This window comes from Notechis scutatus, chromosome 3 (assembly GCF_049901735.1).
Source record: "Notechis scutatus isolate UNSWTSFEM ecotype Mainland chromosome 3, rNotScu1.2, whole genome shotgun sequence".
Lineage (NCBI taxonomy): Eukaryota > Metazoa > Chordata > Lepidosauria > Squamata > Elapidae > Notechis > Notechis scutatus.
In genome coordinates this window covers 169,373,902-169,518,080 of record NC_142011.1, presented here as the reverse complement: position 1 = coordinate 169,518,080, position 144,179 = coordinate 169,373,902, and the positions used below count along the sequence as shown (strand labels likewise).

The window sequence follows — 144,179 nt, the reverse complement described above, 5'->3', positions numbered from 1 at the left end:
TTTAGAAAGTGAACAAATCAAAGGTTATATGATTAAATGGATGTAGAATATTAAACTATCTTATCAAGATAACAGTTCGACTTGGATTACAGGATGATTTATGTTGCCACACAGCTGAATTACTTTACTGAAGGAGCCGTATTCCCAGAAAGCTTGCATAAATATCTTTAGCTGGATACAAGCAAATGTCCAATCTATAAGAGACCACTCTATTTTAAATAACATATTAAAAGTAAACCACTTTGAAACCCACCACTGACCCAGGTTTGTGTACATTGTGCTAGATTATTATTTGCTAGAATCATGGTTTGTTGAAACCATAGTGAATTGAGTCACAATGTGAACTGTAAATAAGTGTTTCTCAAACTTGGCGACTTTAAGGTACGTAGACTTCAACTCCCAGAATTCCCAAGCCAGCTATGTTGTTGCAGTCCACACATTTTAATGCTGTCAAGTTTGAAAAATATGTTTCTAAACTATAACTTATGAAACACAGTCACTGGGTAACATGTTACATTAAGCCAACATTAAACTCTGTTAATATTATAGTGTAATGTATGAACTCTGCTGTTTGTTTCATTCTAAGAAATATTTTTTTTACCTATTGCCTTGAAGAACAGTATAATATCTTGGCATATTCTTGCTGACTGATTAAGCATGCCTGTGCAGAGGTGTATGGAGATGGCCTTGAAGAAGATATTCAACATCTGTTAGGCAAACTGTGTCTTTCTTTTATATGAAAGGGAAATGAAAGAATCTCTATTAGGCTGTTCAAGTCTGTTATTATACCCTGCAACAATAAATTAGAATTCTAATTGTCCTTGAGTAATCTATTTTCTGACCCAGCCTCAAAGAGCTGGCAGTCTGTGATCAAGCACTGTTGCCTAAAATCGTTGGTTTGCCGCATATACTGATGAATCAGAATATATAATTCTGATAAAGTCACCAGAGTTAGTTCTTCTAGATGTTTCACTAAAAAACTAGACACTGAAAAAAACTTACATCTGACTCTATTATCTAGACTTTGAACATTTTACTATAATGTAAATGGTACAACAAAACTATAGTACTTTGTATTTCATTTACAAATGAAATTATTATTTCTTATTTATTAATCTCAACCAGTTTTCTTAATGCTTATGAGAAAAATAGTTACCAAGAATTGTAATTTCAGCCTCACCTAAAATTTAGGTGAGTTATTCTATCTAACACTAATGAGTTTTTTTTAAAAAAACTTCTTATTGATTTTTTTTCTGTACAATTTTCAGAAAAACTACTAATGAGTCTTTTTAATCCACATATATTGTTGCTAACTACACAGTTTCCAGCAGAAATTAATCCCTTGTCGTGGTTTCAGATCCGACTATTTAGAATCTCAGGCAATAATGTAACAAAGAGTGATAAGTTCTTGGACAGAAACGATCAGAAAATACATGCATGCTAGACATAAAATCCTCATGTCTTATTTACACAATATTAATTATATTAAATATAGGTGTGTGTGTGTGTGTGTGTGTGTGTGTGTGTGTGTGTATTAAATACACACACACACAGTTAATTTTGCTGTTAGGTATTGAATATGAGAAATCTGGACCTTCTTACTTCAATTAAAAACATACTTATTTGCAAATACAATCTAATTCACATTTATATATTGCATGGAGAAATATCTTGTTGAGAAATCCTCCAACTGCCACTTTATTCACCCACTGAATGGTTGAAAACATTGATAAAACATAATAGGAAAATCTAAATTAGATCCATAAATAATTAATCATAATGTAGCTATTACAGTTCTTGCTATTTTAGCACATTGAATAAAATACATCAGTAATAACTTGTACATCAGTTGGGAATCCATTTTGAAACAAAATAGCCACACCTTAGCTGTTCTTGAAATATCTCTGAGATAACCCAATTATTAAAAAGTTTAACATCAAAGTGAAAAGCTTTGATGAAGAAGCTGCATCAGTTTATTTTATTTATTTTATTTTGTCAAGCGATTATAAGATAACAGCTATAAGTATAAACATAGTTATGAATACATGAAATGGATACATATAAGAAAAAGTAATAATAGGACAGGGACGGTAGGCACATTGGTGCGCCTATACATGCCCCCTACAGACCTCTTAGGAAAGGGATGAGGTCAAGAGTAGACAGTCTAAGGTCAAAGTTTTTGGGGTTTGGGAAAGAAACCACAGAATCAGGTAGGGTATTCCAGACATTGATCACTCAGTTGCTGAAGTTGTATTTCCTGCAATCAAGTTTGGTGCGGTTTACCTTGAGTTTGTATCTATGGTTGAAGCTGAAGTATTCATTGACAGGTTTTCAAGTCTTGAAGATCTGCTGAAAATAAATGGATAAAACTAATGGTAAATCTAATAGATTTCTATTACTGGAAGGTAGATTTTGATTGAGCATTACTTTAAATGTCTTAACGTATAGCAATTCAGCAATTGATCCAATATTTAGGAATTGTGATTGAGCTTTTTTAGAAATTTTGAAACAGAAGATGGACAAAGCTCTGATATTTCTACAGTACAATTCTGAACTGAAAAACTTTCTTGCAGCAGTACAAGAGCATCAAATTGAATAAATTATAAAGAAGGAATAGTGTTTAATAAAGAAATGTCTGGTGCTCAATGATTAGATAATTACAATATACACAAATTCTTGGGTTGAATTTTTAAATCTTGTTCAGTCTGATTGTTCTTCCATTGTTACAAGATGTATATATAAGATGTGTTCCAAATTGCATCAGATTTTGCTTTCAGTTGAATAAATGCTTGTGTTCTGAAATACAGTACAGTTGTACTTTTAGAAAATATAGCTTCTATTTTCACCTGTGTAGTTAATAAAAGAAAAGAAAAGAAGGGCCATGCAATATAAAAGTGTGTCTAGACTTATGAAGAGATGAATTTGACAAGGAAAAATTGACAAGGAAAAACAAAGGAAGAAGTTACTTCAGAAATAGAAGACAATAGGTCTTCTTTATTAAGAAGGTATTTTTCAGTTACTTGCTTTATCGATCAGGAAGTGAAAAATATAAGGCTTACAGACTGCTTTTATTACAAGAAGCAGATCTACCACATAACCTTTTAAACCCCAGAAATTGTCAGCTTCACTAAATTGTAAGAGTGATCAGATTTTTCTGACTCATAATACATTTTATATAAGAACTAAATTGCCATCAGGAGGGTCAAGAACACCTTTCCTGCATTAACTGTGCAAAGTTTTCTGCAAAACATCTCAAGAGCTGGAAATGAGGACTGAAGAAGGCACTTTTTGATACATCTTTCTGCAGGATGTTGTTCCTAGGGCTTCAAAATTTTTAGCAAAGGGTTCTCTGCCTGGTTGCTGGGTGGGTGTGGCCATGGTGGGTGTGGCCTAGTCATCCTTCTGCACCATGGCACGGGGTGCATTTTTTCCCTCCCCAGGCTCCGGAGGCTTTTGTTGAGCCTCCAGGAGGGCGAAAATGGCCTCCCCAGGGTCCAGAGCAGTGGTGGGATTCAATTTTTTTATTACCGGTTCTGTGGGTGTGGTTTGGTGGACGTGGCAGGGGAAGGATACTGTAAAATCTCCAGTCAGAGGTGGTACTTGCTAGTTCTCTGAAGTACAAAATTTCTGCTACTGGTTCTCCAGAATTGGTCAGAACCTGCTGAATACCACCAGAGGCTCTCTGAAAACCAGAAACGGGGCCATCTCCGGCCTTCCCAAACTTCTGGGAGGCCCATTTTTTGCCCTCCCTGAGCCTCCGTGCGTGCCCTGCACTTACCTGCATCCAAAACGGGCCAAGTGGGGACGCCTGGGAGGGAAGGAGTGGGCAGGACCAGCCAGGAGTGGGATTCAGGGTTTCTCCAAGCTGCACAGCATCTTAGCTAGGGTCTCTCCTGAACCCCTGCGAATCCCTAGCAGCCTAGTTGTTCCTTTCTTTCCTACATATGCAGGCAACTTAAAAGCAATTTTTATGCATAATTACATAGTCCAGAAATATTTAAGACAAATAATAGATTTATCATGTGATTTGTTTAAATCATCATGCTATTTTGGAGAGAGAGAGAGAGAGAGAGATTACAATATAAAAGGAAACTCTAATAAATAATCATCTAGAAAGGAATGATAAACTTACAGTTTAAATTATCTAAAGTTGACTGATAGCTTGTAATTTGGTTGCAAGTTTCTGCCTAAATGTTTTACCTGTTTACATAACAATTGGCTTCAGTCATTTTGTCTTCTGATTTCACTTATGTCCATAGAACTTTTGAAATGAAATTGGGCCCAAATCAGAAATACATTTGGCAGTTTGATTGATTTTCTGCCAGACTTGGAGCTTTTATATATTCCCAGGGACTGGGAAAAGATTGAGGATTAATGTATTTTATGGTTTAGAACTGGGATGTTTGGTGGCAGTGGGGAAAGGAAGTGGCAGTAATTTTATTTTAGTAAATGCTAGGTTTAGTTCAATACTAACAGCACCTATCATAATAACCAATTATAATCTCCATTTTGTGCCCAATTTACATGTCAATCTCATGGATGAATTACCTAGCCTGATTTCTATTTCTTATTCTTGTTCTTCCCTCCCTTCCCCTAATGCTTTATTTATTCCTGATAAAAGAGTTCTGAAGATCTTAATAGCTTGCACTTTCCTTTGTGTCTTAGTACGGATATTAGGTACATTATGGGAATAAAATACAATCACTGAAGAAACATTTTTCATTCAAAGCAAATGATGATTACATTGACTCTGGTTACATTGTTAGTAGCTTATTATTATTATTACCTTTATTGTCAGAGTACAACATGTATACAAGGAGATTGGCTGAGCACCCCTTTTGTTATATTCTGAGCATGGGTGCAAGTAATTGAGATGAGTCAGTGACTTAGTGAACTTCAACTCTTTATTAAAGATCAGAAACAGAGAGCCAAAACCATGGGGCAGCAGTAGCCCTTTTATAGAGCTAGCTACTGACCTGTTAACCAATGACCTGTGTCCAAATGCTTAACTTTTGCCCAATGAGAGATGTTAAACTAATAACCAATCAGGTTGCTCCGTGAAGACCAATCCCAGTTCGCTATCCAAGGGCCAATCCAAGTGCAGGATTTCAAGCCTGCTTAGCATAATGTTAATAAGTTTTATTAAATGATTTTTGTTAGTTCATAACACCTTTGTGCACCCCAATTCCAACACAACTCACAGTGAGGACAGAAGCTCTGTTTTTATAGCAGTAACAGTTGGGTCTGTACCTATGCTGTACCTATAGGACCTGTATATTATCTCTTCAGATGCTGTACCATACTATATTTCCCAAACATTCTTTAAGCCAACTTCCTCTCTCCTGAAATCAGTGGGCTACATTTCCTGCTATTATTTTCTGTAGACCATGACAGCAAGAACTAACGAGAACTGGATTCCAACAATAACTTCCAGAGGTCAATATTTATTTCAGGCTTACTGTTTTAATGACTGAGCCAAATGTAGAGAATGTTGGCAATTAAGTATAGCTAAAACAATTTTCTGTCTAGTTGTGAGAGCTGCTGATATACACTCACTCAATCCAACACTCAATCAATCCAGCAAATTTGTGAAGCAATTTGATTCAAATGTCCTCCTGGCTTTTCGTTTACTGTTCTGCAGAATGAGAGATGCTCTTTACAATAATTATATATGCATGCATACTTTTGGGACTCTTAGCTACCAAAGTATTCAAGGCATTAAAAATGAAGTCCAATAACAAACAGTTAACGGAATGGAATATGTTTAGCTTTGAGAACGGAAAATTGACTACAGGTAATCCTTGATTTACAACAGTTCATTTAATGACTGTTCAAAGTCACAGCAGCACTGAAAAAGTGACATGACCATTTTTCACACTTACAACCACTGCAGCATCCCCATGGTCACATGATCAAAATTGAGATGCTTGGAAAGTGGTTCATACTTATGATGGTTGCAGTCTCCTGGGATCATGTGATCAACTTTTGTGGCCTTTTTGACAAGCCAAGTTAAGTGAATCTGGACAAGCCAAGTTAAGTGAATTGGGAATCCAGATTCACTTAACAATCATATGACTAACTTAACAAATGCAATGATTTGCTTAACAACTATGACAAGAAAAATTGTAAAATGGGGCAAAATTCATGTAACAACTGTCTAGCTTAGCAATCTAAATTTTGGGCTCAATTGTGGTCGTATCTCAAGGACTACCTGCATTTATTTTATCAAATTTATTTGCTGCCCATCTCACAGTTCAGGCAGTGACATGCATTTCCTGATAAAAGCACCCTTTGTTCTTCTGATTCCTCCTCTGGAACATGCAGTGAAAGATAGCTGCTCACCTTCTGAACCTTGTACCAGCATTTTCAAATAGATTTCCTTTTGTTCATTAGAAGAAGGAAGCTGCTTTGCCTTGTAAAGCACCTTTGGAAAGATGTTTTGCTCAAAACAGAATCAAAGGGAAACACTCCTTTGATAGTTTGCATAACTCAAGCTTGATCAATGTGTCTTGTGTGGGAGGCTGCAAAGGGATCAAAGGAAGAAAACTGCTTGATTGAACAAAACTTTATTTGAATCATTTTGGATTTAATCCTCTGACTGAGTTAAACCAATTGGTTTAAATAGCCTATGGAGGCAACTTAGATGGAATGAAAGTAACTCAGTGAAACATTTTGTATCTTATGCAAAAATAATAAATTTTTCACAAAGTTGTCTAAATCTAAGGTAGCCTAAGAATTATTTTAGTTATGTTTGGAAGTTACAGAATAGATTATCATTAAAGATGAGTCTTGTAGCATGAAAGTAATCAATAGATAATGTTACTACCTTAGCAAAAACTTTCTCTCTTCCTCTTTAATAATAAAGAACTTTAACATATGATTTATTAAGCTTATACTGTCATTTGCATTTTGTTTAATATTTCCTATTGTGCTTACAATGTGTATAGTAAGAAACAATTATATTGTAGTGTTTCTTTCCATGTCCTTCTTAAACAAGTTCATTCCAACTCCAATGTCTTTTTGGAATCAGTATTATAGAAATGAAAGGAAGCATGATTTGCAAAATAAATTACCTTCATTTTCTGTAGAATGAGACTTCTTCTGTGAGCTTCTCACAGCTAGCTTGTCAAGTATGATACAATATCTTACAAAATGCAACTAGAGTACTGTAGGAAATTGTGTCTCTGTCCTTTATGTAATGTGTTCCTAAGGTTCATAAACTCTACTATCCAACAAGGAAGTTTAAGTAAATTAACTCGGTGAAGAAGACCCAAAAATATTTACTTGTGATATGCATTCTTGATAGTATCGTCTCATAAAATTGTAAAAACAGTGTTGGAACTGATCAAATTCTGACTGGTGTATTTTTTTTCTTTGATAGTGATCAATTTTTCAGAGTGTATAAAATCGTATGTTAGGATTCCGGCAGTTACTCCAATTAAATCATGAGCCTCTAGCTCATTACCTGCTGTTGAATTCACTATATAGTTTTATCCAGGCATTACAAGGGTAACAATTCTGTGTTTTATTTTCAAATGAGCCCCATCTTGAACTTTACTGCAACACAGGGTGTGGGTGTTGTCACTAAGCAAATCAGTGTAGCCCTACAGCCCATCTTATACCTCAATTATTGTTCTTTGGTCATGGCTTGAAAAAAAATTGCAAATGAAAAAGCAGTTTTTTTTAAAAAAAATATTGATGCATAGAGCACAACTGCTATATTAGAGAAATATATTAAAATTTGAAACATATTTAAATATGGAATTCTGTTTAGAGGTTGATTCCATCAATCTTGGGTCTGACCTAGATATTATCCCTTATATTGCTGATTCTTATTTCTATCCTATCAGTATGCAAAGAATACAATATTGTGGCTTATAGGAACACTCCTAAGCACTTCAACAAGCATTTATGTATGCTTTGCTTGTGTCATTAGCTGTTTCTAAATTCCCAGTCAGTACAACATTGTGAATCATCATTACTGTACCATCAAAATTCTTCCAACAGCAAATAGGGACATGATATAGTGGAGTTGAAGATAACACAATTAACATTGTACTTGATGGGATTTTACAGATCTAACCCGGAGTACCCCAAGCATATTCTTATTTCATATGGCATAACAGAATATAGCAGAATATAACAGAATATGTAAAAATTCACAAAGCAGCATATAAAATGTGTATCAAAATATAAAACACCAGAACAGTGAATTATTTTAAAATCACATGGTATGAGTGATAAATAAAATGATGAATAGAATTAAATTATGCATGAGCAGTTACTGAAGTGACTCAACCTATGGCCAGATACTAGATTATTTAGCCAATGGACAGCAGTGCCCTTGAGATGATGTATTTCATGTAGAGATCCAAAGGAACTTTCTGAGCAGGCGTTCCATTGCAATATAATGTAAGGTTTATGGGAACTCCCACAGCTGCAGTTAGGATTATCAATCACCCATTTATATTTTCAGTATTGGCATCTGTCATTTGATTCCAGTTAAGTGCTGTCCAGATTTTTCTTGGGAGATCAAAGCCAAGGGGTGTTGTTGTTGTACTGGGTCAGACACTAAATTAAACTGATCTGGGTTAGAAATTGTCCATTCTTGGTGCCATATTATCTCAATATCAAAGTCTTCTCTAATTGCTTAGTGAGTTCTAAGATTTAAGTCTGAGTGTTTGATCATGACAGTATAGGTAATAATTGGTTTGCATCATATTTTTGCCACCCCCTTTTTAAGACTCATTGTCTTCTAAGATATTTATTACAGGTGATTTATTACATAATACCAGTAGCCATTTGGAAGGCATCAATTTAATAGTTCCTGATATTCACTTCATAGTGTGATTCAGCTGGGTGTCAACTGCTTTTGGGTGAGCCTTGTTTAACCATACAGGGATGCATTACTCAACCACCATATATACCAAAGCAAGAGCTAAGAAATGTAGCACTTGGTCATCCAGGTGGTGCCATAAAATTTATGTAGGATATTATTCCTGGTTTTTATTTTATCCATGGCTTTTCTTAAGTGTTCCCTATAAGTTAAGGACCAATCAAGGATCACTTCTAAATACTCTGGATTATAACTTCCACAGCTATTTCCTAAATTCCATTTTTGGTGTATAGTTAACTTGCCTGTTATTCATGTGGAAAAGGTTTTTTTTAGTTTTGCTGATATTCAGTTTTAACCTCCAGATTTCAAACTTATCAATTTCCTTTAAATCACAATTTCCTTTTCAGAGGTATTGAAATATTCAGATTGTTTTATCAGCTGATATCATCAGCAAACACAAACTTTCTTGCAGCAGTGCCTGGTAATTCTGACGTATAAATATTAAAAAGTAGTGGAGCCAGCACAGAATTTTGTGGCAGACTTGAGAATATGATGTTATGCTGTATTTGTCAGTAACTATCTCTTAATTGATGGGATGCAGGAAATATTGTGTTGGCTTGGAAAGTAGTGTCTAGTGTAGAAAGTAGTGTCTTGCTTAGTATATTGTGAATGTGTTTGGAGTAAAAATGGGCTTTAAACATACCTGTAACTTTAAGGGCCAGAAATGGCCAGTTGATTGGTGCTCACCATTAGCAGGGACTGCTGCATGTGACACAGGTATGACAAAGCCTGTTATCTATATAGTACATATTTTTTTCTTTAAAAATATGCAGGGGTGGTATTCTATTTGCTAGAACCAATTGTTACCATTCTAAGCAGTTCGGAGAACCAGTTGTTAGAAGAAATTATTGGCCTAATCCTGTATGGAAGGCAGGAAGGAAACATCCTGGTGTTGCTTACAGAAACTGCCTCTCCGTTAACCCTCATCACATTCTTGGCAGGACTAGGCTTCCTGTCTCAGAAACTTCTCTAGAGTTATTTTTCCCTCCTTTGCTGGTACTTTGCTTGTGTGGAGTGACCATTCACAGTTACAATGGCACTGAAAAAAGTGACTTATGACCATTTTTCACACTTATGACTATTGCAGCACCCCCACAGCCATGAGAGGCCAGGAGAAATGTATGCCTCAATGTGAGTGACATTGAGTTGGCCACACCCAGCCAATAACATGACCACCAAACCATGTCCACCCAGTCACATGACCACCAAGCCATGCCCATCATCTAAACCACACCCACAGAACCGGTTGTTAAAAATTTGAATCCCACCCCTGAAAATATGTAATACCTTCACTTGACAAAAAATATGATAGGCAACCAAGATCAATATATGTGGTCTGATCTAATAAGAACTATGGGATATGAAAGACTACAATTTGAAATGTAAGATAAACAAATTGTAAGGGGCATGAATTAATGAATGAAATGAATGAAAGAAAAGTAATGTTTGCATATCTGTGAATTTAATACAAAGGGAAATATTGATAATGAAATTAAAAGGGTATAATCATGTAGAGTTGATTAATATGTATATGTATATGTGTGCTGAGTCTTGATGGCTGTGTGGACAAATCCTGGTAGTTTCCTTGGCAAGTTTTTCAGGATTTTTTGGTAGCAGCTAGCACTGCCTCATTCCTAGGGTGATTGGCCTAAGGTCCCCCAGCTGGCTTTATACCTAAGGTAGAACTAGAAATCATGGTCTCCTGCTGTCTAGCCTGGTGCCTTAACACATTATACCAAATTGGGTCTCTCTTGAGTTGATTAATACATTCAAGAAAATGAAGGTGTAGGTTTAATTATGGATGAAAGAACTGTAATGCCTGTCAGAAGGTATGTAGTGACATTTTTAAATTGTGCATATGAAAATAGGAATTCAAAATAGGTCTATCATAATTGCATGTAAATAATTTTTTAAAACCATAAATACCACAGTAAGGAAATTAAAAATATCATTAAAATGTCACCGTAGCAGACAGTAAAGGAACACCTTATTAAATGTTCTTCCAAGAATAAAAATGTCTTTGCCTTTCATCAATAGGACAATAAACCAGGCACTAGGTATAATGCCTCACTTTTTAGGCATTACCAAGTTGGACAGTCAATACATATCTGTGATTGTTTTTTTAAGGGAAGAGCAAAATAAGTAAATAGAAAGGTAATCTGATTTGCTTCAATGGAGTTGATTAATCCATACAAGAAAGTAAAAGTGTAGGCTTAAATATAAGTGCAATGGCTACAATGGGTGTTGTACAGAATGAATAGGCATAATCTAGTTCCTGTGTAGATCAAAGCAAGAATTTGTACATGATGAAAATTGTATGTTTTATTCCAATGATGAAAAATAGATAGTGTATATATACATATAAAGTTGCAAAAAATAGAGTGAATTGGCAAGGAAAATTTAAGGATTAAAACATTAAAGGACAATGTAGAGTAATTTTAAGGGAACTTTTTAAAAATGGAAATAGTTGAAGAATGCCAAGCAAGGTGTCTCTACCAGAGTGAATGAAACTGAAACTGAAACTAACATGAAATGTTCTGTGATCAAACTGAAGTGAGAAAATATTACTATTTCAAATTTACATGGGAATGATAATGAGATTATGAAAAGTAGAACTGAAATAACTGGATAAATATTAGTATACAAAATAAAGGGTATAGAAAAGAAAGCCACCAAAACTGAGAATATTGATAAATGGTAAGTTGCAGGTGGTATATCTGGAGAAAATTCTGATTAAAATGGCAGAAATGAGCAAAAGTTCACTAATGTAGATTTGCTATTCAGTAGGTCATTGAGAATGCATGGATATGACAATACCATTTGATACACTAGAAAAAGCAGGGAAATTTTCCATATCTTGATAAAATATTACTAAAGAATTTTTAAAGAATGGAATAATTTCTAGTTGTGCAAAGAACACTGTTAGTTGTATGTGGTCTGTTGGGAGAAATTCTTCATCACCATCATCATCATCATAGTTGGAAGGAACCTTGGAGGTCTTCTAGTCAAATCCCTTCTCAAGCGGGAAACCTTGTACCATTCCGGGCAAATGAAGGTCCAGTTTCTTCTTAAGAGCTTCCAGTGATGGAGCACCCACAACTCCTGAAGGCAAGTCCATCTACTGATTGATTGTTCTGTCAGGAAATTTCTCTTTTGTTCTAGGTTGCTTCTCTCCTTGGCTAGTTTCCATCCATTGTTTCTTATATTGCCTTTTGGTACTTTGGAAAATAAGTTGACCCCCTCTTCCTTGTGGCAGCTGGGCAGATATTGGAACATTGCTGTCATGTCATCCCTACAAATTGAAATTTTGATGTTGAATATTTATGTGTGAAGGTGGCTTTTCAAAACTCTGCTTCATCTTACTTTATTACAGTGAAATGTGATTTGGGTATGTCAGAGAAACAAAAGTAAATAGACTACAGTGGGAATAAATTATTAAAATCCTTGTATAGGGCAGAATATAGAATAAAATAAAAATCAATAGATGTTGAATGCATTGGACAAGCTAGAGAGCAAGTGACGATATGAAAAAGTAAGATGGGTTAGTCCTAAAGAGAGAATGACTAAAGAGTGAACTGCAAACTATAAGAAAAAAAGAATAAATTGGTTGTGGGAAATATTTAGAAAGTTGTGGTTGGATGATATTGATATCTTTACAAACAGAGTTGAAAAACTTAAAGGCAATGTACAAAGCTATGTTTAAGGCTGTAGTAGAAGCAATAATAGTTTGGAAGAATAAAGAAAAGAGGCAAAATAAATGATGATATAATTTATGTTTCCTTTTATTTTTCTTACATCGTTTTTTTGGTTTATTATTTCTTACTCTTTTTCTGCAAATTGTGTAACTTTGTTGGTTCATAATGGAATGGTGTAGAAGGCATCACCACTTGGACTGTCAAAACATCATTAAAGGTAATTAAAATGTAGCAGTTGTTGAATAACATGTGTATTTGTCCTTTTAATCCATATTGTGCTCTCTGCTTGTTGGGGTGCTTTTGCTGTGATTTTTTGCACAATTATGAAAGAAAATGTATGACATAAATGAGAATGAATTTGATGTAGTGGATAGAAACTAGGAGACCGAGTTAGATATGAAAACTGGTTGGGTGACTTTGGGACAGTTACCCTCTTTAAACTCAACCTCAGGTTGTTATTCTGGGGAAAATAGAAGTGGAAAAAAGTATCACCTTCTTGATCTACTTATAAAATAATAAAGGAAAGGAAAGAAATAAGAAAAGAGAGAGAGAGAGAGAGAGAGAGAGAAAGGAAGAAAGAAAGAAAGAAAGAAAGAAAGAAAGAAAGAAAGAAAGAAAGAAAGAAAGAAAGAAAGAAAGAAAGAAAGAGAAAGAGAGGGAGAGAGAAAGAAAGAAAGCTGACCAGAACCATATTGACTTCAATGAAAAAAAAATGTAAAAAAATGTAGCAGCATTATTCTCTTTCAGATTAGCAAGATGTAAAACTAATTGCTTTGGATTACTTTGACCATCTGGTCTCAACACTGCTTAATTTATGAATATGTGCCAATAGTCACTTAATGAGCTATGTGGATGTGATTACTGATATTCTCTAACTGCCAGCTAATGTGACTAGGCTGAGGCTGGTGCTGAAATATTATTGAAGAGTTTGATTGTTCAGGGTTAAGACTCACATAATTATAATTTTATCTAGGGAGTTTTATCCAGCGAGCAAATATTACACTCCAAACAAACAAACAAAAAGAGTACAAGGACTGGCATTATTCAATAAGTGTGTATGTGTTGATAAAGAAATTGTAAACACTGATAGTTCAAACAGGCTCTAGCTTATTATTATCATCACAATACCTTTGATTGGAACTTGCAAAATTCTTTTATGTTGCGTAAATGTTGTACTAGCTTAACATAATGCCGATATTGTACAATAGTATCCTATTTTATAGGCAGCTCTTAGGTTTCCTGGCAGATTACACATGAATATTATATATTATTTTATTTGTTTTTATTTATTGAACTAATTTATGCTCTCTTTTACTTTTTCCCCTTCAGGCAGCTGGTAGAAGCATTCCAAGATTTATTTCTTTAGGTTAATTGTACAATGATATGGGGATAAAAGTCACAGATGACTAAGAACAAAAAAAATGGAAGAAAAATAAACTCAAATAGACTGAAATCTAAGTAAAAATAAATTAGAGGAGGCAGAAAGAAGTAATGCTACTGATGGCTGTTTTAGTGCTATTTTGGCAAAACAGGAAAGCCAACAAGGTACAGTCCAGCATAATTATTACAGTGAACTGAAAAATGTTGACCTACTGTGAAAAAAATATGCAGTACTATATATAGATTTCCCTTTACAGAATATTTCAGAGCGCTGAACTGTTTGTAAAGTGAACAAATGCTAGCAAGAAAAAATGCTAGCAAGAAAAGAGCAGTAATATGAACATGCTACCTTGACAGGGTTATAGTTCACTGGGTGAAGTTTCTGGATGATCAACAAATTACCAAAACATGAAGCATTGCAGGAAAGTTCCCACTGCTAGAGTTGTAGCTGTTATAGCATCAAAACTAGTAGAAGTCTTCCTATGAAGCGGCCTCGGGGCGAGGGGAGTGTGTGTGCGCGCTACTGGCCGATCGAAGTGGCTGGTGATGGCACTTGGGGAGCTTCCATCACCCGAAAGAGACTGCCTAATGGCAAGGGGACACGGACAGCCACGCCACGCCCTGAAGCAGCTGGGGACTCTGCCTTCAGGGAGCTTTTGTCCGCCAATAGAAGCGGCCTCGTGGCGAGGTATGTGCGTATGGGCCACTCTAGGTGGGGGAGGAAATTAAGTCACTCCTGAAAAGACGGCCTAGCCGTTTTTTCGGGGGTCAAAAAAAAAAAAAAGGCCCGGCCTTATTTTGTGAGAAACACGGTATTTTGCAAGTATCATTTAAAATAGACAACAGTCATTAGATTTGTTTCATTATAAATCATTGTAGTACTTATTTATAATAATTAAATACTTTACATTTCAGAATTCTTCAAATTTTTGACTAAAAAGTAGAAGATTAGGATATGCCACTCCTTCAAATAGGAGTGACAAAACAAATTATAGAAGATTTCCTGTGATTTATTTATTCAGACGTCAGAGACAAGAAAGTATCCTCAGCAAATTTTCCTGCTGGGTTACCCATTGACTTTTTGGAGAAATCAAAGATTGCAAATCGTGATTGCATGATCATGAAGTACTTGGCAACTGGTCATAAGTGCAAACAGGTTGTCATGCACCAAGATCATGGTGTAACTAGTATTTATGTATTAAATATTTATTAAATATTTGAACTAGAAATACAGGGTTGCTCTCTTCCAAAGAAGCAAGAAACAAAGCTGATAGCTTGTTCTTGCTTTTGGAATCTTGGCTTATTTGTGAGATCAAAACCTAGAATTCTGGGTTTGACTTTATACTAAGCAAATCATACTTTGCTTAGTTGTTTACAATGATATACATGCTAGCATTCATTGCATTTGACAATTATTATTGCTATGGCCTATGCAAGTACTATAAAGGTGAAGACTTTCCCTGTCTACTCATTTCTTACCTTAAAGGTGGGGGGGGGGGGTAGGCTTGTTTGAGTTTCAAAGCTGAGGGAGCCAGCATTGTCAGAAGATATTTCCATGGTCATGTGGCCAGCATGACTACAATGTGGCACATGGAATACTATTACCTTCCCACCTAAGTGGTATCTATTCATCTATTCTCATTTGCATGTTTTGAAAACTAGGTGGGCTGGAGCAAGTAACAGGAGCTCACAACCTTTAGGTCTCAAAGCCAGGCTGCCAGCTTTCCAGGTGACAAGCTCAGCATCTTTAACCGCTGAGCCACCATGCCCCTTAGGTACAAGCACTATAAGTATCTTGATTTTATCAGTTTAAAATATTTCCTAAATATATTTTTCTAATGAGGGAGAATCTGTTAATTAATATTAAATAAAACCTAACCTATATCATTGAGGCTAAATGAAGTAGTCTAGGGCTGGGAGAACTGGAGGAAAGAAGGCAGGCTGTTTACATTTATGTATTCTAATATAATTTTTAAAATGACAATAAAAAGTGAAACATAGAAGAGATGTAGACAGAAAGGAAGTAGGAAGTGAATACAAAATTACAAGAATGGATGTGATTAATGTGAATGACCATTTTGATATGAATCAAATTGACATACAAAAGTTATTAAAAAAAATTAAATGTAGCTGATCAGATGCTCAATGATTAGGTCATAGATATGAGCAAATGTAATGAAACACCAACCTTCCCCAAAATAATTTGATTGACAAGACTTATTAAACAGTTCCATAAATTAGAAGGAAAGTTTTCTCTGTTGATGAGTACATTCCCCTCCCATTATGAATACATTCCCCTCATTCTATAGGTAGAAAAGTGAAAACTGAATAATACATCATCACAAAAATCCTGTCTGAATTTCTCTACTCTCTGAAGTGTTATATCACTAATAACCTTTAGAAAGATTCAAAATTCAGTTTTGAGAATTTGAGGGAAAATAGTTTTTCTTGGAAAGTCTGAAAACTTTACATTTGACTAAATGTTGATGCAGAATTCTGATAAATATGTAAACTTTGAAAGCTATCACTGAGACACAATTTTATATATAGCTGCTTAAAATGTATGTATCTCATCTACTTCTCCCTTTAGAATGTAGAATATTTTTAGCTGCATTGCTTAAAAATAGATGTAGCCTGAAAACAATATAATTAATAGAATTGCAATAAGAGATAAGGTAATTCCTACAATTTGTTTAGATGGAAATTCAATTATCATTTTCCTATAACGATATTAAAAGTAAATCTACTTGTTTTCTCCTGTTATTTTCTGCTGAGGGCATTTTTGGATACATTAATTAGAATGATTAATTTGCATATTTAATTGTGTCTTGGCCTAGAGCATAAAGAGCATCTGTGTCCATTAAATTTCATGATAATTGAAAGATCTGCTTTTGGCAATTTATCAATATTTATCCTATTAGGCAGCAGTGTTGGCTCTAATAAAATTAGAATAAACATTTGTGGAGCTATCTTTAAATAGTTTTAACCTTCAGGTTTAATGCATGTACTTTTCAAAATTAATGCCTGCAGCTGCTTAGTGCTTGGTGAGCAAGGCATAATGAAACACTCACTACCCATCCCTAAAATTATTTGATTGACAAGACTTGTTAAGCACAATTATTTTATCATACAGCCACAATACAAATTAACATATAACCCTAAATTACCTAGTTCAATGAGTCATTAAAATTTAACTTTGTGTGCTGCTAGCTCTGTCCTTAAGAAGTACGCCCCTAGAAAATTGCTTGAAATTGCTTTTATGTACCTCCTGTTCAGACAACAATCAAAACTGATGATTCAAATCTCTGTAAAGTGAATTACTCAAGAAATCAAATTCAATCTGATACATACAACTTTTTATAACAATTAAATTCATGTAACTTTTTAAAGAATCACTACAATTGTCTTTTTTTTCTAACAGTATACATTTTAGGAAGTTGAAAGATTTTGTCCATACCTAGTAATATTTTACAATGGTTTTAATTGTTTAATCTAAATTGAATTTCAGATAGTTTTGATGGTCTAGTCATAAAAGCTTTAAACAAACAACTTATTTAAAAGAACAGTGGATAACTTCTGTCAGCTTGAGAGACATATTAGGATTTGTGATGTGTCAAGGTCATGCTCCCAAAAAGGTAGAGTGAAGAACCATTATGTCTGTTGTTAGTCTTTGTAAGACTTAAAGCATCCATTTGGCTCTTTAACTCAATTCCAAATATGCCAAAAAGAATTAAACTCTGTCCCTCACCAGTCAAGGGGCATGCATGCACAAACGGTTATTGCCAAGTCACACAGTTTATACCTCAGTAGTGGGAGATAAATGCTAATGTTATTTCATTATATATTGTCATATACCATTAGGAATCTTATCAATTAATCTACCAGATAATTATTCCTATAATAAATTTTGTACAATTATATTATGTCTATGATAAAACATTATTGTGAGCTTCCAAATTTAAATGTGGTAGTACTGATTAATATGCAAATGCAAAAGGCTAAATTAGAAACAACAGCACAGGTTTTTGTTGATTATACTAAAAGAACTGTATCCCCTTGCATGCTATGGAAAGACCATCTTTAATTGCTCACAGGCATAGTAACAAGGATCTATGGTGTTATTGAGGATGTTTCCAAGACTGCCTTTTGTTGCTTTTACTGCAACAAAAATGTATGCAGTGGGTACTGTTTGAGCCATTTTAGAGCTGACCCTAAGCACCTTTTTCATTTTCAAATTATTCTTTTTCTCAAGCATATATATGGATTTATCTCTTTGAGCTTCATAGGTTCCTTTTGACACTAAAGAAATGGAATTTCTTATAACTGACAGCTGTCATAAATCTTTGTTAAAGTACATGGTTATATTCTTTTTATAAATGAAATGCTGAAAAAAAGTCCCATCTTACTTACAGATTTTCATATCAACTTTAATATTCATTTCAGCTAATCTTTATTCCAGTTGTTCATTTTATTCAAATATAAGAGAGACCATTTTTTTACGTCTGCTTTCAATATGAAACATATGGAATCGCTTCTATGCCATTCAAGCTTTTCAGATGAATGATATTGTCAAAGTACTCCTTCTTTATTTATTCCTACCTATTTGCTGTTTGCTTACTGACTTCTTCTAGGGCAATGGTGGCTAACCTTTTTGGCGAGTGCTGAAATGGGAATGCGCGCGGCAGAAACCAGAAGAGCCATGTGTGGGAGCACCAGAAACAGGAGCCAGAAGCATGTGTATCGGCCACCTGGTCTTCCGGTTTCTAATGCGCATGCATGCACAAAGACCAGCTGGCCATAACAAAAACATTATTACTTTCCTGCATAGCAATATCCCATCAAGTATAATGCTGCCAAGAAAAGTTCCCCCAATACTTTTTGATATTTACCATCCTACATGTGATCTTGCCAGCCATTCATATACTTCCCTACAAGACTGCTTGTGTGCATGGAGCATCAAGATCTGGGACTTCGATATCTTTAATTCTGGATCGGGTGGCACCACCCTAGTCTGCACTTGGGGAGTTCTCCTGGACTTGTGACTCCTGTCACAGACAAGATTGTCTCTGAAAAGATAAGGAGAAGGAACAGATGAAAAAGACAACAGCTCCAAGTCTGGAAAAGGGGAGAAAGGGAGAGAATATCTGACTAAAGATTCCTGTCTTTCATATGCACATATATTTTTATTGATGTTATTTCAGGTGTTGATACAAAGTGATTTTTTCCCGTTTTGGTCAAGAACTACATATCCTAAAGGGTGATCTATTGGCTTAAACCAAGGGTGTTCAAACTTGGCAAGTTTAAGACTTGTGGACTTCAACTCCCAGAATTCCTGAGCTAACATGACTGGAGGAGGAAGTCTGGGAGTTGAAGTCCACAAGTCTTAAACTCTGTGGCTGGAAGCTGTATGCGCAACAAGATTTAGGGCAGCGCAATTTCCAGCCAGATCCAGGAGGGAACAGCAAAGAAACTATGTGGATGTGTCCTAACATGACTGAGATTTATACTTCAAATGGTTTCTCATGTATCTTTTCACCTTTTCTTCAGTTCAGTCTTTACCTTTTTTCAGAAGAGAAGTTTGAAAGAGACGGAGTTCTTGTGAATTTGACTCCAGCTTCCTCTACCTAAGCTTCGGTGTATGGTAGTTGCAATATTTCTGAACAATTAAAGTAGCTCAGATCATCTTTAAAGTGGCATCAGCAGAATAATGTACATTTGCTTATCATATGCAAAAAAAAATCTGAGTGATTGCTGTGAAAAGGAATCTATGAAGCCATCAATCTAACTTTATATTAAAAAAAAGAATTGTGAATAGAATGCTATTTCTTTTTTTTTTTTAAGCAAGTTTTATTAATTTCAAAAAACAAACAAATCATCATCAACCATTACATATTTGAACCTTTTTCCATTATAGATTTAACAAGTCAGATAAAACCTTATCTTATACAATACATTTCTATATTTCTGATTATCGTCACTCTCTTTCTATGTTTCTACAAGGTTTCACCAATACTCTCAAAGACATAAACAAACACAAACATACATATAAAAATCTTTTAGTAAAGTAACTTGGCCCCAGGTACCTCTCTTTATATGGGCTTTAATTATATTCATGCTCATCTTACAGATCTTTACTTATTTTATTTACCATTCTGTATCTTCTATATAAACTCTCCACACATTTCACTCTTCATAATTCTATCTTATTCAATCCATCTTAGTTTAAATCATTATATTTGTATCTTTTGCCCATCCTTTATTATCCCTCTATCTCATTCCTTATAATGAGAAAAAAAAAAGAATTTCTCCTGAAATCACTAATCAGAGTATGATGCCTTTCTATCCTCTCCCTAAATTAATTAGACTAACATTTAAAATAACACCTAATACCCAATTTGATTCTGCTTGGTACATTCTATCTACTAATTTTTACTTTTAGTAACAATAAAAACAGAGTAAAAAATCAAAAATGTTTAAATACATAATATCCTCCTAAATACGTAGTTAAATAATAAATCTAAATAATAAATCTTTTAGCATTCTCATTGCCTTTCCCTTCAATATTTTTTTTAAAAAAGCTATTTCTTTTTCTTTTTTGAAGCCCAGGAATAGGATTGAAGCAAAAATTTCTGCTTAAAGTAAAACAGATGGTCAATAAACTTTGCGAGGTTTCACTGCTAGAAGCAGAAATATCACTTCTATTATACTGTATAAAATACAACACAACTGAACTAGAAATTAATCAACTTGGTTGATAAAATAGATGACACTCAGAAAAAAAGAGATCCAGAACTGAAGCTGAAACAATAAAAAGAGCCTATAGAAAATACTATTAATGGGACTAATCCCAGATTGGAATGTTCACCAGGTTTGGTCAAATCTATATATGTACTTTCCTCCTTTGCACAGATATTATGGCCATCCAAGATGAGACAGAATTTCCTCTGAAATTCCCAGTACTCATTCTTGATCTTTTAAACATTTTGTGAGTTCTTTGAACTTCTTAGGGCAGTAGATGGGCCAATAAATTAAAATAACACCTCAGATTTGATTTTTTTTTCCAAGGGTGTCAGGCTTAGAACTGACGTAGCTTTATATACACCTTCTATAGGTAGTGTAGACCTCCTGTCTCTGATCATCACTTGTGGGATACTTTTGACGTGTTCTGGGTAGAGCTCAGTGATGTCACAGTTGTAACTTGGTGACCACTCCTCTATTTGATCATTAACTATAGTAATTGTGTAGTTTCAGTTTCCAGGAAGAACTTGCTTTCATGTTTTGTGAGCTCCATTGTTTTCTACAAAGGAGAACTATGACCTTTAATGGCTGGTTCACACTATCATGTTACCAGCATATCTCTTAATTTAATATCATGTTTTAAAACATTTTAGCATATTTATACTTTGTAGGAGGATGTTGTTATATGTTTTAATTTTCATTTCTTTTGCAACTGCAGACAATCCCCTACTTATGAACACCTTACATTCCAGGACGCTGTCCATAAATCAATTTTGTTTGTTAGTCCAATCAAAATTTAAAAATATGCACATCACAATTCTTGTCTTGCATAAGTGACACTTATGCCTAATTTCAGACATAGTTAATTTATAGTCAATACACAAAGGAAGAGCACTGCAAACTAAACACCAAGAGATCAATGAACACAACAGAATGAGCTAGCATTCAAAGTGGTGTGTGGGAGGTGAGCCTCTCAATGCACAAAAGTGCTGTCTAGTGTACATGTGCAGCATGCCATAAACAAATCCTTTCCTACCTTCTCCCACCTTTTTTGGGATCCTCTAGGTTGGAGTTGCAGACAGGTTTCACTTTGGTGAAAGTTTCTAAGTAGAAGACGGTCTGTAAAAATATCCCAAGTTAAAATAAAATTTCTGGAAAAGCCACAATTTAGACTATTATTCAGTTAATTCATTTCTCTAACTTTTCCTAATTAGCCTTTACAATGAAGTATAAAAACCATTCTGTATTATCATTTCTGCAGTTTATTAATCTGTACTCCAGACCATGGTATCTCTAGTACATTCAGGCATAAAATCAGATCAGTCGGCCCTTGTTCTTATCTAGATAGTTTCCGCATGGAGGTTGATTGCATTCTTTATTTTTTAAACTGAAGATGTGTAATTTCTCAATGAGTCACAAAAGTATAGACAGTTAATATGACTTGGGATTGATCAGTACTGACTTTTAAATAACGATTCACTATTAGCTGATACATTTCATCAATGCTAATTGAATGTCAGAGTTATCCAGAGCATGGCATGGCATTTCTCGCTAGAAATTCTAGCCCACTATCAGAAATTTGCTGCAGAAGAACTAAGGGCTTAATACATTTATTTCACTGCTGATACCCAAAGATCTTTAATAATGATTAGCAACTGCAGAATACAATACAGAAATCAAACTACATTTATAACAGACCTGGTGTTTAAATTCTAATTTATTTATTACACGCTTATGTGATAATGGATTTCTAACTATTCCTTTCTTACTCTTGGCTATGGAAGATAGCTGCAAATATTTTGAAAATGCCCCTGTTTGGTCTCATACTTCCAGCTTTGTCAGCTTCAGCCCTCACAATACTTTTTCTACAACTTTAGAGGATGATCTGTTATATAGTGATTGCATAAGATACCATCTATGATGTTTTTCTAATTTAATTTATATTTTTTGGAACTCTTGGATGCTTAAATACATCGTATTTCAGATTTAAATACATGCTATTTCACAATATTTTATCAGACTAACTCATTCAGTCAGAGATGAGATGACATATTCAGGTAAAGCAAAATGTGTATAACTTCTGACTTACCCCTTCTGTCTTTAGAGTTGACTACTTTTATTCCTGAATTGGCTTTTCAAGCAGTATGATATATCTTTCAAAAAGAAGATGAGTCATTTCTCTAATTGAAAGAATTGGAGAAATGCATTATTCATCTACCACATTTCCTTAGATTATTTTTATCAGTTCCATCTGGGCAGTTTATTTTCTGTTACTTTATGCAATCCTGCTAATGCACATATTACCCTACAGGCCAAAGTAAATAATTTTAACACCTGCCACTAGAAATATTATATATCCATAATATGTAAACAGGAAAATTGTAAGAAGGGCTGTTTTTTCCATGATGAAGCCAGGTGCTCACAGCATGCAGATCCATGGTCACATATGTTATATCCAGTCTATACACTTTAAAATATATGTTCATATGGGCAATTCTGAAAGCTTGTAGCCCCCAGGATGAAGCCTACAAGAATCTGAACAAATTGGATAATATCAAGCACGGACAAGTTAAAATGCAATTAATAAAGAATATATCCAAAGAGTGGGGAAATTGCTGGAGACAAAATTGAACAGTGGTAATATGGTAATACCATGACAGTCATCAATACCTAGGCCAGACCTGTGATGTATTGTTGAAATTATTGATTGGATACAAACTGAACTGGACAGTTTTGACCAAAAAACCCTCCCCCCAAGACAACTGATCCCGGGGTTGGGATTCTACCAGTTTGGACCAGTTCTATAGAACCAGTTGTTATGATTCTGCACAGTTTGGAGAACCGGCAAATGGTGCCCCTGGCTGGCCCCATCCCTCTCCACCCACCCCTCCCCTCTCTGCCTAGTCAGTCCTTATCGTGCATGCGCAACATCGCGTGCACACCTGACATCCCTGACTACGTTCTTCCCTATCCAATAACTCCTTAAGGTATTTCTTTTTTCCCCTCCTGACAATCAGCTGTTCCTAAGATCAGCTGTGCCTGGATTCCCCTCGCTGTCTTACTGCTTCGCCCAGGAGGCTTCCTTGAGGCCCAGGAAGGCAAAAAAATGGAGGAGGGTGTGCAGCACCCTCTCCAGCCCCCTGTTCCACTTTTTGCCTTTCTGGGCCCCAGGGAAGCCTTTTGGGACCAAAAACGCCCCCCCCAGGAGATTTCCCCGAGGCCCAGAAAGCCCCCCAAAATGGAGAAGTGCTGCAAAAAAGCCACACCCACCCAGTCACGTGGCCATGCCCACCTATCTACACCTACCTAGCCATGCCCACAGAATCAGTTGTTAAAAAATATGAATCCCATCCCTGCTGATAACTATTCACTATGCATTATATCCTCATAGTGATATTGGTAAATTATTCCTGTCCCACAGAAATGGAGGTTTACTTCAAGTCAAAGTGTCAAAGAAGAAAAGCATGCATTGGCTAAGTATATAAAAGACAGTGAAAAACAGGCATCAATGCAAGTTAAATATGAATATCAACAGAATGTAACAGAAATGTGAAAGAATGCTAGATAGGAAAAGCATTACATGGTTAACTTATATAAAGATTGAGGGAAAAATAGATTAAAGATAAATCCTGGCAATAGTTTAAAGGGGTACATTAAAAAAAATGAAAGCTTGGTTTTGGCTGCTCAAGAGCAAACTATTTGAACTAATGCAATCAAGACCAGAACTGAAAAATCACTAAATTATTCAAAATGCAGATTACAGTAAGAAATAGAAGAAACAGTAAATCAGCATGTGCAAGAAGATCACACAGAGATTATAAACAACAACATAACACAGTCACTAAAAGGATTCACTGGAACATGTGTAAGCATTATCTTGTGCCAGTACTGAAAAAAATTGTGAGAACATATGATGATGGTAGTTAAAAAAGCAGTTGAAAATAAGCAGGTTAGACTAGAGTGGGATTTGCAAAGACAGACTGATAAAGACTTGGCTTTATGATGCACAAGATTTAATTGGCATTGACAATGAAGACTGTGTGGATAATTGATGTGAAAATGCCAAGGAGTAGTAAAAAAGAAGACGAATTGGTGAAGATCTCAAAGTATCAAGATCTGAAAATTGAAATTGAAAATTCATGGCATACACTGGGCATAGTGGTCCCAGTGTTGATCAGCATACTGGATACTATACTAAAAATCTTGGACAGCATTAAGAAATTCTGCACATTGATAAAATTTCCATCTGTCAATTACGAAAGGCCAATGTTAGGAATATAAGTCACCTAACAGCTATTTGGGTTGGACAATATATAAACCAGGATAGACATTTTAAAACTGTGTCTTTAAGGGAATGCAAAAACTGCAATTGGGTGTGGTTTTGCAAATGGCCATAAGATGGAGCCAGAAACCTGGGTTGTTTGGTCTTAGTCTCAGAAGAGAGTGTGAGTGTATCTCTGTTTCCTTCTGTTGGAGAGTATTGCTGTTCCTCCTAATTGACTGCTATTTCTGGATTTGATGTAAGTCTGATACTGAACTGTTTTTTGACACTGGACTTGTTACTGGATTATCCCTGGATGAAAACTGATTTACCTGTGAATGACTTTGGACTGCCTATTGTAATTAGCCTAACAAAAAAGTTCAGACTGGATGTCAAATCTTTCAGCTCTCGAATCTATTACTACTTTTCCTGCCCAGATAATTTAGAATGGTAGAAAGTACGTTTTACGTTGAACAATATATTGAAGATGATTTTTGAATAAGGGACAAGGAAAGATAGAGATATATATTTCACTTGCTGTGCATTTAAAAGTGTCTAGAAAATCCCTCTCTTGAGTTCTGGTTTCTACCAAGGAAACCAAATTTGGACTGCCCTTGTACAGCCCTAATACATACCAAATAGAAAATATATTTATCAGAGATAACCAAAATATCTGTATCCTATCTCTTCTTCAGCTTCTTTACACTTTTTCTATCCTCATGTTCATTGGTTACTTCAATGTTGAAAAATCAATGATAGCTGATTAATAAGGGAATTAATAAAGGAATCACTACATAGAATGCTGAACTATAAACTGAATTATATTTGTCTTACAGGGTTCCAAAATAAAGCAGATTTATTGTGGAAATGGACAGCGTGTAAGCAATTATTCTCATCTGGATTCTCTACAACTCCAGAGGGAGAATAGAAAATCAGCTTTAATTTCTAGTTCACCAAAAGCTACAAATGGTATTCTAAGACAGTCTTACTACAATTTTTATTCCGACTTATTGATTTTGCTATTGTTTTTTGTTAGCTGGAAGAAACTAGCAACAATGTTTAAATAATGTGCATCATATATTTAATGACAGTTTACATCAATGAAGGGATTCAACCTCTGTTGTGAGTTCAGACCAATGCTCAACACAATTACATTCATGTACTTGATTATTTTTTCCAGAATCAGTAATTATTTTAGCCTTGCATTGATACAGAGATCAGAAATGATTAACTTCTTTTTTTAAAAAAATCCTTATTAGTCTGTTCCTTAAGTTTATCTAGTTTTATTGTTAAAATAAAATAAAATGATGTTAACTAAAAATCTATATGGTATGAGTAGCATACCAAGCAACAAAATGCCCTTCTCCTGGACCCTTCCAGTCAGAATTTCTTCACCCATGGGGTCCACAGCATGCCCCTTCCTCTGGAACAAGTGGGGCGGGCCTATTCCATTTAGGTGAGGCAGTTGTTTAAGTATCTTGGACCTATGTCATAAAGGGCTTTAAAGGAAGCACCTGCATATCTACGCGAATATGTTACCGCACCCCTCAAACGGAACCTAGGGGGGAGGGGTGTTATGAACTAACAAAAACCATTTAATAAAACTTATTAACATTATGTTAAGCAGGCTTGAAATCCTGCACTTTGGATTGGCCCTTGGATAGCGAACTGGGATTGGTCCTCACGGAGCAACCTGATTGGCTATTAGTTTAACATCTTTCATTGGGCAAAAGTTAAGCATGTGGACACAGGTCATTGGTTAACAGGTCAGTAGCTAGCTCTATAAAAGGGCTACTGCTGCCCAAGGGTTTTGCTCTCTATTTTCTGATCCTTAATAAAGAGTTGAAGTTCACTAAGTCACTGACTCATCTCAATTACTTGCATCCATGCCCAGAATATAACAAACAGTGTCTTTAAAATATCTTTAAACTTAGGGCTGTCAGCAAAGGGAGGCCATGGAGCTTTAACCTTGATGTTGCTTTGGGTTCCCAAATTCCTTAAACTGCTTCCAATCCCCAACACATTTGCCTTTAGTGTTGCCAAGCAACTGAAACAACTTGTTAGGACAGCTATGCTATCTCTTTACTACAATTTTAAATGCTTCTCTTAGATCAGGGGTGTCAAACTCGCATTGTCATCGTGGCATTTTTTTCCCCTTTGATAAACCGGGCGTGGGAGTGGCCAGTGTGACATATCCGGCCTGTGGGCCTCAATTTTGATAGCCCTGTCTTAGATATTGATGTTGATATTAAAGGCGGCCTGCAGAAAGATAGCAAAAAGGAAAAGAAAAAGAAACATTTTGACAAGTGCAATAGCAGAATATTTGGCAAAACATACTTAACTTTTTCTGCTTAAAAACCTAAACAATTGGAGAGCATTACAAATCATTATTTTCCACCTTCCAACCACTGTGTCTTGCTGCAATAACAATGGAGGTTGCCAGAAAGGCCATGAATTTCTAGGCTTTTCAATTGCTTAAATCGATTTTGTGGCATTCAGAGAAAATAGGAGGCAAAAATGGTCTTGTTGCTTTTTCCTTGAAGCCTTTATTCAACATTATTTTTTTTTTAACTTGCTTGTTTCGGAATTCAACAGCATATTCAACTTGCAGAAAAGAAAATCTACATGAGATCTGATCCCTTGCTAAAAATTCTCCTTCAGATGTCTGTTGATGTGATTCTCCAAGCTTGTTCAAATTACATTATATTCTGACTGCTGTTATTTTTGTGAGTGTAATAATATTTATCAATCTACACTTTGATTTGTGCACAGATTGTACTGCAGTATGCTTGGAACAACATCCTGATGTTGTTTATCTTTTAAGCAACATTTTTGTGCATTAGTTCAATAATTTAACACATTCCCAAATGCCTGCTGCATAGTTTTGATAATCTTGCTGAGTCTATTGCAGAACTTCACTGCAAGTAAAGGAAAATGTAACAAAGGGGATACAGATAGTCCTTGACTTACAACAGTTCATTTAGTGGCCGTTCAAAGTTACAACACTGAAAAAAATGACTTATGACCATTTTCACACTTATGACCATTGTAGCATCCTCAAGGTCATACGATCAAAAATTTGGATGCTTGGCAACTGACTCATATTTATGATGGTTGCAATGTCCAGGATCATGCAAATCACCTTTTGCAACCTTTTGACAAGGCAATGGGGAAATCAGACTTAACAACTGTGTGACTAACTTAACAACTGAGAAGTTCACTTAACAACTGTGGCAAGAAAGGGGCAAAAGTCTCGTAATATCTATCTCACTTAGCAAAAGAAATGTTGAGTTCAATTGTGGTTGTAAGTTGAGGACTACCTGTATTGTACAAAATTGTAAACTAATTTTTAACTGGCAAAATCTCAGAACTTTAATTTCAAGCTTTGGAGAACTGCTGATCATCAGACTATTTCAACATATATATATATATAATGTCATTTCTCGTTAACTTTTTATAACTTTTTATGTTTGCAAAGATCCTGCTCACATAATAGATTCAGTTCAGACCTTCATTCGCCTCAGGCCTACATTAAAATAGCAAAGGAAAACACAGCAGCTTCATTCTTGCCTTCACGTGAATCATTCCTAAATTCTCTTCCAAAATGAACCACTTGAAAATGGAATAAAATGTCATCCAGAGCCTAAAATTCTGTACCAGCAGCAGGATGCTCTCCAGCTCAGATAGCTACTGCCTGTTGAGAGTCTTTACTTTGCTAAGAGAGTTAAGGACAGAGTTCATTTATAAAAACTGAAAATGCATTTTTGTTTAACATAAGGACTTGGATTGCCAAAGAAGAGGTCAAAAGATTATTTTATAGCTTTAAAGCACCAACACATTTAAAGCATGACTTGCTCTGATGAGATGTACATGGATGTATTCTGGCTGAAAAATATAGAAAGCTCTGGCCGACCAGAGCTCCATATTGATTTAAACCTTGACAAACCAAGAATTTGAAAAAAAAAAAATACAGTAAGAAAAATAGCAATAATAAAAAATAAGAGATTGCAAATTGAAAAAGTATACTGGAAAAAAAACCAGATACCCATATGTCCGATCTTGAGGAGAGATACGTGTTTTAACAACCATAGTTCAAAATAATATTAATGCAAAATAATTAAAAAATAAATAAATAAATGTGTCTTTCATTTTAGAAATGAAAATTTCATTTAATTTTTTGTTGTGGGTTTTTTGGGAGAGGGAGCACTAGGATAGACAACAATCAGATCGGAGGTGGTATTCAGCAGGTTCTGACCAGTTCTGGAGAAACAAGAGGCGGAAATTTTGTGTAGTTCAGAGAACCTCTGACTGGAGATTTTACAGCATCCTTCCCTTGCCATGCCCACCAAGCCACGCCCACAGAACCGGTAGCAAAAGAATTTGAATCCCACCACTGAATCAGATCTGCCATTTGATCGGCTCCATACTACTCTGGAGTCCCCAGGCCCATTGGCAGAACCATGTCTTCAGAGCCTTGAAAAAAAAAGTGTCAAAGTGGAGCCAATCGTATTTCTGTATGGATGATGTTCCACATGGAGAAAATCCTTCTCTTGGTCTTGCTAGAGGGGTCTCCTTAGTACAGGGTACCTGGCATTCCCTGTCTACCTGTTCTGATGGATTGGTTATGATTGGGAAAATACTGTGCTTCAAGTAACAGTGTCTCAAGCCAGGTAGGGCTTTGGAGGTGACAACAATCAGCTTGAATTGGCTCTGGAAGCAAATTAGCAACCAATGCAGCTCCCACAGGAATGGTGACACAGGTGCAAATCTAGGTTTGCAAAAAAATCATCCAGGACACTTATTTTGAACCAATCAAAGCTTCCAGATACATTTTAGGGCAGCTCCATGTAGAGTGCATTTTTTTCTATGGACCAGAGAATTACAAACCCAGAGCTAGTTCATCTTTCCAGAGTTCATTTTCAGCTGTTGGTCCCCATCCAGCCCTTAACAACCTCCAGGCACTGTGAGAAGGAGATCAAGGAATCACTTAACCCATCATGGGCTGAGACATACAGCTGGGTGTCATCGGCATATTGATGATATCTCAGCCCATGGTGGTGGATGATCTTTATGTAGATGTTAAACAGAAGTAGATAAATTATCGAGCCTTGTAGACCTCAGAAAGCATGAGGACCGGATCTGTCACCTTATTAATACCAACTGAGAGCAACCAGAGAGGAAGAAAGTGAACCAGGACAACACAGCATTCCCAGGGGTGGGATTCTACCAGTTCGCACCTATTCTGTAGAACTGGTTGTTAACATTCTAAGCAGTTTGGAGAACCGGTTGTTAGAAGAAATTACTGGCGTAATCCTGTAAGGAAGGCAGGAAGGAAACATTCTGGTGTTGCGTACAGAAACTGCCTCTCCATTAACCCTTATTACATTCTTGGCAGGACTAGACTTCCTGTCTCAGGAACTTCTCTGGAGTTTTTCCCTCCTTTGCTGGTACTTTGCTTGTGTGGAGTGACCATTCAAAGTTACAATGGCACTGAAAAAAGTGACTTATGACCATTTTTCACACTTACGAATGTTGCACCATCCCCACAGTCATGAGAGGCCAGGTGAGGAGATGCGTGCCTCAATATTGAGTGATATTGAGTTGGCCACGCCCAGCCAATAACATGACCACCAAGCCACATTCACCCAGTTACATGGGCGTGGGCTTAGTTTGTGGGTGTGGCTGGTGGTCATGTGACTGGGTGAACATGGCTTGGTGGTGATGTTATTGGCTGGACGTGGCCAACTCAATATCACTCGGCTTGTGGTGTGGAGATATGTTGAAATTTTGATTAGCAGCTGTAGAAGAATAAATTACTAAACTGCTTGCAAAATCAATTATAGTACTTTTTATATATCTGATGTGGAAATATTAAAGAGATAGCAGATCAGAAGGAAGATAAGCTACTAAATAATGGATGCAGTTGTTTAACTGGACTTTCTTTGCCTCCCATAGGAGCTATACAGTTAGTCCTTGTTAACAACCACGTGTTCAAAGTTATGATGGCGCTGACTGAGTGGAAGCTAAATCTGATCCTTGGAGCTATGGGCATCACAAGCATCCCTGTGATCACATGATCTGGGCACTTAAGAACCAGCTCACAATTTGACATCATAGCATCACATAATCCTGGGATTGCTATTTGCTGGTTTCTGACAAGCAAAGTCAATGGGGAAGCCATCAGGAAGTCACAAATGGCAATCACATAAAGTTGCACATGGAATTCACTTAACAATGGCAATTGGAAGTGCCCAAATGGCCGTTGCTAACTGACATAGTTATGTGATGTCACACTTTATGATTGCGTGGCTTGGTGTTGGAAATTCCAGTCCCAATTAAGGTAATTAACTGAGGGCTGTGTGGATTTCCAACACAAGAGGTTTGTTAAATCTTTGACTGGCTACATCTCTTTTTTAAAAAAAACAAGTTTTATTAATTTTTGAAACCAATACACAAACAAACAAAACATAGAATATAGAAACATAAAAAATCTCTTCTGGAAAAAAACAAATAAGGCATCTTATTTAAAGACTAAATAATTCCAAATTATCATATTTCCATACAAGCACAATTTAATATATATATTTATCTTATCTGTTCAACTTCATATCTTTTCCCAACTTCTCTTTATTCCTCCCTTTCCTTCTATTCAATTATATTTCTTTTAACTTGAATTATATATTTTCATTGTATCCATCTGCCTTATTTACAATTCCATTATTTAATTTCCAAAGACCAACAAAACATAAAACATAAAAACATAAAACCTCCTTTCTAAAAGCTACATATAAGTTTTGAGAAGACAAATAAGCATTGTTTATACAACATAGTTTCCAATTATCATTTAAGCACATACATATCTTTTCCAAATTTCTCGTTGTTTCTCTCTTTAGCGATATTCCTCCTAGGCTTTATGAATTCTCAGTCAAACATAAATGCCCAAAACACAAAACATAAAACATAAAACATCCTTTTGGAAAATGCCCTATCCCCGGGTTACATCTTTTTTTAACAGACCTAAATCAAATTCATGCTCACCTTATATAGCATTACTTGTCTTGTTTACCATTCTATATTTTCTATATAAACTTCTCCCTCTTTTCATTCTCTTAATTATATTTTGTTTATTTAATCTTAATTTAGATCATTATACTTGTATCTTTTGTCCGTTCTTTTTCAATTATCTATTTATCTCTTCTCTTTAACAAAAAAAAAATTCCCCTGTAATCACTAATTGAAGTATGGCGCCTTTCTATCTTTCCCCTGAATTTGACAATTTAAATAATGCATAATTTCCATTCTGATTCTGCGTAGTACATTCTACATGCTACATTTTAATATAAGAAAATAATAAGTTTATAATATAATTAAGTATGTAATTTCCATTCAAATTCTGCTTAATACATTATTATAAATGGGAAAATAAAGTAATAAATTAATAATAACATTTAGACAATAGCAAAATAAACTCTATAGCCAAACCTTACACATTCCCTTATATTTTGTTAAATGTTAAAGTCTATCGTTATTAAGCATTTTAATGTTTAAATATTTTTAAATCTTATAATATTCCAATTTACTATTTCAAATAGAAATTCTACAATACTATCTTGTGTACTTTTGCAGAATCTTTTTTTATATAATTATACTTTACCCTTTGAAAAAAAAAACTGCTTTTTTGCATCTCGTTTCAAGCCTTTGTGGCTTTCCCCCCCTTTTTCCCTTCCTTTCTTCTCCGATCTAGCCATTTTGCCCCCCCCCATCTCCTAACCTTCGCCTTTTTAACTTCCCCTCTCTGTTGTATTCCTCGTTTCTGTTGCTTTCTGACATTATATTGATTTTTCACCTTATTTTTCTCTTTCTTGGTTGTTTTCTTAAGTTTTAAATTCTCCATTTTCCTTCCTCTCTTATTTTCTTTGTTAATTAAAAATTTTTGTCCATAAAAGATTTCTTCTTCTTCTTCTTCTTCTTCTTCTTCTTCTTCTTCTTCTTCTTCTTCTTCTTCTTCTTCTTCTTCTTCTTCTTCTTCTTCTTCTTCTTCTTCTTCTTCTTCTTCTTCTTCTTCTTCTTCTTCTTCTTCTTCTTCTTCTTCTTCTTCTTCTTCTTCTTTCTTCTTTCTTCTTTCTTCTTTCTTCTTTCTTCTTTCTTCTTCTTCTTCTTCTTCCTCCTCCCAAACATCTTGTTGTTGTATTTGCTGGTAGGTAGAAATCGCCATTTCTAAAAAGTGGAGGGTAGCTTCCAGAGAGCCCTTGCCTTCTTGTCCTTCTTCCTTTAATTTTTCAAATTCCATTTTTAATTCATCCACGGATAATGCCATTTTTCTTTCTTTTTTAAAACAACCCAAATGTTTTAAATCTTAAAATAATCTCCAAACGTCCCAAAGTCATCAAGCAATCCAAGCAGACACGAAATATTTCATCTTCTTCCCTTTGCACTTTCTCCTCCTGGGGCAGTATCAATTACAAGTCTCAAAATGTATTTAAAGCCATGTTACAATTAATTTCTGTTCTTATAATCTTCAAGGCGTCTCCTCCAACAAAGTCTTAATAAAAAAATCTTTTTTTTTTTAGTCCTCTCCCTTCCCACTTATAACAAAGAGCTTTTGGTTTTTACCTTCTGTAGAAAAGCAGGTTTTTCAGTGTCCATTTGCTATCTCTGTAAGGAAGGAGAGTGAACTTTCCCTTTTAGATCTTTCGTTCGCCGCTCGCCAGCCTCCTTTGGAAACAATGTATCGGAAAAAGTCAAATTTCCAGGGTATTTAAATGAGTCTTAATGTCCCGGTTCAGCCAGAAAAACTTTCACTTTCTAATTCTTCCTCCTGCGCAAATCTTGTCCGGTTGTAGATTTCTTTGTGGCGGCCATTACTGACCGCCGCTCCACCGCCTCTGGAAAAAGGAGTCTAACCGGCTGGGGAAAGGGGTTGCGATGTCCCCAGACCCCTATCCGGATCTCCTCTATCTTCCATTACCCCTCCGGGGTAACAACAACCCCCAAATCCAATTGGATTGGGGGTACTTCAGCAACGAGCGCAGCAGGGACCCGCAGAGTCGCGGATTCCTGCCGCCACTGAAGCCTTGCAACCGGAAGTCCCGACTGGCTACATCTCTTAATTTTAGCAATAGCAATAGCACTTAGACATATATACCACTTTACACTGCTTTACAGCCCACTCTAAGCAGTTTACAGAGTCAGCATATTGCTCCCAACAATCTGGGTCCTCATTTTATTGACCTCAGAAGGATGGAAGGCCAAGTCAACCTTGAGCCGGTAAGAATCGAACTGTTGAATTTCTGGCAATCAGCAGAATTACCCTGCAATACTGCATACTAACCACTGAGCCACCATGGCTCTTTAGCATTGCCAACTCCATCTTTACAATGGATGCTACATCTTTAGGAACCTAAGTTGTGTTATCATTCATTTCCTTATTTATTAATGTTATTCTTTCATAGGCAAAGATTTTAGAAGAATCTACATATTGCACCAGTGGTTCTGTTTTAAGTAATAAAATTACAGAAACAGAAGAGATTATGGACTTGGGTAAAATTGGATTCAATAAGAGCTAGTTGGGTCTAGTAGTTAAATCACCAGGTTAGAAAGTCAGAGACCATGAGTTCTTGTCCCACCTTAGGTATGAAAGCCAATTGGGTGACTTTGGGCGAATCACTCTCTATCAGCCCAGCCCACTGTACAGAGTTGTTTCTGTTGTGGGGAAAATAGGCAATGGTATTGGATATGTTTGCCATTTGGTGTTATTTGTAAAAATAACAGAGGTGGGATGCAAACAAATAAATACCCCCAATTTAAAAAGTATTCTGTGACAGTCAATGACATAGAAAAATATTCAGGCCTGGAAAGTCTTCCCAGAGTTTGGATTAAATTGTTCTTTTTTAAAAAAAAAAAAAAAACACCTTTTGAATCCTCTTTAACTTAAACCTCACTGTGGATTCAGATCAATTTTTGGATGTATTGTTATATACTCCTTGAAGTTATTTTCACAGTAAGAGCTACAGTAGCTTACGGGATCAAAGGCTCATGTTAAGCAGGCTGACAACTATGTAAGACTTTTATACAAAAGTCTTAAATACTAATGTGTTATGTTTTGGAGCACTGTTGTGGAAGCTTTCATGGCTAACATGGCATCATAGATAATTAAATTCCTATGGATAATTAATAGGTAATTAAATTGCATTGGATATTTCAGTTCAAGTTCCCACTTGATTACATAAGTGGATGATTGTAGAACCATCGCTAGATTTTGTAGGGATAAAATTGAGAGAGACATTGTTGGATGGACAATCCAGATTTAAATGAAATAAATCAATGAATGATGTTTCTCATTTCCTTAGGAGTACTTTTCCCCCAATCATCATTTGTTCCTGAAGTCCAGGTGGGTGATGGTTTGCTCTACTAAGCACAATTACTGCAATCCCATCTTTTCAATTTTTATTTTTTTCCTAGTTATTGTAGGTATGTGTTATTAACTATTGTCTCTTAAGAGTTAGGATCTACTAAGGAGATGGCAAAACTTTTGTTTGGTGTCCCCTTCTATCATCTAGGAATTGCAAACTCTACTGACTCTAAAGAGAAGTTAAGTTTATTTCTCCGATTAATCCTTTCTTTACTTCTCTGTTACTCTATTGTACCCTTGTTAATACGTTGCTTGTATCGATTTATTTTCTGTTCAAGACCTCTTTCCCCACTCTAGCTCCTTCTGTTCATCCCACCTGTATCCTACCTATTTCCTTTGTTCCCTTTCCATTTTCTCCTCCTTTCATTACTGGGGTTTTTTCTTCTTTTCTCCCTCCTACAACTCTGATGAATACATTAAAATGGTCTTGTTGGCCCATATGAACAGCTATGGTTTCACTTAACAATGTTAATTGGATCTGGGAACTCTGTTGCTAAGCAACATTCAAAAGGCACAATGTTACATGACCACATTGATTTATAAGGTCAGGTCTGGGGGTCCCAGTTGCTACTGTTAGATGAATTCCATGTGGTTGCAGCATCTCATAGTTACATAATTGCCACTTGCAACTTCCTGCTGGGCTCCCATTGGTTTTGCTAACAGGAATCCAGTGGTGAGGGTCACAAATGGTAATCAGATGACCATTGACCTCAGGATGATGTTGCAACATCAAAATAGCAAACTACAAATTGCACACTACAGATGAACATGTACCACCAACATTTTCTTCATTCCTACTATCTTTGTAGTTGTCTAAGTAAGCTCTTATATTGTTCAGGAGAGCAGGAGCTGCATCATGTGTTGTTAAATTGACACAATTTGGCATTTATTAAAACAAATTACAATAGTATTTATATGGGTATGGTATGCTTCCCAATATTGACTTTTAAAATCACAGCAAAAAAAGCAAAAAAAAGCAAAAAAAAAAAAAAAAAAGCTAAGCATGGTCTTCAGTGAGAGATACTTTTTCCACCCCAGAAAACCAGAATTGAAGAGCTGAATGGAATATTGCTGCTGATGAAACAGCATAATCCATATAATCAGTAGGGTTTGAGCTCAACTCAAAAAAAGTTTTTTTTCCCCTAAAGAAAGAATTATTGTTTTCTTGTAGTAATGTCTTCAGCTTTCGCTGCCCAATAACCTAAACAGTATACTAAGAGAAATGCAAAGAATCATTTGCCAGATTAGGCAATACTTCCCTACTATTTACTACTACTCTTAAGGATGTCAAACCTAGTCATGTGACACTATATTAGCACGCAGTGGAATCAGAAACAAAGCTAACTCTTAATTGATAGTACTTTATTTTGCAATGGAGATTTCCTGAACTATAACTTACAGGTTTTTTCTGCTCTTGGCTATATAACATTTGAAATGTCAGATATTTACTCAACAGAAATCAAATGATATTTACTCAACAGAAATCAAATTAAGCTGTTTTTCTATTGAAATTTGTTTGATATCAAACAAAACATGAGGCAATGGAGGTTTAACCAAGTTGCTTGTCCTGGACCATTAGATTTTTACCCAAGAAAAGGGGAAAGTACAAGTGATAATACTCTATTGGAAATTTAAATGGTGGTAGGGTGACAGAATCTTCCTTTTCAAACTGAATTATGGCACAGAAAATCATATTTATTTTCAGACTTTTTGGAAGAAAAAATTCTGCATAATAGCCAAGAATGAACTAGGAAATTCAACAGAATTCACTTCAGATAATTAAGCCTTTTATCTGTAATATTTTTTAAAATATGCTGCCTCAAAACAAGAGGTTAAAAATACCCTCACTGAAAAGCTAGATTTTAATTTGTATGGTACTATTCATCTTGCAGGTAGACATGTCTTAAAACTGCTGAGAGTCAATTCTATTTTTACTATATTATTCATTTTTCTGGTTAAATATTTTTGGTATTATAGTGGACCATTTAAAAAAAATAGGAAGAGAGAAATTTAGCAACTATATATTAAAATATATGAGTATTTCTTCAAAGAAAGGAAAAGGAGAGATAAGTATACAAGCTATTAATTAAAACTAAGGTTTATCTGAATATTGCTGCATTCAATCAACATTGTTAGGGATATACACCCTAGCAGAACATGCAACGGCAGTTAGTCAGGCAGGCAGATATGTGAGATAAACGTTGTTATAGCTTACACTCAGTAAAACAGATACACTGTGCCAGTTAAATAGTTTTTATTCCAGTCAGAGTTATAGCATAGTCAAACAGTCCATATATCATACACTAGTTCAGTCCACCCGGGGATTAATCAGTTGCAAAGTCCAGTGTCGAAAAAGAGGTCAGTAAACTTACAAATAATCAGTCCAGTAATATATCTCTTTTTCAGTTAGAGATATGAAGAAAATCAAACCTCTTTTCTTCTCTCAGCAATAGCAGGGAAAACACGCAGTTATCACCATCAATCCATCATTGTCAGCAATCCAGTAAAAGCCAGCAAACAGTGAACTCTCTTGCTCCCTCTTATGGTGATTTTACAACCGCACCCAAAATACAAGTTTTACAGTTAAAGTGATACACACACTTAGACTCACTAACATAGTTTATATATATTATTTTACCCAAACTAAGTTAGGTAACCAATGTTATTCCTAACAAACATGTTCTTTTTTGTGGAATCCTTGCTGCTCTCTGAGCTTGGTTGTTTTCTTGTAGATGTTTTCTTGCAATGTAGCTATCATGTGTTTTTTTTCTGGAGAAAATAACATATCTCAAACCATGTGGAAATAGGTTTTATTGGGAATTTAATTCGTATATTTGACTAAGTTATATAACTTTGACTTTATAATCTTGCACAGAGCTATTAAATTGCTTTGCAACATCTGAATTACCATAATGTGGCAGGAAATATGTTTGCTATCATTTGTTAACAAAGATGTGTATGTGTGTGTGTATGTGTGTGTGCATATACACACAAACAATTTTTGCCCTTTTATTCAATATTATGCTACAGGGTGTACTTGCAAATAATTGTTATAGCTAGGATCTCTGATAATTGAATCAATCTGGCTAAACATTTAAACTGAACAGCAGGGACAGAGAATTAATAGATTCAGAACATTTCTGTCCCCAGCAACCTAAAACTAATAAGGATAACAGTGCATGAAAAATAGATGTTTGTGCAGGTAAGATTATCAACCTTGATGCCAACCAAAACCAAGCATTTAATAGTGAGTGCCATACCATGTGTATTAATCAAACAGGTGGCAAGAAAGTAGGGGCAAGCAGGCACAACACAGGTTATGGAGACAGTAAACACATTGCCAGACATAAAGATCTCAAGTGCCTATATACAAATGCACAAAGTCTGGGGAACAAGCAGGGTGAACTTGAACTACGAATACATAAAGGTAAATATGATATAGTTGGAATAACAGAAACTTGGTGGGATGAAACCCATGATTGGAACATACTGATAGAAGGATACAAAATATTCAAAAAAAAACCCAGACCCTACAAAAGAGGAGGTGGAATTGCACTGTATGTAAAGGACCACTATATTGCTACAGAAATGCATGAAACCAAAGATGAAAACCTCCTAGAATGCACATGGGTCAATATAAAAAAAAGAATGACATGGCCATAAGTGTATATTATAGGCCACCCAATCAAGCAGAAAAAATAGATGTCCTTTTTTGCCAGCCAACTAACAAACATATGCAGGAAACACACAACAATAGTAATGAGAGACTTCAATTATCCTGATATCAATTGGAAAACTAATTCTGTACCAAGTGAGAAATCAAATAAGTTCCTAACCAACCTAGCTGACAACTTTGTTGTCCAAAAGGTAGAAGGTGAAACTAGAGGGACAGCCATACTGGACTTAATTCTTACAAACAGAGAAGAAGTGATAGAGGGAGTTGAAACTGCAGGAACCTTGGGTGAGAGTGACCATGTTATACTCGAATTCAACATAACACAAACACAAGCAACAGAACATAATGACACCAGAGTCTTGGATTTTAAAAGAGCTGATTTCAATAAACTCAGAGAGAACTTGGGCAAGATTCCATGGATGAAAATCCTAAAGGGGAAAACAACTCAAGAATCTTGGGAAACTTTAAAAAGTATGATCATACAGTAGAAGCCCAGACCAGCACAATACCACTGAGAAAGAAAAACAAAAAGTCCAAGAAGAAACCAGAATGGCTGCACAAAGATCTCTCTGGCAAATTGAAAGAAAAAAAGGACAAGTACACAAAATGGAAAGAAAGACATACAACTAAGGCAGAATATTAGCAGATAGCCAGAATCTGCAAAGATGAAGTCAGGATAGAAAAGGCTCAGAACAAACAAAGACTTGCAACAAAAGTCAAAGATAATAATAAAAAAAAGTTTCTTCCAATATGTAAATAACTAGAAAAAAATCAAGGAAACAGTTGGTCCACTAAAGAGAGAAGATGGCAAGGAAGTAACAGGCAACAGAGAGAAAGCAGAACTGCTTAACTCATTCTTTGCATCCATCTTCACACAAAAAGAAACTATAGCTCAACCCACCAAAAACGTAACTGTAAAAGACAGACCAGAAATAAAAGTTAAAATAAGCAAAAAGATAGTAAGAGAACACCTGTCTGATCTTGATGAAAACAAATCACGGGGACCTGATGGATTACATCCCAGAGTTTTAAAGGAGCTGACAGAGGTCATCTCAGAACCACTGCACCATATCTTTCAAAAATCCTGGAGCACCGGGGAACTATCAGAGGACTGGAAAAGAGCTGATGTGGTTCCCATCTTCAAACAGACCCAGGAAACTATAGACCAATCAGCCTAACATCAATACCCAGGAAGATACTGGAAAAGATAATAAAAAAACAGATCTGCCAACATCTAGAAACAAGTAAAGTAATAACTAGCAGTCAGCACAGGTTTGTTAAGAACAGATCATGCCAAATCAATCTTATTTCATTCTTCAACACAGTGACTAAATTAGTAGACCAGCAAAATACTGTGGACATAATATATTTAGATTTCAGCAAGGCATTTGACAAAGTAGACCACAACCTACTTCTTAGTAAGCTAGAAAAATGTGGAATAGATAGCACCACCACCAGATGGACTCGCAACTGGCTGGCAAACCGTACTCAACAAGTAGTCCTTAATGGGTCTAAGTCTACATGGAGGGAAGGAAGCAGTGGGGTGCCACAAGGTTCCATCTTAGGCCCAGTACTCTTCAATATCTTCATTCACGACTTAGATGAGGGAATAGAAGGGGAACTTACCAAATTTGCAGATGATACTAAGCTGGCAGGAATAGCTAATACCCAAGAAGATAGGCTCAAGATCCAGATGGATCTTGACAAACTAGAACACTGGGCGGTATCTAACAAAATGAAATTCAATGTAGAGAAAAGTAAAGTCCTACACTTAGGCAAGAAAAACCAAAAGTACACATATAGACTGGGTGAAACCAGGCTCAATAGCAGTAACTGTGAGAGGGATCTTGGAGTCTTAGTGGACAACCAGCTAAATATGAGCCAGCAGTGTGCAGCAGCAACCAAAAAAGCTAATACAATCCTAGGTTGCATTAACAGAGGGATACAATCAAGATCAAGGGAAGTACTAATACCACTCTATAAAGCCTTAGTAAGACCACATCTAGAGTACTGCATCCAGTTTTGGCCACCACATTATAAAAAAGATGTTGAGACTCTAGAAAAAGTACAGAAAAGAGCAATCAGGATGATTAGGGGACTGATGGCTAAAACATCAAATGAACGGTTGCAGGAACTGGGCTTGGCTAGTCTAGTAAAGAGAAGGACCAGGGGAGATGTGATAGTGGTCTTCCAATATTTGAGGGGCTGCCACAGGGAGGAGGGGGTCAAGCTATTTTCTAAAGCTCCTGTCGGCCAGACAAGGAATAATGGATGGAAACTGAACAAGGAGAGATTTAACCTGGAAATAAGGAGAAACTTTCTGACAGTGAGAACAATCAACCAATGGAACAGCTTGCCCTCGGAAGTTGTGGGAGCGCCATCACTTGAGACTATCAAGAAGAGATTGGACTGCCATTCGTCAGAAATGGTGTAGGATCCCCCGCTTGGGCAGGGGGGTTGGACTAGATGACCTACAAGGTCCCTTCCAACTCTGATGATCTGTTATCTGTTTCAGATAGATTTGGAAGACATCTGAATAAATTGAATAAATAAAGTTTTTCTGAACTATACCTAAGGTGACCAATCGTCCTCCTTTAGGGAGGACAGTCCTTCTTTTGTAAGTCCTGTCCTCTCTCGAAAAGTGTCTTCCTAAATGTCCTCTTTTTTGATATTTGAAGACTAATCTATAAATTTCCGTATTTGATCGATGCTGATCCGATCCGTTGCATTTGATGTGAGGTATTTGTATTTGGCATGACAATTCGTCAAGGCTCGGTACAGTGCGCAAGATACTATTATGAGATGCATCTGCTCTGCACAGGAGAATTGTTTTGAGAGAGTGCACCACATGCAAGTGGCTTTGTTTACTTCTTACCGAAACACAACACGGAACACACGCACGCATTAGACTCACTTCTTTCTCAGTGAATATTCAGTCATACACAGGTGAGCACAATAATACATGTTTTATTAATTCATTATCTATTTAATAATTTTCAAATATGTATAATTTTATTTACAAGTTTATCCCTTACATTATTGTTTCAGTTTTAATAATTAATTTTACTTATTCATAATGAATGTGTTTGCATCGTTCATGTAGCTCTATATTTTAATTTTAATTTAGGGATGGAAAAATTAAAAAAAGAGGAAATGCCATTTCAATGATAAATTGAATATGGAATTTCCATTTCTCATATCAAAGAAGGATAACATTGTTTTTGCAATATTTGCAGCGGATAATTTTGTATTGCAGTTGGAGGCATAGCAGCTATTACGAAACACTTGACCACCAAGAAATATAAACAATCATCAGATGTATCTGCTTCCAGTTATAAAATAATAAGTTTTTTTAAAACTTCAAATTATTCTGAAGATGAAAAATAGTTAGCTGCAATGGAGGGAACATTTGCATTTCATACCATAATTCACAATCAAAGTTTTTGTAGAATGGATTGTACAACTAAATTATTGAAAAAGTTTCACGATGCTAAATTTTCATGTGCCAGGCCAAAATGCGAGGCTATTATTAAATCAGTATTTAAAAATTACTGTGATAAAATACTTACAGAAGACTTGGAAACTGCAACATTTTATCTGATGCATCCAATCATAATGAAACTAAATTGTATCCAATACTAGTAAGATAATTTAATGTTACCAAGGGCATTCAAGTACAAATTTTAAATTTAGAATCCATTGAGGGTGAAACTGCTGAAATTTTGTCAAACCATCTATATAGAGTAATAAATGAAAACAATTTGAAATCCAAAGTTGTTGCACTAACAGCTGATAATACAAACACACATTTTGGTGGGCGGAGACGCAAAGGAGTGAATAATGTGTATGTAAAATTACAAGATTTACTCCAAAAGAAAATACTAGGAATAGGTTGTAATGCACATATTTTGTCAATGTGCCATGTCAATTGATGTAGAAGTAATAATAACTACAATTTATTTGTATTTTAGTTGTTTTAACGTTCATGTGGCTACTTTAAAACAATTTTGTGAAGAAGTGAATGTTCAATACAAAAAAGTTTTAGAATATTCAAAAGTTAGATGGCTTGCTCTAACATCTCTTATAGAGTGCATTCTACAATTATTTGAGCGTCTCCGTTCATATTTCTTAAGTTTAGACAAATGTCCTAAAATCCTGGAATCATTTTTCAATAATGAAATATCTGAGATATTAATATATTTTGTACATAATCAAGCATCTACTTTTCACAAAACAATTCAAAAGATTGAAGGTGAACTCATTTCAGCTACAGAAATTAGTCTTCTTTTGAACAACTTTATCCTTCAATATAAAACTCGATTTGAAGAAAAATTTCTTCCTTTAGTTATAAAAAGAAAATTGTCAGACTTAAAGGAATCAAATCTGGGCATAACAGAAAAGTTTATCAAAGAAGTGCAGAATTTTTACCAAACATGTTTTCAATATATCCAAGAATGGTCTGAAACAAACATCACAGGAAATAACAGTTTTCTTTTTTTTTTTAAACAAGTTTTATTCAGTTTTCCATATTTTAACGTCTCTTTTTAGTGAACAGCATGATTACAGGTTTCACATATACATACAAATATGACCATGGTTACATATTCAATTTTTATATCCAATTCCTTATCTTAACAGTGCTTTTATACATTTTCTATTTTATTGTATTATTCCAAATATTTATCTCATTATTTAATTCACTTATGATAACTTCATAATCATTATACTTTAGTACTTTTAACTGTCACATTTGTATATTTCATCTTAAATTCTAATTAAAAAAAGACACTTCTTCTATAAATTGGTTTCTCCCCTGAAATATCAATATAATTACGCCATCTCTAAGTTATAAATTCATTTATTTTCACCCTTTTAAATCTCGTTAAAACATTTAACGTTATTACCTAAAACACTAAACTTAATAATCCCTTTAAAACTACATAGCATATAAAAATCAGATTCTGCATGATTTTTCTCCTGTTAAATTCCATTAAATTTCTCCCCCCCAAAAAAAGGACATATTAATCTACTCATTCAAACAGTAAAACAATCATAAACCCTAAAGTTAATTCCATTTCGGCTCTCCTCCTATATAATTTCATTTATTTCCATATATTTAATACACATATTCCATTAATTATTCCATTCATATTTAAACCAAAAAAAGCCAACATTCCAATCTTAAAAATATTTCAATGTATCTAATATACTTATTCCATTATTTGTTACAATTATCTCTCTACATAAAGAGGAAGAGCATTAGATTCCATTATCCAAAAAATAACAATTCTGTTTTTCCATCTTGTCAGTCTATATGTCCCTATTTCGTAACTATAAATTTATTTATATTACCCCTCAATACCTTGCAGAATCCCCTTTGTATATAATAATCACTCATTATCTCTATGGCCAATTAAGGATTTCCCCATTTTTTTACAATTCCCATATTTCTTTGTTTCCAAATCCTGTTTCTTGTCCCTTCTTTCCCCCTGTCTTTTCTCCTTTGTTCTTTCACTCCAGTTTTTATCCCTCTCTCTATTTATAGCTTCCTTTCACCCTTTGAATTTCTGCTAACTCTTTTTCCCGTTTTTAATTTTTCGGATAGTCCCCTTTTTATTTAATTTCTTAAATCTCCTGTATTTATTTCCAACTCTTTTCTCCTTTCTTTCATGAGTTCTTGGATCTCCATGATCACTAAAGATAGTCTCTTCTATGATTTGCTCCACCTCCTCTTCTGCCTTTTGTCTTTGTTGTTCATATTCTGCTGTTGCATTTTCAATAAATTTTAAAGCAAAACCCAGTGATTCATCTCGCTCTTGTAGTGTTTCTTTCATTTTTCTGAGTTCCATTTTTAATGCCAGAATAGAAATCGCCATTTTACAACTTTCTAATTCACAATTTAATCCAAATAGTATCTTTAAAGTTTATTTCCAACAGTCAACTTTTCTTCCTCTCAAGTTTTAAGTCTCCGCTAATCCAGTGCCAAATTCATGTCAGAATCAGCAACTAATCCAAAGGCAGAATCTTCCTAATTCTTTCTTTGTTACAATGTTTCAATTTTTCAAAGTTCTTGCTTTATTGTATCAATTTCCATGCAATTTCAAGAAACAAGAGTTTTTTTAAAAGAAAAACAAGCTGAGTTTAACTGAGATGGCACTCTTTATTGTGCTAAGTCTTCACCCCATCTTTCCTTTTTTCTTTTCTATTATTCAGAGCTTTTTAAACCACAATTTTCCAACAAGAAAAAGATCAAACCAAGTTGATATTAAATTTCCTCTTTAACAGTCTATAGTTCAGCTTTATTAGTGCCAATATAAAATCAAAGTTTACTTATCCAAGTTGATTATATACTTCCTTCTCCAGCTTCTACTTTTTGCGGTTTCGAAGCCCCAACGCTACCAAAAGCAATTCACACCTTTTTTTCTCTCTTTCTCTTCACCGCTTAGATCCTTTCTTAAAGATTCTTTGAAATGTTAATCCTGGGGGTATCTTCCATTTGATTATATCATCCAGTTCCTCCTGCTGTTCGCTTCTTTCTCTCTCTCCTGCACAATATTATTACAGTCTAATCTTCCCCTTCAGGGTGGCCATTTTAGACCACCGCTTCAGGCGTGTTCAGGAGGGAGAAATTGCCAAACCGGGGAGGGGATTTGCGACTCCCCTCTACCCTTCCTCTGCCACCCCTACGAGGTAGCTTCAGCCCCGAATCCAAAGGATTGGTGCTCTCCGATGCCAAAGCATGAACCAAAGCAGTCAGTGGTCCGTCTTTGGGGAAGCTCAAAACAGGAAGTTGGAAATAACAGTTTTCAATGGTGTTTTTTGACTTCATCACAAGTATATTGGACAAATATTGAATATTGTATAGAGGTTTGATCTAAAGAAATGCCAGACATTAAAATAGATGACAATTGTCTCTTTGAAGAAATTAGAAGACTGAATGTATTTTTAAATTCTGAAAAATTAATACAATGGGAAAATAAACATGTTGAAATTGATAAAAGATGGGTGGAACTATTCAGCCATTTCAAAAATGAACATATTCCATGTAAAAATTTATTTATTCTTGTTCAATTTACGTTGTGCTGCCCTGGAACTAATGCAGCAGTTGAAAGGGTTTTTTTTCCCAATTGCTAATGATTTTTGGAAAAGTGAGAAATCGAGATTGAATGTTGATATTCCAGGTGCAGCACTTGCCGTAAAATTCAATATGAAGGATATTTCTTGTTCAGATATTTCCAATATATTGTTAGAATATTCATTCAATGGAAAAGTACTAATTTAAATAAAAATTAATAGGCACGTAAGCATAATTACAATATAAAATGTTATTGTTACAAATGTTTTTTATTATGCATTTTTCATATTATAATGTATGCTGTATTATTTTTGCAATGAATAAAATGTTTCTTTTATTGACAATATTTTTTTTCTTTAATTTATTTGTGCCCTCCTCATTGTAAAAAAGTTGGTCACCTTACTATACGAGACATATAGGCATTTGTTTTTGATAGGAGAATTCAGATAAACTCAGAGATAGTATATCTGCAACACTGAACACATTTTTCCTAAGCTCTCCATAATAAGAAAACAACTGGGGTATGGAAAGAAGAAAAAATAGGGCATAGTTCTACAACTGATTGTCTTACTTTCCATCAGTGAATGGTTTTATGAAGTTTTCCAGTTTCAGTACTCTTGAAGTCTATTTTTTATTTTGACAAGCAGGAAAGATAGTTTTGGCAAGACATATTCTACTGATTACAGCACTAAGTACGCTGATATTCAAATTTTGCTTATCTTTTGTTTGTTTTCCATCCATTATCCATTTTTATCTTACTGCGTTTCTTAAAGTTAGCCCCAATTCAATCCAATAGAATGTTAACACCAATCAAATAGAACAATAACAAATAGCTTGGTTACAGGGGTGGGATTCAAATTTCTTAACAATTGGTTCTGAGCGTGGCATAATTTGTGTGTGTGGCTTGTTGGTCATGTGACTGGGTGGGTGTGGCTTGCTGACTGGGCATGGTTTTGTGGTCATGTGACTGGGTGGGTGTGGCTAGGTGATTATGTGACTGGCTGGGCAGGCTAGGTGGCCATGTGACTAGTAAACCAAATATTAGTGGTCTTCGCTTAATGGCCAGTTGCTTAGCAAGTGTTCTAATTTACGACTGACCTCCCTAAAACTACTTGACCTGCTTTTGGTGTTTTGACATCCATGCGCATGCGCGCGCGCACACACACACACACACTTATGATCAGTTACAACATCCCACACAGTCTTGTGACTGAGATTTTTTGCCAGTTTCCAACAATTCCTTCTGGTTTCTGGTTAAAAATGCCCACTGGGGAAAATGGACTTGTTTAACAACTACAGTATTTGCTTAAGACCACAAGGTCCATTTAATGACTGTGGTGTTTGCCTAACCTGGAGTCTGCAACCTTAAACACTCAAAAAGCCAATTTTTCATTTTTCTTTTAAACAGGTATCTCTCTCTCTCTCTCGCTTTCTTTCTTTCTCCCTCTTTCTCACCTCTTTTTCTTTCTCTCTCTCTCATCTCTCTGTCTCTTCTCTCTCTCTCTTTCCCTCCCTCCCTCCCTGTCTCTCTCTCTCTGTCTTCTCTCTTTCCCTCCCTCCCTCTCTTTCTCTCTATCTGTGTCACTTGTCTCTCTCTTTCCCTCCATCTCTCTGTGTCTGTCTCTCTGTCTCTCTCTTTCCCTCTCTCTCTCTCTGTCTTCCCCCCTTTCTCTCTGTCTCTCTCTTTCCCTCCCTCCCTCCCTCTCTCTCTCTCTGTGTCCATCCCTAGGGGGTATGTGGAATATAAGTCACTTTTTTTCAGTACTGTTGTAACTTTAAATGGAGGCTAAACAAAGTTGTAAGTCAAAGACTATCTGTATCTGCCGCTTTAACCTTCCAATTAGCATCTAACTAAATTTCAGCTGCATCTCTGCACCAAGCACATAGGATAATTTTCTTATTCCCCAAATCCAGGAAAATAACCCAGGCTGACAAGAAGTTGTACTTCTGATGTTTTTCAAGCTTAGCAATTTTAAGACATGTGGACTTCAATTCCCAGAATTCCTCAGGCAGCATGAGACCTGATCATTTGATTACTCCCAAGTCAGTAACATGAAAGAATTACCAACTTTAAGGATACTGAGCATTGTATCTCTGTATGAATTGATTTAGTAAGATCCCATACTTACCACACTCCTGTCTCTGCTTGGACAGAACCATCAGGGCACTTCTACTGGATTGCCCCTTGTACCAAGGCTCTGATTTAATAATTGCCGCCTCCTCCTCCTCCTCCTCCTCCTCCTCCTCCTCCTCCTCCTCCTCCTCCTCCTCCTCCTCCTCACTAAATGCATGGATTGACCTCAAGTGGATGTTATCTATTTTCTACTGGTGGATTAATCTATAAAATGTAATATAAACTGCCCCTTCATCATCACTCACAGCTTTAAAGATATTAAAGTCCTCCCCCAAGGGATACTTGCTCCAGGTTACTTTAAAACACTTTAAAGCCCAGTTCAGCTCCAACAATGCTTCCTGGAACTTCTCCTTGTAGCACTGAGCTCCTTGGCTTTTATTTTGAAATCCAGCAGTCTTGGGCTTCAGCACTGGATTTTAAAAGGCAAGCAGCTACTCAGTGCTACAAGAAATGCCGGGAAGCCAATGAACTAGTCAATTAAATAATACTTTTAAACTACTTTCTCTCCCAGCAATCTGGGCTGAAGCAGAATTAAACAATATCTGCTCCTTTGTTTTCTGAATGGATTTTATAGGAAAGAGACTTAATTTCACACACAAGCACACACCAGCCACCTCCCACTCTATCTATCTCATTTAGGAAGCATGGAGGACATAGTCAGCAACAGCAAAACTGAATATCTTCCAAATGGGATGGCGTGGGGGGAGGAGAGAAAGGGATTCTTGCTCCAGGCTTAAAGCCTGCAAGCTCCAGCAACATATCTTCAGCCTCATCAGAGGCAAGTGGCCAGCAGGGGAAGGAGCAGGGCCATCCAGGGGCATGATTTGCTGGTTCTCTGAACTGAGCAGAATCATAACATCCAGTTCTATAGAACCGTATGGAACCGGTAGAATCCCACCCCTGCTTGGTAATTTTATTCTGCATTTATCTTTCTGAAATTTTGTAGGCTCCTTGTGTGTTTATTTGTGTGTCGTTTTCATACAGTTTGCAAATAAATAAACAAGCAACATGCTATGGAGGAGGAATCAATCTTCTGCAAAATCCACTTCAATTATCATTCTGACATACCTTAGGGTCACCTTGATCTATATTCTACTAAAACTCTCAAACTTTCTGTTTATAACCTTCAATTGGGTGAAATGGTGCATCACGGGAAACACTTTTTGTAGCAATATAATTCAGATAAGCTAATTTAAAGCATGTATCCAAAATCCATGACCCATTAATCCAATGGGATTGAAATTTGGTTAAGTAGGGGCCACCTCAAGCACTGCCACTATGCCACACTGCCATAGTCAATGAAGGCCACGTGATCATCTTTCCAACACTCCCTGCCAGCTTTCCAGAAGAAAAGTCAATGAGAAAGCTGGTAGGAAGTCAGAACTCACTCCCACTTCTTTTTTGTCTACCCATGGTCATTCTGTTTTTCGCTTTAGGTAACCATATATCTCCAAAACACTGACCTACGGGTCACGGATTATCTACTATTCTCTGAAAAAGATAGTAAACTTAAACTAAATAGGATTGACCTCTCCTAAGATTCACTTGCAAATTTAATCTATCTCTGGCAAGAAATAAGATGACTGCTTTTTTATTTTTGAAAAGCAAGCAAGCATGAGCAAGCAGCAAATTGCATTGTACTTATCCATATAAAATTATTGATTAGTTATTAATAGACTTAAAATCTCAATTTAATTCTGTTAAACGTAGAAAAACATGTATTCTCCCAAGCTATGGATGCTCAGAATTTCAAGTCTGGATTTTTTTTTTTTTATAATCAGTTTGTTAAATTATATCTCTAACAGGATCTAAATAAAGTTCAGAATGGGCAAACTGTCTTGCTTTCTAAATTTCTTTCAATGTCTTTAGATAAAGATGAAAGGAATTTATAACACTTCTGCTTATGGAATTTGACTAGCACAGGGGTGTCAAACTCGATTTCATTGAGGGCCACATCAAGGTTGTGTTTGAACTCGCGGGGCGGATTGGGCGTGAGCAGGGTGGGCATGGCCAGGTCAACATCACTCGTGTTGGGGATGCCTATTGTGGCCAGAGCACTCTGCCAGTGGACTAGCATGTTATAGTGATGCATCAATCTGTTCAACAGAATATTATTCCCCGGTTGCTGCATTTATGAACGAGCTAGAGTAACTTTCATTCAGTTATTAAACAAAAATCATTTCAGGAAAAAAAGTTGTTGTATACGCTCTAAAAATATAAACTGTACTGAAGCGCCCTCTAGTGGTGATTTAAATGTGGTGTACTTTTAACATAATATACATTTTTGTACTGTAATTTTTTTCCCCATCTTTCTCTGACACCCAAGGTCACATTTGTAAGATCAGGAACCTTATAAATTGATTTAAATAAGTATTTTAAAAATAAAATAGCAAATATTAGAAACAGGGCTAAAATATTTATTTTATAAATCCATTGTTGATTATTAAATAATTTTCGTGAAAAGGTAGCACTATCTTTTGGGTGTATGCATCCCATAGATGTATTTAAGTAGTTTTCATCTGCATTGATACGTGTGGTCATTATCTATATTTGTCAGAGAATAAGAAAATTTATATTCTTCTGAATTGGGGGGAACTATACTTATGCTAGAAAGCATCCCATGCCATATTTGGGGTAGCCACTGGATGAAATAAAATGTTGGTCTAAGTAGGCCTTAGCCTGATTCAGAAAGCTGTTCTTGTTGGCAGTTTCTCTTGAACTAGATAAATACCATATAGCTGAGGCTGTAAAGTCACCGACAGTTCACCATATTTTAAGCTCTCAGAGCAGAAAATTGCATACTGTATGTAACAATATGTCACGATTTCCCATATTTGGGGGTTTGCAGGATTTCCGTTTCTCTATTTTATGGCACATATCCGGTGTGGTGTTTTCAGTTACACTGATCTCAACAAGGTAGCAGATCATCAATTTCATCCAATTTGAAATTATCAAACATAGATAGATGTTTCTCAATGGAGTTTAAACCCTTTACTGGCAATTGAACGCATGTACATTAGTAGTTTGGAAAGGATAGTGTAATGCAGGGGTTTTCAAACTTGACAGCTTTAAGACTTATGGACTTCAACTCCCAGAATTCCTCCTCCAGTCATGTTAGCTGAGGAATTCTGGGAGTTGAAGTCCACAAGTCTTAAACTTGCCAAGTTTGAAGACCCTTGGTGTAATGATATGTGGGAATGGACCCTGGAAGACAGCTGAATGATCAGTTAAGCATGTGCTTAACAGGAAAAGCAAGAAACTCAGAAGGGAACCCCTCTAACTTCCCAGTCTGTAAAAAACACAGGTTTGTATTATCAGATTTGCAAGAATCTGTTAATATAGCCTTACAACAAAGTAGAATTAGCTATTTTTGACAGACAACATCTAAATTAGTGCACTGAATATATGGTGCAAAAGGTTCAATTCCTAGTAGAAAATTTGAATTTCATAGAACATCTAGTTACCCATTTTTGAGTCTCAAGCAGTTATATGGTGCCTTCTGGTGGTCAATGTAACTAAAAACCAAGTTTGTAAAGCTTTTGGAAGTGCTAAAGCAGATGAAAAGAAATAGAAAATAGTGTTTGAAGTGCCCCTCCTTTCATCTTTCACCACTTACAGTAGGTCTTTTAGACACCGATTTTAGAAGTTCTATCAGAAAAGGGAGATTCTTCTAGAGTTTCAGGAACTGCCAGAAGACTACCACTGCTTCAAACAAAGAAAACAGTTTCCTGGGAAAGAAAGAAAGAAAGAAAGAAAGAAAGAAAGAAAGAAAGAAAGAAAGAAAGAAAGAAAGAAAGAAAGAAAGAAAGAAAGAAAGAAAGAAAGAAAGAAAGAAAGAAAGAAAGAAAGAAAGAAAGAAAGAAAGAAAGATAGATATTTGTTACTGAGGCAGAAGGAAGCAAACCCCCATACAACTCAAAATGCCCTTAAATTACTGGTATTCCACAACTGCCTTGCTGGCAGCAAGAGGGTCTTAATTGCTTTTCCTTATTATATATTTTCCCAATGCTCCCTACAGAGTTTTTCAATTCATGTTTTCTGCTGGTGTCAGTAACAATCTAGGATAACCACAAGAGTATCTGCGTAATTCCAATTATGAGTAAAATCAGAAGCTGCATCCGGGGATGGGGCAACAGGAAGGAGGGTTTAGCGTACACTGAAGTTACAAGACTTCAATGTCTGAGGAGATTGTTGTTCATCACGCATTCCCACCAGTGGTGGGATTCAATTTTTTTTTACTACCGGTTCTGTGGTTGTGGCTTGTTGGGTGTGGCAGGGGAAGGATACTGTAAAATCTCCAGTCAGAGGTGGCATTTGCCGGTTCTCCGAACTCCTCAAAATTTCCACTACCGGTTCTCCAGAACTGGTCAGAACCTGCTGAATACCACCTCTGATTCCCACCTGTTGAACTAGTCCCAGGGGAACTGAGGTTCAAGCCCATTTTCAGCCACTGAAGCCCATTGGATAACCTTAAGACCCATCACTCTCTTTCAGCTTAACCTTTCTCACAAGGTGATGGATGTGGCAAAAAAATGAAGGAGTGCTATATATAGGACAAGGAGAAAATGCCAGATAGAAATTACAAATAAGTAAAATAAAACAAAGACACGGGAAAACCATTTGTCTTTTAACGTCTCTCCCAGGTTTATTTAAAGATATAGAAGAATGTTAAATAATTTGAAAATATGGGGAAAAGAGGATGGAGAGAATTTAGATGGATAGGATAAACTGCTTTTTCTGGCTTCAGAGTCTGCTCTCAACTTCTTCAGGGTATGTAGTTTGTTTGTTTTTCCTGAACCTTTAGTTTAATATTCAGTATTCTCCCTGTTGAGAAATGTCAAGAAAGGCAAAGTAAAAAGCTTTGTAACCATGTCTGGCTGTCACTATTTGATTTTAATTCCATGTCTGTTTATGCTCCCTTTGCTATTTTGCACAGTAAGATTTGTTCTAATGTGAGATAGACCAGAATGTGACTGTTCAATCTTTGTGTATTCTAAGCATGCTTTTTCCTGGGCGAAAAGTTATCTAATAATCAATAACTATACCTTTACAGGAAAACTTAATATATTAATTCCATATCAAAATACTGTTTTGCCCATTTCATGATGTCTTGTTACATCAGCATTTAGCAAAACTCTGTCTAGAATCCTAGCACTGATGATGTTACCTAGCTTGTAGAATGAAATGTCTGTATGAAAACAACCAAGCTCAGATAGTATCAAGGACCCCTCATTTCAACCCTGAGCTATAAATATTCTCCTTTATGGATCCTTTTGTATTTTCCAATTGATGGACTCGAAGGATACTCCTCGACCGACAATCACCATTTAGTAGCTGTTCAAAATTATGATGGCACTGAAAACAGTGACTTAGGACCAGTTCTTACATTTACAATTGTTGCAGAATACCTGTGGTTACGTGATTATGATTCATGCACTTGGCAAGTGTTAACAGTTGCAGCATTCTAGGATCACATGATCACCATTTGCGAGCTTCCCAGCCAGGTTCTCACAAACGAAGTCTAGACTCTAAGAGGGAAAGCTGGATTCACTTAACAACTGCAGGATTTGTTTAATGGCTTTGGCAAAAAAAAGCTTGTGGAAGTAGTCCTTAATTTACGACAATTGGGACAGGAACTACTGTCAGTAAACATTGCAGTCATTAAGTTAATATCAACTCAGATATTCCTTCTGTTGCCTTTAGGGAATATCTGCAGCTTTACAAAAAGGGAAGGATCACAAATAGTATAATAAGACCAAAAGTTACTTATATAATAATTTCAATAATGGAAGGGTCTTTATTGTATTATTGACAATATGGAGTGGACCCTCTCCTTTTAAGTGGAGACATTATGTAACAAAATATGTGGGAATTCCCTAATCTTGGCTATTGTCAAATATAAAATGCTCACATTGGTCCTTCTCTGGAAACATCAATAATAATAATAATAATAATAATAATAATAATAATAATAATAATAATAATAATAATAATAATAACAACAACAACAACAACAACAACAACAACAACAACAACAACACATATCACTGATTTATCTCTTTCTCAACCCCCTCAATTTGATATTATGGTGATAATGACTGGAAAAATAAAATGTTTCCTATTCTCATAAAATATCTTATTCATTTCTAGATTACATTGTGAATGATAACCAAAGTTAAATGGAAACCTTGGAGCACAAGTGTAACATTTCCTTTCACAAGCGATTTTCATTCAATATAGGTAATGAAACTGAAAAGATATGGGGCAGACAGTGGACAAACATGCTGCCCCAATTTTCCCAATGTGCAACATCCTTGGCAAAGAAAAGTTTGGACATAGATATGTGCACGTGCATGTGCACACACACACACACACACCAGAAATATAAATAAGCTACATGCTGGCAAGTGCATTGACCCTAGAGCAGGGCTATCAAACTCCTGGCTCATTGGCCACGCCCGGTTTAGTGAAGGGTAAAAAAGTCCCAATACATCACATGACACCACCGTGACGACGTGAATTGGACATCCCTGCCCTAGAGCATGATTCAACCAGACAAAAACAACAACAGAAATACAATGATATAGATTGTATATGATAACAAGGACATTCTTTTTTTTTTTTGGCACATATATCAGAGTCTAGTGGAACCCCAACGGCACTTGTTCTCTGCTCCATAAACATGATCTACAGAAAGATAGGCATATGCTATTCTCAGTTTTCCAGAGTTCAATATAAGACATTCTTAATGGGTGTGTACTAGGTTCCTTGTCAGATAAAATGACAAAGACTTAGTCACTTCCCATCTTGGCTGGTATTCTAGACACTACTGGTATGATCACTAAGTTGACACTTCCTATGACTGTGTATTTATCATAGAAGTTAAAACCAAACACATCAAAGATTCAAGATGCTCTGCCCACATGAGGAATTCCTTCCAGCCCTTTGGTGTTTGTGTTTCTTGCACCTGCAGAGAATGAAATCGGAGCTAAGGGCAGCAGAGGAGTTGCAGCTGGAATAGCCCCATTTTGCTTCTATTGTCTCTGTATAATATAATAATAATATTATATAGAATAGAATAGTTCTGCATTAAATATAGTTTGTACCCATGGTTTGTTTTCCATCAGCCTCAACCATGGTGTTGGCTATTATCCCAACACTGAAGAAATGGAGTTATTGTTTATGGTGGGGGGGGGGGAGAGGGAGAGAGATAGATTAAAAAAAAGAAAATTATTGTAGACTGTAGATTAACACTAACTCCGTTTCTTCATGTTGGGATAATAGGCAACACCATAGTTAAGACTGATGCAGAACAAACCATGGGTACAAAGTATATTTGATGCAGAACACAAAGTTATTTAACTTATAGTCTAGGCTTTAACCAGGGGTGGGATATGAAAAATCCCAGCAACCATTTCGCTGCCCGGTTGCTGGATGGGTGTGGCCGTTTTTCACCTTTCCCAGGATCCAGAAGCTTTCCTTGGGCCTTTGGGAGGGCAAAAACGGCCTCCCCTGGGATTTCTGGCCTTCCTGAAGGCCCGTTTTTCGCCCTCCCAGAGCCTCTGTGCAGACCCTGCACTTACTTGCATTCAAAACAGGCCATGTGGAGACTCCTGGGCCTGGCCAGCTAGTCGGTTCAACGGCCGGTTTGGCAAACCAGATGTAAATTTAACATCCGGTTCATCCAAACCAATCTGAACTGGCTGAATCCCACCCCTGGCTTGAACATCACATTATTTCAGGTCAACCAGGTCAGCACAGTAGCTTTTCCCTTAAATCAGTTTTCCTTTCACTTTGTATTGTTCATAAACAGTATTATCGTATTATAATATATACTGTAGTTTAGTATACTATACTATTATACTTTAAAAGGGTATTTTAGAATTTACAGGAATGCAAGCACAACAGATATGTCTTCTGCATGAGCCATAAAAAACTTGGTTGCTTTATGGAGTTCAGTTAAAGAACTCCATAAAGTTCTTTATGTATCTTGCAAGGAAGCCAGAAAAAAGACCCGGATGCTTTAAAGAGATACTACGTTCCTACCCATTCTGAAGCATCTTTTCTACATCTCTTTTGAAGCTTGCAAAACTATAATACTACATAGTAATCAACCTTTGTCCCTTTTTTGCAGATCAAAATGTTTCTGCTTGCCAGTGAGTTTTGCACACTAATCAATTATCTGCTTATTTTGGTTGTCTTTTTTGGGGGGTGGGGGGCAAATGGGCTAGGGATTGATGGCTGGCAGCTACCTTTGCAAATGTATGTACCACACCATAATCACAAGGATATTACACTAATCAATTATGTTTCTGGCAGGCAAAATCTTTTGGACATTAGATTTTTAACACTAACAGCATGCAAAAACGGCTTCCAGTTGTTTGAAGCTTCTGGGATAATTGAGAAGTTTCAATGCAGTTTACTAAAATCTTTCTGACTATACTCCCACTTAAAAAGTTTTGCTTATAGCTTTTTGTGGGATGTGAAACCATGCAATTATGACTTATTCAAATAGCTGTGGTTAAACAAAACATTGCTTTGTGCAATGTATAAACAAGGCAAAAGATTCCCTCCTATGATAATTATACTTAAGGCATCTATGATGATATCCAATGCATAGTAAAAAAAAAAAAAATCAGGTATTTGGCTTACTTTGAGATATCATTATCTCATCAAAACATTATAACTAGTACAGAATGTGTAAACAAACATTTTTTTCACAGGGTGCATTTCTTCATAGGATTACATTAAGATATCAGAATCACAGTCATAACAATGGCCTATTTTTAATTACATAATCATATATTTCAACCAAGTCCTAACACATTGTAGATAGATCATGTGGATTGAAAATGTTTTGGGCAGAGACGTTATCACTTGAAATTTCTGTTAAAAATATTCTTCTACCCATAACATTACTTCCTATTTTCCTCATAAATGCTAAGCAACAGATCAACAATGGTCCACTTAATATTGTACAGTTTATGTCAAATTGTGTTTCCTAAGTGAACAGAAGCTGACACAATCCCAACAAGTTATAAAATTAAATACAGTATATTTCCACAAATTTGAATGCATACTTACTATTTATGGCAGTTATTAATAAGAAATTAATATGGTATTAATAATTAACATGGCAGGTGCATACGTTTGCAGACCCTTTTAGTTGGTAATTTGTGACAACTCTACTTTCAATTATTTTCTGTAGCCTTTTTTTCTTACATTTCATTTTTTTTTCTCTTTTCTTTGCACAATTCTTGCAACATAGTTCAAAAATATTACTACTACTCCTTGAATGCACTATATTGAGATTTGCTGACATATTTTCAATATTATTGTGAAGACCATGTCTATGACAACACAAGTGCCTATTAAAGAGCTTATTCCTCAATGGCCACATTCTCTGAATCAACTAGATCAGGATTGTCAAACTCAAGGTCCACAGGCTGAATCTGGCCCACGGGTTGTTTAGATCTGATCTGTGGGACCACCCTGGAAACAGCGAGGGACCGAACTGCAGTGCTTCTGCCAGTGAAAACGGAGCTCAGGAGGGCCGCATGCAGCACTCCCGAGCTCTGTTTCCTCCGGCAAAGGGTTGCAGGAGGCTGTTGCAGCCACAAATGGAGCTCAGGAGCCCATTTTCACTGGGAGAGTGCTTGGGCCACCACAGGTGTCCCCGACATGAGTTGGGTGACGCCCACCCTGGCCAGACCCTCCCTAGACCCCCAAGGTCAAACATAACCCTGATGCGGCCCTGTTTGACACCCCTGAACTAGATGAATATGCCTTGATGAGTGATCTCTGTGGTCAGATAAGGCAGATATATGCTGTACTTATTGCTTTAATGTGGGGCAGGTTAAAAACAGGAACTTTTGAATCCTCCTTGCTATTGTGCTCTTCTCATCTCATAGTAGGGGAAATCAATTATCAGGAGAAACAGCATCAACACTGTCCTTAATATGTAGCTTATGAATTGATTAATCTTAGGGCTATGCTAAAGAAAATAAAAGCATGAGATCTACTTCCAGGGTAAAATGGATAAAAAATACAGTAACAAAATACATATGTGATAAATATAACGAATTAGCATTCAGATAGATACATCACCTTTATATGATACCCAAATCTATTTGATATAAGGGGGTCTTAGCAAAACTGCCTTAACTTAGTAATTATGCTCACAATGTATACATTAGAGGCCAGGAGAAAATAGGACACTCTGTGATTCAGATCTAAGTGGGCTATTCTTTCAAGTATGCATATTAAATATTTAAGACAGTTAAACAAAACATGAGCAACATATTTGATAGCTGGGGCACTGCACAGACTCTACATGTCCACTCATGATATGGCAGGTAATGGAAGCACCCATATTTGGCCATGGAATCCAACAACTCAAACTTGCTTTAAAATATGACCTGCTTAAGAATTTCATCAAACTCATTGGCAGATATTTTTCAAATTGGAAAATAGTTTTGTCAAATTTACCAGCCACTTTGAAACTCTATTTTTTGCCAAGAACTCCATGTCAATTTGAGTACTGATATATTTAGGACTCTGTTTAAAAATGTCCCTTGCCTGGGAGGCAGTTGAGAGTAAATACAGGTTGAACTAACTTTGGCAAGTCAGCTTAGTGAGAAGTTGAGCTGAACCATACTTATCTATTCCACTAAACATACCTTAGGTAGATCCTCTGCCAGTATGTGGAAACTTTAATTATTGATTGGCTATGTATGGAATGGATATCTGTTTCTGCTCTAACCATAAGGGCTCATATTTTCTTATCAGTTTTTGGAATGCTTCTTGAAAAATGGATCTGAATTTGTTCAAGTGAAGTAGCTATTGTAAGGCCGCTCAACTCTGCACATTGGGACTATTTTTGCCTTCAGAAATTTCAGTATAGGGGTGTCCTTATACTGAGCCAGTCTTCGGGGACTATGGATAGCTGCTGGAAGAAGGCTGTAAGTATCTTTAAAGGCGTGCAGAAATATTCTGTGATTGTGTCCAGATACTCAGACTATTTCTAAGCATGGGGCTATCAGTCTTCTGGAAGTTCAGGGTTCTCATATCCAAAAATATCCCAGCAGCAATGTTGATAGGACATAGGAAGATGTAGAATGAAGCAGCAATCAGCTTCCAGGACTTATCAAGAAAGTTCCCTCCTGCTTCATCCCTTACCTCTCTTATGCCCCACAAATCTGCCGGCTAGGATATTTTTGAATACCAATCAGCCTGAGGATCACTATTCAATATGAGTTTGTTTAATTCCTGACTGACAGATTGATGGGATGTAGGAGGATGGACAATAAAGTGGGAATGCCATGATCTTGTATGGTACAATGAAAGAGCATCTTGCTTCATCCTATTAACTGAGATATTTTAAAGATGAAGCTTTGCCACACTTCCAGAAGATCAGTAGATCTATGATCAGAAATAAGACAAATTACAAGTTATAAGAACAATGGAGCAGTTCTGAGAAACATCAGGTGTGTTCCATTCCACCTCATTTTATGCTTCTTGGTTGATGTGTGACTTGTTACAAGAGGATGCTTGTCAATTTCACACCAGCTCCTAAATATTCAAAATCAGTAGATACCGCATGAAAAAGCAATGCTAACAAGTGATCCCAGATGGAAGCACCTACTACTATCCTATAGTATGTACAGAAATATGTTGAAGTAGGAAAAACAGGCCTCCACCTCAAATAATGAATACAGTAAAAAGTACAGACAAAAGAAATTCCTCATCAACAGAAAATCTGTAATGCCCTCTCTGGGGCCAAAACCAGCAACACAGCGTTGAAAGAACCCACCTTTATTTTCTGGTTTAAATCTTCCTTGCACTCAATTTCTTAAACATAGGTTTACTACTTTTTTTAAAGTAACAGTAAGCCTATGTTTAAAACCAGATCAAATGCTTTTCTGGAAGAATGCTAAACATCATGTGATCAGATGTCTCTGTGGAATCACATGCACGATTTCTTCTCGCCAGCACGGACCAGAAAGTCAACCATGGCATCTTTATGATATGTGGGAGACTTCAGCTTCCAGGAAAGTGGCTGGGAAATTCTGAGAGTTGAAATCTACACCTGCCAAAGTTGCCAAGGTTCAGAAGCAATAGACTACATCAGAGGTCTCCAAACTTGGCAACTTTAAGACTTGTGGACTTCAACTCCCAGAATTCTCCAGCCAGCATAGCTCTCCAGCCAGTATAGCCAACATAGCATAGCTGGCTGGAGAATTCTGGGAGTTGAAGTCCACAAGTGAAGTTTAACTGGAGAGTTGCCAAGAGCTTTAACATCAATTCGTTGGCTACCAAAATATGCTTCAGTGGCCAGATATTGCAAACCTTCACCACAGTATTTAAAAAAGAACCTTGGTATTTGGCTAAAAAACGTACCACAGTGCATAGCCTAAGTCAGATGCACAAAGTGATGTAATGCTTTTCCAGTGCCAATTTGGTGCATTTTAAAAGGGACCCCTTCCCTTTACGTATGCTTGCCAAGGAAAGAAACAAAACACACAACCAAATTGCAAAAGTCCTGAACTGTAGTAAAAATATTTCAGTCACAGACTGATTAAAAATGTATAATCACTCTGCAGATGTGAGATTTGGTGTCCATCTGTACATTTTACTTGGGTTCCTCAATTGTCCCCTTGCTGAGATCTGTCATTTTGGGATATTTTACTTTCTTCTGGTCCAGTTCATTTTGAGCCCACAGTAGTAGCTTCAATAATTTAGCCAGCTTGGGGGTTGATTCACGATTTTCATAATCTAACACAGCTTGGTTTACTTCGCTCCACATTTTCTGTCGCTGCATCGTGTTGAGCAAATCTCCAAAAGGGGATTGCTCCGGATTACCAAAAGCAAGGAGAGCAAGCGTGCGCTCCATCTCCGTCAGACATTCCCGGCTCTCTTCTCCTTGTTCTGCTAACTGAGTCTGAGCAAACTCCAGAGCGGCTTCAGTTTCCCGTTGCCGAATCAGTTCAATTAAATGTTGCTGCTGCTGCAAATGGAAGTCTTAAATTTGCCAAGTTTGGAGACCTCCGGACTACATTAAGAACGCAAACAAGCACGCCTCTCTCTCTCTCTCCCTCCCTCCTCCCTGAAAAAAAACGGAATTAACCCACTCGCCCATATTTGTGACAACCTGATCTTCCTATGAGGGATCCTGGGTGCTCTCTGAGCTTGCTTGTTTTCTTGCAGACATTTCATTACCCTAACTAGGTAACATCATCAGTACTAGTTGGGTAGCGAAACGTCTGCAAGAAAGCAACCAAGCTCAGAGAGCACCGACCCCCCCAACCCCCATTTCAACCCTGGCTACAAACGATCTTCATTTGTTACCTTCCTATTTTTCCTTCTGGTCAAACCCCCCCACACCCCAGGACTTCGGGGTGCCGCTCTACCCAAGAGGCCGCTGGCTTCTCTCTATGGTTGCTCCGCACCTCCACAACTCGTCTATCCGGCTTGTGACTTTACCCATCGTGCACCGCGGCGGAAATAGGCGACGACAATAACAAACAGCGGCAGTGAGGGCTGCGCTTAAGCCCGCGGGGCCCGATACACAGCCCGGAACCTTCGAAGTACCTTCGCCGCTCCCCGCGGGCATCCCCATCCCACCGACTCTTTCGGTCGGCAGCTCGGTTTCTTCGCGTCGCTGCCGTTCCTCGTACTTCTTCCCGCCGCTTGTCTTCTCCGGGCCACCGGATCCCCGAAGCTCTGTGTGTGTGTGTGTGTGTGTGAAGCCGCAGAAGAGGGGAGGAGCTCCCGCAGCCGCCGGTCCCCGCGGCGGGACGGTGCCCGGGGCCGTCCAGCTGTTGCTCTTGGGATGGCCCCCTGCGGGTGAGTCGCGGGAAAGGGGGGGGGGATAATATTCCAATGCTGAGGGGAGCCCTCCGGCATTGCCCGTGGCTGTCACCGAGGCGACCGACGGCTGCCCCCGGCGCAACACCCCCACCACCCCCGGACCGGACCGGTGTCTTGGCACGCTTGTCCCGAAAATGTCCCTTTTCCCTTGTCCGGGACTCTCTTTTCCCTGAAGTTAACTCCGTGGGGGATGACTCAGCCGTCCCGCACTTCGGTAGTTCCGCCTTTTCCCCACCTTGTTGTGTAAGGAAGGCAGCGTTAATTTTAGGGGTGGCTTCTCTCTCTTCTGTCTCTCTCTGTTTTCCACTAAGCGCTATCATTTAAAATAGTCGATGTAGGTAGGAAAAATGGCTCGTTTCACCCCTTCGTTGTTTCTCATGTTTAATCTCGTGCAGACCTGATAGCTAAAGCCCATGTATAATTAGCAATTTGTAGGTTTTTTTTTTTTGGGGGGGACGGGCATGGCTAATATTACCGAGAGTTGACTCTTTTTATTGTATTTTTTTTTTAACTGTAGTGGTGGAAGTGGCTGAAGGCTTGTTACTGACTGATTTTCCCATCGCTAAAAGATTGGTCAATATAGAAAATTGGTACCAGCCCCCATGCTGAGATTCCATGTTATCTTGTCGCTGCAGGTCTTCATCAGTTATTATTAGTTCAGCTGGATGGTGAATTGTTTTGAGTTTGGAAGCAATAATCGTAAAAATTACACTGATGTATTTTATTTTTAGCTGTGGTACATATGGAATCTATAAACACAGCCCATCCTCCATACATATTTTGGAAGTAACTCCTATTGTAAGATACTTTTCCTATACTTTTGTTTATAAACATAATACAATTTATAACATTGGTTTGTAAAATTTAGCTGGATTTGCCAGAACTTGGTCATTCTCACTATTTTGTACTAGATACCTACAGTATGGTTAGTTTGTGAGTTCATTGCTACAGCTAGCAAGCTTTTGCATTCTCTTTATGTATCAAATCCTTATAAATGTGTTTAATCTGTTTCATAAAGTAACAATTATAAAATTAATAGCTACTGTGTAGTGTGTCCACAAAGTGTTTTGTTTTCCTTTGGTATTAACTTTATATGCATTCTGTTTTTCAGAGAATATTAACTATATATTTTAATTTTATAAAAAAATTCTAATTTAAAAAATTAAATATATTGATATTCAAGTTGTCATATGCCAATAATATGTTTCTTTAAGCACAATTGGAATTGGCACATGATATTTTTTTTGTAAATTTAAATGCATAAATACTATTAATGTACAGTTCAGATTCCAAATAAGAAAATAGTGTACATGCTAAGGGAAGACATTTGGACAATTAAAAAGAAAGTAGATATTTCAGCAACAGAGTGATCTAGTATTTCCCAGGACAAGTATTACATATTTAAAAGGAAACTAAAGGTTTTGGTATGGCTTTAACAATTCGTAGATCTGAATATTATTGAAGGAGAAAAAAACATGTTGAGCATATAGACGCCTCAGCAAGAATGGAGAGATTCTTAACTAACTGTAGTAGTGGCCACCAAACTTTTGGGCACCAGAGACCAGTTCCATGAGAAGAGATTTTTCCACGGATGGGAGAGAACATGGTTTTGTGTGCTGCCTGTATCCTGCAGGCGAGGCTTCACTTGTTTGCGCAGACTAGTTTATGGCATGCCACGGACTGCTGGTTGGGGACCCCTGGACTATGAGAAATGTTTGAAAGCTGTTATTTCTGCCAAAGAAGGTGTTTCAAAGTACTGGCTTGAAAGAGTGCAAACTTGTGCACCTGCCATCGAGACAATTTTCTTGCTTTAAGTTATTGAACATCTGTACATAGTTGATGAATATGCATTCAGATTTTTAAAAAAGATAGCATATTCTGATCTGTGCCATGGAGAGGTTATGCCTGCTTGTGTTTAATTCAAAATTCATTGAAATATAAAATTTATCCACGAGTGCTTAAAACTTTGCGTGCAACTATAAATTGTTGCAATTTCATACAAATGTTAGAGGTTTATAGCTGGCATAAAATTATTGCTGCCCAATTTTGCCGTGTGATAATGCATGGGTCTCATGTTTATATCAAATAAATGACTCATAGTTTTAAATACTTTCCTTAATTTGCAAGGATTATTTTTGCAAGGATCTGACATAGTAGAATGAAGAAACAATATTCCATATTCAGACTTTTCTATTCTTTTCATGTATGCTGTTTTCGTGTAGCTACCCAATATGTGTTCTAGGCATTTCTGAGGGCTGATTTAAGTTTCAGCCTTACTTGAGAGTTGTCTTCATTCTGTGCATATTTTCATTTTTAACCATCAGTGTTTTGATATTTTTATCCTATGTTTATTCACCTGTCAGCTCCACTGAACTCAGTAACATTTACTTTGAAAGGATATATTTAGTATTATGCTATGATCTCATGATTTAGGCTACTTTAGAAAGTTAAAGTGTATTTGAGATTGGCATAAACACGTTTTCTTATTGCATGTAAGCATGCTATTACCGTTAAAACCTAAACAATATTGATGAGAGAAATGAAACAATATATATTGCTGCTGATAGCATGCCTTATTTATGAAGTAAAGACTGAGAGTTCTAATTTTTACATCTTTGCTAATATTCATAAGACTTATGCATTGTTGTTGCAATAATGCAACGTAAGCATCCAACACCACATCTATATATAGCATGAGGTTTTTGATCTCTGAACTACTAGGCAAATAATCTTGACTATTGACTATTTTTTTCATTCAAATAATTGCCTTTTTCAGAACATCTGGCACTGTTCTCTCCCTCAAAGAAACATTGACCTCTGTATAGATCCAGCACATGAGACCCTCACCTATAGGAGGCCTTGATCAGCTAGGAGGAGACAGGATTTAAAGAACAGGTGGCTGAATTCACAATTCCAAGGTCTCTCTAATTAGGATAAACAAATTCAAATTCTTCCCAGATTGTTTATTTCCTTATTATATTGCCAATAACTAAAAGTATCAAACATACCTAACATACTCCTTTCTCCTCTTTTCCCCACAACAATAAGGTGAGTTGAGCCAAGAGAAAATGACTGACCCAAAGTCACACAGACAGCTTTTATGCCTAAAGTAGGACTAGAACTCACAGGCTCCTAGCCTGGTGCCTGAACCACTAGATCAAACTAGTTCACATCATATAAAGACTGCACTACAGGCACCTCCTGAAGCGTTTTAACTAAAATTTGCTTTCTTGCAGTGTTTACTCATTGATTCTTATCCCATCCTCTTTCAAACATTTACTATGGTCTCAACTAGATCAACCGTTCATATACTTGTTTGAACACTGTTCTCAAGTTGCCTCTTAATCTTGTACATACTTTTATCACTATTGTAGTTGAATAGTTTTTCTGGAGTTTTTTTCCAACTCTTTAATTCTTCTAATCACAGGCATGGTCTAAGCATAATCCAGAGTGTCAATATCCTCTTTAAAATTTAAACTATAGATTTGACAAATACCTGTTTTCACATTTTTCTAGATCACATTAAAAAGAACTGCAGTTAATGCAGGACATGCATTTGTAGTTAACCAGTGAGTAAATTATCTAACAGTAGTATATACATAATTACATACTTATTAATTTTTCAGCACGAATATAATGTCAGATAGATGCTGAAAAAAGGTACACCATGTCCTTGGCGTTCTTGCAATCTACCATATTGAACAATAGTAAGCTTGTATGCTGTACATGCTTATAAGCATGCAAACAGAAATATGAATCTGGCCTGTATGACCTGCTCTTAGTACAGGTACTCCTCAACCTATGACCACAACTGAGACTAAAATTTCTGTTATTAAGCAAGACAGTTAAGTGAGTTTTACCCCATTTTACCTTCCTTGCCACAGATAAGGGAGTAATTGCAGCTGTTAAGTTAATAACTGTCATGCCCCTGTTAGAATCTGACTCCAAGGGAGAGGAGGAACAGCAGACAGGGAGTGGGACTGTGGCTCCAGAGGTTGTGGAGGAAACTGGGGAAGGGCACAGGCCAGCTTGGCATTCAGAGGAAGACCCAGGCCCATCCCCTCATCATCCTAGGGCACGCAGGGAGGAGCGGATAAGGGAGAAACGTGAATGGCGTGGTCTACGGGGGAGGGAAGGGCCTTGATCCCCTTCATGGGCTGCAGCTGTGAGGACTGTTTAAAAGGACAAACTGCACATGGGCCAGTGCCGGAAGCAAAGCGTGAAAATATTTCTAGTTTGTCAGTTCTTATCTGAGTTCTGGCATTCTTCGCAGTGTGTGTATTTCGATATCTGTGGACGTCTTCAAGCCCTTATCCTGCCTTGTCTCATTAATTGCTTCATGTGGTTTGTGTTGTTTTTTTCTATTTATAATTTATGTGTATTTTGAGTTTGAACAGAAGTTCTTTTCCAACTGTTTGTGGGGGAGTTTTTTCTCCAGTCAATGATAATTGGACCTTTGAAGCCAAGTTGAAGAAATTAAAAGGACTTCACCTGTTTTCGTTGACTTAGTTGCTTTTGTTTCCCACCCTTGGGTCATCACAATAACACAGTTCAGTGAATCTGGGTCTTCCATTCACTTGCCAGTTGCCAAGTGCCCAAATTTTGATCATGGAGTTGCTGCAATTTTCATAAGTGTGAAAAATGGTCATGAGTCACTTTTTTCAGTGCTGTTGTAATTTCAAATGGTCACAAAACGAATGGTTGTAAGTCAAGGACTGCCTGTATTATACTGTGCTGACTACTCTAGTTTTCTGGATTTGCCTTTTTGCCTCTTTGGAAAAGATACATTTCTTCCCATCTTTATTTATTTTAATCATCTTGTCTGTTTTTCAAATTAATTCAGTGGCTGTAAATAAAATACCCAAACTTTTTTAACAATTTGAATTGATCCGACCTTGGACCCTAAGCCTTATAAAGGATTTTAATGCTTCTCTAAATTATAAGTTCCTTTCTAAGTCATTTCTTCTACTTTCACACATTTTTTTGTGGAAGAAGAAAGAAGCAAAATAGGATAGTGATATTAATAAGTAATAAAGAGGAATAACATTTGATAATTTTCCTGTAGCAAAGCTTCTTTGATCATCTTCATGCTTTCAATAAAATCAAGTGTTAGTTTGTGGTAACATAATCTTAGCTATTCAGATTACTGTACTATTTGTTTTCTGATATCCCTTTATTCCTTATAGAAGTTGCTTCTGGTCCTCAGCATTTTTGGAGAGCTCATCCTAGAGCAGGGGTGTCAAACTCACGTTGTCATGGTGGTGTCACGTGACATATCAGGATTTCCCTCCCCGCTTCGCTAAATCGGGCATGGGTGTGGTCAGCGCATGACACCAGGAGTTTGACAGCCCTTTTCTAGAGTTACTTCTCAGTTTTTTTTCTCATAATTTGCGTTAGCATTTCAGTTGTATTTAGTGATTCTGTACAGTAGGAATGTATCTAATTGCAAAGAATAAAGAGACATACATGTGTTGTGTGTGGTACATTTTGATTAAAATAAATATATTCCCAAGTTAGAAATTAAGCTGAAATTGTATTTTTCATGAAGCATTCCAACAGTGCTTTGGTTCTTGCAGTTAAGAAAAATACCAGTTAGTGGCCTGAGAAGAACGTTTTTAATTTTGAGTTTCTTTGAATGTCTTTCCAATGAGTACTGTAGTAGATCTCCAGAGGAGGGCTGTTGCTTGGCATAGTGGAACCACTGACCCAATATTTGATAAGTGGTGATTATTTGTGTGAAACAAGACCTTGTAGATAAACCCACTCCAGTGAGATTTGGTGATTTCAAAGTTGTACAATTTGCTTTTCAGATGTTCATTTTAAAATGTTGAAAAGCAGGGATTTTATGGATACCCCTAACTGGTTCCAATGGCTGAAAGATAGAAGAAAGGGAGAATAAGCTATTAGAAGCTACAGAAAATTAGACAAGCATTGTAATTGGATTCATGCACTTTTTGGGGGAAATTCTCATTTCAAACTTTTCCAGAAAACCTGGATCTTTGTTTCTTGGTAATGGCACTCTTGCTATGAAACTTCCTACTGTGTCTTTGGAGATGTATCGACTGTTTGTCCACGGTTCATTGCCATTGTTTGCTTAAGATATGCATCAAAATGCTTGAAACTTTTTGATACATTTTCTAATAATTAAAAATTTTGGTATTAAAATGGTTTGGTATTTGATACAGTTTAATTTTTGTGATTCTGTAACTGCTAGTTCTATCAATATCCATATCTGAAATAAAGGATTTTGTAAGTTTTGTACAAGTAGATTTTATTCAGCTTTTTAAGCTACTGTAATAGGTAATGGTCAATCTGTCCTAAGTAAGTTATTTTCATACATAATCTCCAAATAAACAGCAGTGTAGAAACGTATCTGTGCTTCTGTTATGGAACTGCTTTAGGTTAGTTATGTTATTTCTGAATCCACAGACAAAAACTTTTTTCCTGAATATATCTGAGCAACAGATTACTAGCATAGGTAGATGTATGGGGGTGGACTTATTTACAAAATCTATTTGTGGTTACGGCTGTGCTATTTAAATGGCATTTTCAGTTTTGGAATTTATCAGTCTTTTACTGTTCTTTTCTCTAACGTAATCTAGTCTTTATTGAAAGTATAATGTAAGTATTCTGTACAAGAATTACAGAGTAGAAGTAGTCCTCAGTTCTCACCCATCTCATTCAGAGATCATTCATAGTTACAGTGGTGCTGGGGGGAAAAAACTTTTACACCAGTGCCCACATTTATGACCTTGGTGATGTCCCTCAATTATGTGATCACCATGATAATAAGCATTGTCCTATTCATGGCCTTTTTAAAAAATCACCCCTTGCTATTGTCTTTCTGTCTGCAATGTCTCCTATTCCTGATCTATTCCACACCTCACTCAGAATGGAAAGGTCTCAGAGGAAGGGATTATAAGAGAGCAAGCTAGTACAGAATGGGTATTTGAGAAGAGTGCTTGAGGCTGCTGTCAGGAGCACTTAGCTTTCAATGTATCTTCCCCATTGTGGGCCTACTTACTCTCTTGCAATACCTTCCCCTCCAGTGAATGTAAAATACAAGTATTAATTCCCTTTTTGTTGTCTGTGTCATACTAGTGTCAGATCAGCATTCCAAAGGACAAGGAAATGGTTAGGAGGAAAAAAGCCCAAGTTGTGACTGATTACTCTTATCAGTTTCTAATTAGCTATCCTAGTGCTGAGGAGGGGGAAATCACAGTTGTGGTCACTTGATTTCCTATTTAGTGACCACTTCACTGAATAGTAGAGTTGCCCGACCCAATTTTCACTAAATGAAGTCTATTTGTATTATTCCATTTTATAAGTCGCAGTTTAATGTTCTCTAAAGATATTTTATATCTTTATAAACAAAGATATATAGGGTTGTCGCTGACTGAAATGTAATATATATATATATATATATATGTTTTCGTAAATTTTCACGGGTACAGGTAGGTGTCTTTGGGTCTTTTCCCATATAAGATTAAGAGTATCTTGGTGACGTTTCGGCGAGGTCCCACTCGCCATCCTCAGGCTGGTGCTTTCGGCTTCGTGCCAGTGCAAGCAGTGTGTGATCGGAGCTGCCGTCTCTCTCTCTATATATATATACTGGTGGTGGGGGCTGGTGTGCTGGGTTGGTTGGCTGCGCTGCTGCCTCTTGATTGGTTGATGGAGTTGATGTTGGTATAATGGGTTGTGTGATGGACTTGCGAGTTCTTTTATTGTGGACCCAGGATACCACAACAAAAGAACTCGCAAGCCCATCACACAACCCATTACCCAAGCCATTAAAACACGAGAGGCTAATGGAAAAAAGATCACTATAAAACAAACGACCCAGGAGATTACAGCACAAGATCCAGGATATCGCCACAAAACTCACAAGGCCATCACACAGCCCATTATACCAACATCAACTCCATCAACCAATCAAGAGGCAGCAGAGCAGCCAACCAGCCCAGCACACCAGCCCCCACCACCAGTATATATAGAGAGACGGCAGCTCCGATCACACACTGCTTGCACTGGCACGAAGTCAAAAGCACCAGCCTGAGAATGACGAGTGGGACCTCGCCAAAACGTCACCAAGATACTCTTAATCTTACACGGAAAAAGACCCGAACACACCTAGACCAACACACACACACACACACACACACACACACACACACATATTTATTCACAATTTCTGTTTTTCACTTTTAGGTATTTGATACTCCATATTTGATAAGAAACATTTGCCAAAGTCTAATGAGGAAAATACTTCGTTTAGCAATCCAGCTATTTATAAAGGCAGGGATACCTCCATGCAGTTCCTGAAGGTAAACATTCTGTCTTGCTTTCAATTTAAGAAGCATATGGTCTCATAATAGCTCCCACTACTATGTTAAGGTTTAATTTTGTGAATTTTTTAATTCTTTTAATATAATTTTGTGATAATGGCTTAATCTGACAGTTAAATTTTAGCAGTTTTCTGGTCAAAACTTATACCCTCATCCTCTTACAGTTTACAAATTATTGTAAGTAGAAAACATTACATTTTGCCTAAATGATGGAGTGATTATTGGGAAACAAGAATGCACACAGACACAAATGTTTAGTAATAGAGAACTTTTATTTGATACACTGGCATAGCATCAGATGAAGATCTAATTATAGGGAAGCTCGGTCATTGAGAGATAACAATATCGCTTTTGGTGGAAGAGATGGAAACAGTGAATATTGATGATAAGTGCTTAAGCTGTTACAATGTGATTTGAAGGATGTATTGTATATGATCACTTAGAATGAGTCTTTGAATTGAACAGTTTTGCTCCCTGAAAGGATTATTTCCATATAGTTTTACTAAAGTAAAACCCAGTACCTCCAATGCAAATATGTAATTATCAATGATTCATTTGAATAGCAAACTACTAGTATTGTAGGGAAAACTACCATGATCTAAATGCAATTAAAATTCCTGCCTAGCACTGTTGATTGAGCCTTAATCACATTCTCTAATAAAGTATATTTAAATTAGGGCAGTTGGATGATCAAACCATGAATAGCAAAGTTCTAGGCTTTGTTTCAGTAATCGATCTAGCATAAAAGGTTTGCTTTCCAGTGAGTTACATTGCCTCTGGCCAGTTAGCCATTTAGAATATTATTGACTATACAAAAAACTATAAGGCAGAAAACTATATAGAACTTTCTTATGTTCTGTACCCAGTGTAAACTATGGGCAACAAAAATCTCCAAATGGAGATAATGAGATTGTAATGTTATCTTCAGTAGAAGTAGAAGTAGTTCCATTTCCCCCTCTATATTCTGAGAAATAAATGGCATTAGCTATAATTCTCTTTTTCTCTTAATTTAAGAAAATTTTAAATTATGATGGCGCTGAATGAAGGGATTTAAGAGCCATGGCCAAACTTATGGCCATTGCAGCACCCTTCTAGTCATGTAATTGCAGTCTGAGTGCTTATCAACCCTTCTGTACAAAAGACAGATTGCCAAACTGCCTGCAATCATATGATTGCCGTTTGCAATACTTTCTGCCAGCTTCCCCAATAAGTCAACAAGGAAGCCTGCAAGTCACTGCCACATGGAGGCTAGCTAAAAAAGATCCGTCCTGAAATCCAACCTTTGACTTCTGCTTGGATTTTGGGATGGGCTTTTTTAAAGGTAGCCTCCTTGAAAGCTACAGCACTGTTTGTTGGGTTGATTTCTGCCCACACAGGGGCAGAGTCTGGTAGGTACTGCTTTTGCTCTCAAAGAGGCTGGGTGAAGAATGTCCCTCACAAAGAGACTTCTTCACCTAGCCTGTGTGAGAGCAAAAGCAGTGCCTAATGGATTGATTTCCCCCTGTTTGGGACCATCTCTCTCCAGCAGGCAGGAGGGAAATTGCAGCATTAGGCCAGATAAAAGAAGGCTTCGATCACAAAGATTCAAGCTTCTTTTTTTCCAGCCAAGTGCTACAGTTCCCTTCTGTGCATAGAAAGGAGATGCCTGCCCCCCTTCAGTAGGCAGTTCTTTCTAACTGTTTAACAGCCTGTGTGGTTGCTTAATGTCCAGGCATGAGAAAGCTAGGATGCAGTGGCAAAGTTGAGTCAGGTTACATGATAACCCACTTAATGTCTGCAACAACTTAACAACCTAATTTCCAGACTGAATTGTGGTTGAATTAGGTTTGGGAAGACCCAGGTACAAATCCACTTTCAGGTATAAAAAATTACTGGGTGACTTTGAACTAGGCACTATCCCTCAGCTCAATGCAGCCTATCACTTGGAGGGTTGAAAGAGAAAAGACAAAATGGAGTGCAGTCTATGCCATCTGCAGGAGGTTTCTGTTTTTATTTGAACAGAAATAAAAGTCCTCATGAATAGAGACTGGAGACTACCTGCTCCATATAGGGATATCAAGACTGATATGTGTTGGTTCTATGTCTTTTATATTTCTCATGTAATCTATGCATGAATAACATCTGAATAGAGCTAAATGATTTAGATAATTTCAGTATTTATGACTAATATTGTTATGGAGTTGGGTTTTTGTTTTTGTTTTTTGCAGTTTCAAAATAATAATAGCAAAGTCAAAGGTATAAACTTCAGAAACCTAAAGACATCACCATGAAGTTATATGTATTTCTGGTCAACACTGGAACTACCCTTACCTTTGATACAGAACTTGCAGTACAGAAGTAAGGCATTTTTTCTTAAAAAATCTTCTAAATGTAATATTTTATTAGATTAACCTTCTGTCTTTAAGTATTGGAAACTTTGAAATTGAGAATTGAAGCAGAACCATTATTAAAATACATCTGGAACTTCTCTGGTGTTTGGAATAAGCCTTTTGCATGGAGACATATTTGAATCTTTGCTAGAAAATCTCTCTCTTGATTTTTCTTGAAAATATCTTTTTCTTTGGTTAATTTTTTGTAAAACAGTACATGAACTGTATTTTTGTTATGATCATGGTGATATAGAATAGCATATGTCTATTCTTACAAGATTTTGGATAAATTCTTGCATGATCCCTAGAGTGCAATTATTGCTAACAAATTAAAAGTTGGAAAAGTGAAAATTGACATTTTTCCACAATCTTAAATAAGGGCTAAAAATCCTTGAGTTTTACAAAGTGATTTGATACACTTATTTTGTTTTATTAGTGTGGCTGATCTTAAACAAGCAATCCAAAACAAATACAGGATAGCCATTCAGTATCAGGTACTGGTTGTCAATGGAGGTGAATGTATGGCAGCTGACAGAAAAGTCTGTAGTTACAGTGCTGGAACGGTAAATATTCAGATATTTTTTTTAAAAAAATATTTAAATTATTCAATAATGAAAAGAAAGTTGAAATAACTGATTTTATTTTAATACAGGATACAAACCCAATTTTCCTATTCAATAAAGAAATGATATTGTGTGAACGTCCTCCAGCTATACCTAAAACAACATTTTTAGCAGAAAATGAGATGGAAATAAAAGTTGAAGAATCCCTTATGATGCCTGCAGTTTTTCACACAGTAGCTTCACGAACACAACTTGCTGTGGTAAGCATTTTAAAATCTTAAAATCTTTTAACTATTTTATGCAATTTTGTGACAGAAATATTCCATAAAACACAGCTGACCTAAAATATGGAACATCAATTGTAATCCAGATTTGTTTGTTCTTTCATCTTTATGTTAATATGTTTTGTATATTGATGTATAGTTTAATTCATGAACATAGCTTGCTGTGGTAAGTAACTTAGAATCTTTAACAACTTTTATGCAGTTTTGTGACAGAAATATTCAATATGACAAGCTAATCTAAAATATTGTAAAATCATTTGTAAATCCAGATATTTTTGTTCATGTTAATATGTTTTGTATGTTTATGTATACTTTAATTGAATTAAAATATACATCAATGTACAAAACATATTAACACAAAGATGAAAGAACAAAAAAACCTGGATTACCAATTTTGAATGCCCTATGTTAATAATTATCAGATTTATTTTGTTTCATAAATAATTACAGACTAAAATATTAAACAGTAGGATGAACTTTGTGGGAAAAGGCAAAGGGTATGATAATCTATCCAAACTGGATATCTTCCAAATATGTGAAATTCATCTATCAGAATTCTATAGCAAGCATGGACATTGTTCAGTAGTCTGGGAGGTGAAATCCACGCACGAAGCATGCTTGGTTTGATGTAGAAAAGGCATAGATGATTCAGAAGTGCACAAACCCAGTGAATATACTTGAAGTAATATCTATTTCTTAACGATGCTATAGATCACTGCACCAGAACAACTAGACATAAGAACAGTTTTTTCCCGAAAGCCATCACTATGCTAAACAAATAATTCCCTCAACACTGTTCAACTATTTACAAAGTGTACACTACTATTACTGTTAATCTTCTCATCACTCCTTATCACCCATCCCCTCCCACATGTGATTGTAGGACTGTAACTTTGTTGCTTGTATCCTTACGATTTATATTGACTGTTTCCTAGTATGATTTGATTGTTGATTGTACCCTATGACTATCATTGTACGTTGTATGTTATGATTCTTAACGAATGTACCTTTTCTTTATGTATACTGAGAGTATTTACACCAAGACAAATTCCTTGTGTGTCCAATCATACTTGGCCAATAAAATATTCTATTGATGCCCTTTTAAATCCATTTTATTCTTTAGGTTTTTTTAAAAAAAATGTTTTTCTTTTCTTTGAAATAGAAACCCACTTTTAAATTTGCACAGATTACTCGTCTTAAAGAGGGAGACTAGGGTAAAGAGCAGCATAGAAGCAAAAGTACTCTTTGCTATGGGAGAGGCAAGTTCTTGAGCTGTGTGAACGCCTTAATTGTGTTTGCAGAATAAAGAACTTGGCTGTGCATTAAAATACCTAGATTTCATACATCTTCTCTTCATCAAGTAGATAAAGACACTTTTGGCACTAAGGAATTCAATTCTTTCAGGAAGAGCTCCCCAGCACTATCCTTAAAAATAGAAATTTAAGTAGCAGCTGATAATGAAATGATAGAGTTAAGTATTTTTCAATTTTTGGCATTTCAAATGAGACATTCAAATAGTACATAATAGGGAAGTACCTTGCCTGTGATGGCTGAGAAACAATAATCAGTAAAGCAATGATTCCATACAGTTTCCTAAATATCCACATTATTTTGTTTTCTCCCTTTTAATAATCTAGGATAAGAACATGGCAATAATTCACAAATGTACTTGTTATCTTTATTGTCATAACATCCAATGTTAATGAACGAAAGCTGCTGAGATAGTTTTCTATATAAGTTTTATTTTTTTGTTGACCTTATAGAGTCATTATTTGTCCTATGAATAACTGAAATTATGTAATGAATTTTCATATTTAGTAGAAAAAATTGTTAGTGATATCAGCAAAATAAACATGGGAAGTCACATTATTATTTTGAAAAAAGGTTTGGTTTCACATGTACAAATTATTATAGTGCTGGTGCTTATGAAAGGACAAGTGTGTTTTACCAGACATCTAAATTTATGTTAAGGGATAAAATTCCCATTACAGATACAGGATTTTTGTTGGTTTGTTTCTTAACAGCATGCTTCCATTTATTCCAGAGGTAATTTTAATAGAAACAAAAATCAGTGGTAAGGAAAATCAGCCTGTTCCTAATATATAATCTGGAAAAAGGGATAATTTTAGCAATAATCTTGAGTATCTTTCTCTTTGGAACAGAAGCTGTGAAAGACACTTTGGAATGCTGTTAAAATATCCCTTTTCCCAAATTATATATTAGGAACAGGCTGATTTTCCTTATTGCTGATTTATGTTCTACTATAGGTAGTTCTTGACCTACAATCATTTGTTCACTGATTGTTTAAAATTTTGATATACTGAACAAATGGTGGTTACGATCAGTCCTAGGAGTTCAGGCCGCTCCAGTCGCAATCATGGTCACATGATTGTGACATGGACCCTTGGCATCAAGTTACACCTATGACTGGTTGCAGTGCTCCACAATCATATGATTGCCGTTTGCAATGTTCCCTGCCAGTTTCCCCAGGAAATCAGTGGAGAAACCAATTGTAATGGTATGTGAGAAAGACCTTGAAAGACGAGGCAAAGAAATACTGCTTAGGGAATGGTCAGCTAAGAGAACGCATAAAGATTCAGAAGGGGCCTTCTCTAGCTTCTCAGGCTGTAAAGGAGACAATGGGAAGTGTGTGCTTTCACATTTGCAAGTTTCTGTTATTGTAGATTTACAATAATATAGAATGAACTTACCTGATTGTGTTTTCTCTCTGGTCTACCTGGCAAGGCTTATATTGACAGGGAAGATTGCAAATGGCTAAAGTAACCCCCCAGCCCCCACAAATCACCTTACTCCAGCCTGTCTGTATTTGCACTGTGTCAGCCACTTACCTCTCCCCCCAAACACATTCTTATTCACCCGTGTGCACTTTCTTGTGTTCTTCCCCACCCAGCAGCAGCCACTTACCTGCTGCTGGCCTGAGACCTGCAATTGCCTGCTGGCTTCCCCATTGACTTTGGTATGGGAAGCTGCAGGAAGTTGCTTGCCTACTGACCATGGAATTCAGTTAATGATGGCAACTGGGTTTCCCAGGATTGTCATCGCTAACCAATGCAGGTGTGCTTTATACAGAATTCTGACTCAGATTGCCATTATAAGTCAGGGACTGCAGGTAATATAAATATTGCATTAATTTGATCCTCTTCAAAATCAGAAATATTCCCAAATAATCCCAGTCTAAAAGGTAAGTATGAGTAATTTTCAATTTATGATGGAAATTGGAATCGGAATTGCTATCACTAAGCAACGGGGTTATAAACGGCAATGTTATGCCTCTGTGCTGCTCAACAGTTGCAATTTTGGCAGTCCTGGTTGTCATTGTTAAGCAAGGACCACACAAGTAGTTCAGTGTGAACCTCATGTGACTGTGAGTTCTAACTTCCTGCCAGCTTTCTGAGTGGCTTTGCTTAAGGAAAGCTGGCAAGGAACATCAGAATTGGTGATCATGTTGCCACAGGGACACTGTAATGACCGTGCATTCAGTGCCCTAATAATTTCGAACAGTTGCTGAATGAATGATCGTACTTTAGGATTACCTGTAATGGAAAGAAAAAATGGATGAGAAAGGCAAAGAAATTAAAGTAGTTACCTATCCAGAAAATTAGCTGGGATTGAAACTGCTTGTATGGGGGCAAAGTTTAATGAAAGACATCAGCATATGAACATTGCTTTTCTTTTTATCTACAAAAAAGACAAAGGATACTACAGAAAATGAGAACTGTATTGCTAGTGTCACATAGGCATTTCTTCTGAGAAGATTTACTGAAAAATATTAGGTGGTTTAGCTCTCCTGAAGGTTTAAAACTACTATTCACAAATGCTTTCAAGGGCATTTCTTGTCATACAAGACTCACATTTTTCTTGAGCTGCATTCTTTTTATGTTCCATATTTCTTTCCTTGGAAATGTATGCTATGTTTATGTTTTAATTAGAAAATATAGGCTATTGATATTTAACATATTTGTTTATACAGGAAATGTATGAAATAGCCAAAAAACTTTGCTCCTTCTGTGAAGGCCTTGTTCATGATGAACATCTTCAGCACCAAGGCTGGGCTGCTATAATGGCAAATTTGGAAGATTGCACATATTCGTATCAAAAACTGCTTTTCAAATTTGAAAATGCATATTCAAGTTACCTGCAATCCATAGATGATATTAAACTGAAACTTACACAGTAAGTTTTCCTTTAGACTCTTAAGTAAGAAGCTATTGCTATTGAAAAATATGTTTTTATGAGTTTGTTCATGTGGTTTGATTTTGTTCAGTACATTAATTCTGGTGCTTGGGCTTTAATACCAATTGAGAGGAAAGCAGTGAGTGATTGTAATTATGTTACTCAGTAATTCTGGAAATGTGACTATGTGTTCGAATGCACTTGCTAGAAGATCAAATTCCTCTGAATTAAATGGAATATAGTCATTAGTGTATTACCCAAAAAACATGACTGCAAAAATGTTTGCAGTGGATTTCATTTGCTGGTTTATTATTTGTGTATTAATACTTAAATTGGAAAACATTCATGTGATCAGTTGCATAGTATTAAAGCATAATATAAAATATGATAGCCTTTTTTCATAAGGAAAGGCCCTATACAGTTTAGTAGTTTAGTTTTTTATGGTTCATTATTTAATATGATATTGATGATGGATAATTGCAGACCACATTGTTTGAATGTATTGAAAGCTAATCTTCAGACACAATTTATATTCAGACTTTTCATTCAAAATTTGGAGGAAAACTGTATTACTGTTCAATTAATGATGCTATGTACATAACATTGAAAGCCATTTTGGTGCAGTGATTGCAGCATCAGTTTTGCCCTATTTTATGACTTTTCTTGCCCCAGTTGTTAAGTGAATCACTGCAGTTTTTAAATTAGTAACACGGTTGTTAAATGAATCTGGCGTTCCCATTGACTTTGTCAGAAGTTTGCAGAAGGGGATTACACAACACTGGGACATTGCAACTGCCATAAAATATGAACTCGTTGCTAAACATCAGAATTTTGATCACATGACCATAGGTATCCTGAAGTGGTCATTAGTGTGAAAAACGGTCATAAGTCACTTTTTCAGTGCCATTGTAATTTCAAATGGTTGTAGGTCGAGAACTACCTGTATGAGTTGTAATCCGGCCTTATGCACAAATCCAGATGGATAATTTTGTGGCAGTCATTTTCTCTCCGCACTCATTTTCTCTTAGGAGGCAACAAAATCTTACCAAGAAAATTGTGGGGACTTGTCTAGGCAGTCACCAGAAGTCAACAATGACTCAATGGCAGATACACATAAAATTTATAACATTTGATAAAATAGTGGAAATTAATTTTTAACTACCTGGTTTCCTAATTTAAATTTGGATAAACATTTCAGATTATTTGATAAACTCTTTTTAACGTATACATTACTTCTTTTTAGTTGTAGTGAAGGATAATTAAGTCAAAACACATTTAATATTTCATTGTCTGATAAAGCTTTTGGATAAACTTAGAAGAATTAAGATAACGTTGTAGTGAAAACACTGAAGAGCATATTTTCCATGCAAAATGTCACATCTTTGTTTGTTTATACTTAATAGTATTTGTTTATTTCCCCAAGCTTAGGGGCTGCTGTTTCTATTATGGCCAAGATCCCATTGCTGGAGTGCCTAACTAGACATAGTTACAGGGAGTGTTTGGAACGAATGGATTCTTCCACTGATCATGGAGGAACAGAAAGCGAAGACACTGAAAATGAGAAGTCGGCTGAAGTTACGCTTTCTCCTGATACACTTAAAATGAACAAACAATTATTGATAGCATCATTTTGCAAGTCAGTGGAACATCCAACCTCAGATGATCCAGATTTTGAAAAAGTGAACGAAAATAGGGAAGCTAGTCAATATGCAGTCCAAGACAGAGATGTTTCAATGGAGCTTAACGAGAATGATCTGCCTTCTTTTAATGTTTCACTTTTAGACTGGATAAATGTTCAAGATAGACCTAATGATGTTGAGTCCTTGGTCAGGAAATGTTTTGATTCCATGAGCAGAGTAAGTTAATGTTTTTATAAATGTCATTGTGTTCTGTTTTATAACCCTTTGAATTATTGTTTTCTATCTTGCACAACTGTTCTTGAAAGTAATATACAGGATGTTAGATCTAAAGTGGCCTTTTCATGTTTGAAAATGGTAATTGCAGTTCAGCATACTGGTGGAAGAGGAAGATGTTTTTTCCCATGGTCTCTTTTCCCAGGCATTTTCTCCCAATAGAATTATTTGGGGGTGCATAAGTTTTTTAAATATTTATATGGTATGCTACTTGCGTATGTTTTTCAGAAAATGTTAATATATACCATTATTTTAACAATTAGAGCAGTGTCAAATGTTCAAGGTAAGGATGGGAGTAATTTTATGTAGTAGTCCTTGACTTACAACCTTTCATTTAGTGACCATTTGAAATTACAACGGCACTGAAAAATGGGACTTACGACCATTTTTCACACTTGTGACCATTGCAGCATCTCTGTTGTCACATGATCAAAATCCAGATGCTTGGCAGCTGGCATGTATTTATGTATTTATCTGTATTTAACTGAAGCAAGAAAGGTTGTAAAATGGGGCAAAACTAAAATTTTTTTGCAAGCAATGAAAATTTTGGCTCAAATGTGGTCATAAGTCGAAGACTACCTATATTATATTGCTCACTTTATAGCCATAGATGAGAAAAAGTTCTCTGAAGGCTAATCAATGGTGCTGTCAGATCTCTCCACTCTTCCACCAAGTTATTTTATTTTGTTTGCCTCTCAGTTGAGTTCCTTCATTTCCAATGTTGATAATAAAATATATATTTTTCTTAGTAGCCTGCTAAAAGGCTGATATTTTGAATTTCTATAATGGTTAAAAAATGTTGCTTCTGTACAAACATATATAACATGGCAGGGTGACAAAAATATTTCAAGTAAATAACTTATCGGAACTAGAAAACTGTCTAGGTCTCTCTGATTAATTGCATATCACTCTATAATTTATTATCAATAATATGAAAAACAAAGCTGACTCCCCTAGATTTAGATTATTCATGTAGCAATTGACTTCATCTCATTTCCCATTCAAGCTTCAATCCACTATCAATTATATGATCAGTACACAGCACAAAAAAATATGGGTTTCCAGGCAAAGAAAATACAAATTTTGTAGGTTTGATCTTTGCATCCTTGGGAACAGCAGTGAGACATATCTTTCTCAGATTGGTGAAGTTCAAACATTTTAGTTTTAAAACTCATAGCCCTATTCAGCATAATAGTTGGTAAAGGTACTGTACAGTAACACATTTGTGATAGACAGCTGCATTTAATCTGTTTCTGAAATTTATATTCTGTCACATAGATGTAAGTTGATCTTAGTAATTAATATATGTCCTACAATTGTGTGGCGTCTGACATTGATGTCTACAGGTATATTGGTAATAAACATCTGGTTCATTGTTTGACATTAATTATGTCTTCCCATATACTTCTGTGTTTCAAATGTTTATTCCAGCTTTTCTCCTAGATCACTTTGCATGTCGTATAGGAATGCTAACCAGTGTATAATTCTAATGAATTCTATATCTGTTGTAAAAACAGTAACTATTTTTTTAGATTCCATGACCTATAAGTTCTCTAGAACTTTAAAAAAACCATATTTTCCCAAATGCAATTTTTGTTAATTTTTATTGGCTTGAGGAATTATTGTTCTCGTATTGATTCTACTTATTTGACTATAATTTTTGTGAATGTTCAGTTGTTTGCTTAACATGTAATATGATAGGATATAAATTAATACTAAGCAAAATTTAATTTTCCCTTCCCTTCCCTTCCTTCCCTTGTTCCTTCCAGGGTGTAGGGAGATAAAACATTGAGACATTTTTCCTAACTGTATGGAATTATAAAATTAAACTTGGTTGAAACTGATCAAAACAGTTTCTGTTTTTTATCAATTACTGTGTTTAATGAAACCAGTATTTCTGGATGTTCTAAAGATCTTTTCACCCCTCTTAAACTATCTTTTAAATAAAGGGCACTAAAAATTTTAAAAAAAATATGTATATGTATATAGGGAGACAAGATGGTGAACATCCCTAGAGTGTGACTGGCCCCAAATCATCTAGTTGGCTTGCAGCTCTCATTGTTCAGAAAGTTGCCCTTTATTTTTTAAAGGTGCATTCATGTATTTTTTTAATGGGCATCATGTCCTTCAAATGTACATGGTTTTCAGGGAACACTGTTTATCCAGCCATTAGGAGGAATACCTTAATACCTTAAGTTGTTGTAAATTCTGTAGAATACTTAAGATGTTTTGCTCTGTAAGTGCCCCAAGAATATGTCTTGATAAGTGAATTCAACATGCTAAAATTATTATAAAAAATAACAAGAGCAGAATGTTCTTGCGATTGAATTGCATAAAGATATCCAGGACTAGTATAAAAATATAAATGATTTTGAGGTTGATCTTTGCTGTACTTTAAATATTTTAAATATCTACTGGACTGAATTAATTTATGGATTAAGGGATGCTACTGTAAGTGGTAACTTCAAATTTCAGTCTGTTTCATTAGTAAATCATATCAATTACTAATGTGCTAATATGTGGACATGATGTAGAGATTTGCTTTGAAGAAAAAATTCAGAATTAGACACCGTTTAGAGGTTTTGTTTTGAAAGAAACCAGGATTGTATGATTTAAAAGAACTAATCTCTGTGGATACAGCGAGACTTAAATAGTTACTAAAGTTGCACTTTTAAGACAATTTCATAATATAAATCTCATTAAATCCAGATCTGCCAGCCTGAAACTTTTATAGTAGGTTTCTCTATATGGCACTCCCTGTGGGTTATCTTGTAGAAGCCATTTTTCACAGTTTTATGGTGATCTAGTGGAAGAGGAGAGAACAAAAAGCTCTTCTGCTTAAGAAATGTGATTACATGAAGGTCACTGTTATGTGTTTCTTATTAAGAAAATCTAGTTTAAAATGTACAAGTTTCAGATTACATCACAATACTTACACTGCATATGTTTGGATACAGATCTGTATTATGGTTGGCCCCACAATCAGCCAGATGTTTAGCCTGGATTTGGCATTTTTATCTACCTATCAAGTCCTTCCTAACAATTTGGAATAGGCCGATGTTGTTGCTTGATGGTGTTAAAAGTATTGTTGAGGGGTGTAATAAAGATATTGGAATGCAATTTGGCATCAACAAGTGTGAAACTATAGCCATAATGGCAATAAAATTTTTGAAGCTGATGGAATACAGCTTAACAATAAAGATTTGATAAGAGCAGTGGCATTCAAAGAAGGCTACAAATATTTCAGGGATTTGGAAGCTTCCGATTTATCACAAAATCAAATCAAAATACTTCTACTAAATATATTGTAGAATTATAAGACTGGAAGGGATCTTGGAGGTCGTCTAGTACAGCCCTCTGTTAAGGACTTATACCATCCTGGACAAATGGTTGTCTTGTAAATTTCCAACAACAAGAGCACCCACAACTCCCAGAGGCAAGCTGTTCTTACCGTCAGGAAATTCCTCTATATTTTAATCTCCTTCTAATGAGCTCAGGTGCTATAGAGAATCAAATGATTAATACCTCAGTGGTCCCTAATATTTGATATGCAGCAGGAATAGTTGATTGGACCCAGATAGAATTTGATAATTTGGATTGCAAAACAAGAAAACTAATGACGATGCACCATATTTTGCACCCAAAAAGTAGTACTGATTGGCTGTATTTAGCGAAGAGCTAAAATGGGTAGAGGGTTTGTACAGATTAAACAAACTGGAGAAAGAAAATATAGCCTGAATGACTACACTAAGAAAAGCCAAGAACCTTTGATAAAGGTAGTCGATCAGGAAGAACTCTTGAAAATAATAAAGGTGAAGGCTGGATATAGAAAAGAAAACCAATTTGTTAATTGGAAGAAAAATCCAATCCATGATCAATACTTCAAGGATGTAAAAGAAAAAGCTAATAAAATTAGTTAAGATCAGAAGTGTTCAGAAACTGAAGGGTTTATTTTATGACTCACAACAAACTTTGCCAACTAATTTCATGAAAGCAAAAATTCAAATGTCACAACAGCCAATGTCACCTTTGTAGTAAAAAGGATGAACGATTGACCATTTTGATCAGTGGCTACCACAAAATTTCACAAACTGACTACAAGCAGCATCGTGACCAAGTTGCCAGAATTCATTGGAAACTTTTCCAGAGGTTTGGATTTGAATGCAGTTAAAACTACTGGACCGTCAAATTGAGAAGATTTTGGAAAATGATCAGGTTGAGATCTTAAGGGAAATTCAACTTACAAACAAACAGATACCTTGTACCTAACATGCCTAATATAATAGTTATTGTAAAGAAAAAAGTCTTCTTCATTAACATTGCTATTCTGGATGATGCTAGAATTGAGTAAAAACAATTGGAAAATTATGAAATAGCAGGACTTGTGGATAAAAGTTGAACACTTATGGAAAAAGAAATCTGTTGTTGTCCCAATCTTATAATCCTCAGAGTAATATCTAAAGGGCTTCGTCAATATCAGGAAATACTGAATTTTTTGGAGCTGAATACCCTAATTTTACAAAGGACTAATCTGCTTGGAACTGCCTATATTCTTAGACATTACCTTAAAAATTCTTGGATCCTTGGTTAGGACTTGAATTATTTAGTTTCCACCGGTGAAATTGGACTGCGAATCTAATTGTAGATTACCCACACATAATAATTTCTCCATAATTTCCTTTCCATAAAAAGTGATTAGTCATTAAATTTGTCTTTTTGTTTTTCAGCTTGATCCAAGAATTATTCAGCCTTTTTTGGCAGACTGTAGACAGACAATTGCCAAATTAGATAATCAGAACATGAAGGCTATTAAGGGACTGGAGGATAGGCTTTATGCTTTGGACCAGATGATAGCTAGCTGCAGCAGGCTCGTTAATGAACAAAAAGAACTTGCTCAGGTAAGTGGTAGTAGTTTTGAATAAGGCAAGATAGTCTTTTTTATAATAATAGTATGTTCTGATAATTGTTCAATAAATTGGATTTTTTTAAACGTTTTATTTTAACAAAACATAAATTCGAAATTAAACTTTTTTTTAAATCACAGATATGAATATCTTCCTAAACAGTATGGAATTCATTACCTCATTGTTTGGTGTAGGCACTGATTTTGGTGTGGATGTTTTAGTATAAATATATTTGCTGACCAACTCCCAGTGAGTCTTTGAAGGTATCACCAGAGGTTTTCAAGTCAGGCGATTTAAGTTCTGTACATCTGATGTAATTCCACTTATTTGTGTTATTTAACATTGTTGTCATGACTGAAGTCAATGACCACTTATACTGAGATAATGCTCATCTGATGTACAAAATACATTTCCTATTATTTCTCTGAATTAGAGGTTTGTTTTATAGAAGCTGCTGAATTGAATTATCCAAAGAATCAGCCCTTATAGTCAAGCATAAGGAAATTACAATTCAAAAATTGGAAATAGTTTAATTCTAGAATATTATGAAATAGTTTGCCTCATATGTAAGAACTATCTCTTTCCCAAATGTAAAGAATTAAAATCTTAATTCTAAATGGAAACATTTGGGGTGTGTTAAGATTTTTTTTAATTTACTCCTATTATTCAGTACCATTGTGATGTATATGGTTTATTATTATTTTGTTTTAATTTTTTGTTTTTTCTGTGATTGATGCTTGGAGCCATAGGGAGTAGAGCACAATGGGAATACTAATAATAAATATTATGACTGAATAGACAATTAAATAGAGTTGCTATGCATTGGCACAGGGCAGTTCCCATCCTTGAAGTTTTGTATCTTTTTTCTTTTAAAATCCCTCCCCTTCCCCACCTTTATTATTTTTATAAATAACTCAAGGCAGTGAACATAGGTTCAGCATGTCTACTTTGAAGATTTAATTTGGTTGTCTAGTAGGTGCATATATACAATTTGGATAACTAGAAAAAGCCTTCAAATTAATTATGCTAAACCCTTCAGAGAAAGATCCATTTTAAATGCTTGCATAGTCCTAACATATACCAGTTTATATAATCTCCCTTTTTCCTAGGTTAGACTGATTTGCAGTCTTCTTCCAATCTGATACAGAGGCTGGGATCCCAAAAGCTAAACATCCCAAGTTTTAAAGGTTTTCCTTACTTATTTGCTTTTAAGAGTAGCTTTCCTGGGTCCCTCTTATACACACCTGCTTTTTGTAGTTGTCCTTTTCAAAAGTCGTTCTCCGCATGTTGAGCTAAAGATATAGTAGCACATTTGTGCCTTCTCTTGCTCTAGAATCACTGGAGCACTTATTTGGTTCTTAATACAATGGATTTTAAAACCACAAAATAAATGGTATTGATTTAATTTACTAACATGCCAATTGAAAACAACAGGAAAATGAAGATTGAAACATCGGTCACAGGTGTTATCAGATAGTTTGATATTTTGTGTTATTATCACTGAATAAAATTGTATAGAAGAGTTAAAAAGTTCCAACAAAAATGCATACATATTTATAAAATCAATATGAGTTGAGAAAGTAGGTCATGATAGCACCATAAATAATAATAATAGAATACTAATGAAAAAACCTATTAATTAAAAACGCTTAAGTGTTTAAAACTAGTAGCAGAATTAGTAATCTATGAATAAATAACTGAATTAGAAATAAAGACTTTATTTAGTAATTCATTCATAATGGTGAGAGAACTAACCAATGTTAATGATTCTACTATTATTTCTGTATGTAAGTGAGCTTAGATATAATTGAAACAAAAATAAGAAAATAAACAGGTAGTTTCTTACTGCAAAATTACATGTGTATATAACATCTTATTCAATATGGTCAGTAGGTGGCAATATATTATAAGAATTCTTTCACTTAGTTTCTAACATAATGCAACCTTGTTAAACCTAAATCACCTGCTGTGTTTTTATTGCTAATAAAGTCATTTGGGTCCTTTAGAATATTTTTATATGAAGGTATGAAACAATTATCTAGAACAGGGGTCTCCAACCCCCAGGCCATGGACTGGCATCTGTCTGCGGCACTCCAGGAACCAGTCTGTGCAAGCAAGCAAAGCCCCATCCAGCGAAGCCCCATCCAGCATGTGTGGGAATCCAGGCAGTGTGTGAAACCATGCCCCCAGTCCTGAAAAAACCTCCCTCTGTTCTGAAACCATTTTAGTTATTAGTATGGATATGAATCAGTTATCCATAGGTGATTCTGGTTTGCAAAAAAAAAAAAAAGTCTTCTGAAGTTATTAGGGATGAATTAACATAATTTTTATTTGGCACAAAGAACAGAAAATGTTTCTATTCTTACATCAATTTATTTTATTAAGGGATTTTTGGCTAATCAGAAGAGAGCAGAGAACTTGAAAGATCCTTCTGTACTACCCGACTTGTGCTTGAGCCATGCAAATCAACTGATGATCATGTTAACTAACCACAGGAAACTTTTAGATATTAAACAAAAATGTACTACTGCCAAACAAGAACTTGCAAATAATTTACAAGTCCGACTGAAGTAAGTGAAACTATGGAAGTAATTTATTTCACCCCATGTATTTTTTTTTAATTGTATATGTACTACTATTACAATTATTGTTTAGAAATTATGTCCCAAATCTTTCTTTCTATCTTTCTTTGAATGACTTGCTCAGAACTATATAATTATTATAATCAGGAGCCACCTGATTTGTCGTGTCCTTTCCACCAAGTTTGCAAACTTCCTTTGCAATTAAATGCATATGATTTTGCTTTTTTATTGTAATATCAAGTTTTCAAGAGGTCCCTAGCACTAGTAAAATGTATCTCTGAATGTGTGTAGTTGCATTTTTTTCCAGCTTCAAATTAATATGGGGGAAATCTTGCATTTCCTGCGTATATGATAATAGAGGAAAGTACTATTAAAAATAAGTGAATAAGCAGAAAAAGCAAAGTATATAAAAAGGAAGCAGACATGTTGACTTGATCGTTAGCAAATAAAAGTTACTGTGGAGAATCTTTTTCTATTGAGACTCTCCGCATGAATAAAGACTCTGGAAAGCCAGAATCTTTCCTTGGTGAATATTGGCTGTCTGTTGGAGGCACACACTCATTTTGACTGCTTTTTGGGTCCTTGGCAACTAGTTCACCTTTTTGAGTGCTTGCAACTGCAATTTGTGATGTATTTTTACCAGCTTCCAGCAAAAGATCTCCATTCAGAAGGATAGATCTGTACTTATGAGTGTGGCATCCAGTTGACAACTGCTGCAAAATATGGCATAAAATTTGATCTGGAACATGAATGCTTTGATTCATGATCATATCAACTTACGACTGGAAATCTGGTCCCAATTGCAACCATAAGTTGAAGACTATCTGTATAATAGTTTATTTGAACAATTGGCCTTTTGTTGTTTGTATATGAAGATATAAAACAATTATTTAGAACAGAACAACAAAGTATTGTGGTTGATGAATCTGGATTCACATTAGAAATTTGAATGGTATGGATTTCAATAGCTATCCGTGGAATGCAGTTACATTCTTAGGTTAGTTTGTTTGCTTATATTTTAATTGCATTTTAATTGTGTAATCTAGGAGTCCCCTGGTCTGTGGCATGCCAGAAACTGGGCTTTGCAAACAAGCAAAGCCCCATCCATGAGATGGAGGCATCATGAGAAACCGAGCACAGAAAATTTTCTCTCTAGGGAACCAGTCCAAAAGGTTGGGCTGCTGATGTAACTTATCTGAAATATTCTGTGACTGAGCGGTTTATAAAGCTTTCAAATCATAAATAAGCAAATACCTGGTTGGCAATCATTAGAAGAGCCAGTTCTTTGAATGGCTCCAGGGTGGTCAGTATTTCTGAGTCCAATTTGCTTCACAGATTTGTTGTTGTGGAAAAAAATAGATTTGGAATATGAAACTGTCTTCACGAGTCCCTTGAGAAAAGGTAAGATATATATTTAACAAATAGCTATTCAGTAGAGGATTTTGCTTTTAATCACCAGTCCATATCTCACTGTACACACTCTGACAATAAAGGTAATAATAATAATAATCAAATTCACCTATTTTCACCTGTCCTATAGGTGGTGCTGCTTCGTCATGCTTCATGCTGACCAAGATGGAGAAAAACTACAAGCATTGCTTCGCCTTGTAACAGAACTGCTAGAAAGAGTGAAAATTGTAGAAAAGCTCAGTAATGTCCCTCAGATGTATTGTTTGGCAGTTGTTGAAGTTGTAAGAAGAAAAATGTTTGTGAAACACTACAGAGAGGTAAGTAACTTGAGTAGATAATTTAAACCTAAAATATTTTATAAATTTGTGTCTTAATATCTTTTGCTTTATAGAGAAAATGTGTTTGTACATTTGTGTTTAATTATTATTTTTTGTTTTACAGTGGGCTGGTGCATTAATAAAAGATGGTAAACATCTTTATGATGCAGAAAAGGCCAAAAGGGAATCTTTTGGAAAATTATTTAGTAAGTGTTGTAATTTTTTCTCTGTTCTCAAGTTACAAGGGCACAAACAACATAAAATTAGAAGAAATATGTATCTTGAATAAATTAGTGTTGATCTTTATATTATGCCCAACTATGTGCAGCATAATTATAAAATATGATGACTTTTGTAAGGTTTGACGCTGGCAGGGTAGGAATTAGTAGGATCCTGCCAGACAGAACCATTATGTCAACTTTGAACAGATGCAAGGTTGGAAAAGATTGAGCAAGACTCCATTGACATGGAACAGGACAGGAAAAAAAACTAGAATTTAAACCCTGGATGATGGTCTGTTGACAATAGACCCTGGACACAAACATACATACACCTCCATTATTACGTTTGAAAGTAACAGATCTTTTAAATATGTATTTTTTCTGGTCTGAATATTATGCTGAATCAATTAAGCTCTGCTTTTTAACAGCAGTGTTCCTGAAGAGCAAAGAATATTCTGTTTGATGTGAAGTCTAACAGTTTTATTGAATCAATATGTCATGACTCACCCAAACTAAATGTAATTTATAAGTCACAATTATTCATATGCCTGGCCTCAGTCATGCAATCACATTTTTGGCAAAAGGTGTGAGTGTGTTTGCATGTGAGAGAAAAATGGTAAAGAGCAGCCATTTCTCTTCATCATCTTACTATCCTGTGCAGTTTTGTCGTTGGCGCTTTTCTTCTAATTTACTTCTTATATCAGGACTGTGCTAGAAAATGAAGAAACTGAGATCATGAATCCTATTAAAAGTGTGTGATCCATTAAGAGAGAGAATACTGAAAGTGAACAAGAGATGGCTATACCATGTTTCCCATATAATAAGGCCGAGTCTTATTTTTTTTTGAGCCCTGAAAAAATGGCTAGGCAGTCTTTTCGGGGGTGACTTAATTCCACCCCCCCCCCTTGCATCTTCGGGCAGGCGGGCGGCGATGGCTTGGATGTTGACCTCGGCGTTGGTGGGGCACTTTGTATTAGGGTCAACGCAGGCAGCACCATATCCGGGTGTGCAACAAAAGTACTTCCTAACAGCAAGCCCCCCCCCCCGCCATTTCCCCCCCCCCCATTCCGCATGTTTTAATATAGGCCTTAATTTGGGGGGAGGGGCTTAATTTCATTTCATGCCTATAAAACATGCTGGGACTTCCTATTGGGGGAGGCCGTATTGTTGGAGAAACAGGGTAGAAATGGTACTAGTGAGAATAATAATGAGAATACAAATACCAATGAAGAATAGGCCAAATTATTTGACCTATGTTGTTTACAAGGTGTCATAAAAATGCACAGAATGTGGGGACAAAGACAATCACAAGTTTTAATGCAGGAGGGCAAGTATGACTGATGACTGGAATAGAAGGATTGAAGAATATAAATAAACTTATTCAAAAAGAAATTAGATAAAGGGGAAGAAGGGCATTTTTTTTTTTTTAAAAAAAGCACACATCTGGGAAGCCAGAAATATGAGGATGAAGATTTGGCAATTGAGATTTTAAAAAACCCCATTGATATTATAAGGATATGCATATCAGGCAGATCTGAATAATTTGAGAACTTTTTAGGGAGGAGCAATATAATAATGATGGCGAACCTCAACTACCTGGATACCCTTTGAAAAGCCAGCTTGACTAAGACTCCCATTTCTTCTGTGGTCTTATTATTTTATTTTCCAAAACATTGATGAAGAGATGATGGGATTACCTGGTCTAGATCTGAACCTAAACAATAAGAAAGAACTGATGGGAGAAAGAAAAGCTGCTTTATTTTATAATTCTGTGATTTGGTTGCACAGTTTGTTTTATTTCTCTTGCACATTATTTTAGTGCTGTAGTAAAATTATGGTAGTGTGTAGTGAATCAGGTAGATAACTAGAATTGTGATTAGAGCTAAGACCAGAATGTAGCTTTTTAACTAAGCAGGCATTTGTTAAATGCTTTACTTTTTTCTTTCTTCAGATATTTTGATATTTTGAAATAGAAGAATGTAATACTCATGAGATGAGTGTGATAAATTGAAAATATGTTTTGTTTTAATCCTGAAACAAATTATTGTGACTTAGAAATTTGCTCAAATTGAAACCAGGAACATTTTGGTTGTTCCAGGTTTTGGCCAAGACAAATTCCAGAGGAGTCTCACAGGGCAATTAGGGTAATGGCCCCAACCTTTTGGGGACCGGGGACCGGTTATGTGAAGAGAGGCTTTTTCCATGGATTGGAAAGGATGTGCTGCCTGCATCCTCAGATGGACTTTTGCTTGTTTGCGCAGCCCAGTTTCTGGCATGCCGTGTACTGACTCTGGTCTATAGATCGTGGGTTGGGGATCCCTGGATTAGGGCAAGGCTGGTGTACTTCATCTCTCTTCCACATGGCCTGTGTACTGATCTGCCCACAAATTTTCCAAGTGCCTTTTTTTTCTCTATCTACCTTTAATTATCACTACCTTTTAAATATCATATATCAAGTAGGAGGATGGGTAGGAAGTTTGGTTGTATTTATTATATTTGAATGAAAGGTCAGTGGCCTCCTCATCACCCCAATCTTCCTGGTGCTTTCTTTTCTCCACCTCCCTTAGCAATCTCATGCCACTGTCCTTGAATTCAACTATAGCATATCCACCTGCCCTGCTTGCCATTTCTTATGTCTTTATGCTGTCCTTTACCTATTTCCCATTAGCCAAGATCACCCTAGCTTTTCCCTTTCTCTTCCCATCCCAAAACACTTCTGCCCAAAATGTGTGTTTCAGTTCTAGGCCCAAGCAAAATATCTCTAATCAAAATGTTTTTTTTTAATGGAAGGAAGGAGATCTCTTGGGTGATAGACAAATATTAGTGCTGTGTAAAGCATTACAAGGGAACACTTCACAAAGTGCTGAGGCATAAAGAAAACATCTCTTAAAGTATTAAAGCAGCCATGTTTACAAGTCTTGGGATAGCTGATTAGATGGCTTTCCCAGTTGTTTTCATGGGTGTGTCTGTGCCCAGCTACTTCATTTACCTTGCAATAACACCTGCACTGTCATTCTGACAAAGCTTTGACAAACAACTACACCAAAGGTTTAATACTTTAGTTAACGCTTTAATACATAAAAGAAGGATATTTCCTTTATACTGTTAATAAAATATCTCTTCTGCCAGCTTTATTATACAAATATTCATATACTTTTGCATTGAAAACATTTTGATCTTTCTGCTTCCTTTTGAGGCCTTCACACTTTTTCCTGGAAAGTTGTTCAATTTCAGTCTTGAACTTTGATCAAAGTGAATACTTACTTTCCCTAGAAATAGAAGATAAAATATTCTTTCAAATTAACAGATTGTCTTACATGTGAGTAAAACAAGCAACCTTTATTCCTTTCAACAGGGAAATCTTTCTTAAGAAATCGTTTGTTCAGGGGCCTTGATGCCTGGCCACCATCCTTTTGTGTGAGTATTTTATCTTTTTTTTTAATGAAGAAAGCTAAATGAAGAATTTTTTTTCTAAGAGTGTTAAATAAATAGCCTCCTAGAAAAAAGTCTATAAATACATATACCGTATTTGCCGGCGTATAAGACGACTTTTTTGCCCCGAAAAACATGCCTCCAAGTGGGGGGGTCGTCTTATACGCCGGTATATCCACTGCCGGCTTTTGGATGCTTGTTGGACGCAGCGAAGGCGCCTCTGGCTTCCTGGATCCCCTGCGTCGCTTCCGCTTCATCCCGCTCGCCTCGCTCCGCCCGAGGCTGCAGCCTTCCTGCTCTTCCCACGGCCCCTGGCACTCTGCCCTGCCGCTGCAGCCCCGGGGATTTCTGGAGGGCGTTTCCGGTGGTGGTGGGGGGTCGTCTTATACGCCGGGTCGTCTTATACGCCGGCAAATACGGTAGTATTGGCAAATTTGTAAGTAAGAAATATATAGGCTTTTTATGCAATAATCTGTTCGTTGCATTTCTTATTTTAATAATATAGATTGCTGCAAAATATTTTAAAATATTAATTGGTGTTGTGTTCATTTGTATATGGCTTTAAATAACTATAAACAGCTAATTCATATTTATTATAATTTTGACTAATTTTCCACAGTAAGTAAGGAAATATTGTTCTGTGAAAACTGAATAGAGAATATATAAAACTTGATTCTTACTTTTTAAAATACGTGATTAGCATTTACATGGTGATCACATGATGAGAGGCAGAACTAATAACTTAAATAACTGAGCTTAAACAAATACCACAGAAAAGGGATAAGGAATAAGATGTCAGCTTGGAAGCCATTTTTCTTTGACACTTTTGGGTTGCCACATTCAGTGCCTGGGAATTTGGGAAAGGGATTTCAAGGAGCGGTGGAAGATTAGCCAAAACAACATTCCTTTCTCAGAAAGTAAGGACATGTTACCCTGCAACTGGAGGGGAGTGACTGGGGGTAGTCTCCAGTTGGAACGAAGTAATTATTGGACGATGTGATGGATGATTGGGTGCAGGGGCTGAATTTTTGGTTTTCTTTGGGCTAGGGAAAACCTGGAATTCTCAGATTCAGGTTTTCCCCAGATATGCCAGTATGACATCTCTAATAAAATGGAAGATGTCTAATAATCTCTAATAATCTTTGGAAAGATGAGTCTTTTTCTTTGGAGGTTGTTACTTGGAACTCTGACAAAATAATTGTTCCTCTCACCCTTTCCCCTTGCTGGCAGAAGGTAAACAGGGACATTTTTAAATCTCCCTGTTAGGATAGCTGTTTGGGTACTCTTACAGAATTTAGAGCTGTATTACTTATTTTTACTGAGCTATCTACAGTAATTTAAATATATCTTAAGAGTATACAGTATAAGGTCAGATTTATTTTCCTTTGATGTGGATTATTTTGAATTATACTGCATTCATCAGTAAAGAACTGTACTGTGCATCAGTTATATAATCAATCATCCCATTTTATAATTGCAACAGGTTTAATAGTGACATATCTGACAGTGCTTTCTACATTTTGAGTAACATTTAATATAATGTAAAATTGTAACTTCATGAATGCCTCATATTAGCTCTGGTAGTTCCTCCAATCCTCCAGAGTACATTGGAGTATTGAAGAGAGAATTATTTTCAGGTGGAATGATACCTATTCATGACTATCAGAATGGAATTATTGATAAAATCCTTTAAAAAAAAAAAAAAAAAAAAGATCTTTCATATTAAAACTCTCTGTTAGAACAACATATAAATGCAGCTATTAAGCAGCTGTTTATATATTTTATGTATCTGAATGTTTCCCTATTTTAATCATATATGCATTTCTTTTTTATTTACAGACTCGAAAACCTCGCAGATTTGATGGTGAACTTCCTGATATTTCATTATCTGATTTGCAGTTTCTTCAATCCTTTTGTCCTTCAGAAGTACAACCATTACTCAGGTAGGTATTATTTTAATTAGCTGAAATAAAGAGCTTCTGCCAATAGATAGCCATTAAGAAATACAACTGCAGATAATTATAGGAAAAAATTCTTTTTCCCCTCCTTTTCTGGTTCATGAATATGCAGCTAACTAAAAAGATAGATTTCAGCGCACTCTTATAAATGTTAAAAGACTATTTAGTATATTTATAATCAAATTAAAACGTCTGCATATCAGATTTGTGAGTTGGGACTAATTTCAAAAGAGAAAAAAATCCATGTCAGAAATTCTGGGCAATAAACATAAGAGAGAAACATTCCTGTGTTCTTCTTCTGTTATTTACATAGGCTTATATCCTACAACCATTTACATGTGGGTTAAATATTTCACCCAGAGTCTTTAAGTGGACAGCCACAGTAAATTTAATTAAATACATAAATATTTTAGAAGTCTTTTTTAAATTAACATTTAAAGAATACTACTCCTTTTGGACTAAGTTCAGATTCTTTCCTGATTAACTTACCAAAAGGTATTTTCAAAGTATAAATAGTGAAATAGGATAGTTTGCTTGCTGAAGTTCTCCATCATTTTATCATACAATCTCTTACATGGCCTGGTTTAACTAAGCTTGGAATTCAGGATTTAACAGTGGCATCAGAATGAATGGTAGGAGTCCAATAAGAAATGTTATCCTTAAATTGTAGTAAACAAGGCAATTAATTGTTCTCAAATGTGATTGTAATATAATTTATTATTTGATAGGCGTAATCAATTTAATTTTTTTTTGTATTTTTAAGGGTTCCCATACTTTGTGATTTTGAACCTCTCCACCAGCATGTACTTGCTTTACATAACCTTGTCAAAGCAGCACAGAGTTTGGATGAAATGTCCCAGACCATTACGGATTTGCTGAATGAACAAAAGGTAGAACTGAGTGATATATGCCATTTTGTGAAAGAGCAAAACATCAGACTTCGCAATATTTAATTCTATGATAAAATCATTAAAGATTGGATTAAATCCAATGCATTGTTCAAAGGATACTCTATATTCCCTATTTTCTATTCCTTGTTCCCTTTACTGTTTCTATAAATAACTCAAAGCAGCAAATATACCTAATACTTTTTCCTTCTATTATTTTCTCCAAAACAACTACTGTGTGTGGTGAGTTGGGCTGAGAAAAAGCAACTGGCCCAAAATCACTCAGCTCACTTTCATGCCTAGGATGGGAATAGAAGTCACAGCCATTGGCTTCTGAATTCTTGACTGTCTGGCAAGTCCTGAAAAAAAAGAAGATGTGGAAAATCAGGTTCAGGAGTCCATGTAAGCTCAGCACCATTCTTGATGGCTGGGGAATGTTCTTCTATAGATATCCTATGTTCATTCCATAGAGCCATGGGGATACAAATAGTCCTTGATTTGAAACTGTTGAATTAACGATGGTGAAAGTTAACAGCTGCCTCAGAAAAAGTGATGTATGACCTGTCCTCAAAGTTGTGAGCATCGCACCACCCTTGAGTCACATGGTCACAGTTCAGGCACTTGACAATAGGCTCACATTTACTAATGGTTTCAGCTTCCTGCAGTCATGTGATTGCAGTTTGCAGCCTTTCCAGCCGGTTTCTGACAAGCAACATCAAGTGATTTAATAGTAATTTGTTTAATAACCACAGTAAAAATGAGCATAATATTGGGTTTGCTCACGTGGTGATTGCTTTACAATCACCCTAATTTATGATGGAAATTCCAGTCCTAGTTGTGGTTGTAAATCAAAGACTAGCTATACGTATAAGAAAACTGTAGCATCTAGACTTTTTCTGTTTCCTATAGTATAATAAGTACTTTTGGGAATGTTGGTCTCTCCTGAACAGTGTCAATTGTATACTGGAAAATGTAATGTGGTAGAGAATTAACCAATGAAAGAATATAATACGACTGGTACTCACTTGCACACTGCTGCTCCACATAATGAAAATACAAATTTTGAAAGACCCCTTTAAAACCGGTACTGATAATTAATATTTCTTCCATTCAGAATTCAGAAGGGGAAAAGGGTGTTCAAAATGCTCTAGATTACTCAAGTAATACTTCATGGTAAATCATTAAATCTTTTTCTGGGATCACGTGGCTACTCTAACAGGCCTCCTACAATCATTCATGGGATTCTCAGTTCTATTTGTTCCAATAGAAGAAAAATTAAAGAGTTAGAACAAGCTAAATTATTATTAAAGCAATCCTGGTAAACTGCCCTCCTTCATTTAGGCCAAAAGCATAATGGAATAAAATAACTTTTTTATCCCACTTATGAAAAACTAGCCTCAGTCCAACTGATTGTTGATTAAGATGTGAATTACTGTTGCTGGGAAATCCTGGTTCAAGTAGGGCCCTAATTGTTACACCAAATAGAAATATGTGAAATCCTCACCACAGTTTCTTCATGGTGTTTACAAAGGAGCTATAAGTCTCCAACACCTTCAGATATTGTACCAACCCCTTCTGGGGAATACAGCCTGTTATAGTTTGTTAGGATACCATAATGTGGGATACATATAGTCTTAAATAACAGGGATTCAGATACATCCAGAGGACATTTGTTTAATTGTAGCCAAGCAGTTGTTTTTAGAGAAAAGCACAATTCCATTTGTAATTTGTGGCACTTTTAATTCAATTTTAGCCTTCCAGATGTTGTAGCACTTCCCATTATTGTTTGCATGCTAGACTTGATGTGCGTTGGAATTTAATAAGATATGGATGTCATATTAACATCCCAGTTTAAAATGTTAGAACAATTTCCAGAACAATTTTATTACATTATTTAAAGTGATGTGTTTGTATACTAGTAAATTCAAGTGAGCCTACATTAACATAAAATGTAAAATTTTCAGGATAATGAGATGCCTTGGAAAAGTTTGCCCCAGCAGTCTTGAACTCTTTCAGGGATTCTTGTACTCCTGTTTCTATTTTTAAGAAGAAAACTCTTTCCTAGTCATTTCCAAATTGTGAATTGGAAAACATCAGACCATCCTCTGGTTTTTATTCAAAATGAGATTTTAACTACAAATTTAGAAATGCACAGCAGCCTAGGCTTCTATTAGAACTGGCATATGGATCGATGTAGTTAGCTTTATTTATTTATTTGTGCAATTTCTGTAGCTACCCATCTCAATCAATGACTGAGAAACTTACACTTCAAAATCTATATTACAATTAAAACAATAAAAGCATTTTAAAACAATAAAACAAAAATAAAAAACATCCAATAAACAAATATATACAGCAACCAAGATACTTGACCAGTTAACAATAAAGCCAGGAAATGGGTGATGCATTTAGTACCCCAGGCCTGTGCAATATTAAAAGGAAATACTGTGTCTGAACTGACTTTTTTCCTTCTATGCTGCCAATGTCTTATATAATCAGTCCAAATAATTAGAAATAGCAATTATATACTGCTTCACAGTGCTTTTACAGCCCACTCTAAGTTACAGAGTCAGCATATTGATCTCAACAGTCTGGGTCCTCATCTCTTATTTGTTTATTTGGGGGTCTTCTATTAAACATGGTGGCAACTCTAAAAAGACCATAGAAATGTTTTGCTGGACCTGTTAACTCCCAATAAATCCTTTTGAAGTTTTGGAAGTTTGGCTCGAGGCTCATGATTTAATTGGGGTAACTGCCAGAATCCTGACACATGGTTGATACAGTAACATTTACAGTAGTTTATATTTATGAAAGTTTATATTCATGGCTAGATTTCACTGATAATGTATATGTTTCACTTAATCAGATTGTAATCTGATGCAATAGAGCTATTATACTTATCTTTTAAAAAAATCTTTAAGTATAATAAGTGCACTTCCTTTTAAAATTTTCTATTAGTTTAATTCAACCAGTTAAACTATCCTTGTTTGACTATTCTGACTTAGGATGGGTTGCCAAATAAGAATTTTCTGGCATACACTTAGATTTCCTTTCTCACAAAAGCTCCTCCTGCATTCAGTAGCTGCTTTTAAACTGTTGTAAGATTTTAGGCATGACCATTTCTCTAAAACAGGGGTCCTCAACCACCGGGCCGCGGACCGGTACTGGTCCGTGGAGCACTCTGTACCGGGCCGCAAAGAATTTTTTTTTAAAAAAAAATGGCAGCTTTCTTCGCCTTCGGTGAATGCTGCTGGGATCGGGGATCAAGGACACAAATGAAAGAAGGGGAGGGAGGAAGCAACCGAAGCCTGTCCTGCTCTCTGGCTCAGTGGCTTCGGTTTCCTCCCGCCTCATTCCTCTCTCAGTCGCTCTCTCGCTGCTCCACCAGCCCAGGAAGAAACTGCTTCAAAGAAGCCGGGAGTGGGGTGGTGGCTTTCCTGTCGCCGCAGCTCCTCTGAAGCGCCCATTCACCCCCACCCCACCCGCCCGTGCGCGCGCAGTTCAATTCAGTGCCCCGTTCTTCCTGTCTGGTTGTTTGGGAGCAGCTTCGGCTGAGAATAATAACTATTCGCCTCTTTTTATCAGCCGAAGCTGCTCCGAAACGAAGAAGGCAGGCAGGCAGGCAGAACGGAGCACTGTGGATTGAACCGCGAGCGGGCGGGTGGGGGGGGTAAAGCGGGCGCCGGAGGAGCTGCGGCGACAGGAAAAGCCACCTCCCCCGGCTTCTTTGAAGCAGTTTCTTCCTGGGCTGGTGGAGCAGCGAGAGAGCAACTGAGAGAGGAAGAGGCAGACACCTGAGGGAGGGAGGGAGACACCTGAGGGATGGGGCTGAGGGAGGCAGGGCTGAGGCGCTCCCTGAACTTGGTGGTTTGCTGGCAGGCGTTTTATTACCCGACTAGGTAACAACATCAGATGTTACCTAGTCAGGTAATGAAACGTCTGCAAGCAAACCACCAAACTCGGACTCTCCCCCGGTCCTTGAAAAAGTGTTTGTGCTTGAAACTGGTCCCTGGTACAAAAAAGGTTGGGGACCACTGCTCTAAAAGATACAAAAAGGCTTCAGAAACTGTATGGCATCTGTGGGACTTAGTGTATTTGAGTTGGGGCCTGTATTGGGAATTGTTAAAAAAGAATATTATTTTAACTCTTATTTACTTTTTACTTTTTATTCTTATAGGCTTCCAACAGTCAAGCCTCGCCACAATCTATCACTACACCAAGAATGGAAAATACAACAGGAACAACAATTGCTACCTCTCCTAAAACTCCATCACCTCTCAGTCTTCAGGGTGCTCTTTGCCCTTCTGTGTGTCCTCCAGCTCCTTTAGAAGAATTGTCTCCAGACAGTATTGATGCTCATACATTTGATTTTGAAACAATTGCCCACCCAAACCTAGAGCAAGCCCTTAAACAAGAATCATTAGATTTGGACTCATTGGCTGACAGTCCAGAATCTGATTTTATGTCTGCAGTGAATGAGTTTATAATAGAAGAAAATCCATCATCTCCAAATGTGATAAGTGACCCTCAAAGTCCAGAAATGTTGGTAGAGTCCCTCTATTCCTCAGTTATCAATGCAATAGATAGTAGGAGGATGCAAGACACAAATATATGTGTAAAAGATGCAGTTTTAGAAAATCCTGCTCTAAATGTTTACATGGACAAATGCAGAGATGTTGCCCAAGAATCTCAGTTAAATTTAATGAATATCAAAGAGGACCTTTATCACTTTAGAACATTTGTAAAAAAAGAACAGTGTAACTTTTCATCTTCTTTAAAATGTACTTCAATAGAAATAAGGAATATTATAGAGAAGGTCAAACTTTCTCTTGAAAAATCTTTAAAGGATAAGCATCAGAAAGAACTACAGTCTGTAAAAACTGAATGTGAAAGTAAAATAAACATTTTAATTGAAGATAGTGAAGAAAACAAAAAAAAGATTGCTAAATTACATTGTGACTTAAAAGAACTTGAAGAAGTTTTACATGACAAAGATAATGAATTTGAAATAGTGAAGAATGAAAAGGAAGCAGTTGTGTTCCTACAAAATGAAAAAGATCAGAAATTTATTGAAGTGGAATGCCAAATGAAGAAGCTGTATCATGAAATTAAAGAACTGACAGAGTCACGTGAAAGAGTATTAGAAAGTTTGAAAAAACTTAATGTTGAAAATGAGGAAAAATTGCAACTTCTGAAAGCAGAATGTCAAACTATGGAGCAAGATCATCTAAAGGAATTGGAATCTAATCTACATGTCAGACATATGCAAGAATTTGAAGAGTTAATCGCTAAACACAATGATTGTTTAGAGAAGTTGAAAAAAGAACATCAACACCAACTTGAAAAAATGCAGGAATCTCATGCTGCTGGTGTCTTTGAAAAAGAACGACAGATTGAGGAATTAAAGATTAAGGTTTCTGAATTATCTGACTGGAGATGTAAGCTTGAAGTTGAACTTGCATTGAAAGAAGCAGAAGCAGATGAAATGAAAGCGCTTATTGAAGCAAACAAAGCTCAGCAGCAAAGTAATCTCAGAACCCTAGTTGACAAAGAAACTGATTTGCTAAGAAAAGAGACTGATAAATTAAGGCATATAATTCAAGTTAGTAATGATGAATATCAGGTAGGTCTAGCAGATCTGAGGACTATAATAACAATTGAGAAAGATCACTGCATTTCAGAATTAATTGACAGACATGAAGGAGAAGCAAATTTGCTTAGAATAGAATTGGATAAAACAACCTCCTTGCACCAGAAAGCACTGGAAGCAGAAAAAAATTTGGAAGAACAAATTAAAGAATTGCAAGGTAAACTGGAATTAGGAATAAATGCAGTACAGAGACAAAAAGAAGAGCTTTTAGCATTGCGTGAACAGCAGAAGAAATATGAAGACACCATTGAGAAACTCGTAGAAGAAAAGGAACTGTTAATAGCTACCCATGAACAAGACAGGAAAGAGATGGTACAGAAACTCAGTTGTGAAAAAGAAGATGCAGTACAAAATGCTCGTAAAGAATTTGAATTACAGAGGGATGCTGGTGAAAGAGAACTTTTGGGGAAAATCCAGCAACTTGAGATGCAAGTTAATCAGAGGTATTGTATGAATTAGGATATCTTCTAATAATTTTAAATGACAACAACAACTTTGAATATATTTTGTATGAGTTGATAAAATAGAATATAAAATTACAGGAGGATCTCTTCAGTCAGTTTGCTAGTCTGTTCGCTCAACCAGCCATATATCTTTCCCTGAGATATCAACAGCCTATCTCCTATGCTAACATACAAATCAATTTTTATTCCAATTAGTTCATGGGTTATACTGAGGAAATGAGTTATTTTCTCTAAAGTTTTAATACTGAATGAGATGTTATGTCAAACCATCCCATATTGGACCACATATAGCTTATACTGCATTATCCTAGTAGATCAAAGACATTGGGATTTTTTTAGAAATAGTTGCACTTTAAAATTTTCTCTCATGTTAAAAAGTTGCCATCACAGGAAGGATATTTAAAAGCTTTACCTTTGATGTGGAAAGTTTTTTTCATAGAAGAGGTATTTTTCAAACATGGTTTTCTTATATGTAGATTTTAATTATTCATATGTATTATTTGAACTATCTATACCTACAAATTGCCCACAAAACATCTTTTACTCATGGTTGGGTGAAATTTTGAATTTCTAGTTACTCTTGCAGAATGTTAATCAAATTGTTACTTGCTTTTATTCCCCATCTACCCAAAGCTGTTGTATTAGGAGTCATACCAGCTATGTTTCAACTCATGCTTTTTTTTTTTTTAATGTAACGGTCAGATTTATTTTGTGGGTCAAGCTTATATAAATTAGCATAAAATTGTGCTATTTGAAAATGAACAATTTTAATTGTATAATTGAACATAATTCAGTACTTGCTATTTTCTAAATAGTTATTTAATCTACATACTGCTAAAACTGTCATGTCTGTAACTTACCAGGGCAAACTTTTTTAGCCACGGTACCTTAAATGGGCTATCTTACAGAATGCATCTAAAATTCCATGGATTTCCATGGAATTGAAATTCAGAAAATTTTATAAAACATTTTGTTGCATAAAATTATCATAAAACACTTTATGATATAATAAACAATGCCATAAAACATTTCCTCTGGTCAACTTCTGATGTTTGTACTATACAATTCAAACAGGGCTACTTTTAAGGCAGATACATTTAAATATCTCCTTGTATTTTTAAGAAGTTTTCAGTACATTACTTTCATTGTTGAAGGTAATGAGGAATCTAGTAAGGAAGTATCTCTAAAATGATCACCCACCATGTCACAGTTGTTGTTTAACCTTTTAAAGACAAGTTATGAGACCTCAGAAAGAGTGCTTTACATTAACAAAAAAAAGGCACTTAATATAAGCCATTGTAATGCATTGTGCTTCCCCACCTGGTCACATGATTATGATCTCATTGCTTGGAAACCTGTTCATGTTTACAACTGATTGTCCTATGCACAGTGATCATGATTGCCATTTGCAATCTTCTCTGCCGCTTCCCCAGAAAGTCAACGGAAAGCTACTAGGGAAGTTTCCAAGCTGCTACTGCATGCCGAGAGAACTCCTTGTTTCTGGGGCTGGTTGAAAGAATTCATGCTGGAGGGAATCTGAATTCTGTATGGCAGGGGTCCCCAACCACCGGGCCGCGGACCGGTACTGGGCCGTGGAACATTTCCTACCGGGCCGCCGGTTTGCTGGGCGCCGCCATCTTGTTTGACGAGAAAGTGCTTCCGGGTGAGCTTTTCTGGTTGGAAAGCGGCGTTTGGGTCCTGAAGGAATCCTCGCGCCTTAGTTTCATTGAAGGGGGGGGGTTTCGAACAAAAGTAAGGCGCGAGGATTCTTTCAGCACCCAAGGCAAGGCGAGCCGAGTGACCGTCCCGAAGCCGTCCCGAAGCGAAGCCCATCAACAAAGGTACAAAGGAGGAGTTGAAGATGGCGGGGAGAAGCGGGGGACGGCTGGCTGGCCGGTCGCTCGGCTCGCCTTGCCTTGTCATGCGTGCTGATGCCGGTACCGGGCCGCGGATCATTTTGTGATGCCGGTACTGGGCCGCGGCACAAAATAGGTTGGGGGCCACTGCTGTATGGAGTTTATACCCCTCCTCCTGAAAATCCTGAAGCTCTGTTCCTGCACCCCAATGAAGAATTTCTCCCCAGTAGAAAAGAGGGAAGGAGAAATAATTTGCCAGACTGCAGGCATGTAGCTTCATTTTAGTTCAAACCTACAGCCTGATGATAAATTTCTCCTCCCTCCCGGCTCAGCCCCCGCCCAAACTGCCAAGGCAACCTATGCTCCTTGCCTGGTCTTCCATCCACTTAACAAGTCAGTTGCAACCAGGAGCGGCAGGATTGCTGTTGTTGAGTGAAATAATCACATGGTTCGTCTTGCTTAACAGTTGCTTTTGCTCAAGGATCGAGATTCTTGTCCCCACTGCAAATAAAAAAGATAATTTATGGAGTTATAATTCACACAAGGTCTCCTATTAACCAGTAGATTACTTTATTTATGTTAAGCAGAACACAAAGCACAAACCATTCTTGAAAACTTGTCTTGGTTTTACAAGAAATTTAGTAAGAAAGAAATTTTACAAGAAATTTAGTTTGAAGAAAATAGGATATGTGTCTTTGTTGTAGCAAAAAGTTTTAGTTTTTAAAGTTATGATAATAAAATATAAACCTGAAAAATGCAAAAGGTGCTCAAAAATTGATGTAGATTGTATATGGATCAAGGTGAAACACTTTGTAGGCATCTCCAATTCGATTTAGTTGAAATTATTGAAATAATGGGAGATGCTAAATACCTGAGTAATTATTCATATAGAATTAATCTACTATTGATTAGATGACACAAATATAGTGAAAATATTATAATTTATTTCTGTCTATATTCATATTTGATTAAATATCCAGATATCTGAACATTTTGTTTTAATAAAAATATGTATAATCCTACAATATATTAATTAGTAATATTTAATGACAAAGTATTTTATTCATATTATTAGATATTTTATAAACTGAATGGTGAATAATGTATATTTAAAATAAAAATTAATTTTGATTAAGAGAAGTAATAAATTGCTACATCATAGAATCAGACAAAAGCATTAACAATTATTCCTTTCAAATTATTTTACCAAATAAAAAACAGTAATGTTATTTTTTCCATATTTTATTTCCAGAGGAAAATACTTGCATTTTCCAATTGTTATGATATGTGTGTCTTTCTCTTTTTATCTGATGAATACCATTGAGACAACCATGACCTGGATGACTAAGATTCTCAGTTCGTTGTAGAATTTTGAATTTTCCCAGAGAGATGGCTTTCATTAAGGTTCTTTAATTATATGCAACTCTTGCCGTTATCAAATATTGTAATGCCTAAATCACCCAGTTATAAATTGAAATTCCTTGTTTTGTCAAAACAAAGCAAAATGAGTACCATTATTTATTAAAATTTCCAGTTAACAATTTATTTTTAATCAGATATTTCTTATAATTCTTTCTGTGCAAAGTAGCATCACTAAAGTATCGCTTTTCATTCATTCTGTCATAATTTAAATTGTTCAGTTTTGATTGTGACTGATGGGTTAGCAACATCTAAGTTGTATGGTTTCAGTTATGAAGCATGTTAAATGAATGTATTCACATTGTTCCAGGATTTTCTTGTTTTAAAATGTAGCTTGTTGCAGTTTTTGTAATATCTCATACAGCTCTGTTTTCGGCTGCAACGGCCTCCTGTAAGTAACCCTCTGCCAATGAAAACAGAGCTCAAGAGGGCTGTGTGCAGCCCACCTGAGTTCTGTTTTTGCTGGCAGAGGCACCGCAGGCCAGTCTTTTGCCGTTTCCAGGGTGGCCCTGCGGGCCAGATCTAATCACCCTGCGGGCCGGATCTGGCCCCCGGGCCTTGAGTTTGACACCCCTGATCTAGATGGTTTTTTAAGTAGTTTCAGACAATGGCAACATTTTCATAGCAAAACAGTTTTGAACAAACGTCAAGGTTTTTTTGACAAGTTAAATTTTGGTTTGAAGAGAGTTTCTTACAAAAGGTAATACTCTAAAGAGGATTTATCCTTACACCCTTTCCCCATATATGTTCAACATTTTTAAGGTAATATCTAGCATACCCAATTTATCTGAAAAAAAATGTGACAGTGAATTTAAGATATTATCTCACAAAAGAATGATTACTCACACCAAAGAAGACACGTGTAGACATACACACCATAGAACATTTGTTCCTTAACTATGTTCTTTGCATCTAGATGAAATTAAATAGAATTATCTAGGTGAATTAGGAAAAATATACAGATTTTTCAGGAAACTTGAACATTAAATATGTAATTTGTGTTTGTGTATTTATTTAGAACATTTGTATATCATTTATTTGTAAAATTTCAGGTTACAGTTGTTTCCATTTATTTTTGGTGTGCTTTCATTTTTAACATCATTGTAGCATGCTAAATCAACTTTGACCCTTGGGTATTTCTGTCATGCATATTTCAACCCCGGACTTCAGCAAAGAATTTACATGGAATTACTGGTATAATACCTGAAGTTTGATGTGAGGGCAAAGTTACAAGCCAGGACTTCTTGGAGAACTCTGCTTGTTCTCTCTGACATGGTAGAAAATGAATTCTTCATAGAATAGAATAGAATAGAATAGAATAGAATAGAATAGAAGAATAGAATAGAATAGAATAGAATAGAATAGAATAGAATAGAATAGAATAGAATAGAATAGAATAGAAAATAGAATAGAATACTTTATTGGCCAAGTGTGATTGGACACACAAGGAATTTGTCTTGGTGTAAATACTCTCAGTATACATAAAGAAAAGATACATTTGTTAAGAATCAAGAATCATAACGTACAACACTTAATGATAGTCATATGGTACAATCAACAATCAAATCATACTAGGAAACGGTCAATAAAAATCGTAAGGATACAAGCGACAAAGTTACAGTCCTACAATCACAAGTGGGAGGGGATGGGTGATAAGAAGTGATGAGAAGATTAACAGTAATAGTAATGCAGACTTTGTAATAGTTGAACAGTGTTGAAAGAATTATTTGTTTAGCAGAGAGATGGCTTTCGAGGAAAAAAACTGTTCTTATGTCTAGTTGTTCTGGTGTGCAGTGCTCTATAGCAGTGATCCCCAACCTTTCTTATGCCGCGGCCCGGTATCCCCAACCTTTTCTATGGCGCGGCCCGGTACCGGCATTAGCTGGGCGCCGCCATTCTTTTTTTGATGAAAAAGTGCTTCCGGTGAGCTTTCTACCCGGAAAAGCTCACCGGAAGCACTTTTTCATCAAAAAAAGATGGTGGCGCCCAGCAAACCAGCGGCCCGGTAGGACTTGTTCCACGGACCGGTACCGGTCCGCGGACCGGTGGTTGGGGACCCCTGCTCTATAGAGTCATTTTGAGGGAAGGTGTTGAAACAGTTTATGTCTGGGATGTGAGGGGTCTGTAAATATTTTCACAGTTCTCCTTTTGACTCGTGCAGTATACAGATCCTCGATTGAAGGCAGGTGGGTAGTAATTGTTTTTTCTGCAGTCCTAATTATCCTCTGAAGTCTGTGTCAGTCCTGTTGGGTTGCAGAACCAAACCAGACAGTTACAGAGGTGCAGATGATAGACTCAATGATTCCTCTGTAGAACTGGATCAGCAGTTCCTTGGGCAGTTTGAGCTTTCTGAGTTGGCGCAGAAAGAACATTCTTTGTTGTGCTTTTTTTGATGACATTTTTGGTGTTAGGTATCCATTTTAGGTCATGTGATATAGTAGAACCTAGACATTTGAAGGTCTCTACTGTTGATACTGTGTTGTCTAGTATTGTAAGAGGTGGTAGTATGGGAGGGTTTCTTCTAAAGTCTACCACCATTTCTACTGTTTTGAGTGTGTTCAGTTCCAGATTGTTCCGGTTACACAACGAGGCAAGTTGTATAACCTCCTGTCTGTATGCAGATTCATCGTTGTCTCGAATGAGACCTATCACTGTTGTGTCATCAGCAAACTTCAGTATTTTAACAGATGGATCGTTTGAGATGCAGTCATTGGTATATAGGGAGAAGAGAAGTGGAGATAGCACACAGCCTTGGGGGGGGGGGGGGCTGTGCTGATTGGACAGGTATCAGATGTGATTTCGCCCAGCTTCACCTGCTGCTTCCTGTCTGTTAGGAAGCTTATGATCCACTTACAAGTGTGTTCAGGTACCGCTAGTTGGTTTAATTTACTTAGAAGAGTGTCTGGAATGATGATATTGAATGCTGAACTGAAGTCTACAAAGAGGACCCTTGCGTAGGTATTTGGAGATTCAAGGTGTTGTAGGATGTAATGCAGAGCCATGTTAACAGCATCATCTGTCGATCTATTTGCTCGGTATGCAAACTGCATGGGATCTAACAGCAGATCCGTGATGGTTTGCAGGTGGGACAGCACAAGCCTTTCAAAGATTTTCATAACTACAGATGTTAGAGCAACTGGTCTGTAGTCATTCAGTTCCTTGATGGAGGGCTTCTTTGGCACTGGGATGATAGTAGAACATTTGAAGCAGGGAGGAACATAGCACATCTCTAGTGATCTATTGAAGATTCGGATGAAAATGGGGGCCAATTGGTCAGCACAGACTTTTAAGCAAGAAGGAGTTATCTTGTCTGGCCCTGGTGCTTTTCATGGCTTTTGTCTGTGTAATAGATCTTGCACTTCTTTTTCTGTGATCACCAGAGGTTGTGAGCCCAATGGATTGGGGCCAGTTGTAGGAGGCTTGGCTGTTGTTGGTGTGTTTGAGATGTGAGTTATGAAGATAGGTGGCTGTAGTTTCTTTTCAAACCTGCAGTAAAACACATTCAGGTCATCTGCTAGTTGTTGATTTCCTTCTGCCTGGGAAGGAGGTTTGCTGAAGCCAGTGATGTTTTTAAGAGTTTTCGACATATTTGCTGGTTCATTTGTTGAGAACTGATTCTTTAACTTTTCAGAGTAGCTTCTTTTTGCTGCTCTGATCTCTCTTGTTAATATGTTTCTGGCCTGGTTGTATAGCATTCTGTCACCTTTTCTATAGGCTTCCTGTTTGGAACGACATAGCTGCTTAAGTTTAGCTGTGAACCAAGGTTTATTGTTACTATATATTTGCAGGTTCCTTGTTGGTATACATAAGTCTTCACAGAAGCTAACATATGATGTTACAGTATCTGTGAGCTCATCTAGGTCTGCAGAGGCATCTTCAAAAACATTCCAATCAGTGCAATCAAGGCAGGCCTGGAGTTTCAGCTTTGCCTCATCAGACCAAGTCTTCACTGATTTAATTGTTGGTTTAATGATTTTAAGTCTTTGTCTATAGGCAGGTACAAGGTGAATCATGCAGTGGTCAGAGTGTCCCACAGCTGCACGTGGTAAAGACCTATAAGCATCTTTTACTGTTGTGTAGCAGTGGTCTAAAGTATTTTTGCCTCTGGTGGGACAATTTACATGCTGGAAATATTTGGGGAGCTCTTTCCTTAAATTTGCTTGATTGAAATCTTCTAAAATGATGGGAAGGGAAGTTTGGCTTCAGCCTCCGTAATTTGATCAGCTAGAGTTTGTAATGCCTTGTTTACACAGGCCTGTGGAGGAACATACACAGCTATTAGGAGAAATGAGGAGAACTCACGTGGAGAATAAAATGGCTTGCAGTTATGTGTAAAGACACTAAGTTTTCATCACAAAACTTATATATTATAGTTATATCCTGAGACCAGCTGTTGTTGATATATAAACATAATCCTCCACCCTTTGTTTTACCTGATGTCTCTTCAATTCTGTCTGATCTAAATGTCTGTCCAGGAACACGGGATGGTAATTCTCTTTTTTCTTCTCCTTGCAACAATAATTAATTTTGAATCACTAGTAAGTAGATTGAGTAGATGTCCAATGACAGGTAAACAGCTTGACCAAGGTCATGAGTATCCACATTTAAGTCCTCAAGATTAAAAAAAATCTGCAGTTAACTTTAATTATTAGCCCCATATTATAAAGATGTCTGCTCAGGTGGCATCAGGGAACAAACATTCCTCCCTGAATTCCTTTGAAGAAAAAGAAAATAGACATGTTTTTACTTCTTTTTCAAACACCTTTATGAGCAACTCCTTTCTTATTGAGGTGGATGTAGAAGTGTCTGTGGAGATTCTCAGTCACCCGGTTGTCTTGAAAGTGCTTTTTTCTTCAAAAGGCAATTAGACTGTTTTTTTTTTCCTTGAAGAAAACATTTTGCTTCTCATCCAAGAAGATCCATCAGAACTGATGAAGCTTCTTATATGAGAAGTGAAATATTTTCTTTTTCCTCAAGGAAGAAACAGTTCAGTAGTCTTGAAGAGGAAAAAACACACCTTTGAGTGAATGTAGGAGGTTCAGATTTTAGTCTCTTCTGTTTTCTGAGCCAATAACATCCGGTCTTGTTCCATAAATGTAATGAAGCCACTAAAGTTATTCCAGTCAAATCACTTTGTGCTTATGCTTAAACTGTTGAGTTTTGAGCTACTTTTTTTCTATTAAAATATATTTTAGTCTACTGATTTTGCTTTGCTATATACTATTTGAACAGTTGAAATGGGGGCAGGGGAGACAACAGATTTAGATATAGATAACCATTGGAAAAACCAGATTACTGGAGGTCTGAATTCATTTTTTAAATTGGCTTGGATTTTGTAAATAGGTTATTATCGCAAGGCCAGTATCTATTTTGCCCCAAAAAATACTAAAATCTGGTAATTGCTGAAGCAACTAACATTAATCAATTTTTAGCTATATTTCATTTTTAGCTATATTTACTATGCCAGATTAAATGATACTGAGACGTTGCCCTTTTTTTAACTACTTCAGATTGTTTGTTTGATTATGGTCTGAATATTTTTTTCCTTTTTCAAGTTCATTTGAATCGTCTGCTTCAAGCTTGGTTGCAGAACTTCAAGAAAAACTCCAGGAAGAGAAAGCCAAGTTTTTGGAACAGCTTGAAGAATATGAAAAAAGAAAAAATGAAGAAATGCAAAACATTCGTACATCACTCACTGCAGAGCAGCAGGTAGTTCTATGACTTCAGATTAGATTTTCTTGTTGCGGGATAATACAAAATAATTGGAATCTTTTTTGGTTTTGGCAGATTGGATAACAATTTTTTCAAATTTCAAAGGTTGATTATATCCTTATGTATGTAAAGTAGGATTGCCTTGCTTGGGGGCAAGGTCACTACATTCCTTTTCTTTTAGAATCCATATTCATTTTAACTGAGTCTTCACTGAGTTCTTGAATAATATCTTTTATATTACTGAAGACTTCAGATCCCAGGAATGGGGGACAGACTATGATTGTTAAAAAAAAATGCTCAGACAGAAAAAATGCACTGTGACTGAAACATTAGATGCTTACCTGAATAAAGCAATCAATCATACCTAAAGTCAGCTTTGTATCTCTCAAGTATTCATATCTAGCGAATTTTCACTTAATTCTGTGTTCATGAAGAAATATTTTTACACCACCATTTCTAAACATCAATGTTATTTAGAGTTAAAGGCAATCTAGTAGCAGGATCATGTAGTATTAGATATGTATCTAAAAGCTCTAGTGTGTTTTAATACTATTAAGGATTAGACACTTAAGAGGTTGTACATCTACATTTTATTTATTGTGTTACCAGAATTAATTTTAATGTTATCTTTTCAGACAACATTTAACACTGTTCTAATAAGAGAAAAGCTGAAAAAGGAAAATATAATCAATGATCTTAGCGACAAATTGAAATTGATAAAACAGCAGCAAGAAAGAGACAAGGGTAAGCATGCAATGTAATACATTAGGGTTGCATACCATAGCAATTGTTCAGTGCAATATTAAATATAAATCATTGAAATGCCTTGCTCAGATCTGATTGAAAGTCTTTCTGAAGATCGTGCTCGTTTACTTGAAGAGAAGAAGAAACTTGAAGAAGAAGTTAATAAGCTGAAAAATAGCTATCTTGTTTCATCAACATGCTTGCCTCCTATTCTGGAACCTTCTGGAGCTTGTGCAGCTGATTTCACATCAGAAACTGAACGTTTGAGTTCTGATACAGCAGAAGAAGGAAAAATTGATTCCACACTAGAAACTAGCATGATGACTGTAAAGTAAGTCATTTTGCATTGAAATAAATATCTACATATTACAGAATGAATGAAATATGTTTCCCCTACCCTATTTAAAGTACTGGTCCTAACTTTTTTCCTGAGTATTTTTATAGATTTGTATCTTTATTATGCTAAATGTATATAATAAGGTTTGATTGTTATAACATATGTCTTGATTATTATCTGCTTATTTTAAAAGATAATATATTTAAAATTAGAATGTGGATCACTGCCAAATCCTCAACTATTAGTCAGATTTCATTTCACCCTCTGTTCAAGTGGAGAGAAAAAAGCACTCTTTCAACACATCAGTTTAATTTTTACATATATTTTATGAAGTTTCAGCCTTCAAATTTATGAGGAATATAGTTTTGTATTAAGCATTTTAAACAGCAGCAATCAGTTTTGTTTTATCACTGAAAGAGGCTTCTAATCCCTTAATATCAAAATGTGCATCAATGCATGTGATGGTAGTAAAACAATATTTCATAGTTTTAGCAAACTTGCCTTTAAAAAAACACTAATCCAAACAACAGGCAAGAGAATGGTCAAGCAAAGTACAGGGATGAAAACTTCATGGAAGGTTCCTCAGCCAGTCCAGTTCCAGAATCAAGGCTCACCATCAGGAGTTAAGGGCTGTCATCAGTGGAGAAGTCTTGAGCTTCTTGCTATTCTTAAATAAAAAGCATTACTGGTGTTCATTTAAAGGTCTCCAAACCTGGCAGCTTTAAGACTTGTGGATGTCAACTCCAAAATTCTTCAGAGAATTCTGGAGTTGACGTCCACAATTCTTAAAGTTGCCAGGTTTGGGGACCCCTGATTTAGAAAGACAAGACTTCTTCTTTTCAAGCTGCCTCACTTGAGAGCACCTCTGCCCTCTTCTCTACATAGTGGGGCCTTGCACTGGAAGGAGGTGGCAGCTTAACCTCTTCATCCTCAGAGATGGTGACTGTTCGTTACTGGTCAGCATCATCTCTGCCTGCTCAGATAGCAGTCTTTCCTGTAATTTTGGAGCTGGCTGCTCATTGTCAGTCTCCTCCAAATCTGAGCTCACCATGACAAAGTCATGTATAAAAAGATGGACAATTGTTTTTGACCTGTATCCTTTTAAATTGGCTGATCTGTTCAGAATTATATATGTCTGGCATTAATTAATAAAGAATTTATCCTGCATCATTAAATAAAGTTAATCCAATTGAATGCAGGCATATTGATAATAATAGGCTTTTTTTTAGCCCACCAATTTCTATTACTACTTTTATTCACTCATATTTTCTTACATGTTATGCATATAATGATTCCTTGGAATTTGAAGGAATTGTCTACTGAGGTGGTTCTCACAGTCACTTCTAATATATACTGAAGTTTTGTTGTCCTTCAACTATTACAAGAATTGAGCACAGGTGTATTCATTAACCCACATCTAGTCTCTTAGTCTTCATAACCTTCTGAATAACTACATGAAACATGTCACACAAATACCCAGAAGTATCATTTGCTGCTACTAGGCCTCTCAGAGCAGTGGCTGATATCTAGTCAATATTCTATTCCATTACTAATAGCCAGTTCATTTGTTGACATCCGTCCCATTTTGGTTTTGGTCTCTTTATCTGCATAACTTCTAATTACCTCTAATAAGACTCTTTATCTTCTGCAGAATATTTGTTATAAGGAAGGCAGCTTCAATTGCTACCATGTATATCTGTATACATGAGGCTTGCATGAAATGGGAAAAATGGACCTATTATATACAATCCACTTTTAATCATTTTTGTTTGACATGTCTGTAATACAAAGTATTTAGGGTCATTTGGCCAATGCTAAACAGCTGTTTGTTAATCTTTCTTGGTTCTTGTCAAACTATTAAAGGTTCTTTTTTAACAATCATTATAAATATGTTGAAGAGCCAGACAGGTTTTTTTTAAAAAAAGAACTTCATATCTTGTTAATTTCTTCTATTTTGCTTTCTTTCTTTCTTTTTAGTGAAAATGTCCAGATGTTGTCTGAAGAAAAACAGAGGATAATGATGTTAGAAAAAGTGAGTAGTTTTTAATGACAGTCTCAGTTTTTAGCAGCATTACTGTTAATTCTAGGCAGAATTAAGTTTGGGAGGAAGCCTACATTCAGCTTTTTGCTCCCCATCTATCCATTGCATATCCAGTACTATTCATGTACTAATAACCTAAAATAAAGTGTCCTTTGAATTGAGCTAATATGCTGACTTCATGAATGTATCCATGCCAATGTCTTGTTAACCCCATGGAAGTTGTTTACTATTGTCTTCTTCTGGGTGTTTTCTTACTTCCCTGACTAATCTAACAGCTCTGTGCTCACCAGACCTGGCCCCTTTTGTTTTGCATAAACCAATCCCCACATGCACCCTTGCTTACAAGACCCATATGCATTCACAGCAGCCTGATTTTGCACTAATCTGCTTGCACAGTTGTCTTTGCTGTTACATTAATGGTTTCTGAGCATTATAGGCATGAAGGCAATCTAGAAATCAAAGCTGGTACTAAGTTGTGACTTGTAATTTCTCTGATATAGAGAAATATTTAAAATATTTTTGGATAAAAACATTTTCGGACAAAAATATTTTTAACTGAATTGTTTTATTTTAAATCAAATATTCTGAGTAAAGATTAAAAAACATCCTAGAAAAAGACCAAGAAAACCTACTTTTCTATAATTTGTTTTTTTCAAATCCACAGGAAGATGTCTGTGTAGTCACTAGGAGCCCAGATTAATTTTAAGAAATCTTTGGTTTTGATTGTTTTTTTAAGGGTGATTAAATTTATCCAGTGCTCCTGGTAAACACTAGATATATAAGGAAATATTTAAAAGCTTATTTTCTGATATACATATATACCTGTTATGTGACATAATTCAGATTATCTGAAGTTTTATTGAACATCTTTGTTTGCTATAAATGTGAGAATATAATCCTAGCATACACACACACACACAAAAGTAAAGTTGGGTTCCTGAATAAGAGAGCATTTCAGCTTGAATTTTAATCCCATATTTACTCAGGAACAAATTTCAGTTGTGCTAGATTATAGTTGTTCCCAGAGAAGAGCATCTATCTTTTTTCTTCCTTGCCAAGAATTATCAACTGTAAGTTTTATTCTGTCCTTTACTAGTGGAGTTTTCTAATGTGTAGTCTTTCTGTGTATGCATATCTGGGTCTTTTTCTAATGTATTCCTATGTTTATGCTATTTTTTGAGCTGTGAACTACGTCAGAAATTTCTACAAAGTGTTGAAATTCATGGTACATCTATACATTAGGTTGTCTTATTTGGGAGATACAAAATTTGTTCATATGTGAAATTCTCAGACAACGGATTAAAATTTAAAATACTGGGAATGCGTTTATAAAGCTTTATAAGATTAATATTAATATATAATTACCGGTACATATTTGATTTGAATGTATCTTTTTATAGACACTGCAGTTGAAAGAGGAGGAAAATAAAAGGCTCAATCAAAGATTGGTAAGATTTGTAAATTTTATTGAAAACTGATTTAAAAGAATAAAGTCAGTAAACTTAATTTTTAAAAAATGTATTGTTCTGAGGGTAGGATATCCACTGTATTTTAGTTTTAAAGGAAAATGTGGATCAATAGGTTATAGAGAATAGAAAAAGATCTGTTCCTTCCTCCTCCTCCTGCTTTTCACTTCATCCCTCTTAAAATTAAAGGGTCCGTTAGCAACACAATACTGGGAATTAGGAATAGACATTTCACCTCTTGAATCATAGTTCTCAATTAATGATAGTGTCATAGAAGAGTTATCAGATAACACATTTCCATTTTGTGGCTTCACAACAAAATTAAAGTTGATCTCATGGATTTAAATAACTTGTGTTCCAATTTTTAAGATTGGGGACTTTTCTCATGAGAAATAACAATATTTATTTTAGAAGTTGTAAATCCCAGCAGAACACTTAATGTCCGTTTAAATAAAAATTTGATTAGTAAGAAACACACAACAAAGAAAATTTTATCTTTTTATTAAAAAAATGAATTTATATTAGCTTTATTTAAAAAAATAGACAAATAGACAAAGACACAGTACATAACTTGGGGGCCATGTTGGAGTCAAGATTCCCGCTCAAAGAGCAGGTGGTAGCCATATCTAGGAAGGCCTTTGCTCAACTTTATATTGTGCACCAGTTACACCCTTTCCTGGATAGTTCCTAAGCAAAAACTACCTGTACTTTATTTGAACCATTAAAGCAGCCAAAATACTGACTGCACATTTTCCTGGTACAATATTAAGAAACCAAATTAACTTTATGATGATTAAGTGCCATCAAATCATTTTCAACTCCTTGTAATGACTATTTTTTTTTTCTATAATGATTTTTTTTCTATAATGATCTATCTCTAACCTATCCTTTCAAATCTTCCAGCTCATCATCACTGTAACTGAGCAAGATGGGAAATGTTTTTAATTAGGAAGATTTCTGAAACAATATAATTTTTTCTCAGCTGAGGTTTTAGATATACCATTAGTTTAAGGGTTTATTTGATGATCCTATTGATGGCAATCTGAATCGAATCTCCTCCAGAGTTATTCAAAAGTATATCTTAATTTTTTGTAGGTCTGATTTCATAACAGACATATACTCTAGATTCTCTAAATAAGAAATCGTAAAAGGGTTGTTAAAAAAAAGGTATTAATCACACCTGTATGTTTTAAATGAATGGTATTATTGTTATTGCTGAAACAGTAAATCTGCCCAGATTGGTTACTTTTTGTATCATCCCAGTTAATAAATCAGAAAAAAATTCTGCTCTGGCACTTCATGTTTTAAGAATGTTGAGTATAAAAATTGAGTTTGTTAAGCAATCCAGATAAATACAGTTATAATGTAGGATATATGATTGAAGAAAAATGTGTTGACATTCATAAAAGCTATTATAAAATCATATATAATAGTAATGACTAACTTTCTTTAGCTTCATATGATGAAAGTGGTTTAAATGTATAATATTATTTTGTCCAAACAATAGATATAAAGCACAGAAAGCTATTTTTTCTTTTTTCTTTGTCAGTCTGTAACAAGATTAATCAATATTAATCTATGCCTAGAACATGGTTTATCATATTTACTATAATAGGAAAATAATAGTAATGTTACATTTTTCAGATGTCTCAAAGCATGTCTTCAGTTTCTCTAAGACATTCTGAAAAAATTGCTATCAGAGAGTAAGTATACATGTTGTTAATTGTGAAATGTTCTTTAAATTAAATTCTTCTTAAAAACAATATCACTATGGTAATTAATACAGACTAAAATCAGTGTGTCTAAAAATTGAGTAGGTTAATTGTTTACGTTTGTTTATTTGCAAAAACTTGAAAACAAAAATTGAATCCCTTCCTTGCCACTACTTTTTAAAGACTTAATAAAAGTTACCATGCAGGTTTTGTTGGGATAGATACAAGTTAACTTGTACATGAATTTGAAAACAAATACAAAAAAAAAAAGCATGCATGCATACATACACCCACACTGACACTACTAATTACCATTCCTGTCCTCAAACTGCTGACATTTATATTTATTATTGGTTGAAAAAAAACTTAACCACTTTTATAAAACCTTGAAGCCATCCAGAATCACAGAAGTCCAGCAGTTTTGCTGTGCACTGCGAATACATTCAATTGAGTCATGCATCTAGCTCAGGAATCCCAGTTTATGACTTCTTGTAGAACTTTCCCTTCTGTAAAATGATACGTGTAAGGAGTGCAACAATCCAATTTTTCCTGTTCTATGTCTTTATTGATTCCAAAACCTAGTCCGTAAAAGAACTCTCCAGTTGTTTATTCTTTCCCCATTAGGTTATGGTCAGTTGTAGTAATAATTGCTATTGATTAGACTACTAGGAAATACAAAATGTTTCACCCTTTCCAAATGTCTTTCTCTTAGAAAATCCAGAATTCTTATTATTTCTGCTACATGATCTTGCCAATAAAATAACTAAGGACTATTTTTGAATCCTCACTCATTATTCATAGAGATGTATCTCTTCAGCTGGAACAGTAAAATTAGAAGCCCATTATGAGTGTTTTGCCATTTTGTGTATTTCCCTGGATCTTGGATTTAGTAATTACTTTATTTTCTGAAAAGTTTAAGAAAATCCAGATATATCATTCGGGGGGTGGGGACAGTTAAGTGTACCATGGCTGTTACTTCTTAACACGGGCCACTGAGAAGTGTTTTCTTTATAAGAAACATGGAACTTCTTGCTTATCATTTACTATATATATATATGACTCTATTGTACTAGATAACTCTGACTAGAAATATGTGTAATGGTTTCATCTTCATTTACCCACCTACCACTCCAGAATGTACTTTCTGCATAAAAAAACCCTTTCTTAAAATTACAAGTTTACGAAGGAATGACTTTAGGTTGAAACCGGAATTTCCTGATTTACAGTATATTTTTATGGACCAGGACCACAAAAATAAATACTTAGGATATAATCTTAGGATTATAAATAGTAAATATGTCTCTGCTCAATATCGTATTTTGTATTGCTTGCTTAACTTTTTCTTTTTTTAATTAGTTTTCAGGTTGGCGATTTGGTTCTCATAATCTTGGATGAACGTCATGACAACTATGTATTATTTACTGTTAGCCCAACTTTGTATTTTTTACACTCAGAATCTCTTGCAGCACTAGATCTGAAACCAGGTGAGTGTGGTAAGTGTCATCACCTTGGAAAATGTTTTTATGATATATTTAAAAAAGGTTTGAACTACTGTGTACTTATAGGAATGTATACACATATATATTTATAATTACAGTATGTATAAACATGAATACAGTTGAGTAATACTAGAAACTTACAAGTATGTTTAAGTAGAAACATTTAATGTACAAATAAATATGTCATAATGTTTCTATTGTAATATAATACTTTTGGAAGTCATTATGGTCTTCATACCATTTACAGATAGGAGAGAGGAAAAATTATGTGTACTCTATATCAAAATGGTATTACATATATGGAAGTTTTTCCCTATTAAATGGTTAAATACAAAGACATATAACCTCAAACAGTATTATAAAGATTAGTGTAGTGAGCCGTTGTATGTATGTATGTATGTATGTATGTATGTATGTGTATGTGTGTATAGATAGATAGATAGATAGATAGATAGATAGATAGATAGATAGATAGATAGATATAGATATAGATATAGATATAGATATAGATATAGATATATAATGTTTTCAAGTTATGAACATTTTTCTTGTAGCTTCTGGAACATCTCGAAGACCTTGGGTGTTAGGAAAAGTAATGGAAAAAGAATATTGTCAGGCAAAAAAGGTAAGGGTTAAATTATTTGATTATTCATGGTTCAGTTAAATTATATAATAGAACTTTAGGATTATTTTTCTGAGAGAAATAATACAGCTTTTTTTCTATTTGCATCATTGTTCAATAAATAAAAAAACCAATTTGGAAAGATATGAAGTGCCATGTTCTACTGAATTACAAAATAACTAAAATGTCATGTATATAGTATGTGCCCATCCATATATGCATTGCAGATTACAAATGTGTTGCTTACAGGTGATTATAGATCTGGTGTTACCCTTAGAATAATCTTTTTTTCTTTTCTTCCTTAGGCACAAAACCGGTTCAAAGTTCCTCTGGGTACAAAATTCTACAGAGTAAAAGCAGTACCATGGAATAAGAAAGTATAACACATGAGGAAAACTCAACTCAAAATCATATTTTCTGGCTAGTCCCTCAGTGCCCATTCATCAGTCCAAGTAGCAGGCCATTTTTTTAATACAAAGATCATATGACCATAATATGATCCTTTTTTTTCCTTTTTAATGTGTTATATTGTAGAAACAAGAAATTCATCATAATGTCTGGCCTAATTGTTCCAATTTTTTATTCAGATAACTTTAGAAATGTGGACCAAAAGAGTTCATTTTCTGAAAGGGCAAATCTTACATATCATGGCTTGTTTACTAGCCATGTTAATTGCCTGTTTAAATATACCTTAGCTCATATTAGATGTTAAATGTTAACTACCATTACCAGCATCTGTCCTTTTGTGAAACCATTATCAAAACTACTTTCACTCTTTAACAGATTCTTTATAATATGTATAAAACCATCAGTTATTTATAATACAGGAGTGTTCATTGCATGCAGATAATTTTCTTCAGCATGAGTTTGCCTCAGTAGATGAAAAGGTAACTCTTGCAACTTGCTTTATTGCATTTAAAAGCTGTTCAATATAAGAGAAGGGGGAAAAACACAGTATCTTGCTAAGCTAATATGGATCAGTCTTTGAAGTTTTTGAAGGGTTGATCGCAGATCTTGAAAGGAAGTAGCTATGCTCTTGTATTTAAATGAGATGCCTTCTCAGTCCTCAGAGAAGCCTTGTATTGATCTATTTAAGAGAAAAATCATATTAATGAAATTGTATTTCATGGCTAAGGTTCAGGGAGGAAAAAAAACCCATTGTACATTAACTATACAAAGATCACTTAAATAACAAATTATTGTACTGTAAAAGACATGTAGAATTTTAAAATAATAAAGATTTGAACCTGTAAATGTTCCAATGGTCTACATGCTTTTTAAATTCAATGTAGTAGGGCAGTCCTATCCATGAATATTCTTGTAAATTTTGAAGTTGAATGTATAAGATACTTTATATGAATATTTCAAAAATGCCTGTAAAAGAGTTCTCTGAAATGTTCCATGTATGCTCAAGCTTATTATTTTAATTATCATTTATGTTTGCACAGTAAAGCACCTAAGTAAAATGATTTAAGTAAATTACAGGCAAAATAATGTTTTAATCATTTATTTTCTAGAATTCTAAGGTTGAAAGGGACCTTGGAAGTTCTCAAATTATCCCAGACAACATTTGCCTGAAAACCCTACTTATTCATGCCCGGTGTAACAGCTTCCATAGTCAGGGCATTCCTCTTTATTTTGAGTTTGGATCTCTGTCTGTAAAATTTCCCCCCTTAGTCTTCACCAAAAATGAAAATATCAAATTGTTCTGTTAAAAAAAAAGAACAATAGATAACATTAAAACTATATTTAATGACCAAGAATTTATAATACTCTGTAAGTAATTCATGCTTGCTTTGTTACAGCATGCTGATCTTGATATATGATGACAAAAATATTGCCAAATTTATTTTTTCCTATTCCTTACAGCTCAATTCAGATAAAATTATCATTGTGTGATTAATAGTGGTTTGTTTTGAAATAGAAATAAAACATCTAACTTTTATGCCTAGTTTTAATGAAGACGAAGCAAGTAAAATCGTCAGGCCTTCTGTTCATGCAGCTCCTGTTAGCCCTGCAAAAATTGATTTGTAATGTACCGTATTTGCCGGCGTATAAGACGACTTTTTTGCCCTGAAAAACATGCCTCCAAGTGGGGGGTCGTCTTATACGCCGGGTATATTCTTCGCCTTGTTGGTGAGGAGGCTCGCTTCTCCCTCTCCTTGAGGTCATAGCAGGCGCTGGCGAATTACAAAGGGTTCCTCGTAAATTAGCTGCAGATCTCAGAGCGGGGACTTTGCATTCAGTTGTAGCCTTGAGCGTCGGGTTACCCGTAGCTCTGCCAGGGAGGGATTACGCCCCACAATCCGGCCGGCTCCCTCTCGCTGAGGTGGGGCGGAGGTGGGATGTGGGTCCCTACTACCGCTAAGGCTCAGCTAGAGGTAGCGCAGCTCTTGACCCGGCTTGCTCGGTTTCTTCCTTCCGTTTGTTTTGCTTCACTGGCGATTTCACCTTTTGTGGAGCTGGGCGAAGGGACTGATCGGACCCCACCTCTGGGGCTTAGGCGTTACCCAGAATCAACCTGGTTTTCAGGCGCGTCCTTGGATGGACTCGGGAAAGGCAGGTGGAGAGGCTAGAAAGAAAAAGGATCTGGAACTCCTTCTTTCCTGCCAGATCCCTGGCAAGCAGCGTTAGGTAAGACCAGGCAGGGCCTGGCGTTTTCGAAAGGACTTGCCTGTTGAGTGACATCAGCTTCTGAACTAAAGCCCACTATGTCAGATACAATAAAGCAGAATGGGTGTCTTTTTCTCTTTAAAGACGAAACAGAGGTTGGGGGTGGGAAGAGAAGAAGGGGAGCGATCATGTTAAAATGACAACTTTCTAGATCCAGTCCCGAAGAGAGGAAAGGAAAAAAACACAAACGCCTAATTTCCTTAATTTCACTGCAATTTCTCCTCTTTCTCACATCCCACATTGTCTTCTCTTGCTGCGGGAGCAATGTCACCTTTTACTCTGGTATCGATGGAAAAGCAGGTTTGGCAGCAGTATCAAGTAAAAGACAAGTGAAAGGCTGAGGAGGATTGACATCAAGATCAACTTATCTTCATTATGGGCAGCTTTGCAGGGTAGTTCATATTTCAGTTCATATTTCAGTTCATATTTTAGCAAGCATAATTTAATGATAGTGGCTGGCAAGTCAAATCTTAGATGCATTGCTAAAATGGGATCTGCGAATGTGGGGTTTTCAGAAAGCTAAAGGAAGGGGAGTGTGGGTGTGAAAATTTGGATATAATTAATCATGGCTAGTTTAAAATGCAACATTGCCACAATTAATATCAGAGTGAAAATTATGCTTCTGCAGGCCCTATTTGTGTCTTTCCGGCTTAGCTGAAATAGAATTCTTTTAATAAAGTTGCCTGTCCATGACAAGTCATGGTAAATGGGTAATTTGAAATTTAGGCACACACACACATTTTATAAAACTATGAACTATACCTGCTCTGAATCGGAAAATTACTTATGTTCTATTATTTGGCATACTTTCACAGCCTTGTGAGTTTTCCTGCATGTCATAAGCATTTGAATATAAATTAACATGTTGAAATCAAATCTGATGTTCTTTTACCTTTTATTTGGTATGTGGAAGGTGTGCGGAAGAGGGGGTAGTCTTATACGGCGAGTATATAACAAACTCTATATTTTGAGTGGAAATGTTGGGGGGTCGTCTTATACGCCCAGTCGTCTTATACGCCGGCAAATACGGTAATAATCAACAGAATCTTCCAATTTTCAGGGCTTTAAGTGATGCATCTTTTGTTGACATTGAGTGCTTTGTACTTCATTCAATATCATTTGGAAGAAAAATTTAAGCATTTAAGAATTATTTTAATATAAATGTTCCAACAGTAAATACACTTTAAAATTGATTTATTACCATTTGTAAAAGACAGGAAGAACTGGGATGGGGTAAAATGTGGCCTGAGTCACCTTCCTCCAACATTGACATTACATTAGTGAAAGGCATGAATTGTTTTCCAACTATACTGCAGCCACGACCACCGCTAGCTAGCCAAAGCAGAACAGAGTACTACATTCTGTAATGGGACATACCGTAGATAGAAGAAGGAAGATGTTGTATACTATGTTTTGTATGCAATCCTGTTTATTGTGCTATAATAAGAAACCAGAAGCACAAGACACTAGTATATTCACTTATCACTGTTCCTCATTACATTTGAATCTACATCATTTTGCTCTCAATGTTTAAATTAAGAGTAAAATGCAACATACATTTATAAATTTTAACTATGAAAAAAGTACACATTGCTTACAGTAGTGGCTCAGAAAAATGTTAGGAACATTAAGTCATGCATGTAGAATGTAAATAACTTGTGATAATCTTAGTTTTTAAGGAATATTTGTCATCTGTTTCATTTTATAATCTTTATGTGTATCTAAAATGGAACTTCTGTCAAACAGAACCGTTAACATATTCAGTAATGATTCTAAACAGTCATCAAAAAAATATTCCGTTTACATTCTTGTTGGATATTATAGCCTGGCTGGCTTATGAAACTATGAATGGCGTGTACTCTTATTCCATCAAGCTCTACAATAATAAAACCACATCCATATTTTTATAATTCTATAAAGAACACATTACAGAATGAGGCGGATATATTAAATGACTCAGTATCTCCTTAGAGAGATTGTGGGGGGGAGATTCTCATTCTCTTACATATCTCAAATAGTTTCTGATATGAACCGAGTGGTGAGCAAAAATAGTTTGAACAAAAATATAATCAACTTTTTAAATTCAAAAAGTCAATCAACTTGTAGTTACGAAGGCTTCCATTTCAAGCTAGGAATAGGAAAAGAAACCACTGTTACAATATATGGTTGATTTGCCAAGCCAATGATTTTGAACCAATCAGCTCAGTGAACATCGAAAAGCCTTCATTTAATAGACCAGTATAAATCTTTCAAAATAACCCCTTTGCGATGTGCAGAAGCGTGGACAAAGCATCTGTCTTTCAAGCAATAAAGTAGACCACTGTTGTTTAGAAACTTTGGAGCTGCTGCCTGTTGCTGGGAAAAGTGACTATGCTGCAACAAATTTAGGGAGGCATCTGGGAATAGTTTTCAAGCTGCTGTGCAGTCTAAAAAAATCAGGGCTGTGTCAATGCTTCAAACAAGATGATTTTGTATAGACTTTACAATATTGCAAACATCTAAAGGATTACACACCATTGTGATTTCATCCTGTTATACAATTCAGTATGGAATCAGTTTTCAATAATCTCATACACAAATGGCCTTAGTTTTGTAAAGTTTTGGAAAGCTATGACTGTCAAAAGAGAAATTGTTTTAAAAAGGATTCACTTGATATATCTGCAGAAACTTCATTAGCAATATATATAAACAAAATGGAGAATAAAATATACATCTTTCTGCATGAAAGGGAACGATATTCTGAGCAGCTGAATTACTTTTCTCTAAAACAGCAATATTGAAGGTCATTTGATTGACTACCATGCTCCTCCTCCTAAACCAGACATTATATTTTAAATATGCTGGTAGTTAGAAATGCAGCAGAACTAAAAGTGCCATCATATTGTGGAATTTGCTATTTGGAAATACACTACCATTCGAATGTATGTTAAATTCTATAAAAAAAGAAACTTAGAAAGTTTCTTTTTTTATAGAATTTAACATACATTCGAATGGTAGTGTATTTCCAAATAGCAAATTCCACAATATGATGGCAGTCAATGACATTATTAAAAAATTGTCTCTGATCAGATTCATGTATCTTAGTTTATTTGAACTCTAGACTGAATAATATGTCTCTACTTCTGTCCAAGACAACATGTTATGAACTTTGGTTGGACCAAGAAGGTTTACGACAAAAAATAATTTCTGAAAGCATTCCTATACTCTCAGTTTACAGAGTCAACTAACACTCAAATATATTTCTACCATATTTGGATATTAAGTTCCATGGTATAACTTAATTATATTTTTTCAAGTAATTGATTCTCTTACATAATTTTGTAAAATCAGACCAATAAAAATAAAATCATAAATAAGCCACGGTTTGCCTTTGTTTTTTGTATCAAGTTTGGTAATAAAAATTGCAGGCCATATTAACATCTATATGTATAATTTACTGATATGGTGGACATGGGTGAACAATGGTTGATATACTAATTATGAGTTTTCTAAAAGATGAAATATCTATTCAAAGATAACCAAGTGAACATGTATACGGTTAAAACAATTCAAAATACATAACAGTAGCCTTCAAAGCACTTCTCCAATTCTGCTTTCTGGGGATAAGAAAGAAATAGGGGCATTATGAAATAAATAGTAACTGAATTTTGGCCTGGTTAAATTAAGTTGGGTATTTTAAAGCTTCAAAGATATACCAACTTATAACAGTTTATTTAGTGGCGGTTCAAAGTTAAAATAGCACTGAAATAAGTGACATGACAGTTTTTCAGAATTAATCTTTGTAGCATCCCCATGATCACATGATCAAAATTCAGATGCTTGGCAACTGGTTCACATGACCATTGCTGTGTCCCAAAGTCATGTGATCCTCTGTGACCTTCTGATGAGCAAAGTCAATGGGGAAGCCAGATTCATTTAACAACCAGTTTACCAACATAGCAACTGCAGTGATTCACTTAACTATGGCAAGAAAGGTCATGAAATGGGGCAAAACTCACTTAAATGTCTAGCTTAACAACAGAAATTATGGGCTCAGTTGTCATAAGTTGAGGACTACCTGTATTTCTGGTCCCTGAAGCATTCATGACACTGTAGAGCAGGGGTGTCAAACTCATATCATGGCAGCATCATTTGACGTATCAGGACTTTTTTCCAACTGCTAAACCAAGTGAGAGCAGGACCAGCACATGACACATCCGGCCCATGGGCCGTGAGTTTGACCCCAAACCCAGAGTTTGGGTCAAGTAACTTCTTTACAGGGAAGGCCATCTTCTAGACAACTCTGGCTGGGTTTGAGGTTCTGGATGACCTTTAAAGAATTCAGCTCCAGTATTCAATATTCAATCTATCTCTCTTATCAGTATTTCAGTATCGACAACAGACAACCCAAGCTACATCAACAAAAGATTTTGCAGTGTCCTTCCAATTCCAAGGGAAATGTTTATTTCAGATGTGAATCACAACTGATTACAATTGGATTGATGGACAGTAATGACCCATATCCCTAGTTATCTATAAGTAAAATCTGACATCTGTTTTGTTGATTGGACATTCTACTTTCATTCAGTGTGGCTTTCAATTATATTCTAATTGCCATTCTAATTGACTGAGTTGCAAAGAAGAAACAGATTTGTCCACTAGTAGAAAGTAAAAATCTTATCCTGAAGCTTTTTGAAACAAACGAATGAAAACTCAGAAATAATCACTTCATCTATCTATGAAGATTCTCAGTCATCCAGGTCATAGTTGACCCAAAAGTGCTTTCTCGAGAGGCAACTGGACTTTCTGGTTTTTCCTTTGAAAATGTTTTGCTTCTCATTCAAGAAGCTTCTTCAGCTCTGGTCATTTTTGTTAATAGATTAATACAGAGTATAAAAAAATTAAATAAGCTTGGAGTTAAACTATAGAAACATAAATATGATTAAGAGTAATGGAGATCACAGATACTGAGTTGCATGATCAAAATAATATTTCCTAAAAAGAAACAATTAGAACTGGGTTATATGATTACAGCAATATTAAATAGGAAAACTGCCAAGCTGTGCCCCTCCCAAATATTGCTGACTTTTGCTGCTATTGTTCCATTAAAAGTGATATTAAGGTTTTTTTAACATGGCAGTCTAATTCCTCTGTTTTAATTTCAGGAAACCACTTTTTGTGCTATTAGAAGAAAATTCTTGGTTTGATCCAGGCCAGATCAAAGAGCACAGAACAACTGCTTGAAGTGGAGGTGGGATTTATTTGACAGAAGAGGCAGCTTTGAAAGCCAAACCTAGAAAGGAAAGTTTGATCTTTGTTTAGAAAGCATGAAAACGTGGTTTGTTTCGGAGGTGGTGGTGGGAGGTGTTGAGCTGAGTCCAGTAGACCCAATGTACCCAGGTGTTCACCTTGATTCTGGAGTCTGGAAAATCTTTAGTGTGCATGTGAAGGATTTTCATATCTTGAGGGGATTTCTTTTGGTTTTGACCAAGTTGCTGATATCTCCTGGCCAGAGACAGTCAGTTTCAGCCCAAGTGTCAGTACTGTATGAGCAAAAAGGCTTAGGAAGTCTTTTGTTTTATTGCTTTATTTATTTATGTTTTATTTATTTATACTGTCAGGGATGGCTAAGTTTGCTGAGTGGTTTTGGCGATATGGTTGACATGGGGATCTTACCTTTGCACACCGCTAAGGCTATTTCTTTTGAATTATGAAAATTAGTCTTTTCAGCAAGTGAACAATAGGAAGCATATTCTAGAGTTATGAATACACTTGCAAGGGTTAAGGGAAAAAACTCAACGGCTAGGGAATGATGTAACCCATAAAATTGGCACTTGTGAAATATTATCTAGAATCAATGTGTTCGATTGTTTGGTTCTTTGTTTCATGGCACATTTGTCACAAATATCAAATTTATCAATTGTTTCTGAGCCCTATATAAAGATCCCTCCAATAAACACCTTTTACTTTACCTGAATACCTGTACTTTAGGGAGGGGTGGCACAAATAGTCACTCTGCAAGTGTGTTTCTGTCTCAAATTCAGAGATCACAGTTTTTTCCCCCAGCTCCATGCCACCCAAGTGCCTAAGTACCAAAGATAAACTAACAGCCTTCTCCTTCAGAAACTGAAGGGAGGCACCAGAGGCTTGGTTATCTTTACTTCGTGCTAATCAAAATAGAAAACAGAAGAAGTAAAGCAATGGAACCAAGAAAGGAAAGCAATTATGTCATTCTGGAATCAGGGAGATTAAAGCTATATATAGCAGAACTATCTTGGATTTCACAAGAAAGAAAGAAAAATGATTTTAATATGAACACAATATAGAACTCAAATTCTAAATATAGGACTGCCTGGATGGAATCGCAGACTCCTCTGAATATTCTTAGCACCTTCATCTCTGCTCTTGGCAATACTTGGTTGGGTGATTTTCTAAGAGCAGTATTGACTATAAAGGATGGATCCTTATTTGAGATATGACTTTTCCCCCTATACTGTTTATTGATCTTCACTAATAATTTACTGTTCCAAATTTTTTTTTCTCTTGTCAGCTTTACCACATGGCAAGCTGTGAAGGAAAAGAAGAGCTAAGGATAGACACATAAAAAGTGCACAACATATAATAACCATAGCAATACCATCACCAAGAGTATCCATTTGGCACATATTAAAATTGCAGATGTAAATGTAACATGACTGCTTAGTCATGCCTCCCATTATGAAGTTATTGAGTGCCCCTGTAGATCACCCAGTTTTGATTTTGTGTCAGTGCCATGTGAGAAGACATAATTATAAATATAATTCATAGTGGCAGAAATGTTAATATTTTTCTAGCATTGTATAGGTAAAATAGATATTGCACGACAGTATTTGTTTGTTTATTTATTTATTTATTTATTGATTATTTATTTTGTCAAACACAATATGATAGAAATAAGAATAAACATAAGTTTAAAAACAAGAAATAGGAACTAATAATTGGGAACAATAGGACAGGGATGGTAGGCATGACTGCGCACTTATGCATGCCCCTTACAGACTTCTTAGGAAGGGTGAGATCAATAAGGGTTAGTTTGAGAGTAAAGGAGTGGGGTTTTTAGCAGGTGACAACAGAATCAGGTTTGTCAAGCACAAAATTGACATAAGTGTAGTCATTTTAGTTTGCCTTAGTATATATTCTTTTTCCTATTTTCTCTGTGGCAGTAATGGGGGGAAGGGTTTTGGGCTTGACACATTCCTAAGGGGGAGGAGTGGAGATTAAGAAAGTGTTATGGCTGTTAAGCCTGGATTCCCCAACGAGTGTTAAGGAAAACAAACTAAACAGAACGTGCAGCGAAGTCAGATAGGAAGACAGGTAAATGTGTGAGATAAGTTTTCTAGTTAACACGCAGTAAAAATACAGATACGCTTGTGCTACCAAAAATATAGTTTATTCCATTTAAGAATTATAGCATAGTCAAAATAAACGGTCCAGTAGTCATATATCAATTTCAATCAAGTCTTGTCAGGGATACACTATTTTGCAAAGTCCGTGTTGAATAGCCAATGTCAGTACACTTACAATAAATCAGTCCAATCTCTCTTTATCTTCTTCTCTCCGTTGAGAAATATCAACACACTTCTTCACTCCCCGTTTCAGCAAGAATGCAGTCATCAATCATCCAGTAATTAGGGATCTTCTAGCCAGAGAGAGAGCGAGCTGCAATGGCCTCGCTTCTTATATAGTGCTTTTACAACCACACCCTTAATTACATTCTTGCTGTTAAAGTTACACACACTTTAACTAACAAACCATGATACCATATTTATTATTTTTACCCAAACCAGTTAGGGTAAACAATGTTATCCCTAACATTCTCCCCTTTTGGGTAATAATAATAATATTACAATAATATAACCATTTACACCTTTAAATCATAATTGTCACAACTCTCTTTAAATTTTACAACACCTTGAGCTTTTGTAAACTGGTCTGCAATATTTTCTTCCGTCATGCAGTACTCAAGTTTAATTAGACCATTTTTTACAGATTCTCTAACATTTAAGTATCTTAAATCAGTATGCTTTGATCTAATCTTTACAGCAATATTAGTAGCTAATTGTATAGCTGCCTGGTTGTCCTCGTACACAATAATAGAATCTTTAACAGTTATACCCATGTCTAATAATAACTGTTTATACAGAATTAAGTCAGTGCATAGTAATGACAGACATGAAAATTCTGCTTCCATCGTTGACAAGCTAATATGCTGTTGTCTGATTGACCTCCACCCTATTAAAGTCTTACCAAATAATATAGCCATCCCAGATGTTGATTTTCTAGTGTTTATGTCAGTTGCAAAACTTGCATCTGCATAGGCACTAAGATTCAAATCACCTTTTGGCTCTAGATACAATGCATGGTGCATTGTTCCTTTAAGATATCTTAAAATTCTCTTTAATGCTTGCCAATGACATTGATGTGGATCATTATTATATCGTGTCAGCTGATTAATACTATAAGCTATATCTGGCCTAGACCAATTGCTTATATATGATAAGCTACCAATCAAAGATTGATATATGGTTTTATCAAATTTGAGACTTTGAGCATCAATTTTGCAAATTTCCTGACTCATTGGAGTCTTTGCAGGCTTACAAAGTTCCATTTTATACAATTTAATTAATTGGCAAATTTTATCCTCTTGAGATATCTTAAATCCTTTTGTGGTTTTGTTAATTGTCAATCCTAGATACTTTTTAATTTCACCTAAATGCTTTAATTTTATTCTTTTGGCTAATAATGAAATAATCTCAGTAGCTTCATTATTGGTCTTAGTAATCAAAGCAATATCATATGTAAATAATAACAATAATGACACCGTTCCATTATTTTCTCTTTTAAACATACATGGATCTGCTAAACCAGATTTAAACCCTATATTGTTTAATTCTTTCACAATATATTGGTTCCATTCATAGCCAGATTGTTTCAATCCATATAAACTCTTCTTGAGTTTCCAACAATCATTGCTATTTACTTTATTCTCATTTATACCAACTGGTTTTTTCAAATATATTGTATGCTGCAATGGTGCATGCAGATATGCAGTTTCTACGTCTAAATGGTTAACAATATAATTCTTCTTAGCTGCCCATACTAAAGCTGCTCTTAAAGTTGTAGCCTTAAGATTTTGTGCAAATACCTCATCATGATCAAATACATTTTGATTAAATCCTTGTGCTACTAATCTAGCCTTGTAAGTTACTTTCCCATTATTTCCAGTCTTTACTTTAAATATCCATTTGCACCCAATGGATTTTTCTCCTGGAGGTAATTTGGTTTCTTCATAAACCTTCATTTCCTTTAATGAATTTAACTCTTTTTCCATTGCCTTTTGCCAATTCTCCTGATCCTTAGCAGGATACATCTTAAGTTCATCTATGCTAGTAGGAACTTTATTTACTTGGCAAACAATACTTGCCTGGTATCTATCAGGTGGTTTGGTTATACGTGTAGTGCGTCTAGGTATAACAGGACTTATAGGTGGACTTTCCTTTATTTCCTGTTCTTGACTATCTATCTCTTCTTGATCAATTATTTCCTCTTGATCTGATTCTATTTGCTCTTCATGGACTTCTTCTTTAATTGGACTTTTCTTATAACTAGTCTTTTCTTTCTGCCTCTTATAGGTTTCTATAATAACATCATTATCTGAATCCTGTTCTAATCTATTCCATCCTATATGTTCTAGGAATTGTGCACTAGCACTGCAGTATACTCTAGATGTACCTGGTTCCCAGAATCTATAAGATCTATGGTTTGCTTGATATCCAACAAAAATTAATCTTTTGGCTGTACGTTGTCCTTTGTGCCTGAGTTGTGTAGGGATATGCACCCATGCTGGTGCACCAAATGTGTGAATATAACTCAAATCAGGTTTCCTACCATGCCACAGAGTGAATGGTAATTCACCTGTTGTTGAATTAACAACATTGTTTAATATGTGATTACCACACATTATAGCTTCTCCCCACAAATTGTCAGGTAATCCAGAATCAGATAAAATTGTCCTTCCCATTGATTGCAGTGTTTGGCCACGTCTCTCTATAAAGGCATTATGTTGAGGCCTATATGGTGCAGACTTTTTATGTTGAATACCTGCCATTCTAAGTCTATTCTGGAATTTATTATTTGTAAATTCCGTACCATTATCTGTTATAAGAGTTACTAATTTCTTTTTAGTTTTCCTCTCTGCAAATTTTAACCAATTAAAGAAATTTGTATACGTTTCAGTTTTTCTCTTCATTAGAAAACAGAAACCATACCTAGAATAGTGGTCCATTATGCTTAATATGTATCTAGCACCACCTACACTTGGCTTTTTAGGACCTATTATATCGGCAAATACTACCTCTAAAGGCTCTTTGGTAGTAAATCCATCAACTCTATTTGCCGGTATAACTTTGCTTTTGTTTTGATTACAAGCAGAACATTGCAAATACTTATTACAAGGTTTCAAACTTATTCCTTTAGATAGTTGAACAGTTCTCTTAATCATTTTAAAATTTAAATGACCTAACCTTCGGTGTAACAAGTGAATACATTCATTATGAGGTTTCTTATTTTCATAAACTGTGTTAGCCAACTCTAAACCATTATCATTTAACACATATAAGTCACCTCTTAAAGATGCAATAATTTTCTTACCTTCTTTTTCAATTAAACAAGTATCTCCCCTAAAGGTAACTATGTATCCTAATCTAACCAACATTCTAACTGAAAGCAAATTAAATTTAAGTTGAGGTACATATAACATTTTTATGTTCTCATTTATACTAGAACAATGAGCTATACCTTCACCTTTTGCCTTCATTTTCCATCCGTTTGCCAATGAGATATGCTGTGAACTCATGGACATTTTTACAAATTTTTTGTTATCATTTGTAATACAGTGGGACGCACCACTGTCAACCACCCATAGATTATTTTTTACAACTCCATTACTATACATTGCTAACTCATAATTCTTATTTCTTCTTTGTTGGCTTACAGCATTCTTGCTTGCATTTTTGCGCTTTGGTTTCTTACAAAATCTTGCAAAATGTCCTCTCCCTCCACAATTAAAACACTTTTTAATTGCGTATGCAGTAGGAGATTCATTATTTTCCTTTTGAGGTTGCTCCCTCCTTAACTGATCTCTTTCAAGCCTTCTTCTGGCCTCTTCAATCAATCTGCCAGTGATATCAGTTAAAGTTAGGCTTTCTTTAGGCAATATTTCAAGGGAAGTTATGTAGTCATCAAAACTTTTGTCTAATGAAGATAGAATTATGTAGACCTGGTGTAGCTCAGAGAAAATTAACTCCTTCTCATGCAGTTCTTGGAAAATGCTTTTCATAGTGTTCAAATGACTCAGCATATCACCATTCTTTTGGAGATACATACGGAAAAGCTTCCTTGTTAGATTTATGTGAGCACCAACGTTATCTCGAACATAAATCCTCCTCAGTTTTTGCCAACACCCAAATGCAGTTTGCTCTCCGCGTATATGAACCAGTTGCTGATCAGTTAATGTTAGTTAGATGCAAAGTGCTTGTTCATTTTTCTGTTTAAATTCTTCTATCTTTTTACTATCTTCCTCATCTTCAGAATCCCATTCTTCTATGTTAGGTGGATTTTCTATTATGTTCCACAGACCTTCTCTTCGTAGAAGTAGACTACATTTCATAGACCATGAAACATAGTTTGTTCCATCCAGCTTGGATATAAGGGACAAACTTTGTAGACTGACTTGTGCCATGTTTCACTATATGGATATAAAACTATAATTGATAAAACACAGCTGTCTGTTTACTGTAACATGTAACAACACAAAATCTCACTTTTTACATAAACCTGTTTTTATCCTAGTTAAACTGACTTTGCAGTCTCTCTGGGCCCATAACCAGTCTTAAGCCTGGATTCCCCAACGAGTGTTAAGGAAAACAAACTAAACAGAATGTGCAGCGAAGTCAGATAGGAAGACAGGTAAATGTGTGAGTTTGAGAGTAAAAACAGTTTTCTAGTTAACACGCAGTAAAAATACAGATACGCTTGTGCTACCAAAAATATAGTTTATTCCATTTAAGAATTATAGCATAGTCAAAATAAATGGTCCAGTAGTCATATATCAATTTCAATCAAGTCTTGTCAGGGATACACTATTTTGCAAAGTCCGTGTTGAATAGCCAATGTCAGTACACTTACAATAAATCAGTCCAATCTCTCTTTATCTTCTTCTCTCCGTTGAGAAATATCAACACACTTCTTCACTCCCCGTTTCAGCAAGAACGCAGTCATCAATCATCCAGTAATTAGGGATCTTCTAGCCAGAGAGAGAGAGAGCTGCAATGGCCTCGCTTCTTATATAGTGCTTTTACAACCACACCCTTAATTACATTCTTGCTGTTAAAGTTACACACACTTTAACTAACAAACCATGATACCATATTTATTATTTTTACCCAAACCAGTTAGGGTAAACAATGTTATCCCTAACAATGGCTAGGTGATCTTCTTTCCCGTGGGAAACAAGCTGTCCGTGCTTGGGCCCCTGGTGGTGGAGATTTATGACATCACGCAATGTTGAATTACTTCTGTTGGAGAATGTGACTTTTGGGGATTGTTTCTACTTCTAATATTGTGGGGTAACTCCGTATTGGGTCAGATCTGGAATTACCATGGACTTTGCAAATTTGATGCTTTCCTAAATAAAAGAAATATTTTTCAATATGGACTTTGTTATTTTCTTTTAAAATGGATTTCATCACTTGGAACCCTGACACACATAGTGAGTTCCAGACCGGGGGGGGGGATTCAAATTTTTTAACAACTGGTTATGTGGCCATGGCTAAGTTGGTGGACATGGCTTGGTGGTCATGTTATTGGCTGGGCATGGCCAACTCAATATCACTCACATTGAGGCACGAATCTCCTCGCCTGGCCTCTCATGACTGTGGGGATGCTGCAACAGTCGTAAGTGTGAAAAATGGTCATAAGTCACTCTTTTCAGTGCCATTGTAACTTTGAATGGTCACTCCACACAAGCAAAGTACCAGTAAAGGAGAGGAAAAAAACTCCAGAGGTTCCTGAGACAGGAAGTCTAGTCCTGCCAAAAATGTAATAAGGATTAACGGAGAGGCAGTTTCTGTAAGCAACACCAGAATGTTTCCTTCCTGCCTTCCTTACAGGATTAGGCCAGTAATTTTTTCTAACAACCGGTTCTCTGAACTGCTTAGAATGTTAACAACCAGTTCTAGCAAATAGGTGCGAATCCCATCCCTGGTTCCAGACATTGACCACTCTGTTTCTGAAATTGTACTTCCTGCAATCAAATTTGGAGTGGTTTACATTAAGTTTATATCTATTGTGTGTTGTTGTGGTTAAAGCTGAAATATTCATTAATTGGTAAGACATTGTAACATACGATTTTATGTACTATGATAAGTCCAATCTTAGCCAGCGTAGTTCAAGGTTGCCTAAGCGTAGAATCTCAAGTCTGCTGGTAGGGTATTCTGTTGTGAACAGAGGAGTATAGTACTCTTCTTGTAAAATACTTCTGGACTCACTCAATTGTATTGATGTCTGATATACAGTGTGGATTCCAGACAGTGGAGCTGTATTCAAGTATTGGTCTAGCAAAGGTTTTGCATGCCCTAGTTTGCAAATCAGTATTACCAGAGGAGAAACTTTATAAGATTAGAGTAAAGAATCTTAGTAAGATTAGTATATAGTAACTGGCTTCTGTTGCCAAAAGGATGATGGAACAACTGCCCTCAAACCCATAGTTCCCTAACATTTTGTACAGGTCTGTATGCCAGAATATGCGATTTTAAGGAATGAGACAGGGAATACAAAATTATAAACCATATTTTCCCAGATCAGATGCTGTACAGATGTACTTACTGTTTCCAGAATTACAGACTGTTGATCACGTTGGTTGGATGGAAGCAGGTTAGTGACAGCTCATGTACAGTTAGTGGTAGCAGCTTTTGGCACACAAAGCTTGTCCTCTACTATTCAGTTATGGCTCACTTATTTTCTCAGAAAATAGCTAAATGTAGGTAATGAAGTGGAAACTTTCTTTAGAAATTTGATTGTGTTGGCAAATCATCACATAAATCTAGTCTTTTTAATTTTATTTATTAAATTTATGTGTATCTTAATTTTTTCTTTGCATATAAATGCATAGCTTTGTGGGTGTTAAAAAATGAGGTCTTAATTTTCATGTAAAGCAAAATTTGAGGAGGATACTTGGCCTGTAAAAGGCAGTGTATTACAAGAATCAAATCATGCCACAGAACAATTAAAACTTTAGATGTAAGGATAAAAGTGGATTTTCTAATCAAAAAGTCTTTATTGTTAGTTGGTTTTCTTTTCTTTTGTGCAGCTTCATTCATATAAATGAACAATTTATGAGAGAGAGAAAAAGATATATAAATTTAAGCCTTACAAGGATGATTAAGAGCTAAAATTATTTTCTGGGATATTAGTTCTTGAAATGTCCCTTGTATTAATTATTTTTATTTACTTACATCTGACTAAGCTCTGCAGTTTTGCCTTTACAAGAAATGATGTATGGAAATACTTGATTGTGGCTAATAAATCCACTCATTTCATTAAAGTTATTCAAGTGTCTAACATCACCCTCTTATTCATAGGATAGAATTGTTGGCAATCATAGTGGTGTCTCTATTGTTTTACCATAGCCTGGCAGGCTTGAAATGTTTTGGATTTCAGGTCTCATACTGACTGGAAATTCTGGGAATCTGTCCAATATATTTGGAGAATGTATGGCAGAGGAAAATTTCTCTTTCTTTCTTTCTTTTTCTTTCTTTCTTTCTTTCTTTCTTTCTTTCTTTCTTTCTTTCTTTCTTTCTTTCTTTCTTTCTTTCTCTCTCTCTCTCTCTCTCTCTCTCTCTCTCTCTCTCTCTCTCTCCTTTTCTTTTCTTTCTACATTCAAATGATGATATTTCCTTATGACAATATCAGCATGTTCTAATGCAGGGATCCCCAACCTTTTCGGCCGCCGCGCCCGGTTCGGCGTCAGCTGGGCGCGCGACCCGGTTCCGGCGTCAACTGGCGCCGCCATTTTTTTGACGAAAAATCACTTCCGGTGATGTCACCGGAAGTGATTTTCGTCAAAATAAGGGCCAGCAGCGCTTCGGTGAGCTTTTTGGGTAGAAATGGCTTTCTGCCGGAAAAGCTCACCCGAGCGCCGCCATCTTTTTGAAAAATTGCTTTTTACCAAAAAGATGGCGGCGCCAGCAACCAGCGGCCCGGTAAGGCTTGTTCCGCGGCCCGGTACCGGTCCGCGGACCGGCGGTTGGGGACCCCTGTTCTAATGCACCAACAAATTTCAGTCTTTGTCATTAGAGCTTTTATTTAATTTCAAACATGATCCTCATGCTTTAAAGAGATATTTTAAATACATAATTTATCAATGCCTATAATTATTGTTTTAGTATTATAGTCTCACATTTTTAAAAGTTTATTTTAACAGTTTTGTTAAGCTTTGCTAATTTGGAAGAATTGTGAGTATATCTTATTTTCTTGGGCAAAGTTGGGATTTACTTGGCTTTAGAATTAAACTCTTTTATACCAACTGATCTTCCATCAAGATGAGTAATGCTTTTTTCTGTACATCTTCCTCTCTGACTCACATGATGTGCGAATCACAAGACAAATTACTCAGTTTTCATTCCTGAGTTGTCACCACTCCATTTAGTAAGGAAATGTCCTTTTGTAATAAATTTAGTCCAAAATGTCACCTATTTTCATATGATGTTAGTGCTTCACTAACATTTCACAATTTGGCCCATGAGTGGTTATCTGCTCTGGAGTTTTGAATAGAAGATACAAATATGATTCCTTCCTGGTTTCTTATAAAGGAAAAGTTTAAGTAGCTTATATATAGGGCTACTGTTCGCTTTCTAATTTCATAGCATCTCTAATTTGTTAAGATGTTTCTCATCTTGTGAAAACTATCCATAAAGAGCACTCCAGATTTCATCCCGATATCATCTAACAGTTGTTGCTGTTCTTTTCTTATTAATAGCATTATATATAGAACATATATTACTTCAGCTGATGAATAGGTATCCTGAAATGATATGGTAAAGTAGAATAAATTCATAGTCCAAAAACTTCATCACTTTCTTAATTGGTTTCTCTTTATCTAGTTTCCAGACTCATATGAACAAAAGGTCACATTTTAAGTCACATTCATGCAGAACTGTTGAAAATTCAAATGGGTTCACAAATCTTTAAGCATCATTATATAAAAGATTCTCATAATTCTGGAAAAACACTACAAACACAACAGTTCCCAAATTAGAATAGACTTTATAATACAGTACATAGATCAATATCCTTATATATTCCAAGATTTTAATAGCATTTTTAAAATATATCCACTATACACATCTACCTATTCCACTATCCTTATTTTGGACATATTAACAAATCTGTTTAAAAAATAAATAAATCTTATAGCTGAGTTTGACTAATTTTAGAGAGCTTTTAAGCAGTCTTTTCTTTTACTTATTCAAACATGATAATATTACCGGTTCTGACGTCTCACAGTTGTTAAAGAACAATCTTTATAGTAAATTATTCTCAAAATTTTATTTTTAAGGCATTCATGAAATTGATATTAGCTATATCAATTAATAATATATAAACATATAGATAATATATAAATGTGTGATGAACAATTACTTACCTGCCCTCTTCCACGTGATTGTTGACATGATTTTAGATTAGACCTGGGCATTTTAAGGCCCGTGGGGCACATCTTGCCTATGGGCAGTGCCAGTCTGGTCCACGGTACTGGTGGCATTCAAAGCAGGATCTCAGCGGTTGGGAGGCAGGGCATTAGTGCAGCAGCATTGATGGGGAGAGGGGGCTCTAGTGGGGTAGGGCAGCAGCAGCCTTCCACAACAATCATGTGGCCCACATCTGCTTTAGTACAATTAGTATAACTTAAGGCAGAGGTGGTATTCAGCAGGTTCTGACCAGTTCTGCAGAACCGGTAGCAGAAATTTTGAGTAGTTTGGAGAACTGGCAAATACCGCCTCTGACTGGCCCCACCCCCTCTCTTCTCTCAAGTCCCAGCTGATCGACTGGGTCTTCTTTTCTTGTCCTGCACAGGAGAACGGAGCTGGAAAGTAGTTTAGTGGGATAGGGAGGGAATGGGGATTTGGCATCCCCATTTGGCTTCCCCTGCCACACCCACCAAGCCACAGCCACCTCGCCATGCCACACCCACAGAACCAGTAGTAAAAAAAACTGAATCCCACCACTGGCTTATGTTCTATTGGGCTAGACCTCTAGCCATCAAACAATGAAGAAACACTAAGTATACATTATAAGTATAAATATATAGTCGACTTATCACAAAATGTGCTAATATGCCTTGGCTGTCAGTAGGTGCTGTTTATTCATGAATTATTTCAGTGATCTTTTCATTTTTTGAAAAAAAAATGCTTGTGGAGACAGCCATGGAGATGAATTTGAAGGAACTAGTTAGCAGAGGTTACAAAAGCAAGCTTTAACCCTGAGAAAGAAAACAAAATAAAACAAAACATTAGAAAGAAACACAAAGTGGTTCTGCCTTAGCTTCCTAGAATTTAAGAGGAAAGGAAGGACAACACAAACAGGCTTGCATGATTCTGTTACTACAGCCAATCTCCGTAAAATTCTAGGTATTCTTGAGTCAACTTTCTGCTCAGGTCCACCTTGAAGAGAAAACATTAGGTATTACATTTCTGTTTATATAAAAATTTAAAAATCTCACTTTAATTATATAAATGTGAGTTCATTCTTCAACAAAGAAAATACTGAATTCAATTTCAAATCAAAAAGATGTCCCGAATAATTATTGCAAAATTTGCAAAGGAATGGCATATATCATATAATTGTTTATAAGCTACTAAAATCTAGAAACACTGCAGAGATCCAACATGGAATAGTTAGGCTATCAGAAAGGAATGTCTCTGTTTACTTTAATGGAAAATGGAAATAGGAATATTCTATTTCTGACGTCTAATGGATTCTTTTACATTCACCTCACATCCAAGTTAGGAAAATCTTAAAAATGCATATTTGTTTATGCATTTGTTAGCAGTGTGAAAGTTATGAACAATGTATATCTAATATTAGCTAATGTCTAGTTATTATGGATTAAACAGTGTCTGTATATAGTTATTTCAATCCTTTATATTTTAAACATATCTAATAGTAGGCAATAGTAAATCAACCTTCCTTTTATTCAACCAGTGACAAATCATTCCTTTTGCAACAACAGGAAAATAACAACTCAGGACAGCATGTATTGCAAGATAGGCTAGTCACTATTGCATTCACAACTAGCCAGGCATAGATTTAACTTGCTGGATCGTAGAAGTTGCTATTACAGACCTAAACAGACTGGTTAAGCAAGCTATTTGAGGACTAAGAAAAATATATCTGAGATTTTCTTGTGCCTGTAATTCAATTTCTGGAAAATCTTTGTGTATGAATGAGCCTTCAAAGAAGCTAAATAAATTCCTTTCATACCAAACACTGAATTCAACTGTGCTTGACCATGTTCCGATAAATGTTCAAATACATACCTAAAAGCGGATGTTTCCCTTCATAGAACATTCCTAGGTGATGCATATTTACAAAGGGAATAAAATATAGCTGTAATGAGTATGAATGGAAACTAAGACTAAACTCCCGTAAATCAGTACCAGGCAGGTATTTCCATAACATAGCCATTTAAGCATTTAAGGATCTGTTTAGCTGATCTTTTAGGGCAGTATCCAAGAATCATTTTAGTAGAGGACACAAGAGAGCTCAAATAAGCCAGCTACCACCCACATTCCAGAAATTTTCAATGGAAATGGAAAAAGTTAAATTCCCATTTGCCTCATGGGTAGCCACTAGATAATATGTCATTCTATAGATCCATTCCATTAATTTGTATATGCCTTTTGTTGACTTTATTAATAAAATGAAATTAGGAACACCCAAAGACTTCCAATTCCTTTCCTAATGTTAGTGCATCTACACCCAGTGAAAAATTCAAACACTTTGGCACTTACCATCATTGAAATTTTCCACTTCCGAACAAGTCATGCTGTAGAACCCAAGACCAGTTGAAGGTTTCTAATCCTTAGAAGGGGAAAAACTAGAGTTGCTAGATTATATGTCACAGAAGGCCTTCCAAGAAAGAAGTTTCCATGTTTCACTCCTGCTTGTCAAACAGTAACAAGGTCAGCACAACTCTCAATCTTGCTATTCACAAAAGATATCAGAATCTTGAAGTCTTGCCATAATATGGAGTTATTATGGGTTTAGTATGTGGTCTACACTGCACTGCATTGGTTGGGGAATTCTGAAAGTGAAAGTCCACATCTCTTAAAGTTGCCAAGTTTGAAAAACACCAGTCTACACAATTATCCTACATTTTCACTAATAATAATATTTTGACAGCTATGCTGATAGACATCAGAAAATAATAACATTAAGATAAATCTCTCAAAAGGAATATTTTACTATCATTTTGCTTTAAATGCTGAACTAATGGGAGCTTGCTGAGAAGGCTGCCAAAATAATACAACCCTGTAGCCTATAATAAAGTGGATTTATTTCATTACGTATAAAAATGTATAAAGTGGATCATCTCTCTATAAGTTTCTTAAAATATGTCATTTGCACATTTTTGCTTATTAGCATGAATGCACAGGTTTATTATCCAGGTCGTCCTATCTACTTTCTTTTTTGTTCCGATTTCCCTTTTGCATTTTTTACATCAGGTTTCTTTAACATCTGCTAGCTTTCTTTCATTTAACTCTTTGGAGATCACAAAGGCTAAAACCTAAGCATTGGAAAAGACTGGAATGCTAAGAGCTTGACAAATATAATATTGTGATCCTGCCTTGCCCACCTTTTTTGTAAAGTGTTTGGAAGAAATTTATCCACAACTTTACCTCATTCATAAACTTTTGGAATGAATAAATTGATGCAATAAAACTTTTTGTGCATGACTTGAGTCAGGGATGTCTATATTTCAATTAAAGATTTCACGGCTTATATATAAAAAAAGGCTGGAGGTGACAAAAAGTTAGTGGTTGGTTCAAATGAGACAACAAATTATTTCATATTTTAAAATTCTCATAAATGGCATGTTAAGGGTGAAAACCACTTTGAATGTCAATATGTATCTTTGGAATGGAATATATCTAGTATACAGGAACAATTTAGGATTGCCAAATATTCCTCTTAATAATGAGTGTGATCAGCACGCCAGCTTTTATGGGAAAAATATGGGAGGGTATTTGTTTCTTTTTCCTGTAAATGCAATGTTAGATCTGGAGGAGTGGGCGCAATAACGGAGACAAGGCATCGGGTAGCGACTCAACTCTTTAATAGTGACTTCAGAACAGAGCAACAAACTTGGGCAGCAGCAGCTCTTTTATAGAGCTGGCTGCTGCCGCAATAACCAATGGGAACGAGTTTAACCGCAATTAGTCTTCCAATCCAGGATGGCCGCTGTCAGCCAATCAGGTTAGCCGAAGGCAGCCAATCATGATTGCTTACTTGCGGACCAATCCGAACTGCAGGTTTACGAGCCTGCAGTTGGAGCGGAGCTCGAAGAGTTTTTAATAATGAGTTTATTTAGTAAGTTCGTAACACCCCTCCCCCCTAGGTTCCGTCTGAGGGGTGGGGTGACGTATTCTCGCAAATAGGCAGGCCGTTTCACCTGCCTATTCGATTTCCACTGTTCTACCGGTTTTCGTTCACTGGCTACCGTGGATCGTTTGTAGAACCAGGTGGTGATGACAGTTCCACTGTCACGCTGGGTGAATCAAGGCTGTTTTCTTGGTTGTTTTCTGGGTTCTCTGGGCTTGCTTCCCTGACTGGGCTGCTATGTGGTGAGGCCATCCCTCGGCTCGGGCTTCCGTCGGGTGGTGAGTATCCCCTGGCTGGTTGTACCGTCTGCTGGGCTTTGCTGATTGGGTCCTCTGTTATTTCTATTTCAGCCCCCTCGTCTTCCCTTCCGCCCCCAGTTGGAAAATCAGGGGGTGAGAGAGAGTTAGGCACCAAATGGAAACGAAGTTTGTCTATATGGCGCTTCCACAGTTTGCCGTCATTAGTCTGCAAACGGTACGATCTGGGGCCTGTTAGCTGCGTGATGGTAGCGGGGACCCACAATGGGTCAGCCTAGAAGTTTTTCGCAAAAACTAAATTGCCTACCTTGAACGCACGACACTTGCTGCTGGAACCGCAAGGTTTTTCTGGAGTGTAGGTTGGGTGTAGGCGATCGAGGTGTGAGCGAAGTTTCCAGCCCATCAAGAGTTCGGCCGGGGTTCTGTTCGTGGTGCTGTGCGGTGTGATGTGTTGAAGAAGAAGCATCCTGTTTATCTTGTCGTCAATATCGCCATGTTCCATTTTGTGCAATGTTTTTTTAATGAATTGTACCATACGCTCGGCCCTGCCATTGGCCGCAGGGTGAGCCAGCGAAGTTAAGGCATGGCAGATGCCCCGGTCCACTAGGTATTGCTCGAATGCAAGGGCAGTGAACTGGGGGCCATTATCCGAGACTAAAACGTCCGGCAGTCCGTGCGTAGCGAATAGTCTATTTAACTTTTTAACGACGGCTTCTGTTGTGGTGCTTTTCATTTTGTGGACTTCGAGCCAGTTTGAATAGGCATCCACCATTATTAGAAAAGAGTGTCCCTTGGTGGGTCCCTCAAAATCAATGTGGATGCGGGACCAGGGGCCACGAGGTGGATCCCATTCAGTTGGAGATGCCTTCGGTGGGGCAGCGTGGATTTCCTGGCACTTGTTGCATGTGGCCACCCAGGCTTCTATTTGTTTATCGATATCTGGCCACCATGTGTAACTTCTCGCTAACGCCTTCATCCGCATGATGCCTGGATGACCGTCGTGCAATAGTTTTAGGACACTGTGTTGTAATTTTTCAGGAATGATGACTCTGTCTCCCCACAAAACGCAGCCCTTCTGTGAGAACAGCTCCGTCTGTCAGTTTTTAAATGGTGTGAAGATGTTGTCGGGTTCGTTGTCAGGCCAGCCTCGTTCCACCCAGCTGAGGACCCGAGCCAATGTGGGGTCCTTCTTTGTTTCCGCTGCAATGTCTCGTGCAGTCAGGGGTGGCGAAGGGAGAGTTTCGATCTGGAGCGCAGTAAGGGTTGGAGCTGGATCGTCTATGGCTTCCGGCAGCGGAGAACGGCTCAAAGCGTCAGCGTGGGGAATGGCTTTCCCCGGGCGGTGTAGCAGTTGATAACCGTATGCAGCTAGAAACTCTGACCAACGGGTCATCCTTGGTGATAAGATGTGGGGAGTAGGCTTGTCCCCTGCTAATATGCCAAGCAATGGCTTGTGGTTGGTTATTATAGTAAATGGCCGTCCATAGACATATTCATGAAAACTTTTAATAGCGGCTACAATAGCAAGAGCCTCTTT

The 144,179-nt window shown here is 36.1% G+C and overlaps 1 protein-coding gene across 2 annotated transcripts; it reads left to right on the top strand.

Annotated features, from left to right (window-relative positions):
• Positions 1-61,771: 61,771 nt before the first annotated feature.
• On the top strand, positions 61,772-120,290 carry RB1CC1 (RB1 inducible coiled-coil 1). 2 transcript variants are annotated; one of them, XM_026670425.2, is made up of 24 exons: positions 61,772-62,111; positions 70,344-70,459; positions 72,688-72,817; positions 73,286-73,412; positions 73,502-73,672; positions 77,688-77,890; positions 79,314-79,746; positions 84,531-84,701; positions 87,093-87,277; positions 88,830-89,016; positions 89,141-89,222; positions 92,593-92,654; positions 94,509-94,612; positions 95,391-95,517; positions 99,692-101,607; positions 110,459-110,612; positions 111,251-111,359; positions 111,450-111,690; positions 113,674-113,728; positions 115,138-115,185; positions 116,848-116,906; positions 118,272-118,399; positions 118,969-119,039; positions 119,342-120,290. In XM_026670425.2, exons 3-24 carry the CDS (start codon positions 72,747-72,749, stop codon positions 119,417-119,419), a joined length of 4,782 nt encoding a protein of 1,593 aa, XP_026526210.1. In that variant the 5' UTR covers positions 61,772-62,111; positions 70,344-70,459; positions 72,688-72,746; the 3' UTR covers positions 119,420-120,290. The 2 variants fall into 2 exon arrangements, with proteins under 2 accessions (XP_026526210.1, XP_026526206.1); XM_026670421.2 differs by having other exon boundaries at positions 118,272-118,408.
• The last annotated feature ends 23,889 nt before the right edge of the window (positions 120,291-144,179 follow it).

Excerpts from the sequence above, each read along its gene's own strand:
- RB1CC1 (XM_026670421.2), top strand. The coding sequence starts at position 72,747 with ATGAAGTTATATGTATTTCTGGTCAACACTGGAACTACCCTTACCTTT. Across the intron at positions 95,518-99,691 it reads ATTTGCTGAATGAACAAAAG|GCTTCCAACAGTCAAGCCTC; the intron begins GTAGAACTGAGT and ends TTATTCTTATAG. Across the intron at positions 110,613-111,250 it reads CACTCACTGCAGAGCAGCAG|ACAACATTTAACACTGTTCT; the intron begins GTAGTTCTATGA and ends TTATCTTTTCAG.